The 143,382-nt window shown below is 44.6% G+C and overlaps 4 protein-coding genes across 7 annotated transcripts; 3 read left to right on the top strand and 1 right to left on the bottom strand.

Annotated features, from left to right (window-relative positions):
• The first annotated feature begins 52,335 nt into the window (after positions 1-52,335).
• FAM210B (family with sequence similarity 210 member B) lies at positions 52,336-63,159 on the top strand. The gene is made up of 3 exons (XM_015099798.4): positions 52,336-52,576; positions 60,372-60,547; positions 60,773-63,159. The coding sequence occupies exons 1-3, from the start codon at positions 52,391-52,393 to the stop codon at positions 60,987-60,989; spliced, it is 579 nt and encodes a 192-aa protein (XP_014955284.2). The 5' UTR covers positions 52,336-52,390; the 3' UTR covers positions 60,990-63,159.
• Positions 63,160-64,981: 1,822 nt separating this feature from the next.
• AURKA (aurora kinase A) lies at positions 64,982-82,702 on the bottom strand. 2 transcript variants are annotated; one of them, XM_012188064.5, is made up of 9 exons: positions 82,653-82,702; positions 79,533-79,576; positions 78,276-78,555; positions 76,791-76,845; positions 75,596-75,787; positions 74,688-74,826; positions 68,045-68,193; positions 65,766-65,940; positions 64,982-65,629 (listed from the first exon to the last, which is right to left on the bottom strand). In XM_012188064.5, exons 2-9 carry the CDS (start codon positions 79,569-79,571, stop codon positions 65,450-65,452), a joined length of 1,209 nt encoding a protein of 402 aa, XP_012043454.2. In that variant the 5' UTR covers positions 79,572-79,576; positions 82,653-82,702; the 3' UTR covers positions 64,982-65,449.
• A 431-nt stretch (positions 82,703-83,133) lies between these two features.
• On the top strand, positions 83,134-95,574 carry CSTF1 (cleavage stimulation factor subunit 1). 2 transcript variants are annotated; one of them, XM_042229943.1, is made up of 7 exons: positions 83,134-83,214; positions 83,756-83,873; positions 86,847-87,047; positions 88,449-88,726; positions 88,830-89,027; positions 90,392-90,782; positions 93,374-95,574. In XM_042229943.1, exons 3-7 carry the CDS (start codon positions 86,879-86,881, stop codon positions 93,631-93,633), a joined length of 1,296 nt encoding a protein of 431 aa, XP_042085877.1. In that variant the 5' UTR covers positions 83,134-83,214; positions 83,756-83,873; positions 86,847-86,878; the 3' UTR covers positions 93,634-95,574. The 2 variants fall into 2 exon arrangements, with proteins under 2 accessions (XP_042085877.1, XP_004014498.2); XM_004014449.5 differs by lacking the exon at positions 83,756-83,873.
• Positions 95,575-101,320: 5,746 nt separating this feature from the next.
• On the top strand, positions 101,321-136,620 carry CASS4 (Cas scaffold protein family member 4). 2 transcript variants are annotated; one of them, XM_027977022.2, is made up of 7 exons: positions 101,321-101,932; positions 121,081-121,497; positions 126,436-126,537; positions 128,286-128,366; positions 129,479-130,789; positions 131,676-131,753; positions 135,126-136,620. In XM_027977022.2, exons 1-7 carry the CDS (start codon positions 101,897-101,899, stop codon positions 135,534-135,536), a joined length of 2,436 nt encoding a protein of 811 aa, XP_027832823.1. In that variant the 5' UTR covers positions 101,321-101,896; the 3' UTR covers positions 135,537-136,620. The 2 variants fall into 2 exon arrangements, with proteins under 2 accessions (XP_027832823.1, XP_042085876.1); XM_042229942.2 differs by lacking the exon at positions 101,321-101,932 and adding an exon at positions 111,925-112,148.
• The last annotated feature ends 6,762 nt before the right edge of the window (positions 136,621-143,382 follow it).

Raw genomic sequence — 143,382 nt, 5'->3', positions numbered from 1 at the left:
AGCTAAATTAAATCATATGCCCATCTCTAAGCCCATTACTATGGTGAGTGCACGTGCTCAGGCTTGGATAAAACTCCCACCTGGGAGCTGGGACAAGGCCATTAGCTGTGTGGATGGTGGGAGGTGAGGAAGAGGTCCTGTACCAGATACTTGGGAGCTGTTTCCAAAATCAGGCACTGTTCACTCCCCATCCACCCTCCAGCCCTGTCCCCAGTACTTTTGTAGTCTTCATCTGCAGAATCCACTCATTCTTGCTGGCTTCCTGGATTCTTGTCCTTCTGTTAAGATATACTTGATAGGGACTTTCCTGGTGGTCCAGTGGTTGGGGCTCCAAGCTCCCCAAGCAGGGAGCCTGGGTTCCATCCCTGGCTCTTCTTCAGGATCCCACATGCCAAAAGTTCTCAGGCTGCAACTAAGGATCCTACATGCCACAACTAAGACCTGGGGAGCCAAATAAATAAATATTATATATATATATATATATATTTATATTATATATTATCTGATAATTTCCCAGTAACTCAACACATTTCTGGACTTATCCACCTACAATGCAAGAGACATAGGTTTCATCCCTAGGTCAAGAAGATCCCCTGGAGAAAGAAATGGCAACCCACTCCAGAATTCTTGCCTGGGAAATCCCATGGACAGAGGAGCCTGGTGGGTTACAGTTCATGGGATCACAAAAGAATCAGATATGACTTAGTGACTGAACAACAGTAACACATTTTCAGGTAACTCAGCACATTCATTCTAAGCTTCTGAAACATCCTTAAAAGACCTTATGTGAAAACACAAGTATACATGCTAGAAAAGAGACTTCATTTTAGGCCATGCTACAGTGCGCTTTCCTATTCCTTTGCTTCTAACTTTCGGGGCTTACATAAGCTAGTTTGCTAAACTGCTTGTCTCTCATCCCTAGTCTTGTCCTTGGTTTCACAATACCGTGCGGGGCCAGCTTCTAATTTTCTGGGCTATGGTCCTCAGAACTAACCAAGTAGATGTGTGTTATGAATCACACAGAAATAAACGCAGACAGCACCTTAACTCTTAAAACAGTAGCCTGAAGTAAATATCAGAGAATCATGGTCTACATATCACTTCCATTTTGAAACTTTCCTCCTCCATAATCAGATTATTATTATTAAAATAAATTATTCATGCAAATGTTCCAGCAGCATTATTCAGTATAGCCCCCAAGTGGAAAAATGCAAATGTCCATCAACTGATAAAGGAATAAGCAAAAATGTGACCCATCCATACAATGAAATATTAGCCATAAAAAGGGATGAGCTACATTTCTAACATGGACAACCTCAAAATTGTGGTGAAAAGAAGTGAAAGAAGCCAGACAAAACAGATTTTTCATTATTCCATTAATACAAAATATCTAGAAAAGGTAAATCCATAGAGACAGAAAGACCCATGGCTGCCTGGAATTGGGACTAGGAATGAGGATTAACCATAAAAGACACAAGAGATCTCACTGGGGGTGACAGATATGCCCTAACACTGGACTGTGGGGTTACTGGATGGGATATAAGAAATCAATATTTGGTCTTTGTCCCTGGTTCCTGGCACATGACCCCTAAAACCCTTGGAGTTCCTGGGGTGAAGAGTGGTCTTTGCATGTTAACAAATGGCTCATGGTGGGGGCCCTAGATGGTTTCAGGAAGGGGACTGGTGGCCAAAGAGATCTTGGAGTGATTAGAGAGTTGGTCTGACCTCCAGGGAGGAGAGAGGAGCTGAAGAGTGAGTTAATCACCAATGGCCAATGATTTACTCAATCACAACCATGTAATGGATCCTCCATAAAATCCTAAATGTCAGGGCTCAGGGAGCTTCCAGATTGGTGAACACACCAAGGTGCTGGGACAGTGATGTGCCCAGAGAGAGGGTGGGAGCTCAGCACCCCTCTCCCATACCTTGTCCCCCATGCCCACGGTGCTCCTGAGTTGCTCCCTTTACCATAAACCAGTCACAGTATTTTCCTGATTTCTCTTAATCCTTCTGTTGAATCATCACACCTGGGGTGGGGGTGGTTTGCAGGAAGCCCCAGTGTATAGCTCCTCAGTCAGAAGTACAGGTAACAACCTGAGATTTGAGACTGGAATCCTACTTGAGGACCATCTGTGGGACTGAGCCCTGGCATCTGTGGATCTGTACAAATTCCTACAAACTAAATTGATTTGTTGGACTCCCTACTGGTGTCCAGTGAGTTTGAGAACTGGTTGGTGTGGAGAGAAAATTCACATATCTGGTGTCACAAGTGTTAAGAGTAAAAGCAGCTCATTGCACATCTCAGCAAAATAACTAAAAATCAGTGACCCGCTTAAAATGGGTGAATTTTATGGTATGTGAGTTATATCTAGATAAAGTTGTTGAAGCTGGCTTCCCTGATGGCCCAAAGATAAAGAATCTGCTTGTCAATGCAGGAGACATGGGTTCAATCCCTGGGTGGGGAAGATCCCCTGGAGAAGGAAATGGCAACCCACTCCAGTGTTCCTGCTTGGGAAATCACATGAACAGAGGAGCCTACAGTCCATGGGGTCACAAAGAGTCAGATATGACTTGCTGACTAAACAATAACAACGAAGTTGTTGAAAAAGAGAAACTTGCAAAAGAATAGACGAGTAAATGAGATGTGATGCAGACTGTCTCAGGTGCACTGCTTGCTGACCCAGCTACCTGGATGAGCTGGAGTCCAGACCACCTCCTGAAGATACCTGAGCACCTGCACTTCTATTGGTGTCAGGGAGGGAGGACCAGTCCCACTTACACCCACCTCCAAGGACGCTTTCAGTCGACAAGTTTTGCTTCAGGCAGCTTTTCAGGCACCTGACAAGAGGTAGAAACTGCAGATCCGAAGTGATAAAAGTACCATGTTTTTCAGATTTAGCATCTTTGCTCATAAAGGACTCACCCGCTCTGTTGGTTTGTAGACCCTCCTGGGGTCTGTTCCCTGCACAGCGTGTGCAGGACGTGACAGAGGAAGGTGCTGGGTGCTCAGAACAGCTATTGAATGGATCAAAACACAGAAGGCAGAACTTCCCTGGCTTAATGGCTAATGGCCCGTGTGACAGCTTCACAGGGTAGGACAGCCTGACCTTTTGTTTGGGTGGAAAAAGTATATAATTACCTTTCTTTCCCCAGACAGCAACAATCATGTCTTGTCCCATTTAATTTCATTAATTAATTTTTTTGGTGTACTGAACATTTGATCAGTATCCAGTCATAGAAATGTATAGTCAGACAGACTTTGGTCTTTTTCTTTTCAGAAGTTTCGATTTATCTATTAAAGAGGTATGTCCATCTTATCAAAATCCACTCTTGAACATTTTTTATTTTGAGGAGTGGTAATTTTCTATTTTAAACAAATGCTAGTTTTCCCTTTTAAAATGGCTTAAACTTCCAAATCCTTAAAAGCTGATTTTTTGTTTATTACATGATTGAGATACGACAAGCAAGTGATTGAATAAATTGTGACATAACAATACTATGAAATACCCCATCACCATTAATAAGAAATGGGAGCGAACACAGAAAGAACTGCAATATAAATGAAAATAAATAAGTTGCAGAATAATCCACCTTCTCTGCTTTTTCCCAAGAAAAAGATTTTGAAAGGATCAAGTAGAAGGGAAGAGGATCATTCACAAAAGGGGCTATGAATTTTACTTGGGGCAGCAGGAAGCACACAGGCAACTGACCCCAGGGACACGATGGTGGGGAGTTACAGATCCTACTCTCCAGAGGGTATTATTACGAGAGCAAACCAAGGACTTCCCTGGTGATCCAGTGGTTAGGACTCTGAGCTTTCACTGCAGAGGGCATAGGATCGAGCCCTAATCGGGATCTAAGACCGCACAAGTCGAAGCCAAAACAAACAGACGCAAACCAGCTGAGATCTGTAAGTTGAAACAAGGAGGGAAGCCATGGACCAAGGAAGGGAGAAACGCCAGGTAGGTGCTAACCGGTAGGTTGCCTCCCAGAGCTTGAGACGGAAAAGACCTCTATTAGAGATTTCTGTAATATAAAGAGTAGCCTGCACCTAAGGAGCCGACCTCATGGCAAAACGTTTGTTAAGATGTGTCTATTCCTTCCTAACATGAAAAGACTCACAAAGAACAGCTTATGACATTTTTTTTGAAAGATAATGAACTGACAATAGGAAAACAGGTGAGCTTTCCCTACCAGAGATGACCTGTTATGGGAAAACCTAGACCAAGGTGAGAATGTTGGAAAACAAGTTGTTTTAACCTCCATACTTACTTCTCCAAAAGATAAAACCCCATCGATGTGACGAACTTAGAGTGAATTTGAGCCATAAACTAAATGTGGCAGATCAGAGGGAAATTATACCTGGATGAAGCCATCTGAGTGTGACAAGGATGAGAGATGGTTCTGCCCTGGCTCATCCATGTTGGATTAAAACCCTGAATATAATCACTGGGTGAGAGCTTCCAGCCAAAATTCAAACTTCTTCCTACTCTTTGGACTTCCCAGTGGCGACATCTGCTCTGAAAGTAATGAATCTGGGGGTGGGGGGAATCAATGACAGCTCATCTCTTACCCCAAACAGGGATCCATTCCAGAGTGAGAAGAAGCCCTGTGAACACCACAAAAGTAAGAAGCCTAGAGTAAGAAGCCACATGTCATGAATGTCATAGCATTCATACAGAAGCCTTATGAATGTAATCACCACAGGAAAGCTTTTTCCAACAAAAAATGACATATCTCATGGAGTATCAGAGATTTTATACCAGAAAAAATCCTTTTGGATGTGATCAACATGGCCTTTAGCTATAAGTCGACCTTCAATAGACATCATCATGGATTTCATACAGAACAGAAACCCAACGGATGTTTGACTGTGGGCAATTATTTTTTAGTGCACATCAGAGCCAGTGTGGATGATTATTATTTTTAACTGAGTCAGACCCCAGCAGAAAACAGAGGGACCTTTTCAAATCAAGATGACTCAACTATCAATAAGAGGTACTTGAAAAGGTTTTATTCAAAAGCATGGATGTAAAGAAAGCACAAGGAATAGTGCAGTAACTCAAGGCCCTAAACCCCAAAAGGCAATGAGGCTCAAATGGTTAAAAGTGGAGAAGTTAGAGAAAGACAATTTAGAAAGAGCTGTGGCTTTCTGGGGGTGGGGGGTAGTGAAGGCAGCCCAGAAGAGTCCAAATCCCCAACTTCACACATCTCTCTGCCTCTGAGCTCTCCCCAGTGGGCCAGAGGCTGAGTCCAGCCAGACGCCAGAAAGCAAGGGAACCTGTGATGTGGTCAGCCTTCCAGGACAGGCGGAGAGGGATGAAGATAGATCTGGAGGGGAAACAGAAAATACCCAGCCTAGCGACCTGGAGCCCTAGCTGACACACCTCTGAGAATCAACCTGGGTACCCTGTTCCCCTGTTCCTATAACCCAGAGCCCAGTAAAGAGCCTGGCCCAGAACAGGCATTTGGCAGAAATTGTTTAAATGAATAAAGGAGCAGCAGAACAAGGGCAGACTCTTATCCAGCAGGAGAAAACTCAGAACTCCTCTGCCTGACCATCTTTCAGGGCACTGGGAGAGCATAGGGACAAGATGCTTTTATAACACATATTTCCTGTCACCAGACAATAACAGAGAAAAAGGCTAGGATTGCAGCAAGAGCTGATGACCTTAAAGAGAAGAGGAAAAGTAAAAGGGAGTCTGGGGGCACTGGACTATAAGCTTTAAGTGTAATATCTATAACAGGGAAGAACCTTTGTATTCTATTACAAGTTTATTATTAAGTTACTCATTAAAGGGATGTGGTCTATAAGCTTAAATGATACATAATGGCCCATCTCTGGAAACCTTGCCTCTGAAGAAATGAATTAAGCTAAAACACCTTTGTTTAACTCGCAGGAAACATCTTGACCAGGCCCACCTGTGAATAACTGCAGGAAGGAAGAAATGAACACATGCCCTCTGGAGGCTGACTGGAACCAGGAAATGTTCAACTTTACTCCCTCCTCTTTGAGCATAAAAGAAGCCTGAATTCTAACTCAGGCAAGATGGTTCTTGGGACAGGAGTCCATCCTCTTCTCAGTTGGCCAGCTCTCTTAATAATGCTACCACTCCTTGCCCAGACAACTCATCTCTCAATTTATTGGCCTGTCATGCAACAAGGGGAGGATGAAAGAGGATGAGATGGTTGGACAACGTCACTGACTTAATGGACATGAACTTGAGCAAACTACAGGAGATAGTGGAGGACAGGGAAGCCTAGTGTGCTGCAGTCCATGGGGTTGAAAGGGTTGGACATGACTTAGCGACTGAACAGCATGGAGCAAGCAGTATGAACTTGGACTCAGTAACATATTTGGACTCAGTAACATATTTGAGAAGATATGGAAGCTACTTCCCACCTTCAGTATGCAAGAAAACTGAGGCTCAGAGAGCAAAAGTAAGTTTCCCAGGGCCACACAGTAACTTGGAGACAGGATTTGAATCCAGATCTACCTCTAACCTAAGCCTGTGGTTTTTCCACCCAGCAGGGCACAAAATAAACTCCATCTTGGGTGACATCACAGAACAAATACAACTGAGAATAACTCCATGGTTTTACGGCAAAAATGCCTCCACTCTGCTGATGTACTGCAAACAGCTATTAACATGTTTTCTTTTATAACCACTGATCGAAAGATCTATTAGGTGCCATATTCGTGGCTACAGACCCTGCAAGAAGCAAGTTCAATGACTCATTTAGCAACACCTGGGGTGTTGCTTAACATTTAAAATGAAATGGACAAAATGCTTTTATGTACTGTAAAGCAAAATGACAGCACAGTAGGTACATAAAAAGGCCATATTTTAAAAAGCATTTCTATTTATAATTATTGGCATTTGTGCTTTAATGGAAGATGAAAATTCTACAGCTTAACACATCAAATTCCTCTCAAGAGATGCAGTAAAAAATCAAATCTCCCTTGAAAACCAGTCTGAGTTTTCAAACAGTCTCAGTTTCCCAGTACAACTCAAGTTTCCTCGAGAGCTTGGGGTGATTTGTACTGTGAACAGCTCCCTTCTCCTCCTTAATTAAGAGTAACTTTTTGGTTGAAAGGTCTCCTCCTACAGGAAGCCTGCAGACTCTACCAGGCACCAGTGGTCAAGGTCTCCTGTATGCTATTAGCTTTTATTACATGTGACTCTTCATTCCTTCAACATACAAACAGCTTTTTGAACATCTGCCCATCCCAGTTACTGTGCTAGGTGCAGGGAGAAGATAGAGAAGGGCCTTGTTCCCATGGACCCCTTCCTGGCCTCCCCATACCCCTTTATCATTATTATTCCATGTGTGATAAGAATGCTTAATATAAAAGCTACTGTCTAGCACACAGACATAGAGAACAAACATACGGACACCAAAGAGGGAATGAGGGGGTATGAGTTGGGAGATTGGGGTTGACATATACACACCACTATGACATATACAGAATATTATGTATAAAATAGATAACCAATGAGAACCTACTACAGAGCACAGGCAACTTTACTCAATGTTCTATGGTGACCTAAATGGGAAGGAAATGCAAAAAGAGGGGCTATATGTAAACATATAGCTGATTCACTTTGCTGTGCAGCTGAAAATAATACAATATTGTAAAGCAACTATACACTAATAAAAATAATCTTTAAAAATATCTATGCTTTGGCAAAGTTTACGTGTCCAATACATATTGTTAGCTAGAGGCACCATGCTGTGCATTAGCTCTCCAGAACTCATTCTCTGGAACTGAAACTTTGTACCTTTTGACCATCACCTCTCCACTTCCTCCTCCCCTCAGCCCCCGGCCAGCACCGTTAACCCTCCCCTTGTATGAGCTTGGCTATTTTAGATGTTGTTATTATTTCCTCACTCAGTTGCGTCTGACTCTTCTGATATCCCCATGGACTGTAGCCTGCCAGGCTCTCTGTCCATGGGATTCTCCAGGCAAAAATACTAGAGGGGGTTGCCATTTCCTCCTCTAGGGGATCTTCCCAACTCAGGGATCGAACCTACATCTCCACGTTTCCTGCCTTGCAGGCAAATCCATTACCATTGAGTCACTGAGGAAGCCCACTATTTTAGATTCCATGTACAAATAAGATCATATAATATCTGTCTTTCTGTCTGGCTCATTTCACTCAACATCCTCTAGAACCATCCATGTTGTTGCAAATGATAGGATTTACTTCTTTTTAAAGGCTGAATAATATTCCATTTTCAAATATTCTGTATAACATATATATTATGTGCAATATATATTAGTAGTATCTTATATAATATGTAAATATGTTTTATTTCAATAATATGATTATATATTATTGCATATGTGTGCATATGTGTGTATATATACACATACATACATGCACACACACACACATATATATATGTACTCCCCTGGTGGTTCAATCGGTAATCTGCCTGTAACGTGGGAGATCCCTGGGTTGGGAAGATCCCCTGGAGAAGGGAATGGCTACCCACTCCAGTATTCTTGCTTGGAAAATTCCAGGGACAGAGGAGCCTGGGGGGTTACATTCCATGGCCAAAGAATTGGACACGACAGAGTGACAATCACATACACATTTGCCAACAAAGCTCTGTATAATTGAAGCTGTGGGTTTTTCAGTAGTTATGTACAGATGTGAGAATTGGACCATGAAGAAGTCTGACAGCTGAAGAACTGATGCTTTTGCACTGTGGTTCGGGAGAAGACGTCTGAGAGTCCCCGGGACTGCAAGATCAAACCAGTAAATCCTAAAGGAAATCAACCCTGAATATTCACTGGGTGGACTGATGCTGAAGCTGAAGCTTCAATACTTTGACTGCTCACTGAAAAAGATGCAAAGAGCTGACTCATTGGAAAAGACCCTGATGATGGAAAAGATCGAAGGCCTAAGAAGAAGGGGGTGGCAGAGGATGAGATGGTTAGGTAGCATCACTGACTCAATGGACATGAATCTGAGCAAACTTGAGAAGAGAGAGGAGGACAGACAGGCTATAGTTCATGAGGTCGCAAAGAGTTGAACACAACTTAGTAACTGAACAACAACAACAATAAATAATCATAAATGTAGTATATCACATTCTCTTCATTCCCTTTATCCAGTCATCTGTCAGTGGACATTTAGGTTGTTTCTATATCCTGGTTATTACGAATAAGGCTGCAATGAACACAGGAGTGCAAATCTCATTTTGAGATTTTGATTTCAATTCCTTCAGATAAATATCTATAAGTGGGATTGCTGAATCATATGGTAGATCTATTTATAATTTTTTTAGGAACCTCTAGAGTATTTTCTGTAATGGCTGTACCAATTTATATTCCCACCAATAGCACATGAGGGTTCCCTTTTCTTCACGTCCTTGCCAGCGCTTTTTATTTGTTGTCTTTTTGTCGATAATCATTCTGACAGGTGTGAAGTGGCATCTCACTGTGGTTGTGATTGGCATTTTTTATAGCAGACAATTCTCTGCAGTCTTTAAAGATGGGGTGAATCTGATTGTTGACATGCAGAGGGCAAGTTTGTCAGGGACATGCACTTTAAAAGCAGACAAACTTGGGTTTAGATCCCAGCCAGGTTACTTGTTAGGCTGTGTGCCTTTGGTAAATTAAACCCAAAGGTCTTCATCTGAAAAATGGTAATAAAAGTATTACACATCCACATACAGGGCCATTTTATGATATCACTTTTTAAAGTGTAAATATTTAGGGGAAAATGTTGAGAATCTGTTTTTTAAAAATGCTTCCGTGTATTTTCCATATTGATTATGCGTTACTTTAGGAAACACATAACTGTAAAGGTAAAAAAACTTGTACTTTCTGCTTTATACATTTAGGTAATATTTGAGTATTTTGAGAAAAAAGTACATATTATTGCTTTTCTTTCCCTTTGTATTGGAATATAGTTGACTTACAATGTTGTGTTAGTTTCTGCTGTACAGCAAGATGATCAGTTATATGTGCACTAAGTCACTTCAGTCGTGTCCAACTCTTTGCGACCCTGTGGACTGTATCCCACCAGGCTCCTCTGTGCATGTGATTCTCCAGAAAATAATACTGGAGTGGGCTGCCATGCCCACCTCCAGGGATCAAACTTGCATGTCCTCTGTCTCTTTCACTTGCAAGTGGATTCTTTACCACTATCGCCACCTGGGTCAGTTATACACTCATATACAGTCACTTTTTAAGATTTTTTTTTCCCATATAGCCATTACAGAGCATTGAATAGAATTCCCTGTGCTATACAATATTTCTTGCTTTTTAATTCCAAAAAATGAAAAGGAAATATTAAAAAAAACATAATTAGCATATCTGTCACTGGGGCTTCAGTGACTAAGAGCATTTGCAGCAAATAAATGATGACCTTGGCTGTCTTGCCTCCACTAACTGAATTCTCTGAAAGGCTTCAGCATCACTCAGGCACTTTTCTCCCTGAAATGCTCAGCTTTAACAAAATTCTGAGTAGAAGCCTGACCATGAGTCACAATTACAGGAAGGTTTTTATAAATATTATGTAAAAATTACCTAAGGCAACTTGGCTAAAACTTGCACAAGTGCAAATGATTCATCCAAAACAATTATTGGGCTAGGGGAAAAAGAGAAGAAACCCCCATGGGGTTTAATATCTGCCCACATTGCCTATATGCAGAATGTTTGGATCAATCTTCACTTTCTGATTAATAAGCTTAAATATATCACCACAGTCGTGTTCAGTCACCAGCTTGGTGCAAGGACCCTTCCTGATTCTGACACACTGAGGCCACCATTTTGAAGACTATTTTCCCCTGCATCTAAGTGCATATAACAAAAAACCACATCAAGCACAATTTTGTAGGGATAATAGGAAAGCCCAGTGGATGACCGTTTGGAAGCATTTGCTAAGCGAGTCATATTTCTATCTCTGCCCATCCATCTAAGCCTTCCCCTCTGTATTTCAATAAAATCGCATTACATAAGACTTCGCCTGGAGCTTCTTTTTCTTCCTTAAACCATTAACCAGACTCAGCCACTTTTCTTCCATCATGATTTACACCAACTACCTCTGAAAAAGCTCATCCAGTTTCAGCACCATATCAGAAACAAAATGAAGATCATCCACATTCCCCCTAGAGCCAAGACTTCCTTGGTATTCTGTACATTCTGCTACCATACATGAAACCTGCCTTTCCCAAATTTCAGTCATTTTTGTATCATCTTCATGGTGATTTCCAGACTGGTTTAAAACTTGTCCAAAAATGTACTCAACATTTTTAAGAGGATATCTTTCTAAATTCAAACATTCTTAATAGAAAATAGTATCCATTCCTAAAAAATGCAAGAATAGTTAACACTTGCTGTGCTCATCAGGGTATGCTGTGTTTTGTGGCTCTGCCACAAACAAGCCATCCCAAATTCTCAGTGTTGTCACATATCAGAAATTCATTTCATGATTGATCAAAGTCCATCACAGTCCAGACAATCATCTCCAGGGCAGGAGTCCACAAGTCTGTTTGATGTAGTCCCAGAACTATAGTCTGCTGAACTTTGAGGAAACAGAGAGTACAACCCTCCTGTGTGTCCAGAAACAGAGGAGAACCAGCCATTGGTGAGTATTGGAAATGCCCACCCATGTACATCATGAGGCTCCTTGCATTTGATTGGCTCTGTCTGGGTCACTTGTCACCCTGGACCAATCACTAAGGTCAGGAGATTATAATGTGATTGACCTCCCTCTTGGTGGTGGACCACTGTTGAGTTATGAGCTACCCAAGCACATGACGGGAGAGCGGAGGGAAGACCGCCAAAAGAAAAATGAAAAATGGAGACACAGATGTTGAGAAGGCAGAGGATGTTCACCATCAGACACTTCCAAAGCTCTCACTCAGGTGCTTCAGAGGAGCTTAACAATTCCGAAACTAGTACAGAAAGACAACTCTCAATTACTGATAGTTTTTAGCATGATAATTCAGATAGGGTCAGTTACATAATTTGCAGGGCCCAGTTGCAAAATGAAAATATGAGTTGCCCTTTTCAAAGAGTGCAGGGCGGGGGTTGGGTGGGGAAATGCTGTTGAAGGTACTAAACTGCAAAATTTTTCCCTTTTTTCTATGGTTCTCTCTACGTGTCATGGATTCTTTTATTTGCTACGTAATGTCCTAAGAAAAAGATGACAAGTTTAAATTACGAGCATGAATTTTACTTTTTATATTATGCAGTGCTGGTTTAAATGCAAATCTAAGGGCACTTAACTTCTGTGCAGAATTACCAAAATTACACACTTCGTACTTCGTAGCTCTTATGTGCATATGCAGTTCATTCTTACCAAAACAGCAGAAACACTGCACAAGACTAGCTTGGCTGTTCCTATTTCACTTTTTGATACGTGCACATTCTACCAACACTGTCCACCTTCACTACTGATGGTTAGAAAGACAGAAAAAATAAAGGATCTCTGGGGTTCTTCATCCTTCTCTTCCCTCCTGTAGCATCATTTTCATCATAAACGACTGGCTCATACAGGGAAGTGAAAAAGGATAAGACTGCGTTCCTTGGTCATTTGTGTTTCTTAGAACAATGCCTTCCTTCTGCCTTCAAAGCAGGTTCTGATTTGAATAGAAAAATTGGCCTCTCGTAGCTGTCAGTGTCCCTGCTTATTTAATGTACGATGCTTATCTTGTCCTCTGAGTCGTTCTGAATCCCCATGGTTGGTGAGTCTACTGGGATTCACAGGGCATTGTGGAAGCGTGGAAGCTTGTGCAAATGAGGCAGATGGGAACTGGCAGTCCAGGGGTTAAGACTTCCCCTTCCAAATGCAAGGCATGCAGGTTTGATCCCTGTTCTGGGAGCTAAGATCCCACATGCCTCAGGGGGCCAAAACATAAAACAGAGGGAATATCATAACACAATTCAATAAAGACTTAAAAAGAGAGAAACTGCAGCTGTTACACACATTACATGTGCTTCCTCTACGCACAGATCTGTGGCTGTACCGTCAGACTTCACTCGCAAGACAAGAGCTCAGAGACAGCATTATTACAGAGGTCAAGAGAGTGGCAGTAGGCCATTAACCTGAGCTCAGAGGCCCTCTGCACATGGGACCCGGGCAGCTGCCCCACAAAGCTGGCCCTGACCTCGGGGGCCATGGCATCCCTCACACTGACACAGACACTCTACATATTACTCCTGATATTCCAACCCCATCCTCACCACCCAAAACAACAGACTCCCCAAGAGTAGAAGTTTAAAACAGATTGGCAAACAGACAGGAAAATCAAAGTTCTGTAAAAGCTGATGCTAAATCCAACAGCGCTGTCTATCTGGCTAATTATATGTTGTTCTACTCCCTAACGCACCTTTTTTATCCATCATCATCTTGTTGGTACAGACTGAGCTGTGCTGCCTGTTTGTTTTCTCATGCATAAATGTCCAGAAATAAATCAAGCCACCCTGTGTACCTCTGCTAAAGAAGTTTGCTAAAGGAACCTGGATCCATGAATCAAGGCCCCCGCAGAGTCTATCACTGACCGACTGCCCACAAAGAAATGACTCACGCTGACAGCATTTGGAACAAATTGTCTCTTATTTATAAGGCACCTCTGCAGCCCTTTATCAATGCCAGCAGCTCTTTTAAACATTTTATAAGTTCTCATATTAATTTTCAGGATAACTCTAAAAGGTAAGAAATCATTATCGTGCCCATTGTATAGATGGGAAAATTGAGGCTCAGAGAGATTCATTAACAACTGGCAACTCAGCTATTAATAGTAGTCAGTTGACCAAAAGGCTATTGCAACGGTCAAAAAAGTCCAAGTTCTAAGAGGATCATTTAGTTCTGTCTTTCTCACCAGGCATAACACAATCCAGCCAAAGAAACTAAAACTTTACCTAGCCTGTCTGAAGTTAATGGAGGGTCCCTCTAGCTCAGGGGTCCCCATCCTCTGGGACCTAGTGCCTGATGATCTGAGGTGGAGCTGATGTAATAATAATAGAAATTAAGGGCATAATAAATGTAATGCGCTTGAATCACCCCCAAACCATCCCCACTGCTCCGGTCTGTGGAAAAATCATCTCCCACGAAATCAATCCCTGATGCCAAAAGGCTGAAGACTGTTGCTCCAGCCCAGTTTCCCAGCCCTGACTATATATTGAAATAACCTAGGCAGCTCTTAAATATCTGAATACCCTGGCTTCACCACAGACAACATCTGCGGGTTGGACCCGCCTGGACATCGGTATTCTATAATGCTGTCCTTGTGGTTCCAGGGTGCTGCCAAGGCTGAGACCCAGAGGGGTCTGGCCCACTCTCCCTGGTCAGTGGTGACTGATCGGATACCAGCAATCGAGACAAAGAGCCATCATTTATTTAGGAATGACGGAGAAGGAAATGGCAACCCACTCCAGTATTCTTGCCTGGAGAATCCCATGGACGGAGGAGCCTGGTAGGCTACAGTCCACGGGTCGCAAAGAGTCGGACACGACTGAGCGACTTCACTTTCACTTTCACTATATTTTAATAGGGCTTCCCAGGTGGTGCTAGTGGTAAAGAACCCACCTGCCAAGCAGGAGACATAAGAGGTGCATTCGATCCCCAAGTTGGGAAGACACCCTGAGGAAGAAGCTGCAACCCATTCTGGTATTCTTCCCTGGAGAATCCTGTAACCTGCCTACCTCCTCCTCTTCTTTTCTTTTAAGGAATTATTTACTGCACCAGTGATAGTTCTGACCCTAACAATGGCAGGACCTGAGGCGAGAGTCCCAGTTGAGGTCTGCATGCCATAAGTCTCAGTGTTTAAGTTATAAATTAGTTCCCTGAACAGGGATTGAACCTGGGCCCTCTGCATTGGGAGCTGAGAGTCTTAACCACTGGACCACCAGGGAAGTCCCTAGAGGAGAGTGTTAAAGGAATTCATTTCTAAGTTCTCAGGTCTCAAGTGTGGTCTTTCTAAACCTGATCTGAGCACAGTCCTGGTTGTCATCTGTAAGTGCTCTGGCCAATCCACTCACCCTCGTCTCCTCCCTCCCCTGTCTTAACCACTCCCTCCTACTCCACCTCTCCCCACCCTGAATTTCACCCAGGTACAGTGTCCCTAGGCCTGAACCGTCAAGGGCACCACATAACAGGGTCATTCCAAATACTGGAGTGAACGATGAGAAAACAAATAACCCCAAAAGTCCAGGGATCAAACCTTCCCCAAGTCCAGTTGCTTCCAATCCTCTGCTTTCAACAATATCACAGCAGGACTTAGCTGAGTCGTCAGCTCGTACATCACTAAAAATAAATTTTCTGACAAACCACCATGTGATTTTTGGCACATAATTCAGAAAGAGTTTAAATAATTGAGTGACACTGCTGTAGCGAAACTCTCATTTCCATCCATTCTGTGTGAACAAGGTTTCTGAGAATTTACATCTATAAAAAACAAAAACTAAGAACAGAATTAATAGTAAACTCTGTATCATTACAATAATAAGTAATTTCCTCCCTCAGAACAGTCTTTCTAAAAAGCCCTATTTATCTTATTAAGAGATGCAGTCCAATAAAAAGTTACTTTTTATGTCCAATAATTATTTCTCATATTTTAAAAGGAGTTTGTTATGTGGATCAATTATATTAATACTAATTAAACTGCAAATTCAATCTAGGATTTTATTTAAGCCCTAAAAGCCTTTGCTTCCTTGTATATTTAAGTCTGCTTGCAGAGAACCATGATAAAATAATCAATAAACGTTCTTAAAGCATAAAAAATATTTCACTAGAATAAAACTCTGTAGAAATGAAAAGAGAGATTGTAAATTCAAGGAGAAGAAAAGGACAATGTAAAACGTTAAAAATTGGTTCATTCATTTTTAAATGAATCACGATGGATATCAAATTGTTATGATGATTAGGGAAGGGATAGTTAGGGAGTTTTGGGATGGCCATGTACACATTGCTATATTTAAAATGGATAGCTAACAATGACCTACTTACTGTATAGCACAGGGGACTCTGCTCAGGGTTAATATGGCAGCCTGGATGGGAAGGGAGTTTGTAACATGATATCATCTTAACAGATTTTAACTTAATTATTAATATGTCTATTTTCATCTGAAAATTTTCATAATTAGAAATTTAAAATGTTTATAGTCAACGATTTAAACTAACTATGCTCTTTGAAATATATGAACATAAAGGCCATACTACAAAAAATTTGTTATGGTGTTTAGGTTCCATTAGGTACAATTTTTTAAAACATGTAACATTTCTATGTTAGAACATCAATATTCATAGTACACCAGGAGGAATATTCTTTGCAACCATTTATACTTATAAAGAAAAATTATGAATTATGTGTGAAGGGAATTCACAGTTTTCCAAAACAGTTTTGGGTGGTGTGCAAGCAAAAACTACTGAAACCGCCAGCCTGTTTCATTCACTATGTTGCCAGGCCCTCACCTTGGCACGTGGCTCGGTCTGAATAGCTATTTTATGCTGTGTTGTTTGAATTTCCTCAGGCAGCCTTGTTTCTCCAGCTTAACTTGAAGCAGGGTATCACGCTGTTTCACATCCCCAGTGTTGACAAAGTGATAGAATGTAGGTGAACCCTGATGCCAGTGTCTCTTGATCCATTTGTGAGTTTCTTTTAACTCACAAATGAAGACGTGAGTTGAAATCTCAAGCCTGCGGTCAATATATTGCATGCGCTCTGTTGTCACTTTTCTTTTTTATTTAGATTCTTTTGATGGTGGCCATTTTGTTGTCTGTGTTGAATTTGTTACAATATTGATTCAGTTGTTTGTGTTCTGGTTTTTGGGCCCCTAGGCATCTGGGATCTTAACTTCCCAACCAGGGATCGAACCTGCATCCCCTGCATTGAAAGGTGAGGTCTCAGCCACTGGACTGCTGGGGAAGTTCCCACCATGGTCACTTCATAAGCCCCTCTGGGTCTTAACTTTCTCATCTGTAAAATAAGGTCAAGGCCACACACCTACTGTATCGATGTTACAGGAATTTTTACAGGGTTCAAATGTGACCATCTTTCCTTCTAGTTTGAAATCCAGTTTTTCAAGTATTATCTTGCAGCCTATCTGCTTGTTCTGAGCTCACAACTCCCCCAAATAGTATGGCCAAAAGCCCCCCTCAAAAAAATCAATGTCCCTAAACACAACCACCCCAAATAAGGAAACATTCCATCTTTCTTGCCCACAAGCTCTAAATATGGTCTAAAATTCCTTTATAGAATACCCAGATCTCTAAGCCACCATCGATTGATCTATGAGGCCTATTTCCCTCCCTTGTATTTAACTATTGAGAAGGCAATGGCAACCCACTCCAGTACTCTTGCCTGGAAAATCCCATGGACAGAGGAACCTGGTAGGCTGCTGTCCATGAGGTCGCTAAGAGTCGGACACGACTGAGCGACTTCACTTTCACTTTTCACTTTCATGCATTGGAGAAGGAAATGGCAACCCACTCCAGTGTTCTTGCCTGGAGAATCCCAGGGACGGGGGAGCCTGGTGGGCTGCCGTCTATGGGGTCGCACAGAGTCGGACATGACTGAAGCGACTTAGCAGCATTGAGTGTCAGGTATATTGCTATTGAGTTTTTGATGACACCTCCTTCCCAGGAATTCAGAGGTTTCCTCTTTGGTCCTTGGTTCTAGAGACCAACCTACACTTCCTCCATCTCTGGCCTGGAGAGTAAGGGAGGCCTGAAGCATTTAACTCTCTCTCATATAAGTTGGTCCTATCACCCTGAAACATTATACAAGGTGACACCTCACACACCCATTTTTTTGGATGACATGATTCTTAGAAGGGAAACTGATTAGTACCTGGCCACATTGATCCCACTAAACTCTATTTTCTACAGAGTTGACTTCCTATATGCTTGTTTTCTCTGCCTGTCAACTCTGCCAAAATCCCAATCCCAAGAAATAATTTAAGAGAAAATGTGTAAAGATTATATCAGCAAGAGTTGTTTTATTTGAGGGGAAACAGGAGGGGACAACTGATCTATCCAGAGTAGGAAAAGGTAATAGAATAGATTCTCATATATTCCTGGATAGAATATTATCCTCCCCCTAAAAAAAAATGGTTCTAAAGTGTGTGTGATGTTGGACATGCTTGTGATCTGATGTAAGTGGAAAATGGCACTGAATAGCTACTATGTTATGATTCTGATGGTGTGAAAACCATCTATATATGGAAGAGAATATAACAAAGTGGTGGCTCAGTGGTGAAGAATCTGACTGCCAATCCAAGATGTGCATTCAATCCCTGCGTCAGGAAGATTCCTGGAGAAGGAAATGACCACCCACTCCAGTATTCTTGCCTGCAAAATACCATGGATAGAGGAGCCTGGCAGGCTGCAGCCCATGGGAATCACAAAAGAGTCGGATATGACTTACTGATTGAACAAACAAGCAATTTCAGGACGACTACAACAGATACTGATATGTATATCAGTATCACAGCCAAGGTACGTGTGTGGGGCAGGGGAGGGGTGTCACTGATGATTCGCTTTGTCCTCTGAACTGTCCAATGTCTAATCAAGCAACGTGGAAGCTGTCAGCTCTTGACAGCATGCTGTGAAAATGCAAGTGTGGTGGTACCCCTTTTAACACTGCTCTGAGCAATACTCCATCATCCGTGGCATAGCTGCCAGAGAAGTAGCAAGAGACACTGGTCTCCAGGCTTCTCCGAAGGTCATTTCTTTGTGTGTTCTCCTTCCTGTGTGAAAGGAGCACAGGAAGGCTACCAGCACGGGAGACCCTCTCTCCCAGCAAGGGACCCTACACCCTAGCCCCATTTTCACACCCATCTCCAATCCCCCCTCACTCAAAAAATCTTTCCCCTCCCCTCTCCCTATCTCACAGTGAGATAAAATCTCACTGTGAAAAAGTATTGAGCTGGCCAAAAAGGTTCATCTGTTGTTTTTTTCCATAAGATCTATGGGAAACTAAACGAAGTTTATGGCCAACCCAATATGTGCCCAGGTACCTGGCCCTAATTCTGGCAGATGACAAATAATACTTCCCTTCTCTTCCCCTCTTTTTTAAATCAACAAACACTTGATTCAACATATAGAAAATAATGTCTTTTCAAATGCCAGCCTGCGAACCTTTCTTTGACTGATATTTCTTGGCCAATTCTTCCCTAATTTCCCCCTGAAACATCCGCAGTTCGTGCTCCCTATTCCACTCGCCCCCACATCCCTCAGTTTCTACGATTTGGTCATAATTCAGAGATCAGCACAAGGCTGAATTTATTCAGCACTCATTAAGAAAAATGCAAAAGTTAAACCTGAGCCCTGCTGGGTAACATAGCTGGTTCTACAGCTGAATGGAGAGCAGCTTTTATTACATTATGCAGCCCATGTTCATTTCCTCAGTAAGAAGGTGGTTCATAAATTGTTATGTGGATTTGTTTAATCGGTTAATTTCTACAGTCTATAGCCTTGAGGCCATTTCCCTGCATTAGAGTGGACTGAGCAATTTAGCTTTTGAAAGGATGGAGATTTGGTTTTTGAGCCCTGGACATTCTATGGATGGGGGACCATTTATACCTGCTCAGAGCCTTGGAGGTTTTCTCTCACTCTTGCTGGGTTACTCCCTTGAGATGAGGATTCACAATGCCCCGCTTCGAAAATCTCTGGTTGTGTCTCCTATTCACAAAAATATCATGTGTTCAAGAGAAAAGAATAATAATTCAAATAGCTTCCAGATAGACTCACCAGTGTAGTAGGAAATGGGCTTGAGGAGGGAGTGCTGATGCCAGGGGCTTTTGGCAGCAGACACTTTTCTAGAAAGGTTTTAGTTTGATCATGTACTTTAGTTTGATCAGCTACTTACGTGTAAGTAGCTGGGCCCGGCAATCGGACCCATGAAATAAACTTAAGAATGAAAGGTCAGCATCTGTGAGTCTTAGTTTAGTTTCCTTATTTTTCATTGCAGCATGTGGGATCTTTAGTGGGAGCATGTGAACCCTTAGTTTTGGCATGTGGGATCCAGTTCCCTGACCAGGGATAGAACCCAGGACCTTTGCATTAGGAGCACGGGGTTCTTAGCCAGTGGACCACCAGGGAGGTCCCTCAACTCTTTCAATTAATAAAACATTACAGCTATAGCTAATGCCTCACTCCACACCCATTCCTCAATGGACAAGGATTTGGGTGGACTCCGGGAGTTGGTGATGGACAGGGAGGCCTGGCATGCTGCGGTTCATGGGGTTGCAAAGAGTTAGACATGGCTGCGTGACTGAACTGAACTGAACACCCATTCCATCCCCACCTCCCTCAGAGATGACCACCAACCTATGTGTTTGTGTGTGTCCTTTGAGGAAAGTTTATTCTGCTCACGTTATAAACATAGCAATCTTGATACCTCAGCTTTCTGCATCAGGGAGAGAAAAATGAGAAAACATTACGCTCTTACACTTTTCTTCTACAAAAAGAGAATTTGTGATATTAACTACCCTTCCCCTTTATCCATTTTTTTTCCCTTCTTTCTCTTGGTTTGCAAAACTATTTTAAGGTAAGAAATATGTGATCACTTTATTTTTAAACACTGGCCTCTTAAATCAAGGATATTTTGCTAGTTTCAATTTTTTGAGGAGAAAAAATATAACCTGTTTTTGTTTTAGTTTTAGATTTTAGTGAAACCTCTATTTATCTCTTGAATCAACTGCTTCTGTTCTAATCCTCACATGGCCTTCTAAGAGATGGATAACCTTAACCAATGTTCCTAAACTTTCTGACCTTCAGCTCTCCTGCATATCACTCAAGGTCCAGGATGAATAAAATGGCACACTCAGGAGAGAACATTGAAGAGAATTTAATAAATGATCAACCTACAGGGGCATAGGCATAACTAAAAGAAATCAATAAGAAGAAGCTGGTAACTGCAGAAAGCCGTCATCAGCCCGGACCAGAGGGGCAAGGGGAGTGGGTGGGGGCCAGAATCCGGGGAGACCCCCAGCTGGAGGAGAGGACCACTTGCCAGGAACTGTGGCTTAGGTGAGGAACTCAGCCTCTGCCCTCCTTTGGCATTATGACTTAACCTTCAGTTCCCGATGGCTCCACTGGCCAAACCCAACTGGAATCTGGAGGACAAAGGAGCATGGTGGATATAGCTTCACAGACCATCCTGCCAGGGCACCAAGTGTGGTAAAGACCTGAAGGGCACACAGAAAATCTAGCACAGCCCATCTGTACAACCAGGATAATAATTGCACCTTTGTTGCAGAACTATTTTGATGATTTTATATATATATATATAAAAAACATACATGGACTTCCCTGGTGGTACAGTGGATAGGAATTTGCCTGCTAATACAGGGCACATGGATTCAGTCCTTGGTCCAGGAGGATTCCACAACCTTAGAGCAATGAGCCTGTGAGCCACGACTAATGAGCCTACATGCTGTAACTACTGAAATCCACGTGCCTAGAGCCTGTGCTCCACAACGAGAGAAGCCCGAGCACTGCAGCTAGAGGGTGCTGCTTGCTCTCTGCATCTAGAGAAAGTCCGTGTGCAGCAACAAAGACCCAGTGCAGCCAAAAATAAATAACAAATAAAATTTAAAAAAACATACAAAGGACAGTTTCTGGCACACATAAAGGCTCCATAAATGTTACCTTATAGCAGGATTATGAATTACTCCATATAATCAAACTGCCCCTGAAGTACTGAATATGCCTACTGATGTAAAATAACTATAGGAGTGAATTCTTTCTGAAAACCCATCTTATCAGAGTCTGGCAGGTTTGCATTCATTTATTTATATGTTTACTTGTCTACTTATGTAGTTGCAGCAAGAAATTTGCCAGAGAAGTCATTTCCAAGCTGAATGTTTTCACCACACACTCAAAAAGAAAATCTTTATTTATATTCACAAGGTCTGAGCCCCTCAGAAAAAAAAAAAAAAAGCTCTTACAAAATGGAAATGATTTTTCTTCAAAGAAACAGCCACTCCAGATTAGTTGAAAGTGACTCAATATTCGATTCAATATTTATCCCCACACCTGTGTCAAAATCTGGTCAAAGGAGTTCAGATTTAACTATGGCCTGAGGAATGTGCTGCTGAGAAGCAATTCAGGATAAAGGATTCCTGCAGAAGTTTCACTTGGTCTTCTCCTCTTGAAAGCCAAGGATGAGTTTTCAAAAACCAAAATACTGATCAAAATCCAAACTCTAAAATGCAAAATGGAAGATTGCTATCAATATCAATATACTATGCTATATTATCTATAATATATAAAATCTATAATCCAGTATTTATTATACTTGTTGTTGTCTTAGTCGCTAAGTCGTATCTGACTCTTTGTGACCCCGTGGACTGTGGCCCATCAGGCTTCTCCATCCATGGAATTTTTTCCCATGCAAGAATACTGGAGTGGGTTGCCATTTCCTCCTCCAGGGAATCTTCCTGACCCAAAGATCGAAGCCACATCTCCTGCACCGGGGCAGGCAGATTCTTTACCAACTGAGCCACTGGGGAAGCCCATATATAATACAAAATCCGATATTAAATAGTGGAGGTTTTTCATTTCCTGTGGTCAGCACCTTTGTACTAGGGATAACCAGTGATTTGCGTAGTTCAGTTCAGTTCAGTCACTCAGTCGTGTCCGACTCTTTGCGACCCCATGAATCGCAGTACACCAGGCCTCTCTGTCCATCACCAACTCCTGGAGTTCACTCAGACTTGTATCCATCAAGTCAGTGATGCCATCCAGCCATCTCATCCTCTGTCGTCCCCTTCTCCTTCTGCCCCCAATCCCTCCCAGCTTCAAAGTCTTTTCCAATGAGTTAACTCTTCGCATGAGGTGGCCAAAGTACTGGAGTAGTGATTTGCATGAGACTTTGGCAGTTCTAGTTATACAGCAGGAGCTTGAGAGCAGTTCTTAGCACTCAAACTCTAGTTGTATAACTTTCCTAAGTCTGTAGTTGTCCTTGGGCAGACCGCCTCGACTCTCTCCAGATCAGGGGGCCCACTTCAAACTGTAGCTCTACCACTTATTAACTAAGTGACCTAGAAAATTATTTAGATTTGAAATGTGCATGAAAGAAGAATTGGCAGGATTCTGCGGGCTTTGTCTTGAATAAGTAAAAGGATGGTGCTGCCCTTTCCTGGGTCAATGAGTCAGAGGCCTATCCTTTTTTATTAGCTTACAGTGAAAAATTTCAAGCCTTGATCTGGACTCTCATCTAATGCCAAAGCCAGTGAACTTTGGTTCTTTACAGTCCAGTGGGGGCTTCAGTAGATGTGGTGCACAGGGTTAGCTGCCCTGCAGCTTGTGGAATCTTCCTGGACAAGGGATCAAACCCATGTCTCCTGCCTTGGCAGGTGGATTTTTAATCGCTGGATCAGCAGGGAAGTCCAAAGGAATTTTTAATCTTTTTCCACAATGAAAACACTGCCCTGGCTAACCTTGAGCATCCCTGTTTGTGCTCACGGCAGCGCATACCTGTAGTGAAAGCTATTGGAAGTGGGATTGAGAGCCCAAGGGCATGTGCGTTATTACTTTATTAGATTTTCCAAGTTGCCCTCCAAAGGGATTTCACCAATTCAGTCTTACCCATCAAATCACCAAGTATTTTAATAACACTGCCACATTTTCCCCAGGACCGGAAGTATTAATTTTTCAATTTAAAAAGGAAATCCAGGAAATGAGATGCTTCCTGGCTTCTCTTGAAGAGTGCAACTTATTCCACAAATTATTGTCAAGAACAAAACAAATAATCTAACCCATATGTTCACATTTAGTTTAGGCCAAAAAGCAAAGGCAAGCCACAGATAAGCCTTCAGAGCCCTTACCTATTAATGTGGGACTCTTTTTTGATAACAACCCTTCCATCCCATAACTAGCAGATAGACAGAGCCGATGTCTTATCAGAATCAGTCTGTTTCAGCTCCAAAGGAAGCTCATATGAACAACTCAGAACAGAGAGAAAAGTTGAAAAGAGCAAAATCCCCAGGGAAATTAAACAAAAAAAGTTCAAGGCCAGACTCCATTCTCATTTCAATTAGTTTCAGCAAAGAACGACTGAATCAGAGTTCCCAGCGCTGAGAAGGAATTGCTCATTAAGGCAAACTGAGAGGAGGCTTAACCTTGCCTATTTCCCCTTCATTCCGAGCAGACTGTCCCCTGCTTTCAGAACTGGACACACGGTACCAACTACATTTAAAAATGAACAAGAAATTCTTTTAAAGTACAAGATGGGGGAAAAAATGAACTGGAAACTGAATATATGGGCCAAGATTCTGTCCATGAGGTGGAAGGGACTGAAGCTTATACTGGAGAAAAATTTTAAAAACTCAGAAAGAGAATGCAACCTTCAACCCTTCATTAAGGCCCTCTGACACTGCATTGTTCCCCAGTGGGGTTTATGACCTCCTGTCTTGTCACAAGTTTCCTTTCCTGGGATCCCTTCCCCTGGGTGCCAGCCTGGTAGGACACACGCTCAGCTACCTTCTGCAGCCTCTTCTTGACCCACTGTCAATCTGCATTGAGTTCCTCCATGCTTAGCCAATACAGGCATCTTCCTCAGCTGCCCTTTCTCCCCAACTCCCTGCCACTTGGAGTTGCTCTAGGCAGCCCCTGCCTTCAGGCTCCTCCAGACCAGCGAGGCACACCAGTCCACACATCCAAAAGCCCACATGACAAGCTCTCCCAAACTCTCAGTCATGTTCTGCTCCAGCAGCATTCTGGAAGTTGGGGGGAATGAGGGTGATATACAGGTTTGATTTTCTTAGGCTCCAAAATCGCTATGAACAGTGAGTGCAGTCCTGAAATTAAAAGATGCTTGCTCTCTGGAAGGAAATCTATGACAAAGCTAGGCAGTATATTAAAAAGTAGATAAATCACTTTGCCGACAAAGGTCTGTATAGTCAAAGCTATGGTTTTTTCCAGTAGTCATGTATGGATATGAAAGTTGGACTGTAAAGAAGGCTGAGCACTGAAGGATGGATGCTTTTGAACTGTGGTGTTGGAGAAGACTCTTGAGAGTCCCTTGGACAGCAAGGAGATGAAACCAGTCAATCCTAAAGGAAATCAACCCTGAACATTCACTGGAAGAACTGATACTGAAGCTGAAGCCTCCATACTCTGGCCACCTGAAGTGAAGAGCCAGCTCATTGGAAAAGACCCTGATGGTGGCAAAGATTTAGGGCAGGAAGAGAAGAGCGTGACAGAGGATGAGATGGTTTGATGGCATTACTGACTCAATGGACACGAGTTTGAGCAAACTCTAGGACATAGTGAAGGACAAGGGAGCCTGGCATGCTGCAGTGCGTGGGGTCGCAGAGTCGGACACGACTTAGTAACTCAACGAAACAATAGGTTTGAAAGCTCAGCAAGCATCCAATGAAGATGAGATGCCTCCGGCTTCCCCCAGGATGCACCATTTGGCAGCTGCTGTCAGTGTCTTGCATACTGCCACCCACCCCAGCCTTCCCAGCTCTATGCTTTCTGGCATGACTTCCAATGACACACATGCAACTCTTTTCTGCAGCTATCAGAGCTTGCTCAGCCTGCACGTGGCACGCTGGAAACTTATTGAAGAATTAACATCTCCAGCCTGGATCCAGGAAGGGAATTTGGCTTGGCACTGGGGCGGGGGTTGGGGTGAGGAGGCAGTGGTGGGGCTAGACAGCATGAATGGAGACATGTATATGTATGGCTGAGTCCCTTTGCTGTCCATCTAAAACTATCACAACATTGTTAATTGGCTATACCCCAATATAAAATAAAAAGTTAAAAAAAAGAATTAACATTCCCAGGAAGCAGACTCCAAACAATGACCGATAGGGGTTGGTGGATAAATACCCCAGCCCCCTCAACCCTTGGGTGCTTAATTGTGAGCTGCATAGTCTGGACTATCTTCCCACACTGGCCCGGGGGGTGACCTGATTGATGATACACCCTGTGTTGACTGTCTTTTCTTCCTTGCTCTACCTCCCACCCCCCTACCAGTGTTTTCTGAAATCACTTCTCAAACAAACTACTTGCACTTGAATTTGTGCCTGGGGGTCTTCCTCTAGTAGAGCTGAAGCCAGGAAATTAAAACTTTCCCAGAAGACTTCATAGGTAGAATTCTGCTGATAGTATCTGAGTGCTTCCAGTAGCCAGTCCCTGCCCAGCCTGGGTGGAAGAGAAGAGGGTCAGAGAAATCTGGCTGGAAGAAATCTGAGGAGGTTCCAACAGGCAGAGGAGTTCCCACCAAAGAAAAGTGCTTCCTGGAGACCGTGGGCTCCACACAGACACCAGCTTGGTCTTGTTCATGGCTGAGCCTTCAGACCTAAGAATAGCGCCTGATATGTGGTGAAAGTGTTAGTCACTCAGTCGTGTCTGACTCTTTGCGACGTCATGGACGTTAGCCTGCCAGGCTCCTCAGTTCATGTTATTCTCCAGGCAAGAATAATGGAGCCGGTGGCCATTCCCTTCTCCAGGGCATCTTCCCGACTCAGGGATCAAACCCAGGTCTCCTGCACTGCAGGTGGATTCTTTACCGTCTGAGCCACCAGAGTATGTGGTGGACATTAAATAAACACAGTTGAAAGAATTTTAAATGCTGATTTCAAAATGTCATAGGAGTTCACAGATAGACACATAGCAAGGGTCTCAACTTGAGTCGAGCAGGCTTGACAAACATCTCAGCTGTGTCGGGGTTTCTCAGCCTGGACACTGTGGGCATATGGATCGTCTGAAGTGGAGGCTGCCCTGTGCACTATAGGAAGCTGGCAGCATCCCTGGCCTCTATGTTAGAGGCCAGCATCCCTCCCCCATCTAGCTGTAACAACCACAATGTCTCCAGACGTTCCGAAACATCCCTTCAGTGGGCATAACCACCTTCCTAACTCATGAGAACCACTGAGTCATATGCAGCTGAGCCTAAGCCTTATTGAAATGTGGGCTCAGAATCTCAGAGGTTTTTGCCAGAACAAGAAAATAAGCTACCAGGGTGCTCAGCTTGCCTTTCTTTCTTGTGTAAAACTGACAAACTCTTTTATAGGAGAAATAAGGGGATGGAATTCAGAAGACCCTGCAGGTCACCATGAAGCAGTTCTGACTCCAGACACTGCTGGGACTGGTAGGGGGGCTTGGAGCTGCAATCACGTTGATTCCTGGAGAAGCTGCCAAGTTTAATTTTCCAAGTGTATGGCTAGGTAACATCTGGACTTGATGTGAAATGAGGTTTAACTGGCCTCACTCACCTTGGGATTTTCAGCCCAAATTGGAGCATCTAACACTTCAAATGAGAGATTCTGGAACAGGAATGTCACACCACAACCACAAAAAGATACTGGGGTGGTAGTGGATTTTCCAGGCGGTCCAGTGGTTAAGACTCTGTGCTTCAATTCAGGGGGCACGGGTTTGATCCCTGGTCAGGGAACTAAGGTCCCACATGCTGCACAGTATGGCCAAAAAATTAAAAAATAAAATATGATGTAATTTTTAAAAGATACTGGGAGGGAGATACTTCCTCCATTGGAAATGCGGCTGAATGAAACAAAACTACAGATCATAGCCTCTCTTACTTTGGGTGTGCAATCTTTCTAGGAATAAGCAGTGCAGAAAACACACATAAGTTAGAGAATTTTCCAAGTGTCACAATAAAAGGCCTATACACTAAGCATCTCATTCCCCCAAGAGTTTCTAATCTGAAATTTTAAATACACTAATCAGTCTAGCAGAACCGACACCACCTTCTTAGTGAGCCTTGAGTTACAGCACAGAATTTGAATCCCAGACAGACTTTCCCATCTGCCCTTCCTCTACTCTTTCAACACAAAGAGGAATGAAGATGTTTTCATCTTAAATGTCAGGCCTGCTCCATGGGGGCATCTCCTCGCAGGACATCTGGGGAAAGGCCAATCACAGGAGGGTTTTCTATTCCCTGCTGTGAAAGAAAAGTTCAGTTTGGAGTTCAGGGCTCATTTTGCTTAAATGTGACCTATTACTTACAGATAAGGGAGCAAGTGGAGGTTAGAAGGCTCTAGAGTGATTTTTAAAATAGGCTTCTAATACCTGGAACATTTTCTTCTGGTAAAATCTTAAGGAGGTTCTTGATAAAAAGCAGATACAAGAGGAGACTTTGGGACTTCCTGGTGGTCCAGTGGTTAGGACTCCATGCTTCCAATACAGGGACCATGGGTCTGATCCCTGTTTGGGGAGGAAATGAGCCTTTTTCAGATAAATGAAAGGTTTAGAAATCCACCCAAGCAACACTCTGCCCTTGAAACTGCCCCAGAACCTCACCATGACCTGTCTAGACAACCTGGAGCTCTCTGCTCTAGGGGACTGGGCTTTCCCTTTGCTCCAAAAACTTCCACTGAACTCTCCTTGCAGCTTCTCTGTCCCCATGCTTGGTCGCCTGGGAGGTGATTCCAGGGACTGGCTTCCCAAAGCCCCTTTGCTGTGGCCAATGGGAGCACCTATAGGAAGTCCAAGGGCAGGAGGAGCGAGCAGTCAGAACATTTCTTCACCATGGGCTCCCAGGATCGGTCAGCTAGGGCTGGGATCTAATTTTCTGAGTCTGTTTCCATTTCACACAGCCTGGTTCGGACTCGGGGCTGAGAAATGTGGTGCCTGATATGTGTGTGTGTGCCATGGACTGAAGCCTGCCAGGCTCCTCTGTCCATGGCATTTTCCAGCAAGAATACTGGAATGGGTTGCCATTTCCTCCTCCAGGAGATCTTCGTGACTCAGGGATTGCAATTGCATCTCTTGTGTCTCCTGTATTGGAAGGTGGATTCTTTACTACTGCCCCACTCAGCATGCCCCTGATATAAAGGTCCCTGATACAAATGTGCCTTAAGTTCATTCCTTCCCTAAAGAACAGTCACATTTTTTTTTAAACCAGGAAGTGGAGTCTAGTTTGTTGGTTGCCTGAGAGACAAAATGCACTGCTTTGTACCATTTAAATGTTAAGAGGGCTCAGATATTTTTCCGCAAAAAAGCCTGTTTAGCCTGCACTGAGTTCCCCGGTTCTCACGGTTTCACAGGTTAGGGAGTTCTCTTTCATTAGAAAGTTCTTTAGAAAATGTTAGGGTTGGATTTCATTTTTATCAATTTCTTGCTATATTTTCTACTAAATTCCAAATTAATGCCAGCCCTGGGTTTAATAGATCAGATCCCCGAGGTCACTGTGACTTTATAGCCTACATTAAGCCTGATTGCTATTAACTGAGCACTAGTTTTGTGTTAGGCATGTTCTAGTCATCATCTCTAATCCTCTTAAAGCCCCCAAGGTAAGCAGCATTCTTCTCAAGGGAAAAACCGAGGCTTCGGAATAAGTGAAGTCACTTAGAAGAGCTAGAATTTGAACATTTATGGTCCCAGAGCCCAAACCTTCGTGCATCTGGAGAATGTCTGTAAAAGAGTATGAGGGTTCTTTAGAGGGTGATGAAAATATTCTGAAATCAGATCATGATAATGACTGTACAACTTTCTACACAGATGAAAACCACTGAATTATATACTTTAAAAGACTAAAGTTTATGGCAAATGAATTATATCTGAAAAAATATTTTAAACAGCACTTAGAATAATGCTTGGCTAAGTGCTAAAGAGTGGTCATTAAACAAATTAAAATAAACTGAAAAATAGTAAATTATTATGTCATATTTTTTCATCTTTATCTATCAAATCCTTTGGCCATCCCACCACATGAGCTTTTTCACAACCCTCTTCAATCCTGCAGAGCCTTCATCGTCTTCCCCAATTTTCCATATTTTCTCCTATCCCTCCCCTCCCAGTTGCCTTCTTTCCAATCCAAATTTCCCTCATTCTATTACATAAATAAATTCTCCTTTATGTAAGTTGGTGCAGCCACTGTGGAAAATAGTATGGAGGTTCCTCAGTACTCTGATAGCAACAATACATGTCTTTTTCTTTTTTTCCTAAGAATTCAACTAGCCAATCTGATCACATGGACCACAGCCTTGTCTAACTCAGTGAAACTAAGCCATGCCATGTGGGACCACCCAAGACAGGTGGGTCATGGTGGAGAGGTCTGACAGAATGTGGTTCACTGAAGAAGGGAATGGCAAACCACTTCAGTATTCTTGCCTTGAGAACCTCATGAACAGTATGAAAAATCAAAAAGATAGGACACTGAAAAATGAACTCCCCAGGTCGATAGGTGCCCAGTATGCTACTGGAGATCAGTGGAGAAATAACTCCAAAAAGAAGGGAGGGATGGAGCCAAAGCAAAAACAACTCCCAGTTATGGATGAGACTGGTGATAGAAGCAAGGTTTGATGCTGTAAAGAGCAATATTGCATAAGAACCTGGAATGTTAGGTCCATGAATCAAGGTAAATTGGAAGTGGTCAAACAGGAGATGGCAAGAGTGAACGTGGACATTGTAGGAATCAGCGAACTAAAATGGACTGGAATGGGTGAATTTAACTCAGATGACCATTATATCTACTACTGTGGGCAGGAATCCCTTAGAAGAATTAGAGTATCCATCATAGTCAACAAAAGAGTCTGAAATGTAGTACTTGGATACAATCTCAAAAATGACAGAATAATCTCTATTTGTTTCCAAGGCAAACCATTCATATCACAGTAATCCAAGTCTATGCCCCAACCAGTAACACTGAACAAGCTGAAGTTGAACAGTTCTATGAAGACCTACAAGACCTTCTAGAACTAATGCCCCCAAAAGAAGCCCTTTTCATTATAAGAGATTAGAATGCAAAAGTAGGAAGTCAAGAAACACCTGGAGTAACAGGCAAATTTGGCCTTGGAGTACAGAATGAAGCAGGACAAAGGCTAATAGAGTTCTGCCAAGAGAATGAATTGGTCATAGCAAACACCCTCTTCCAACAGCACAAGAGAAGACTCTACACATGGACATCACCAGATGGTTGACACCAAAATCAGATTGATTATATTCTTTGCACCAAAGATGGAGAAGCTCTATACAGTCGGCAAAAACAAAGACTGGGAACTGACTGTGGCTCAGATCATGAACTCCTTATTGCCAAATTCAGACTGAAATTGAAGAAAGTGGAGAAAACTGCTAGACCATTTAGGTATGATCTAAATCAAATCCTTTGTGACTATACAGTGGAAGTGAGAAATAAATTTAAGGGACTAGATCTGATAGACAGAGTGCCTGATAAACTATGGATGGAGGTTCGTGACACTGTACAGGAGACAGGAATCAAGACCATCCCCAAGAAAAAGAAATGCAAAAAAGCAAAATGGCTGTCTGAGGACGCCTTACAAATAGCTGTGAAAAGAAGAGAAGTGAAAAGCAAAGGAGAAAAGGAAAGATATACTCATTTGAATGCGGAGTTCCAAAGACTAGCAAGGAGAGACAAGAAAGCCTTCCTCAGTGATCAATGCAAAGAAATAGAGGAAAACAATAGAATGGGAAAGACTAGAGATTTCTTCAAGAAAATTAGAGATACCAAGGGAAAATTTCATGCAAAGATGGGCTCGATAAAGGACAGAAATGGTAGGGAACTAACAGAAGCAGAAGATATTAAGAAGAGGTGGCAAGAATACACAGAAGAATTCTACAAAAAAGATCTTCACGACCAAGATAACCATGATGGTGTGATCACTCACCAAAGCCAGACATCCTGGAATGTGAAGTCAAGTGGGCCTTAGAAAGCATCACTAAGAACAAAGCTAGTAGAGGTGATGGAATTTTAGTTGAGCTATTTCAAATCCTGAAAAGATGATGCTGTGAAAGTGCTGCACTCAATATGCCAGCAATTTTGGAAAACTCAGCAGTGGCCACAGGACTGGAAAAGGTCAGTTTTCACTCCAATCCCAAAGAAAGGCAATGCCAAAGAATCCTCACACTCCCGCACAATTGCACTCATCTCACATGCTAGTAAAGTGATGCTTAAAATTCTCCAAGCCAGACTTCAGCAATACGTGAACCATGAACTTCCTGATGTTCAAGCTGGTTTTAGAAAAGGCAGAGGAACCAGAGATCAAATTGCCAACATCCGCTGGATCATGGAAAAAACAACAGAGTTCCAGAAAACATCTATTTCTGATTTATTGACTATGCCAAAGCCTTTGACTGTGTGGATCATAATAAACTGTGGAAAATCCTGAAGGAGATGGGAATACCAGACCACCTGACCTGCCTCTTGAGAAATCTGTATGCAGGTCAGGAAGCAACAGTTAGAACTGGACATGGAACAACAGACTGCTTCCAAATAGGAAAAGGAGTACGTCAAGGCTGTATATTGTCACCCTGCTTATGTAACTTCTATGCAGAGTACATCATGAGAAACGCTGGGCTGGAGGAAGCACAAGCTGGAATCAAGATTGCCGGGAGAAATATCAATAACCTCAGGTATGCAGATGACACCACCCTTATGGCAGAAAGTGAAGAAGAACTAAAGAATTTCTTGATGAAAGTGAAAGAGGAGAGTGAAAAAGTTGGCTTAAAGCTCAACATTCAGAAAACTAAGATCATGGCATCCAGTCCCATCACTTCATGACAAATAGATGGGGAAACAGTGGACAGTGGCTGACTTTATTTTTCTGGGCTCCAAAATCACTGCAGATGGTGATTGCAGCCATGAAATTAAAAGACGCTTACTCCTTGGAAAGAAAGTTATGACCAACCTAGACAGCATATTGAAAAGCAGAGACATTACTTTGCCAACAAAGGTTCATCTAGTCAAGGCTATGGTTTTTCCAGTAGTCATGTATGGATGTGAGAGTTGGACAATAAACAAGGCTGAGCACCGAAGAATTATGCTTTTGAACTGTGGTGTTGGAGAAGACTCTTGAGAGTCCCTTGGACTGCAAGGAGATCCAACCAGTCCATCATAAAGGAGATCAGTCCTGGGTGTTCGTTGGAGGGACTGATGTTGAAGCTGAAACTCCAATACTTAGGCCACCTGATGTGAAGAGTTGACTCATTGGAAAAGACCCTGATGCTGGAAAAGATTGAGGGCAGGAGGAGAAGGGGACGACAAAGGATGAGATGTTTGGATGGCATCACCAACTCAATGGACATGGGTTTGGGTGGACTCTGGGAGCTGGTGATTGTGGACAGGGAGGCCTGGCGTGCTACAGTTCATGGGGTCGCCAAGAGTTGGACATGACTGAGCAACTGAACTGAACTGAACCAAACTGAAGAATTCAGAGGATAGGGTGGTCAAGTTAAAAATTGGTCAGTAAGCCAACCCTATCTTTCCTCTCCATCAATGACAAATTTCAGAGACACTTTGGCCTCAGGCCTTCGAATATACTCTACCCAGATCTGCATTACAGGTGAATTCTTTACCATCTGAGACACCAGGGAAGTCCCTGGTGTATATACTGTTCCCTTTAAATAGAATGGACTTCCCAGGTGGCATAGTGGTAAAGAATTCACCTGCCAGTGCAGGAGACGCAGGAGACCCAGGTTAGATCCTTGGGCCAAGATCCCCTGGAGAAAGAAGTGGCAACCCATTCCAGTATTCTTGCCTGGAAAATCCCATGGACAGAGGAGCCTGGCAGGCTACAGTCCCTGGGACTGCAAAGAGTCAGACACGAGCACAGTCAGACACGGGAGTCAAGGCTCCCGTGCACAGAGCCTGTGCACAGAGCACATCCAATGTTCTACATAGAATGCTTTTCCAGAAGGAAGCCGCCTGCTTCATTACCATGCTTCACTCAGATCTCTGATCAAATCTCCCCACTTTGTGACATTCCCAGGGTTCCCTGACTCCCAAGCGTTACATCACATCTCATCCCTGACTCCCATACTCCCTCTTACCTGCCTTCTTTCCTCTCCGTATCTTGTATTATCATTTGCCCTCCTGCCGGGTCCAGCCCCGGTGGATCCAGGGTGATTCGAAGGTGGGGGGATGGAGTCGGCGTCTTTGGAAAAATACATATTTAATCACAGATAGAGAAAGATTAGAAACGGATAGTGTAGTAGGAAGATTAGTGGAGAAAAGGAGGCTGAATAACTTGGATTACGTGGAATAGCATCCATGCTCCAGATGGGAATTCAGCCAGAAAAACGGGAGCAAGAAAGAAGTGACATGGGGGAATCAGTCTTTCCGGAAACTGATCCGATGTCTTTATTTTTGGGTTTGCTTATATACCTTTTGTTACACATAGGGATGAAAACAGAGTCACGCGGGGGTCAGCAGTCCTGACCTTTATCAAAATCAGGTGCTTTACATAAATGTATAAAAAAGTCTTAGGGACATTACATCATCTTCTGGCCATGAGTGAGACCTGCTGACATTTTATGATCCTTTCTTTCTGATAACCAAAAACTTATTTCTTCCAAGGGTGTTTTTTCTTAAACCAGGCACCACCCTCCAAATAAAGTTACATTCCTATAGGGTGAGGGTGTAGTGAGCTACAATCAAGAAAGGAATTTATTTAACTCAAGGTTAACATGATTAGTCTTAAAGGTTAATACTTATTTCTCCTATATGCTTAAAGGTTAATACTTATTTCTCCTATATGTTAGTTATATTCATTATAAGGGTAGGGAACATGGAGATTTAGCAGCAAACATCAGCCCAACAAATGAAAACCCTTTCACCAATGCTTCTCTTAAGATCTATTTAGTCTTAAGATATGATAAAGTTACATTCTTACATAGCAAGGACACAGTGATTTATAACAAAGTACAGTGATCTATTACAAAAGAGAAAATCCATTAACTCAAAAAGTCTAGTATGGCTAACCTTAAACACTACTATATTTCCTTTGCTATATTCCAAATACATTGATTAATATATTCCCAGGTGCCTAAGGATATAGAGGCCTGGCGGCAATCATTGACTCAACAAGAAGAAAAAGTCCTATGCTAATTAAGACTCTCAAAATACTCCAAAACTCTCTGTGCTGTTTATGGTTGAGAGGTAGTAAACAATCATGTGGCAGGAGTATGGATAATGCTGTCACACAAGCTAGTCTGTCAGCAGAGAGGTTTGACCTGAGACATCCTTGTCCCACCCAGAGCAGGGAATTAGTAGCAATTATTGACACAACAAATGAAGAACCCTTCACCAAATAATTCCTAACCAACCCATTATACTAATAATTTCTAACTCCCCAAAAGAATTCGCCTTTAATAAGTCTAAAACATCTCATGCCTCTCAGATTTGGAGGCTGTAAACAATCACATGTGGCCGGACAAACCTATACAGGTGGGCTAGATACCTTCAGAGAAGTCCGTAAGCTGAAACTCTTGTCACGCCCAAGAATTTTTATTGCCTTGGAGCTGCACGTTTACTCCTTCTCCGAGAGAAACGGTTATGGGGGAGAGCCCCCCGTAAAGTCAGAGGTGTAGGTGAGAGCATAAAACAGACTCTGGTTTTGGGGTTAGATGCTCGGGAACAGGGGGTTTCCTGAGGCTTGATCACGCCTTTGCGTATGCCAAGCCTCCTTCCTCATGACCTTTGCCATGGGCGGAATTCCTCACGCTGGCCCCCGGCACCCTCCCATATATTTCAGTATTTACTTGTCTAGGGTCTTCTCCCCACTAAAAATCAGCTCCGTCAAGGCAGTCTTTTGTCTTTCATATTCACAGCAGCATCCCCAGCACCTAGAACCCTGTCTGGTACACAGCAAGATGCCCAGTAAATATTTGTTGGGTGAATGAATGAAGGAACAAATAACTGAACAACACAAGAAACTAATCTTCGGCAGGTGCTCTAGACAAAGGGTCATATTTTGCATAGATGGCAGGTATTGCTCTATTCTGGGTGGCTTCCCAATTCATCTCTATTATTTCCTTGGGTACCATGGAGACTTCTAAGAAGCCATTGTCCTGAAATAAAATCACAGGAGAAAATTAGTCATTTAATTCAAAAGCATTCATGCTTCTGCATAATAATAGTTCGTTGTGAAAAGAAAGATGTGGAAAGATATTAGTCCCATTGTCAGCAGCCTTTTTTTCTTTTAGGTTTATAGAAATCAAGCCTCCTCTGTACTTGTCTTGTCACTTCATCCATCTGGTTGAGAATTTCCCAAGGAAAAGACCTAGGGGGCAGGGGGCTTCAGGACAATCCTGAATGTCTGGGGAGGGGGTGGATGTCAGGGTTCCCTGAGTTCTAGGAATTGTTCCAGCAAGTTGTCAAACCCTAGGTGGAGGTCACGGGAGCCTTGAATTACAGCTACTTGGTCAGAAGCACAAGTGACAACCTGGGTCTTGTGATTTGGCATCTGAAGTAGGGTCACTCTTTTTTTTAAAAACTTTTTATTTTATATTGGAGTATAGGGGATTAACAATGTGATAGTGTCAGGTGGACAGCAAAGGGACTCAGCCATATGTATACATGTATCCATTCTTCCCCAAGTCCCCTCCTGATCAGGCTGCCACACAACATTGAACAGAGTTCCTGCGCTATACAGTAGGTTCTTGCTGGTTATCCATTTTAAGTGTGGCAGTGTGTACATGTCAGTCCCAAACTCTGAAGTGGAGTCAGTCTTGTGAGGTTGAACCCTGAACGTGTGTGATCTGCTTAACTATCTCAGAACTGAGTTGAATTCCAGGACACCCAGTTGGTATCGGAGAATTGGCTGATGTGGGGGAAAAAATACCTACACTTCTGGACACAGACGGGCTTCCTTGGTGACTCAGTGGTAAAGAATCCACATGCCAAGCAGGAGACTCGGGTTTGATCCCTGGGTCGGGAAGATCCCCTGGAAGAGGAAATGGCAGCCCACTCCAGTATCCTTGCCTGGGAAATTTCATGGACAGAGGAGCCTGGTGGGCTACAGTCCATGGGGTTGCAGAAGAGTTGGACACGACTTAGAAACTAAATAACAACAACTGGACACAGAAGTGAGTCATAGAAGAGAAACGAGATCATTCTTTTTTTTTCTCTCTCTCAGACCATCCAGGCCTACTGAAGCTTCCAGAAACTAGGCACAGGGCCCAGCAGTCTTGTTCTCACAAGCCCAACAGGCGACTCTGATACAAATTCAGATTTGAGACCATTGCCTGCTTCCTCCAGGAAGTCCCTGAAATGTCTAACCCTCCTCTAGTTGGCCTAGCATCCACGACTCCCTCAGGGCAGAATTACTGTGTCTGGGCCTACAGTACCAACCTCAAACAACCCCAGGGCTCACCTCCAGAGCTCTAAGTAATATGTGTGTACCATTATTCCTGACTGAGACAGCACATATTAGCTCCCCACCAACAGATCTTGGGCCCTAACTTCCCCTCTCCATCTCAATTTTCGATATTTATAGCTCTATTTTTTCGTCCCTCTGGGGGACTCTTTGGACTTTCCTGGTGGCTCAGATGGTAAAGAATCTGCCTGCAATATGGGAGACCTGGGTTCCATCCCTGGGTTGGGAAGGTCACCTAGAGGAGGGCATGGCAACCCACTCCAGTATTCTTGCCTGGAGAATCCCCATAGACAGAGGAGCCTGGTGGGCTACCGTCCATGGGGCCACAAATATTTGGACATAACTGAGCAACTAAGTACGCACTGGAACTCTTTAGAATCCTAGACGGTGTGCTCAGCCCTCTGTGTCTTGTTCCATCCACTTCCTGCAGGAACCTGGACCCCCTGCTTTGTAAGGTGCTCCTTAGCGCCCATCCTTTCCTCTCCCCGTCTCCTTTCCTCTCCCCGTCTCCTCCCTCCAATCTACTCCACAGCTTCTGCCCAAGACTCCTTTACATGTTGTGTTTCTAGACAAATCTTATTTACAGTTCCTTCTGAACTCATAAGCTAAGTCTAAATATTGAAAACTGGACTTCCCTGGTGGTCCAGTTGTTGAGAATCCATCTGCCAATGCAGGGGACACCAGTTCAATTCGTGGTCAGGGAAGATCTCACATGCCACGGGGCAACTAAGCCCATGCAGCACGGTTACTGAGCCTGCACGCTCTAGAGCCCATGCTTCACAACAAGAGAAGCCACTGAAATGAAAAGTCTAAGCACAACTTGGGAACGGTCCCCGCTTGCCACAACTAGAGAACACCCAAGCGCAGCAACAAAGACCCAGAGCAGCCAAAAATAAGTAAACAAAAATTTAAATACTGAAAACCAATAAATAGACTTTATATATTACTATGAGATTATATATCTAAAGAGCATGGTACAGTGTTTAGCACAGAGTAAGCCTTCCAGCCATAGTAGTTATTATTTTCATGGCAAATATGATTCATGTCGGTAGCCAGCCTCCAAAGGGGTCCCCAATGAGTCTCACCTGCTTTAATCACCTCCTGCACTCAATAGGGCTGACCTGTTTGACAAATGGGATGTTGCAGAAGTGATAGCGTGGAGGACTTCCCTGGCGGTCCAATGGTTAAGAGTCCGCCTTGCAGTGCAGGTAATGTGGGTTTGGTCCCTGGTTGCGGAACTAAGATCTTACACGCTGTGGAGCAGCTAAATCTGTGTGCTGCAACTGGAGAGGCTGTGTGCCACTACTAGGGCCCAATGAAGTCAAATGAATGAATATTTTTTTAAAAGAGAAGAGACTGGGTGTGATTTCCAAAGCCAGGCTGCAAAGAGTATCGTAACGCCTGCCTTGTTCTCCTGGGATTTCTTGGGCTGGGGAAAGCCAGCCATCATGTTGGGAGGACCCTCAAGCAGCTCTGTGGAGAAGCCCTGTGGAGAGGAACTGCCGGCTACATACAGCTGGCCTGCTGTGTGAGTGAGTTACTTCGGAAGTGGATCACCCAGTCCCAGTCAAATCTTCACATCCCAATAGCCCTGGCCCATATGTTGACAGTGACCTCATGCAAAATTTTAAGCCAGAACCACCCATTTATGAATTCCTAATCCACAGAAACTGTAAATGATATTAAGAGTTTATTATTGTTTTAAGCCACTAGGTGTCGGGGTCATTTGTTTTGCAGTAACAGATAATTACTAAACTCTACAATGGTAGTCAGCCATTGTACTGAAGGACCACATTTCACAGTACATGACTAGTCCCAAAGGGCACTATCCTAACTCAGATAAAAAGACGGGTCTCTCTCAACCAGAGGTCATTCTTGTAGCCTGTGCTAAGACATGGTTTTAATTATCTACAAAATTCTTCCTTGATTCTAGTGGCAAAAATCAAAGCCAGTTTTCTGTTCTAAGCTACAGGTCAGCATCTCACTGAGGGCCTTCAGCTTTGACATTTTAACAAAGAGGAAGGCTGTGTAGAGCTCAGCCTTGCACCATACTCTAATGCTCCCTCCCATCTCCAATGCACTGCAGAAAATCACCTAAGCAGCTTGCTAAACTATAGATCCCTGGATCTCACCCCCAGGGATTCTGAATTAGTGGTTTTATTCTGGAGCCAGGAATCTGCTTTATAAGGAAGCCATTCCCAGGTAATCCCAATGCAGGTAGTCCCACATCTACACTCGGAAAAGAGATGCTTTAAAGTCTGATGCCTCCTCTCCCGACCCCTACTGCCCCAATCCATTAGCTGAGTGATCAGTTTATGCAATGGGAATAACACTGAAAGTATTTGCCAGCATCATCGAGTCAGACCTTTTCCAAGTCTGAAGTTGGGGGACGGCAAGCTGAGCTTCATTGTGTAAAACATATACAATCACAATCCTTTCTCTGTCTCACAAAAAAAAATCTGCCAGTAAACAACTCAGAGAAAAATCCCTGTGAAAGAATCAGTGGCCTTTCCTACCTCCCGCAGGATTTTTATTTTCCTTCCCCGTTTTGCAAATCTGAAAGAACTACATCTGTTTCACTCTATCAGGTGTCCAGGACCAAGACTGCTTTTCAAGCGCTCCTTAGAGTCTCATGGATTTCCACGTAGGCAAAACGACTCAGAAACCTTGAGAGTCTGACCTGTGAAAGAAGAGTGTTTCTTTCCTGCTGCCTCACTTACCTTTCTCAGGGATGTTGATTCAAAATAGTCGTTTCCTAGCCCTGGTCAATAGCCATTGATTATTCAGCGCTGCAGTTATTAGAGAAGCTTGATGTGCAGAAGCTAGAGCTCAGCTGGTGGCCAGGTCCACCACACAGGGTAATGAGATGAGGACTTTGTGCGCACCGAAGCATAAAGATTCTATTTTTAAACAAGGCCAGAGATGATCTTGAACAAAGAAACCCATAGATACAACAGCTGAAAGTTCATACTCCAAGAGGCAAGCCCACAGAGATGCAGGTCCTTTGAGAGTTGTTGAAATAAATCATTATCTACATTCACCTTCAATCAGTATCTATAAATTCACTAAGATTTACATGTGCCAAGACTGCTTCAAACAGCAAAACAAGATTTGTTTCTATTCCATGGTCTTTATCGCATTGTGTGCAAACTAGTGACTCCTAGGGCCCCATCTGGAGCTCAGAAATAATTGCCCACAACTACAGAGGTTCTTTGTTGGTTTATTTGAATATACTGTCAACATTTTCAGCTCAGTCACTCAGTTGTGTCTGACTCTTTGTGCCCCCATGGACTGCAAAACGCCAGGCTTCCCTGTCCATCTGCTGCTGCTGCTGTTAAGTCACTTCAGTCATGTCCGCCTCTGTGCGACCCTATAGACAGCAACCCATCAGGCTTCCCCATCCCTGGGATTCTCCAGGCAAGAACACAGGAGTGGGTTGCCACTTTCTTCTCCATTGCATGAAAGTGAAAAGTGAAAGTGAAGTCGCTCAGTCGTGTCTGACCCTCAGTGACCCCATGGACTGCAGTCTTCCAGGCTCCTCTGTCCGTGGGATTTTCCAGGCAAGAGTACTCGAGTGGGGTGCCATAGCCTTCTCCGTCCCTGTCCATCACCAACTCCCAAAGCTTGCTAAAACTCATGTCCACCAAGTCGGTGATGACATCCTACCATCTCATCTTCTGTCATCCCCTTCTCCTCCTGCCTTCAATTTTCCCCAACATCAGGGTCTTTTCCAGTGAGCCAGTTCTTCGCATCAGGTGGGCAAAGTAACGGAGTTTCAGCTTCAGCATCAGTCCTTCCAAAGAACATTCAGGACTTATTTCCTTTAGGATTGACTGGTTGGATCTCCTTGCAATCCAAGGGACTCTTAAGAACGTTCTCCAATACCGCAATTCAAAAGTATCAGTTCTTCGGTGCTCAGCCTTCTTTATAGTCCAACTCTCACCTCCATACATGACCACTGGAAAAACCATAGCTTTGACTAGATGGACCTTTGTTGGTACAGTAATGTGTCTGCTTTTTAACAAGCTGTCTAGGTTGGTCATAGCTTTTCTTCCAAGGAGTAAGCGTCTTTTCATTTTATGGCTGCACTCACCATCTGCAGTGATTTTGGAGCCCCAAAGAATAAAGTCTGTCACTGTTTCTAATGTCTCCCCATCTATATGCCATGAAGTGATAGGACCAGATGCCATAATCTTAGCTTTCTGAATGTTGTTTTAAACCAACTTTTTCACTCTCCTCTTTCACTTTCAACAAGAGGCTCTTTAGTTCTTCGCTTTCTGCTATAAGGCTGGTGTCATCTGCGTATCTGAAGTTACTGATATTTCTCCCAGCAATCTTGATTCCAGCTTGTGCTTCATCCAGCCCAACATTTCACATGATGTACTCTGCATATAAGTTAAATAAGCAAGGTGACAATATATAGCCTTGACATACTCCTTTCCCAATTTGAAACCAGTCCACTGTTCCATGTCCAGTTCTGTTGCTTCCTGACCTGCATACAGATTTCTCAGGAAGCAGGTAAGGTAGTCTGGTATTCCCATCTCTTAAAGAATTCTCTACAGTTTGTTTTGATCCACACAGTCAAAGGCTTTGGCATAGTCAATAAAGCAGAAATAGATGTTTCTCTGGAACTCTCTTGCATTTTCAATGATCCAGCAGATGCTGGCAATTTGATCTCTGGTTCCTCTGCCTTTTCTAAATCCAGCTTGAACATCTGGAAGTTCACAGTTCATGTACTGTTGAAGCCTGACTTGGAGAATTTTGAGCATTACTTTGCTAGTGTGTGAGATGAGAGCAATTGTGCGGTAGTTTGAACATTCTTTGGCACTGGAATGAAAACTGACCTTTTCCAGTCCTATGGCCACTGCTGAGTTTTCCACATTTTCTGGCATATCAAGAGCAGCACTTTAACAGTATCATCTTTTAGGATTTGAAAAAGTCAACACTTTAAGTCAGGAGATTTCACACTCTTTCAATGCAGATGGCAAGCCTTGGTCAGTTAGGATTTTCTGCTTAATACCATTGATGGTCCTATGATTCTAGGGTTCAGAAACTTGGGCTGAGCTCAGCCAGGTGGCTCTCCTGGTCTGGGATGTCTTGGCTGATCTCTGTCCAGGCTTGTTCATGTGTTTGTGGTCAGCTGTCGGATCAGAGAGGGGCTGGCTGGTGGAGTGTAGCCTCAACTGGGACAATAGACTCTGTTCCATCAGGTCTCCTCCCCTAGGAGGCTAGCCTGGGCTTGTTCACACGGGCTCTAAGAGCAAGAACAGAGTGTGCAAGACTTCTTGAAGCCTGGGCTCTAACTTACACACGCCATTACTTCTGCTTCATTCTAGTGGCCAAAGCAACTTCACAGGCCAGCCTAGATTCAAGGGATAGAAAAAGATTTCATCTCTGGATAGGAGAGAAAGAATTTGTGGCCAATTTTGCAAATTTACAAACAGCTTATCTTAAAAAAAAGTCAGTAGGACTTCCCTGGTAGTCTAGTGGTTAAGAATCCACCTGCCAATGCAGGGGACGTGGGTTTTATCCCCAGACAGGGAATGAAGACCTCACATGCCATGGAGCAACTGAGTCCAAGCACCACAACTACTGAGCCTGTGCTCTAGAGCCCAAGAGCCACAGCTGCTGAGCCCATGTGCCTCAACTACTGAAAGCTTGGGGGCAACTAAGCCCTTGTGCCCTCGAGCCCGAGCTCTGCAACAAGAGAAGCCATTGCTGTGATAAGCCCAAATACCGCAATGGAGAGCAGCCCCCTCTTGCTGCAACTAGAGAAAGTCCGCACACAGCAATGAAGACCCAGCGAGCCATAAACAAATAAGTAAAACTTAATTAATTAATTTTAAAAAGACATCAACATGGAATTTAGGAAGATGGCAATGACGACCCTGTATGCAAGACAGGGAAAGGGACACAGATGTGTATAACGGATTTTTGGACTCAGAGGGAGAGGGAGAGGGTGGGGTGATTTGGGAGAATGACATTCTAACATGTATACTATCATGTAAGAATTGAATCGCCAGTCTATGTCTGACGCAGGATGCAGCATGCTTGGGGCTGGTGCATGGGGATGACCCAGAGAGATGTTATGGGGAGGGAGGTGGGAGGGGGGTTCATGTTTGGGAACGCATGTAAGAATTAAAGATATTAAAATTTAAAAAAATAAAAAAATAAAACAAAAACATCATTTCTTCAAAAAATAAAAAAATAAAAAAAAATAAAAAGACATCAACAGATGTGAACACAGCTTTCTAGAGCCTAGAGGAAGCTTCTCCCTATGAGGGCGATGTCAGCACCCCTCTGCACAAGCTGTGCCCTTGGAATTCATTTACACAATCATCTGGCCCTGAGGACCGGGCAGGGTTTGCCATTCCTGATCCTGGAATAAGTTCTGAGCCGGTGTATCACAAAGCCCCATCCCAGCCATGACTGCTATCTCTGTCAGGAATCACTGGAATTATATACCAAACCCTGGGGTCACATTTCACTTCTCAGGAACATCTCCTTTCAGTCCATCCTATCTCCCTCCCCCCAATAAATATCCCACTTCCTACTATGAGAATCAGTGAGGGAAGGAGCTGTGTAAGGAGGAAGGAGATGACTCTTCAGCAGATGGAAGACCCAGGAAAGAGCAGCTTTGGAGCCAGTGGACTTGGGTTCTCCTCAAAGCTCAAGGATCCCCATTCATATAGTCTCTCTAAGCCTGTTTCTCTTCTGTAAAACCGTACCTGCTATGTTTGCATACTTCTCCTTGAAAAGTAATTATGTTAAATGATCCAAACATTTTGCATAAATATGAACCCGTTTTTAGTGTAACAGAAAGTTAGCCCCCACCAAAAAAAGAAACAGAAGTAATAACAACCCAGAAAAGCACTCAGAGAAATGAGTGGTTAAGGTCATTTTCCTGCTCAGCTGTGAGTTTACATCATGCTCCCTACAACAACAACAATTCAAGACTCCGGTGCAGAAGTGATTTGCTGAAAGATCCGGAGACCCAAGGCCCCAGGGGGCTGTTTTAGGACCTTGAATTTAAAAACTGCAACTTGCCCCAAACCTCAGAAACACCCGCAGTGCTTGCCGCGCCCCAAGGCCCCAGGGGGCTGTTTTAGGACCTTGAATTTAAAAACTGCAACTTGCCCCAAACCTCAGAAACACCCGCAGTGCTTGCCGCGCCTCAGTTGGCCTTGGGAGAGCCTGCAGTGCCACCTGCTGGCCAAGAACGCCAGGGACAGGGTTATCCGCCTTGTGCAGAGCAGGGTTACTGAGCTAAGTCCGGGACAAGATCTGCACCCTAAGGGACCTGCAAGCATCACTCAGAGGTAAGCCAGCAAAGCCGGGGTCCCCTAACACTCACTTCAGAGACCCAGCTCTGCAGCCTCTGCCCCTTCAGAGCCCCCTAACACCTTCTCCTTAACCTCTCTAACCCTCAGTTCCCTCACTTGCAAAATGGAAATGATGTCGATCCCTGGAGGTGGCTGTTAGGGGCCAGCCTAACAGACCCAGAAGAAACCCTCAAAGCCTAGCAGCAGAGTGTGCAACAAGAAGCAGCTATTGATGTTAGGCCTGAATTTCCACTGAATCAAATAATGGAACAGGAATAACCAATAGTGCCCCCCGCCCCCATCCACCAGGAGTGAGATACCCAGGAATTACCATCGGTCAGGCTCCAAGACACTTAGATGTACTGAACATTTTTAAACCTCATTCCCATAAAGGCACTTTAAAGGTGGTGCTAGCAGTAAAGAACCTTCCCGCCAATGCAAGAGACATGAGACGTGGGCTTGATACCTGGGTCAGAAGATACCCTGGAGGAGAGTATGGCAACCCACTCTAGTATTCTTGCCTAGAGAATCCCATGAACAGAGGAGGCTGGCAGGCTATAAGTCCACAGGGTCCATAGGCAAAGAGTCAGACATGATGGAAGCAAATTAGCATGCATGTATGCATTTCCATAAAGTCAGTAACATTTCACAGATAAGGAAAGCTCAGGGAGGTTAAGTAACTTGGTCGAGGACAGCTAGAAGCAAGTAGCAGGACAAAAAATTCAAAAGCCAGCAGCTTGTATCTAGAAGTAAGGCAAATTTTCTTCCTGGATGGATATTGGCAGGTCAGATCTCCCTCATCCCCCATCTTTTTTCCTGGATAATCTATTTAAAAAGGGAAACTAAGAGAATCAAAGAGTTGGATACGACTTAGCCACTGAACAACCACAACAGAGCAAATCAAATAGTTTTGTTTTCCCCCAAAGATCCTTCTCCACACTTTTACTGCCCAACAAGCTCCTCAGCTGCAGGGCCTGCGCTCGGCTCTGGGGCTTAAAAGCGTAGAGTTCCGGGGTGCGGTCCGAAACTGACCCATGTGAACTGGGCCAGGTGAGGCCTCAGAAAGAGGCATACCCTCCAGATGAGTGAGTGGAGCTTCCAAATGCAGGAAAATTATGCATGAGGCTTGTAAGATGTAACAAGCTGTTCTCCGCCCCGCGCCCAAGAATCTTAAAGGTTTATGCAGAGGCTTTAGAGGGGTTCAGTCATCCAGACAGCCTGGGACAACACATTGTTCTCAAGGGTACCTCCTTGAAATTGTTCCCACTGCCATACGGTGGGCAGGAGGTACTTTTCCAGGACAGAGGAGGAGCCTCCAACTCTCAGAGCTTAGTTCCAGATTCCAACGGAGGTCAGAGCCTCTCCTCCTGGCCCCACCTCCAGGCTTCCCACTTCCCACATCTCCCAAGTCCGCCCACTCAGCCACCCCAGGCGCCCCCTCCTTCCCATTTGCCTCCTCCACCTGCACCTTCCTGCTCCACAGTTTAACATGGTTATCAGATTGTGTCGCTCCCTTCACTGAAGATGAAGACCCTTCAATGCTTACCCACCCCAGCTAGAATAAAATCGGCTCATCTGCGCAGCACCCCACCCCACCCCCATCCCCTGCAACTTTTTCCAGGCCCCTTCAAGCCCCTCACTCCTTGCAGTCCCAACCACTCAGGCCTCCTGAGTTTCCCGTCCCCAGTCCACCATTCACATTGCTCTCTTCCTCCTTGGGACCTGCACCCAGCCCTCCCTTGACTTGATGCCTTCTCCCCAGAAGCTCTGTGTCTGCTCCTTGGCACCTTTCAGATGTCCAATACCTCCTTCTTCCAGAAGCCACACCCCTTGCCCACCACAGATTCATGATGCTGGCTTCCACTGGAGACCTGTTCTCTGTCCATCAGCCCCACCCAACTCTAAGCCCCCTAAATGTAGGGACCATTTCCAAGCCATTTACCTGCATAATCTGGCAAAGGAGCGGGCAGAAAAATATTTGAGGAAGGGAGGGAAGGAATGAGATGACAGAAACAGCCTTCGTGGGTGATCAATCAGTGATTATTAATGTAATTTGTAATGGTAACAGCTGACACCAGGATGGGCCTGCTCTGAGCTCTGCACTGTTCAAACTTCACATGTCAATGCATTTAATCCTCACATTGCGTCCTCAGTATATTATTCCCATCTTACACATGCAGGAACTGAGGCTCAGGTTAGGTTGCCCAGTGTCTTCAGGAAGCAAGCAGTGTGCCTTGACCATGAACCTGGGCTTCCCTCCAGAATTAATGCTCTCAGCCCCCACAAAGGGGGCCCCAGATGTCCATCTCATGAGGAAAAGGACACCCCCCTTTGCAGGGAATACAAGGCAGATACTTAAAGATGGATTTTTGTGTTTACTGACATGGACATATCCTTGATGGGACAGTGGGTGAAAAAAGCAAATGAAGAGCGTGAGAAATGGTATATTTCCTGCCAAACTGGTGAATAAGAGATGTTACAATCGTCAGCAATTACAACCACCACCAATGGTGAGCTAGTGAGCCCTGAGGGAGCTCAGAAATGAAAAAATACCTGCCATCTAGCACCATCAGATTGCAGCCACTCCCCACATTGAGCCCTGAGGAAATGCAGGATGTGAAAACACAGGATGCTGGCCCCAGAAAGTGGAGGTGCATATCAAAGGAATGAGTTCAGTGAGCCCGGTCTCTTCCATCTTCCCATACAAAGAAAAGTGCCCAACTCTTTGAGATAATCTGGTTTTCTTTAACAATAATCTTTTCACATTCAGACTATCTGCCCTTTGATGCAAAACTTCAGTATAACCTGGCTCTTCCCCTTGCCTCCTTGAAGCAATTCTCTCAAGATTACTTGAGATGCTGCCTTCCAAGCTTGAAGTCCAAAAAATTCCTGACAAATGAAACATAGCTCTCAACTTTTAGGTTGTGAATATTTTTTAAGTCAACAAACACATGTTATAATCCCATTTTTTTAAAAAAACATCAAACAAAACAACCACCAGATGTGATTGTTCATACATAGTAAGGTGGTTGAAAGGACACTCAAACCTGGCCACTGCAGGGAGGGCATCCCCATTGTCTTGCTCCAGGCTCTGGGCACATGGAATTCTTTGAGACCTAGCAAGGCTGTCTTATCCAATCACAGCGCCCGACTCCCCAGCCCCTTACTTGACTGACACCGTAGGGCTCACTTATTTGTTTAATGCCTGTCTCGGTAAAGACATTAAACAATTAAGAATAAATTGAAAAAAGTTGATTTTCCCTGGTGCAAAAGAAAAAAAGATGAGAGCCTTCTCATCACCACTCTCCTTTTCTTAGAGCAATTAACTCTTCCTCTGCCCCTTGGAGTTGTATGCAAATGTCTTAAAGGCAAACTAAGCCACTTGCCAGTTTTTATGACCCAGGAAAATAAATGTTAGTTAAGAGTCTGAGAGCTGTCTCCTCGAAATGTGAACATCAAGGAAGACAGCAGCCTATCTCCTAGTCTAGGTGGGGGTTTAATTTCAGTGGCCAGCTCTCTGTTATCATTACAGGTCTGTCATAGAGATGGGAGAAGTGTCCATTCCTTTGGATAGACAATTAGCAAGGACAAACGACCTCCCAGTTACCAGTGGATTTGGGGTGAGCTATGTGTGACAAATGGTGCCGTCAAGTCCTCTTACCTGAGAACTAGTTATTTTTTGTCTTCAGATGAAGCATAGATTCAGCTGCATAAAAGGAGGAACTTCCCATCTTGCAGTCTCTAGTGAATTGCCTGCGATCTGCAGCACATTTTATTATACTCTATCTATTCTAGAATAACTTGATGTTTATTCAATAATAAAACTCTTTTGTTTTTCTTATCCTTTTGTGGAAAGATTTTCTGGGTCGGCAGATTTTGTCTTGAATTCCTCCCACCACTCTTCCCTGCCTGGCATCTCTTCTCTGGTGGAACATAAGCTCCATGGGGCCTTGTCTTCCTACTTCACTGCTGTGTGCCCAGCACTTAGGAGGTGCTCAAAATGTGTTTATTGAATGAATAAATGATGTTGCTGGCTGTGTCCTTTGAGCTTTATCTTTTACAAAGAGCGAATGTTACCCATTACAATAACTAATGTATTCTTAATTATTAATTAATAATAAAGTATTCTTGCCTGGAAAATCCCATGGACAGAGGAGCCTGGTAGGCTACAGTCCATGGGGTCGCAAAGAGTCAGACATGACTGAGCGACTTCATTTTCACTTTCTTTTCTTTACAATAATTAAAGCAAAAACAAACAATGGAGCCTTTAAAGACTCCATAGTTGCCCGTAGAACAGACAGCAGCTGGTTTGCTTTACGGATACTGATTTTATTTCCTGTTAATCCCCATGCTTCTCAGACATGAGTCAGTAATTTTTAAATCGTTCTTTCTAAGTACTTCAGATGTTCTTATTAGCAACCCTCCAGACATGGAACAAACAAAAAGGGATCTTCATGCATCATGGTTCCAACTAATTCAGACCGTTCCCGAGTACTGAGAAGTGATCATTTCTATCTTAAAGGCAGTAGAGGGGAGATTCCTAGAAAACCAGCAAGTTCATCCTCTACAAGCTATCGCTTTTCTCAGTGGTGGTTTTATAAGTCACATCTGTCTCCCTAGGTGGCCTCATTGGACTGGACAGCTCAGGTCCCACACCCTGTGCCCCCCACACACACTCAAAGCCTTTAGTCGTGTCCAGCCTGCACCATTCATCCTCTTCTCAGAATGAATGAATGAAGAGAAACAATAATAATAATGATGATGGCCACTGTGCTTACCACGATCAGCTTTCAGGAAGGCACTGTGCCAAGCACGCAACTACATGAAATTTCTCTTCTTCACAGCAGCTGTGTGATGTGGTTGCTATTATTATCCCCATCTTACAGATAAGAAAACTGAGGTTCTGAGATGCTGAGTGATTTAACCAGTTACATGGTCAGTGCACCGTAAAGCGGGGGACACCCCTGTCAGGCAGTCTGACCCCAAGGCCCCAGCTCTTGGCCCCAAACCATAAAATGCTATTTGTTTCAAAACAGATTTCTGGAGGCTAGAGGTCTGAGATCAGGATGGCAGTATGGTCAAGTTCTGCTGAGAATTCTCTTCCTGGCTTGTGGACTGCTTTCTTGTTCTGCCCTCTTGCTGCAGAAAGACTGGGCCAGTGGTGGCCCTTCCACTTCCTATAAGGGCACGAATACCATTACATGGACCGAACCCTTACGACCTAACCTAACTGTATTTACCTTCCAAAGGCCCCATCTTCAAACAACATTGTATTGAGGGTTAGTGATTTAACATATGAATTTGGGGAAAGACCCCTTCAGTCTATAACATTTCTCACCAAGACACTGGATTAAATAAGTCATGGAGTATCTATAGACAGAATGTTCTACAGCTTTTAAATAATATTCCACAATTATGGTTCCAACAGGAAAGACATTAGTGAGAGACTAAGTGAAAAAGTCATATTATGATGTATATATTCAGCATGACCCAATTTTGACTAGTACAAGGGGCAAGGATCTCAAATCCATCCCCTGACCATTAAGATTCATGCAAACTACAGTAGAGAGAGACAGGCATCTTTATTAGAAGGAGAGAGCTGGGTAGATAAAAAAAGAAAGACATGCCAGCCACATTTCCTTGTCCTGAGTCTTTACTGTGCCAGACTCAGTTCTGCAAGTACTGAAATATATTATCTCCTTTAACCTTCGCAGTAACCCTTTGAGATAGGTGTTATTACTCCCACTTCTTACAAGTGAGAAAACCACCAGCTTAGACAGTTGGAATCACCTAACAGAGATTCTAAACCAGGCCTGCACCGCATCCAAGTTATGATGCTAACCACCAGCTCATGAAACAACAAAGTCTTATTTTCACTCTATTGCCGCTGCTGGCACATGGCAGGTGTTCAGAATAATGAATGCTGATTGGAAATGAACAGAGAGGAGGCATGAAGCCATACGTGGGAATGGGGAGTTTGGTTTGCTTTGGAAAATGGGACTGAAGCAGGAGGTGGAGAATGGTGGAGGGAAACAAGTAGGTGGGCTGCAGCCATCAGTTAAGACCCAGGCTTCCCCTGAGAGGTAGGAGGCAAGGGTGTGTGCCAAGAGGGAAGACATCAGGGCAGGAGGGAGGACCCCAGGTGGGCACAAAATGTTTAGAATAGGCACTGCAGAATCTGACAGAGAAAGAGAACCGGAATAAATACACAGGTACAATCAGAATATGTAATTGGAGAAAACGAGGCAATTTGTCCCAAATACTGTCCACTTTTTATTTTAACACAGTCTGTCTGCCAGATCTACCTTCCCGCATTCCTACAGAAATGAGCCACAGTGAGTAACTCTGAGGCCCTGTACCCCCAGGCAGATTCCCCTGGAAACTGGGGCAGAGTAATTCCTCCATCAGAAGGGAAAAATCCTTTCTTCTTCCTCCAGCATCCCAGCTCCCTTTCTGTTTCAACCCCCTCACATACACACTGACTTGTTCCCCTTACCCCTGGTACACGTGCACTTCCCATGTGACACTCACCACCACACACGGGCACACAGCCCCATACACTTTCTGGAATTACCATTCACCCATACTATCCCCCTAGCCATCCTCTTCTACCTCCCTGCCAATAGAACCCCAACTGTGTTCAGGAGGACAGTGTGCCTGCTCTGATCTAAGCCAAGTCTCTTTCTTTGCAGGATCCTCATATTCCAGCCTCCCCTGCAGCTAACAGTATCATGTGACTCAGTTCTACCCAATGAGACAAGGTGGGGGCAGGTTAGGGGGCAGTCTGGAGGTACTGAATTTGGGCGCATGAATTCCCATACCTTTGTTGTGCACCTTCTGGTCAGCATGGCTATAATTTCTCTTTGCAGCTAGGTTTCTAGGTACTTATTTCTTTCTGCCAACTGGATGCACTCATAAAATATTTTGAAGGCAGAGGCATCCTCCTGTGGCTTGGGTTGTTTGCTGCTGGTTAACAAGTTGGCAGAGATGTGGGGTTTTCTGCAGCAGAATCCAGGTGTCCAGTTGCCAGCCCACAAGTGTGGACAGTTAATGAGGACAGAAGCTGCAGCCTGACCCTGCCTTCTGGTATCCAGTGGCCTGTTTTGTGGAAGGCAGCTGCAGTGGCAGCTTTCTGATCCTGGGGTCACTGTCTCTGGCAGTGTGCTCCAAAATTCATTCTTTTCTCTAGCTTGCCCTGACACTCACCTTCCTGCTTTTGACTGAAGGGCCACTCCCCTTGCCCACCGGTGTTGCTCTAACCAGTCTTTCCTGGGAGCCCGGCCTAAGGTCTTTTCCTCCAGCTTTTCCAGTGGTTTTCCAAGCAACAATTCTCCACGCTATTTCCCGCCGCCCCCCACACCCCCGAACCCTACTTAAAAATAGCAAAGATCTAGAAACACTTTGGATCCTTAGTTTCAACCAAAAGTGCTACCAGGGGTCAGGCATGAGAAGAGGATGAGGATAAGAGGCCTCGGGGAAGGCTTCGTTTCTGTAAGCCTCAGTTTCTTCTGCAGAATGGAAACCAAAGATTAGTATCTTTATTGCAGTTAATAGTCTAATACTATTGTAGATTGCAGTTCCTAAAGATGGTCACGACAATATTTCCCACTCCACAAGCCCTGCCACCCGTGACCTTGCCACTTCCCATCAAGTCGGAGGAATCTAACCCCTTCACTCTTGAATCTGGGCTGGGCTGGGCTGGCCTCCGACTCGCTCGAAACCAACATGATGAGTCAGGGTCCTTGGGGTGGAATTAACCCGGTGTCACACAAAGCTCGCGTCTCCAGCCCTCGCATTGGGCGCTGGGTTCCAGCTCCGGCCCCGCCCACTCCGCGCGCGGCTCCAGCTCCGCCCTCGCCGCTCTGGCTGCGGCGGGGGGCGGGGCCTAGGACGGGGCAAGACTCTGGCCCCGCCCCGCCCCGCCGCTCCGGGCTCGGGCTCCCGCGGGCCCCGCCCACCGCGCTGCTCCCCCTGCGGTCTGCTGCTAGGGCGGCAGCGCCCGGCTCTGCCTACCATGGCCGGGCTGCTGGCGTTGCTGAGCCCCGTGGGTCGGGTGGGCGCCCGGGTTCGGTGCCGCGCCACCTGGCTCCTGGGCGCCGCCGCCCCCTGTGTCCCGCCGCCGGTGTTCCTGCCGCTGCTCGGGCCCGGGCCGGACGCCCAGCTGCTGCGCGCCGCCCGCGGGAACTACCAGGGCCGCCAGGTAAGCCTCCCCACCCCCACACGGATCCCCGGGCGCCCGGATCGCTGGTCCACCTGCGCAGGAGAGCTTTACACGCGCAGCTGCTGAGACCGAGCACCTTCAGGTCCCAGATCCTAAGTCTCTTAAAGCCAAGGAAGCGATCTCCCAGTTGACAACCAGGGAAACTGAGGCTCGGGGGGGGGGGGGGCGTGGCGAATGGCCAAGGTCACAGCCTCCAGGGGATCCTAGGTGCCCAAAGCTGGGCCTGCACTGTGGTGGCGGCAGAGAGTATTGGAGGTGGGGCTGGACTTGGTATCGACGTTGTCATTCGGCGCTTAGAGTTGTTCCCTTTGAAGTCACGCTGGGGCCCCTCGCTGGGCTGAGGAGGAAGTCTCCGTGGGTGCTGCTGTCTCTTAACACCACCACCACCATCTGCCCCCGCACCTCCCCCCCCCCCACCCCCACCCCCAGTACTTGCTGCCACTCCCTTTTAATCTAACTGCGAGAGCAGGCCTCCCAGTCAGACTGCGGGCGAGACTGGCGCCTGAAACGCAGGGTTACTTCTTTGTGTATATCTTCACTTGCCTTCTGTGCATGGTAAGTGAAAACTGGTTTTCATTCAGAATGCAAATACAGACTGCTCCTTTCTGTAAATATGTTTCAGTTTGATTTTGAAGTGGGTCTCCTTAAAGAAAACAGGTGGTGAGCAATGCCTTCTGGAGATGCAGAACTCAGTTGGAAGGAGCAGTGCCTGGAGCTTTGCCGCTCTGGTCCAAACTGCCTATGTCCACTTACCAGGGTTGCTGTCTCACCCTGTCCTCAAGGTCTCTGAGGCCTGGTTGCTGACCTTTCAGGGGGCTAAAAATAACACCTTCCCAACAATAGTTTGGGGGCCATTCCATGAACTGATGCAGGCCTGAGCATGGTGTCACTGGGAGCCAGTGCTTCTTGAATGTTCCATAGGCCTTTGACCCATGACCTTACCATGCCTCCACCACAGATGGAGAAACTTCTTCTCTGCCTTGTGCTGTGCCATCTGACAGGCAGTAGATCTTGTCTTTGCCTCCTGAGCCCAGCTTGGGAATCCTCACATGTCTAGCACCCTCCGCATACACCCAGCTGTCTCCTGGTGATTCTCCATACATCAGCCTAGCTGTCCCTTCCTCCTGGAAGCCTTCCCTGACCACCAGTGATGCCTTGGATGCCTCCACTGGCCTCTCCTCAGCCTCATGGGAGTACATCTTCTATGCTCTCCTCATATGGAATGTCCTTCTGATTTGCTTGTCTGTCTTGTTAGCCTGGCACTGGCAGGTGTGTGTGGGTGTGGGTGTGGGTGTGTGTGTCTGCGTCTGTGTGTGTGTCTGTGTCTGTGTTTGTGTGTGTTTGCTGCCCTCCCTCCACCAACCCCAGCCACCACTGCTGTATTTATTAAAGTAAGGAGGCTGTATGAGAAGAGTCAAGAAGTTTTGAGGAATGAGCCAAAAATCTTGCTTAAAAGGTCAGATTGTTAAGGGTGACACCTATTTTCATTCATGCAGTAAATAATATTAATGATAAACACTATATTGTATTTCCTTTGTAACAGTCACTGTTCTGAGTACTTTGAAAATATCAATTCATGTAATTCTCACAACAACCCTGAGACATAAGCAATACTATTATCTTCACGTAAGCCCAAAGAGGTTGAGTAACTCTCTGAGAAACACAGAGATTACCTGTCAGAACTGGGATCCAAACCAGTCTGGTTCCAAAGCTTTTGCTCTTAACAACTGTTCTTATTTGTGAGTGTCTGCTCTGGCTTGGCACTGCTTTGACTCACTGAAAGGCAGCATGTGAGGGAGAATTGGGAGATGAGGAGAACGCTGGGGCTCAGAGAGCCAAGCTATCCGCAAGTATATGAAAGCACTTTTATCTAAAAACAGACACCAGGGGAGGTACGAAGTTATCTCAACCAGGGCATCTGCAACCAGGGCAGCAACTAAGAATATATCACAGGTTTTTAAGGTGATATCTCACCAAGAAATGAATGTTTGAAAGATTCCTATTCCTTGCAGGTCAACTCTTCATAAATTCCTTTTATTTTAACCTGTTTCAGGCTTAGGAAGAAAAATAGATGACTCACAATGATTAAAGAGATTTTCAAAATAAAAGGAAGAAAATTGTCCATGTTAAAAAAAAAACAACAAACAACTAACTCTAGAAAGTTAAAAACTAACCTTGGCACCGGCTAACAGGAAATTGTCCATGTGTCTGAATATTTCGTCCCTCCCGTTGTCTGGCAATAGATACTTGTTATTCTGTAGCTGGATGTCTGGCTGCCTTTTTATTTTTCTTTTTTAGCCAAAAGGCCATTTGCCAAAATTGAGGTTGCACAGAAGAGGGAGGAGGGGAGAGAGAGTGGCAGCTCCGCCCCGTCCTGTTAGTGGACAGATGGGGCGGAATGAGGTTCTGTCAGGCCAAGTGTCGGGGTGGGAGTGAAAAGGGCTTCCACCCATCGTCATCTGCCGCAGGACATGGTTTGGCTCTGGGAGCCATCCTATCAGCGCCCAGCAGCCCTCCCATCTGGGGCACTTCCTCCGCAGCCAAAAGGCGGGTGGGGACCTGTTTATCAGAAAGAGCCTGAGCTCCCAGCGGCCATTCCGGCTGGTGGGCGTCAGAGAACTGGGAGCGTGGATGCTTGCCCAACAAGGGAGGCTGAGGACAGTTTTCCTTCTCCCCTCCAGAGTCCTGAAGTTCTGAAACAGGCTCTTCCTCTAGGAATGTTCAACTCTTGGGGGACAAGACGGGGAGTCTGTAGTGCAGAACCCAGTCTGGGCACTGCCAGCCAGCTCACAGCTTCACCCCAAAGCCCTGGTCTCCTATCTGTCAAAGTGGAAATGACAGAGGTACCCGTATCATGAGGTCATGAGTGTTTTTATAAAACCTTTAAAGTGCTAAGCTTGGTGGCTGGCTCAACAGAAGTGCCCTCTCCTCAGGATACTCATGGTTTTCCTGCTGCTTGCTAAGTCACTTCAAAACCTTTCAAAACATGATAGACTTTCCTGTCTATCAGAATCAGTCTCTGGGACCCCATAAACGGATACTGGCTCAGCGATAAAGAATCTGCCTGCAATGGAGGAGACATAGGAAACATGGATTTGATACCTAGGTCAAGATCTCCTGGAGAAGGAAATGACAACCCGCTCCAGTATTCTTGCCTGGAGAAACCCATGGACAGAGAAGCCTGGCGGGCTACAGTCCAGGGAGTCGCAAAAGTCAGACATAACTGAGCAACTAAACCACCCACCACCACCGCTTTTTTTAAGTGTTTGTTTTCATAAGTCTGAAAATACCCCGGAGAAGTCAAAGCTAAAGGCTGTGAGAAAATACACTTCATCCTCACCTTTAAAGCCTTAACACTTAATTCCCAGGGACAGAACAGCCTTTAATGGTACTGAAATTTAATTCCAGGATGAAAGCTTCCAGGTGTTTGGAGGGGGCACGGGTGTGTGTGTTTTTTCAGTCCTAACTGCAGTTTGGGAACAAAAGAGATGCTCTTTCAATTGGGAGGTAATGAAAAGACTCTTAACTCATGAATCTGAGTTTTGTACCAGCTTTTGGGAGAAGAGGGGCAAATGAGTAGCTGTTGCGTATAATTATAAATCAAGGATGACTCTGGGCAAATTTTGTTTTCTTTTGGCTGCATAACGTGAAGGATCTTAGTTCCCTGACCAGGGATTAAGCCCTCCCCCTCAGCAGTGAAAGCAAGGTGTCCTAACCCCTGGGCCACTACAGAAGTCCCAATTCTGAGCAGGTTTCAATCCAAGACTGAATTCCATCCCCTCATTGCCATGCCCTGGTCTCCCATGTTCTCCCAGTGAAGAACATGGCTGTTCACTGAGCCTTCCTCTGGGGACAATACGATGGTCTGCTTTTGTACCTTACCTTCCACAAACGTGCAGCACGTATACTTTATCATTCCAGCAGCTGACCCAGAGCCAGGCCCTCCTGTCCTTCATGAAGCCATGAAGAGCCTGCCCCAGAGGTTACCAGGCACAACAGTGCTCCCAGACACAGCAGACATTCTTTCTAGGGCAAAACTGTGCTATGGCTCCTAGCTTAGCCCGCAGGGTAAATTTTAGAATCCATACTTTGTATTTCAGTTGAATCAAATTCTACTTCATAAAAAGGAATGAAGTTGGATACCTGCTACAATGTGGATGACCTTTGAAAACATGATGATAAGTGGAAAAAGCTGCGGTAGTCTGTTAAGGCTGCTATAACAAAAATACCATAGACTGGGCGGCTTAAGGGCTTCCCAGGTGGTGCTAGTGGTAAAGAACCCACCTGCCAGTGGAGGAGACATAAGAAATACAGGTTTGATCCCTGGGTTGGGAAGATCCCCTGAAGGAGGACATGGCAACCCACTCCAATATTCTTGCCTGGCGAATCCCATTGACAATGGAACCTGGCAGGTTACAGACCACAGGGTCGCAAAGAATCAGACACGACTGAAATGACTGATCATGCAAGCACAGGTGGCTTAAACAGCAAACATTCATTTCTTACAGCCCAGGAGGCTGTAAGTCCAAGGTCAAGACACTGACAGATTCAGTGTCTGAGGGTCCGCTTCCTGGTTCATTGTCAGATGTCTTCTGTCCTCTTGGCGTGTCCTCACATGTTAGAAAGGACAAGGTAGCCCTCTGGTGTCTCTTTTATAAGAGCCCTGATTGCATTCATGAGGGCTTCACTCTCATGACCTAGTCACCTTCCGCCTCCAAATACCATCAGGGTGAGTGTAGTGAGTGAAAGTCGCTCAGTCGTGTCCAATTCTCTGCGACCCTGTAGACTATACAGTCCGTGGAATTCTCCAGGCCAGAATACTGGAGTGGGTAGCCTTTCCCTTCTCCAGGGGATCTTCCCAGCCCAGGGATCGAACCCAGGTCTCCCCACATTGCAGGCGGATTCAGGGTGGGGATTCGGTTTCATTGTATGAATTTCGGGGAGGGGAGATGAGTTCCACAAACATTCAGTCTGTAGCGGAAGCCAGTCACAAAAGGCCCCCTGTTGCATGACCCTATTTGTAATAAAAACATTCAGAATGGGCAAATCCATAGACAGAAAGGAGCTTGGTGTCTCCGTGCCCTCCTGGCAAGATGGGGGAGAGGGGAATGGGAAGTAACTGCAGATCGAGTGGCGAAAGTCTTCCCGAATTAGACCCTGGTGATGACTGCACAATGGCAGACACACGTGAACCATGCAACCGTATACTTTAAACGTTAAGGTAGACTTAACGGTTTGTAATTTCTATGTGGGCAAAACCATTTCCAAAGTGGATGGGCCCCTCCCTGGGGAGGAAGAGGAAATGCACATGGGATGTTAGATGATGAAGTCAGGATGGAAGGAAACGCACAGGAACCACAGGGTGAGGGGCTTTTGGTTTTAAAGAGAGCAGTCCAGGAGGGCCTCCCTGTGGTGGTGCTGGATAAAGATCTGGAGGCAGCACTATGAGGCCCTCTGGGGAAAAACTTCCTGGCAGATGGACCAGCAGATGCCAGGGCCTGTTGGGCCTGGCCTATCCTTAAAGCAGCAAGGAAGCTGGGCGGCTGGAATGGGAAGCAGGAAGGAAAAGGGTGGGGAGGGGGGTTGGAGGTGGTGTCTGGAGGGCCAGGGGGGCTAGTGCACAGACTACTTTAGCTTCCAGGAGGCCTCTGAGTAGGGGCGGTGCTGTAATCCCACCTTGGATTTCACAGGCTTGTCTCTGGCCACTCTGTTGAGGAGTCAAAGGTGGGATTGGGGGACAGCTAGGAGGAAGCCATCACAGTCACCCAGGAAAGAGGTGAGGAGCTTGGGCCAGGGTGATAGGAGTGTTGGGTGGGGAGGGGAGGGGCGTTGAGTTTGGACCTGGTGGGGTTGGCTGATGGCTGGTTGTGGGAGTCAGTGACTCGGGTTTCAGACAGAGCATCTGGGAGGATGAGGTTTGCCGAAACAGGGACAGCTGTGACCTGGAGAGGAGCGTGTGGGTGGGAGTGGGTCAGGAGCTCATCCAGACGTGCTGTGGATGTGTGACTATGGACGTCACAGCCAAGGCAGATGCGCCAGCTCAGAGTTCAGGGAGACGCGCATCTGGGTCACCACCCGCGGTGGGGTGTCAGCAGGGCCCAGCTAATGTCATGCGGGGGTTTGGACCAGTGCCCTCCCTTGGTGGACACACGGGGTGACTAGAGAGGAAATCCAGTGGCCACCTATGCCTCCAGAGCAGGGCGGGGCTGGGAGGACCGCTGCCTCTTTCGGTTTGGAGACTGCTGCTCTGGCTATCTGGGTATCATTTAATTTCATTCCTGGGGTCTCCATGATGTATGTCATTGTCCCTACCCCCCAACCCCTGCCTTGCCAGCTTTTGAGGTATGCCTGTGCCCCCGCATGTTCTAAAAATATAAGGAAATAGCCTCCGCTTCAAAGTCTATAACCGGAGCTGGCTGACCCAGATCCTGTCCTTGAGATCTCTGTGAGGTCTGTCATGAGAGCTGAAGCAATCCTTTGATGAAAAATCACTCTCCACATGGAGGAGTTTTGTCTTTTTAATCCAATATTGTTGTTTTTGTTTCTCTCAAACATTCCAGGCCTTGTAGATGCTCAATAAATGTTAATGGAGCACCCTACACAGTAGATAATTTCTCTGCAAACCCCCAATGCTGCATTTATGGCCTGGGAACTAGCTCTCCCCCTGTATCTGTTCAGATCTCAGGGATAAATCTTGATTCCAAAAGTAAATATATTACAGCTTCTGCTCCCATTTATTTCACACCCACTCTTGTAGAGTCTAGCCTGGTTGTCATGTGCATAAGACAACACCCATTTGTTTTCTTACAGTCAAGGAGGTCAGAAGCCCATGAGGTCTCATGGGGCTAACCTCAGTGCATTAGCAGGGCTGGGTCCTTCCAACTGCTCTGGTGGTGGTGGTTTAGTTGTGTCTGACTCTTGTGACTCCCATGGACTCTATGTAGCCCACCAGGCTCCTTTCTGTCTATGAGATTTTCCGGGCAAGAATATTGGAGTGGGTTGCCATTTCCTTCTCCAGAGTATCTTCCTAGTAGCTCAGACGGTAAAGCGTCTGCCTACAATGAGGGAGACCCAGGTTTGATCCCTGGGTCGGAAAGATCCCCTGGAGAAGGAAATGGCAACCCAATCCAGTATTCTTGCCTGGAAAAATCCCATGGACCGAGGAGCCTGGTAAGCTAGAGTCGATGGGGTCGCAAAAAGTCGGACACGACTAAGCGACTTTACTTTCTGCATTGCAGGCAGATTCTTTACTATGAGTCACCAGGAAAGCCATTTCCTGTCTTTTCCAGCTTCTAGAGGTGCCTGAATCCCTTGGCTTGCCCCTTTCCTCCATCTTCAGAGGGAGTAGCACCAGCCTCTGCAAATCTGACTCTGCTTCTGTCCTCATGTCAGCTTCTCTGACCCTGCTGTCTCCCTCCCTTCACTTGCAAGGACCCTTGTGATCACACTGGTCTCACTCAGAAGATCCAGGATGATTTGCCCATCTTAGGATCCTTAACTGAATCCTACCTGCAAAACCCTTTTGTCACATAGGGTAACATATTCACAGGTTCCAGGGCCTAGGAACTAGACATCTTTGGGGCCATCGTTTTGCCCATCACATGTGGTAGCCAGCCCTTCAGTGCACTCAGTGGCATAGCAGGCATTAGCCTCATCTCTCATTGGATGAGAGAGAGCAGAACATCACGTGATTGTGGAGGTGGTAATGTGGTGATGACCACTCACATCCTTGCTCCTGCCCTCAAGTGTCTCCCTTTCTTTGGTTTGTGTGCAGGACCCCAGCAAAATCACTGTGACCACAGGCAGCAATATCAGGGGCACAGAGGAGAAAAAGCTAAGCAAGTCGCAGCAGCTGAAAAAGATTTTTCAAGAATATGGTGCCGTGGCAGTGTCACTGCACATTGGAATCTCATTAATCTCCTTGGGAATGTTTTACATGGTTATTTCAAGGTAAGATGGGGACAGTAATAGGTATTTGTTTTTTGCTATCATGTAAGAGTCTTTGGGAATAAGAACTTTCTGCCTAAGACTTAGTATTCATCTAGCTACTTTTATTTACATTTTTAAAAAAATACTGTAAATCTCATAGCCAAATTGAGTGCTTAACTTAGTCCCTTGCTGTAGTAATTATCTTTTGTGTTTCTATGTTTGTCTGTCTGTCTCTCTCCCCTCCAGTGGTGTGGACATGTCAGCTGTCCTGCTTAAACTCGGCTTTAAAGAGTCACTGGTCCAGTCGAAAATGGCGGCCGGCACAAGCACCTTTGTGGTGGCCTACGCCATCCACAAGCTGTTCGCACCTGTGAGGATCAGTATTACCTTAGTTTCTGTGCCCTTGATTGTCAGATACTTTCGGAAAGTGGGAATTTTTAAACCTCCAGCAGCAAAGCCTTGATGAACTCTTCAACTGTGGGCCTGAAAACCTATTTCTTTTAAATGACACATGCTAGATTGGTTTTAGGATGTAGGTTTTGTGGTGGGTGGGTAGCAGGGGCTAATTGTTGCATTCTCATGAATAGGATTTACTTTTGCCAGCAAAAATTCAGGGTTTCACATCATTGTAGTTTTTCCGCTTTAAAGTTTGGGTAATGCTATTCATCACAGGGCTTGTCTGCCTCCTCTAAAAATGTCAGCAGAACACCGCCAATGAGTTGTCATCTCAGACAAAACTGTCAGCCAGGAAATGTTCCTTCAGAAGACCATTGGTGAGGGTCTGCCTGCAACAGCCTCAGGGGTTCATCTTTGCTCAAATTCTTAAAGGGTAGTGATTCATTAAGCTGATTTTTAAAATTCCCCTTCCTCCCATACTTGTCAGGCTGCCTGCAGGTTAATATGCAATATTGTGCAAAACAGAGTCCAGTGCTACAATTAATGAAGCAGAATTGAGGACTTCCCAATGTGTAATCAGGATCTATATTAGCATCAATACTCTGACATTCATTACACTTGTTTGGGCAAAAAGAACAAACAAGTATTTCTGGTATGTCTCATTGATTCCCAAACATCTTCAAATCTGGACGTGCAGAACCTGCCTCAGCTGGTTTTTCACAAATTTCATTAAAGTAGGTCAGAATCATTTGTCTCCTTAGGTAAAAAATGGAAACTTTGTCCAATAGTAATGGCATCAGTTGGCTCCACTGCATGTATATGGAAAGCTGAGACAATCTTGGCCTAACTCACTCTGTCTCAGACTTCAGACATTCCAGAATCGCTGTCGCAATGTTTACACTGAGTTGCTACTTCTATTTTTTAATTGAGTTAAAATTATGTGTGTAAAAAAAGATTTTCTATCACTCTCTAAAAAAGGAAAGTTACTAGCAGTTGCTGTAAATAAGAGGCAACTACAAAATATATAATACAGTAATAATACAAGCCAGGGAGGGATGGAGCCAGTTTATCAGATAAAGAGGGTATGACCTGAGACCCCACATTCCCTGTTAGGCACATTTAAGAATAGAAATCGAAGCACACACACTCAAATTGAGACTTCCTCTGCGGAATAGTCAGAAGCAGGCAACAGAGAAGGAATGTCTCCTGGTAGGCTTCAGCGTCATTGACAGCCGCCCTGCCCCGGGCCAGGTTCCTGCAGGGCACCCGCTCCACACCCGGGAACCCCACTGTGACCCGTCTGCCTTTCTGCCATGGACGAAGGGTTGTGTTTCTCTTTCTGGCTCCCAGGTTTACTTTTTATTTTAGTTTTTTGGTTTGATTAACTCCACTTGTGACAATCAGAAAACTAAAGCAACTGTAAACTGATCGTCCTGGTTTTACTGAGCTCTGTTGACATTTTCCTAGTCAGACCTTAGTAATCCATGTCAATCAGTTATTTCAGTTAGCTTTTAAAAGTATCTTCGTGGGACAGATTCTCCACTTGCAAGATCTTTAAAGTGCATTGGCTATTTTCTCCCCTTTTAAAGCAGTTAGCCCGTTGCCAAAAAGTTTTAGCCGTTTAAAGTTGGAACTGTCTTTCTGGGGTCTAATTCCAAGGACCATGGACACAGCAGAACAAGATGAAGACACCAGGGCTAGGTAATTCCTTGTGAGGGCAGGACCAGCACTTCTGTGTTGCTGTCCCTATGGGAACAGTTAGCTTTGGGCTCCTAACCACCTTCCACACCGGCCTCCCAACCCATTCACATCCTGAGTAATGCCTATGCAAAAAAGCCCACAGGGATTCCTCCAAGTTTAAGGGCTTAAATCTCAAACTTTGATTCTGTGTTTGGAGAAATGAGAGTGGACTGAAAGGGCAAGCAATAAATTATCATACCAAATAGCCATAGCGTTCGCTTCTAAGCCCCAACGCCACTCCACTCCTGTGCCAGCGGTCAAAACAGAACAGAGTGACTAGAGAGGAGAGAAAGTCAAAGGATCAGGGAACTAGAGCATTATGTGAACTCACCAGCAAGACGTACAGATCGCTTGTATTTATCTTGTTTTTATGGAACTAGGGGAATAGAACTGATGATCTATTTTAGAAATGTAAGCCATTGTTCACATCTAATTTTTTAATCTGACAAAATGAGCAGCTTAAGTTCCATGAAACAAATAAACATCTTTGTAAAGCTTGTGAAGAACCTGTTATTCCTCTTGTGGTAAGCCATCACTGCTGCCAGTGACAAACCAGCCCTGCGTGTGACTAGTTTGCTAATGTGGCCCCGTTGCAGTGAGCTCTTTTCTGGGCCTGTGTTGGAGTGTCTGGGGGAAATGTGGCTTAGCTAATGGCCCTGGTGGGGTTAGTCATGTCCTGGTGACCACAGCTGGCGTAGATGGATGAACTACTACTTTGGGATATAAAGCTCAAGACTGTGGGAACTGGAAGTTCCTTTGTCCTAAGGCGATTGGACACTGCGGTTTTACCCACTTGTTTTGGTGTTTCCGTGACGACTTCGCCAACTCTGCCGTGGAAGTGTATAGCACTTCTTTCTGTGTGGACATTTCTGATCTCTGGTACCTCTTGCGTTGAAAGTTGGCCGTGAAAACTTATTTCCTCTCCTCATTCTCAGTAAGTTCAACACTTCCACCTTTGTCTTCATCATGGTCAAGTTCACCATCTTGGTTGATACACACGTGTTGGCAGCTAGAAATATGTAATTTTACATGATAGGAGCACATGGAACCTGAGACCAAAAAGGGAGAGACCAGCTCCTCATGGCACCTCATTTCTAAGCCAAGACTCAACAGCTGGTGAAAAGAATTAGCTGTGGACTGCAAGCAGACTCATCTGTGGATTTGGCTTTCAAGTTGACACAGATGCCACAGCTCTAGGGTGTCCCATGGGGACCAGGTGACCAGGGTAAGGGAAGCCCCGGCCAGCTGTACCGAGGGGGCAGCAGTGTCCACTTGTATGAACCGCTTTGAACACTGGCAGCACGCAGACTCTGGTTCAGCTGGGGAGGGAGTCTGGCTGGGTGAACACTTTGACCACATAATCAAGACCGAGGGCCAAACTGGGAAAGTCAGGTTCCCAGGAGCTGGCTCACCCGACACGTGGAGCTCCTCACCATGCTGTCAAGAACGTGGTCAGAGCCCAGAAGTGGGTGGGTGTGGACATGGATGGTTGACCCCTCCCCTCTGTCCAGCCAGACCACCTGCAGCTCTAGTGAACACCCAGCAGCCCCCAGCTTTTGCTGACTGGGCAGGTGACTCCTCAGGATGAGGACTCCAGCAGGCTGTGGTCATGCACAACGGTGAACGTCCACTGCCTAGGACAGGGACCAAGCCTCGGGGGCACGGGGGACAGTGGAGGGTGCTGGCTGCCCTCACACCCACTCCTGGTGTTCCCCGGCAGAGCACCCCACTTCCAGTTCCCCCCACCAGTGGGCCACATTTCCTGCAGGCCCCTCCTCAGGCTGCAAGGACCTCTTGCCACACCTGCCTCTAAACTTTAAATCCTGTCTTTCAAGTCTGACCAAGAGGCTCCTTCCCCAGGGCCCTGCTCCAGCTTTCTGTTCCCTAACCCATCACAAGGTGCCTGCTGGTTGACCCTCCCTCCCCCACCCCCAGGAGTGTAGGACGAGGGATAAGGGAAGGAAGGGAATGAAGGAAGGCCCATATGTCCATGGGCCTGCCGACCTCCCCCTCCCCACCACCTAGTGACAGATATAACCCAGCGTTTCTCAAAGTGTCTGTCAAATGTGAACTCCTGGGAGATGCACTTTAATGTCAAGGTTACACGTGTGAGAACTTTATAAAAACATCAACACCATGGGAGAAAATAAGGCTTTACCATTTAGAAAGGGCTGAGACACCGCTGTGCCCCAAGACTGAGGCAAGCCCATGCTCCTGCCTCAGTCTCACCAGGTGAGTGACTGAGGACCCACAAGCAGGCCAAGCGAGAGTGCTGGACAGACACCGAAGAGTCCTGAAGGGATGCTGTGGAGGTAAGGATACAAGTCTATACAAAAGTCTTTATTTTAACATTTAAAAGGAAGAATCACATGTTCATTCTGACAGCGTTACCAGACTGGGCCACCCGATAAGTTACACACACACAGGACTGGGAAGGTTATTGCACAGTGTTTCAAGGGTCAAGGCAGGACTAGGCATGACTCCCTTCCCCACAGCCAGGCTCTGAGTCCGTCTTCCACGAGGACGCCTTACTCCAAACAGGCTGCGGGGTGGCTGCCCTCAAACCTTGCCTCCAGATTGATACTATAACCAGTGAAGTAATACGATTCTCACAGCTGCTCCCACTGCTGCAGAGTATCGTGTCTGCAGAAGTGGGACTCCGAGCACTGCCTGCTCGTCAGCAGCATGTCCCGTAGAGTCTCGATGGCGGGCAGGCCACGGGGAAACATGCCAGCACCCTGCTCCAGGACAAGGCAGCCCTGGCCTAAGGATCTCTGCCCCCAAAGATTAAGACTGTTTGCTAGTTGATTCTTTTTTCTGACAACTTGATGGTTTTGAGTTGGCTGCGATCCAGGGGTGTTCAAGTACTTCTTTGAGGGTGGGCCTCTGGCTGGGGTTGTGCTTCAATAGTCTTGAAATGAGGTCCCTGGCTCCCTCGGGCACGCAGTCAGGGAATGTGAATTCCACCTGGATGAGTACACAATAAGTGACAAGAGTCACAACGTGGCTCAGAGAGAACACGAGAAACACTCAGATCATAGCCTCCTGTCAAGGCTGATAAGGAATTCTAACAACGACGGGTCCCTCTGTAGTGAGGCCTTACCCGTGATATTCTTCTGTAGGTCTCCTGGTATGTGTCTGCCTCAAAAGGAGGCTTCCCGACGAGGAACTCATAGCAAAGCACCCCAAGGCTCCAGAGGTCCACTTTCTCGTCGTGCATCCGGCCCTCAATCATCTCAGGGGGCAGGTAGTCCAGCGTGCCGCAGAGGGTGGTCCTCCTGAAAATACAGGCAGGCTCGGGTTGACGTGCTACTGTTTCTATTATCATGACAGCTGCTCAAAGGCACCAACCATTCCACTAACCCTGAGCGCTTTTCCTAGGCTAGCTCCTGTGCTACAAAGCAGGTGCTATTATAAACCCATTTTTAGATGGGGTGCTGTACCAGACCTCACAGTTAGCAATCATGTGGCACCCCAAATATGTCTAATTCCAGAACTTCCTTAAATGATATATAAGATTTAAAGTATCACCACTATAAAACTGTGTGAACAACTAGGGAAATTTGAACATGGACTAAATAGTAGATATTAACAAGACTAGGTTTCTTAGGTGTGATAATGGCTGTGATTATACAGGACAATGTCCTTAGCCTACTTACTGAAGCACTCAAAGGATGAAGCATGCTGTCTGTCACTTATTTTTTGAAGGTTAACCAAAACGTAGACACACTCAATGTGGTAAAATGTTAACAACTATTGGGAGTATAGGCACTGGATAGGCAGGTGATCAATTCAGCGTGTCTGTTTTTATAACAGAGGTTGGAAACAGACATCAAAACAGGAGCAAAGGCTAGGCAGATTTTGCTGCCTTGTACCAGTTACTCTTTGGTGCCACTGGTGCCTGGCAAGTGCACAAATGTTCGCTCACCTAAAGGAGCTGCCACCGCAGACTCCTAGCCTCTCACCACTGGATTCGGGAGAAGGCCCAGATCAAGAGCCTTGGAAGACAGCACAGTAACCTGAGAGCTCTTACAGCGAACCAGCTATGGGAAGCCGGGCCAAGTGACCAACATTTTATATGATATCCTCTTTAGAAAAGGATCAGCTAGCTTTCCTGTCGTGAGGACACCACTGGGCGGGCCAAGGTCCAGCTTAGCCCTGTGATCATACAGCCATTGCTGTTTGCCTCACCAGAGGCCAACAGCTCCCACTTGTGACAACCAGATTTTTTTCTCCCCTAAACAAAAAGAGACTGCAACAGCAGATTCAGTGCCTTGCTGGAAACAATTAGGAGTGATCTATATCAAAAACAAATCTCACACTCAACAGCATCCATTTGGGACTATACAGTTTTTTAAACTGGCTTTAAAGTAATCTGGTTACAATTTTTTAAAGACCTACCCCAAAGCTGACAAACTCTTAGCAGTAGATGTATGCTTTTAATTGCCCTACTTCACACATGGTTTCAAAAGCTCATTGAAACCCAACCTAAAAACAGGAGAAAATGTTTTAGCTCTGTTTGCAAAGTTCACTTAAATTGTTTCATAGGTTGGTCTCTCTGCTTTAAGAGGAGATAGGAAAGGACTGCTCTGTTGACAGAAGCAGACCAAAGAATCTTTACCCACCAGTCTGAAAGCTCCATCCAAACTAGTTTGGTTCCTTTAAGCTCCCAGTTCTAGAGCTCTGCAGGTGCTGCCCTCAGAACTCATAGAACTCGTGTCTCCTGGCCCTGGAGGCAGTGGAGTTTGCCTCCCCGTCAGTCAGGTGTTGTTCCCCCTCTACACACCGCATTTCATTCTGTGATACACTTGTCATATCTTTTACCTATTTGTCCCCTTCACTGGCCTCTAAGGATAGTATGCATCTTTAACCCCAGGTTGCTGCTGCTGTTAAGTTGCTTCAGTCGTGTCCGACTCTGTGCAACCCTATAGATGGCAGCCCACCAGCATTCTCCATCCCTGGGATTCTCCAGGCAAGAATACTGGAGTGGCTTGCCATTTCCTTCTCCAATGCATGAAAGTGAAAAGTCAAAGCGAAGTCGCTCAGTCAGGTCTGACTCTTAGCGACCTCATGGACTGCAGCCTACCAGGCTCCTCTGTCCATGGGATTTTCCAGGCAAGAGTACTGGAGTGGGGTGCCATTGCCTTCTCCGTAACCCCAGGATAAACATCCACAAATGGCTGCATAGTAAAAATGTTCTTGAAGACACTAGTTTCCTGCCAGGCCTAAATTACTCCAAAGCATGTATGTCAGTTACCTGACCCAACCGCCCACAACATCTATGCTTACATTTACTTACAGTAAATATTTTACTATTTAGCTCATTAGCCCCTAGGCTTTTACTAAACCAAACAAACAAGTTCCATCTCTGAAGTTATATACCTGGAGGATGGGGCATGTACCGACCACCCAAAATCGGCGATCTTAAGCTCTCCAGCTGATCCAAGGAGCAGGTTCTCTGGCTTAATGTCTCTGTGAATAACTCTCTTTGAATGACAGTAAGACAAGGCATTTGCCAATTCTGTGATATACTATTAAAACAAAAAGTATTGGAAATCCGTTTTAGATTTATATAACACAATTTTAGACATCTCTTCAGAAAGGAAACTCAACATAGATTTTAACATGTTCTGTAGATTTGAAAGCAAAAACTAGAGACAGTGGATGACTCTAGAAGAAAACAAACCAATTTAGTGTTCAGTGTGAAGTACAAGTGACTCTGTGCTAGGTTATCTGCTCACACAGCAGGTGCGACGCCGAAAGACAGCAGAACACCAAGGTACCACTACATCCCCACCTGGCAATTTATGGCCCAGAAGCCATGAATTATGACAATATTGAAAAACTGGTACAAATGAGGGAGTCGGGCCTGTAAACAATTTTTAAAATTCTTAAAAAAGAAAAACTTTATAGTCCATCCCCATTTTTAAAACTAAGGCAAAATTACAACAAAAGGGTTTGTTTGAAGCTATAAACTTAAGCAAGCCCAGGATTGGCTTTAACATGTAAATGAGAATTGTTTTCTAATATATTGAATATATTTAGTTCTGACTGACGTTTGAGAAGCGTTGGTTTCTCAAAAAGTAATTCTAAATAGGACTGAACATTATGTTATGCCAAAAAGGTTTACCAAATGAAGGGGTACAAACCAGATGTTATTGTCAGAAAGGACATTTTTCATTGCTTTCAGCCAAAAGGCAGAGACCAAAATTTAGACCATAAACTTAAATAAACCATAAATAAACTGAAAGCAAAGGTAAAGAAAGCTCGTCTCTTGCACCAAAGTGGGTGATGCTCGAAGAGGATACGGTAGGATTCCAGATGACAATGGGCTGCCCCTGCTCAAACCCGGCAGGAACCAGCGCTCTCTGCATCCACCCCCTCCACATACCCACATTAAGATTATGGATTATGTGTAAAGGTCCCTAACACTTCTCCAGAACTAGTTTTAATTAATCAGGAAAGAAAAACAGGTGTGTGTGTGTGTGTGTGTGTGTGCGCACGCACACGCGCACGTATAAACTACTAGGGAATCTAGAAAGAACCAATCTTTTACTTCCTTTCAAACAGCTATCCGTTTACACCAAAGTAAACTCCACTAGATTGAAGAAAACTGAGTACAAACATTACTTGCCAATTAAAGAAGAAACTACCTTGCCTAGTTAATATTTAAAAAGCAAATAAAATAGATTTCTACTTAACCAAAGGGCAAATATTTAAGTTGAAATAGTATGTCTTCACTGCACAGACAGAACCAGAGGGGTCATTCACCAACAGTGCTGTGATTTCAGTAGAAGATAAAAGTAAAACCACTTGAATTTAATGCCATTTAGATCAATGCCAAAAAGATAAGTGTACATACTACCCAGAGACCTCCACCAAGAAACAGAACAAAGTAACCACCATTCTATAGGCCCTTCATCTGCTAATTCAACAAAAAACAGTCCAAATTAAGACAACGTCTTCAAACAGTTTTCACATTAATAAAGAAGAGTACAATCCATGAAAAAAAGAAAAAGGCAAAACAAAAACCTGATATGTTGGATTTTAAGATTAAAAATGTCTGCCCATGAAAGACACAGTTAAGCGAAGGAAAGCACAAGGCACAGAAGGGGAGAAAATGTTTGTAAAACACACGATAAAGGACTCATCACAAATACATGCGGATTCTTAAAACTCAGTAAGACAACAAAAAAATTTTTAATGGGCCAAAGGTCTGAACCTGGGTTCGGTCCCCAAGTTGGGAAGATCCCTTGGAGAAGGGAAGGCTACCCACTCCAGTATCCTGGCCTGGTGAATTCCATGGACTGTACAGTACTGTATAGTCCATGGAGTCACTAAGAGCTGGACATGACTGAGCAACTTTCACTTTCAAAGGTCTGAACAGACCTCAAAGATGCTACAGAGATGGAAAATAAACACCTGAAAAGATGCTCAACCTTGTATGTTATTAAAGAACTGCGAATTAAAGCAATGAGACACTGCTGTACACTTACTGGGAAGACTGAAACTCAAAAAGCACGCCAGCACCACTTGCTGGTGGGGAGCCACAGGCACGCATGCGTGGGCAGGAATGCACAGATGGTAGGCATATCCACTGCAGAAACTGCTGACAGTTTCCACAAAGCTAAACGCAGACTTAGGTACAAGCTAGCAAGCACCCCCCTAGGTATCTACCCAGCAGATATGAAAACTTGTGTCCCACAAAAAGCCACATGCAACTGTTTATAAAGACTAGAAGCAACCAAGATACCCTTCAATAAATGAAGCAATAAACCAAGGTAGAGCCCTATGAGGGAGTATTATTCACCAATGAAGAGAAATGAACCATCAAACCCTGAGAGGATACAGACGAACCTCAAATGCATACGGTTGTTTCCCACAAGGGAAACTGGTTAACAATTCTGACACCACTACACATGAACACTGGAATTGGATAAAAGGATGGCCGATGCTGGAATCCAAGTTTCTCAGTGTTGGAGTGGAGGCTATGATAAGCAAGGGAGGAGAGTAAAATGATCCATGTGATAAGGGACTCATGTTTACTATAGATACTATAGATACAGGTGGATAATTATGAATACTTTCATATACATGCAGATACTGAGATTACAATACACACATCTCAATGCTCTCTTTCAGCTGAAAGCCCAGAAGTGGTAACAGTAGCAATGAGCATATCTAGCACCCAGATCAAGGCTTCTAATAACATTTTCCAGTAAAAGGAAGCAAAGCTCCTTAGAGAAATAATGAATTCTAAGACTTAGAAAATGTGTAAGACGAACCCGGAGCACCTTATGGCACCGACAAACAGAAAGTGCTTTTAAAAAAAACACAGGCCCAGACTCCCCACAATGATGGGGACAGGTCAGAAGGACACAGGCACTGTGTGAAAGAGCAGCCGGAGGCCAAATCTGGAACAAACAATGAGAGCCAAGTGCTATTAGATTATCCTCAAAGTATCAAGTGTCCATATTCATAAATATTTGAGGAAATCAATAAGGGAGAAAAGACAGCTCTGTAGTACAGAGTTCCAAGTAATATATGTCGATACCCTGCCCTGTAGGAGAAGAGCTGTTCCTCTGAAAAGGGAGAGAGAGTAACTCTACAGAGGAGAAGCCTGACAAACACTACCCCAGCCGGGTGGTCGAGACCAACACCTGGGGATGAGTCAGGTCAGTAGCTTGTATCCTTAGAGAATGCCTTTCACCTCTGACCTTCCTCCCAAAACCCATGACCCTAACCTAAGGTTATGACCAACCTAGACAGCATATTAAAAAGCAGAGACATTACTTTGCCAACAAAGGTCCGTCTAGACAAGGCTATGGTTTGTCCATTAGTCATGTGTGGATATGACAGTTGGACTATAAAGAAAGCTGAGCGCTGAAGAATTGATGCTTTTGAACTGTGGTGTTGGAGAAGACTCTTGAGAGTCCCTTGGACAGCAAGGAGATCCAACCAGTCCATCCTAAAGGAGATCAGTCCTAGGTGTTCGTTGGAAGGACTGATGTTGAAGCTGAAACTCCAATACTTTGGCCACCTGATGCAAGAGCTGACTCATTGGAAAAGACCCTGATGCTGGGAAAGATTGAGGGCAGGAGGAGAAGGGGACGACAGAGGATGAGATGGTTGGATGGCATCATCAACTTGATGGACATGGGTTTGGGTGGACTCCAGGAGTTGGTGATGGACAGGGAGACCTGGCGTGCTACAGTTCATGGGGTCACAAAGAGTCGAACACGACTGAGCGACTGAACTGAATCTAATCATGAGAAACAAAGGAAATCTGAATCTAAGTCTGAATTTCAGACAATAGTTATGTACTAGTGCGATGGCATCCCACTCCAGTACTCTCACCTGGAAAATCCCATGGACGGAGGAGACTGGTAGGCTCCAGTCCATGGAGTCGCAAAGAGTCGGACACGACTGAGCGACCTCACTTTCACTTTCATGCACTGGAGAAGGAAATGGCAACCCACTCCAGTGTTCTTGCCTGGAGAATCCCAGGGACGGAGGAGCCTGGTGGGCTGCTGTCTATGGGGACGCACAGAGTCGGACATGACTGAAGCGACTTAGCAGCAGCAGCGGTCCATTAGTTATAACAGTTGTACCACAGATATAAAACAGTAATAGAAGTCAGATGTGCAAGGAAAAAGTAAGTCTGCACTATCTTCAATTGTTCTGTAAATCTAAAACTAATCAAGAATACATTCTTCTCTTTTAAACAGGGTAACTATTTATATATATTTCCACAGAAACAGCTGTGGAAATGAACCACAAGATTTCATTTGGTATTTGATTTTACCTGTATATGAGGTACCTAAGCAAAATGGCTGTCTGGGGAGGCCTTACAAATAGCTGTGAAGAGAAGTGAAAAGCAAAGGAGAAAAGGAAAGATATAAGCATCTGAATGCAGAGTTCCGAAGAATAGCAAGAAGAGATAAGAAAGGCTTCCTCAGTGATCAATGCAAAGAAATAGAGGAAAACAACAGAATGGGAAAGACTAGGGATCTCTTCTTCAAGAAAATTAGAGATAACAAGAGAACATTTCATGCAAAGATGGGCTCGATAAAGGACAGAAATGGTATGGACCTAACAGAAGCAGAAGATATTAAGAAGAGGTGGCAAGGATACACAGAAGAACTGTACAGAAAAGATCTTCACGACCAAGATAATCACGATGGTGTGATCACTCACCTAGAGCCAGACATCCTGGAATGTGAAGTCAAGTGAGCCTTAAGAAAGCATCACTACGAACAAAGCTAGTGGAGGTGATGGAATTCCAGTTGAGCTATTTCAAATCCTGAAAAGATGATGCTGTGAAAGTGCTGCACTCAACATGCCAGCAAATTTGGAAAACTCAGCAGTGGCCACAGGACTGGAAAAGGTCAGTTTTCATTTCAATCCCAAAGAAAGGCAATGCCAAAGAATGCTCAACTACCGCACAATTGCACTCATCTCACATGCTAGTAAAGTAATGCTCAAAATTCTCCAAGCAAGGCTTTAGCAATACATGAACCATGAACTTCCTGATGTTCAAGCTGGTTTTAGAGAAGGCAGAGGAACCAGAGATCAAATTGCCAACATCTGCTGGATCATGGAAAAAGAAAGAGAGTTCCAGAAAAACATCTATTTCTGCTTTATTGACTATGCCAAAGCCTTTGACTGTGCAGATCACAATAAACTGTGGAGAATTCTGAAAGAGATGGGAATACCAGACCACCTGACCTGCTTCTTGAGAAACCTATATGCAGGTCAGAAAGCAACAGTTAGAACTGGACATGGAACAACAGACTGGTTCCAAATAGGAAAAGGAGTACGTCAAAGCTGCGTATTGTCACCCTGCTTATTTAACTTCTATGCAGAGTACATCATGAGAAACACTGGGCTGGAAGAAACACAAGCTGGAATCAAGATTGCCGGGAGAAATATCAATAACCTCAGATATGCAGATGACACCACGTTTATGGCAGAAAGTGAAGAGGAACTAAAAGCCTCTTTATGAAAGTGAAAGAGGAGAGTGAAAAAGTTGGCTTAAAGCTCAACATTCAGAAAACGAAGATCATGGTATCTGGTCCCATCACTTCATGACAAATAGATGGGGAAACAGTAGAAACAGTGTCAGACTTTATTTTTTTGGCTCCAAAATCACTGCAGATGGTGACTGCAGCCATGAAATTAAAAGACGCTTACTCCTTGGAAGGAAAGTTATGACCAACCTAGATAGCATACTCTAAAGCAGAGACATTACTTTGCCAACAAAGGTCCAACTAGTCAAGGTTATAGTTTTCCAGTAGTCATGTATGGATGTGAGAGTTGGACTGTGAAGAAAGCTGAGTGCTGAAGAATTGATGCTTTTGAACTGTGGTGTTGGAGAAGACTCTTGAGAGTCCCTTGGACTGAAAGGAGATCCAACCAGTCCATTCTGAAAGAGATCAGTCCTGGGTGTTCATTGGAAGGAATGATGCTAAAGCTGAAACTCCAGTAATCTGGCCACCTCATGCGAAGAGTTGACTCATTGGAAAAGACTCTGATGCTAGGAGGGATTGGGGGCAGGAGGAGAAGGGGACGACCGAGGATGAGATGGCTGGATGGCATCACCGACTCGGACGTGGGTTTGGGTGAACTCTGGGAGTTGGTGATGGACAGGGAGGCCTGTCATGCCGCGATTCATGGGGTCGCAAAGAATCGGACATGACTGAGCGACTGAACTGAACCGAGCTGAAGCCAGTGTTGGTACCAAGGACCAATTTTGTGGGAGATAATTTTTCCACAGACCTGGGGTAGGGCAGATGGTTTCGGGATGACTCAAGTGCATTACATTTATTGTGTGCTTCATTTCTATTATTATTACATCAGCCTGACCCCAGATAATCAGGCATTAGATCCCAGAGGTGAGGGACCCCTGTACTAAGCTAGCTTTCCATGAAACGAAACCCCCTCTATTATATAATGAAAGGTACAGCACTGTGTAGGACAGGTATAGAGTAAACAGAATTAGTCTGAACAGTAAATGAAAACTCACCGTGGCAGTTCTCTGCTCATCAAACTTTGACAGTTTCTGAAGTTCTCTATAGACAGCTCCGAGGGGTGCATATTCCAAAATTAAGTAGACTCTGGTAGCATCATGGAAATAACCATATAGTCTGAGGATGTTTGGATGCCTGCAATGAAAGATGGACACCTGGTATGGTGGGGCATCTGTACTGAGTATCAGATCCCTCATGTGAAACCAGTGGTGAGAACTGCTGCTGGTCACAGATTCCACCTTCCACTGCCCTTGAAAATATGAAGCTATGAACCCACTGTAAGAAAAATATGTACACTGCTATCAATTTACATGCATTCCAAGGTATTAAACCTGGACCTCAGGTTTAGTTAAGACTATTTCCTTCCTTTGAACCATCTATATTCTTAGGGGGAAAGAATTCAGCTAAATATTAAGTCTCCGCAAATTGAAAGAAAAAAAAAAAAAGACGTGCCATTCCCACAGTAGTTTGAAACTCAAATTCCATGAGACAGACAACACAGGCCATGTTCAATAACGGCAGCAAATGTGCTGTGGAGGACTTTGGACAGCTGAGCACAGGCTAGCTGAGATTTTTTTAAATTCACTGAAAACAAAAAGATCCACTGGCTAAAGTCAACCTATAGGCTACCAGTGTGCAACCTGAACTCAAAATAAGAGGTATCATTCCTTTAATTATCCACCAAAACAAAACAAAACTCATCCAGTAAATTACTCCATTAACAAGACAAACCTTCAAGCAATTTTTCCAATCCACAGCAGTTAAGTCTAGATAAATCTTTGAAAAAATGATGAATTTAGTCATTCTTTGCAGTACTATGAAGCCAGCCTTCTACAAAGAAGTTCATAAACATTGAAGTCTAAGCTCTGTACGCCACTCTCCCGGACACCATTTGAAGACTTACCTGAGATGCGACTGTATTTCTACTTCTCTTCTCAGCTGATGCTCAACGCCGGCCTTCTCCAGCTGAGCTTTGAATAATACTTTAAGAGCCAGAATAAACTTGCTTTGTTTTTCTCTTGCCAAATAAACATTACCAAACTTTCCTTTACCCAGCGGGCGACCAATTTCAAAATCTTCCAAAGCCCATTGCCTTCTGGGGAAGAATTGAACATTTTAAAGTCTGAAGAAAACACATCCTTTCTAATGAGGTATATTAATGAGTAGCAGACACCCCAGTCCTATCAATAATTCTATACTCAAAGTGGTATCAGCACGTATCCTCGGCAAGAACCAAACCATAGCCTCCTCTGAATGAGTCTGTGACAGGGAAAAATCTGGACTTCTGGAGCTGAGGCACTTGCTGGGAAGTGTTCTGAGACAGTACTATGCTCTGAGCACAGACCTATTAGCAACAATGCTAAGACCACAGGAGGATTGGATGAGGAACTGGAGAAGCAAGAAGGTTCCAGAAACAACTGGGAACTTCTTTCAAATGGCCTCCTCTCGACGTGGAGACGCCACCCCTCTCTGCGGTGGAGAACCACTCTGGGAAAGCAAATAGGATGGAGCCTACAGGACAGTGGGCTGGGAACCACTGGATGAGACTCTCAGAAAGTTTCTGGTAGGCAGATAGAGCATAAAAGGCTGTGGCTAGAGTCTAGACAGTTCAGAGACTGAGAGCAAGGGAAAATACAGCCAAGCTTTTTATGGAGAACAGATATAGTAAGTGCATCAATACTTTCAAAGTACTCTACAGTCAAGTATTTGTCCATAGGGCTGCAAGAGGACCACCTTTTGTTGTTTAACTGCCACCTCTTTATTAAAAGTAGCAGAGAAGCATACAGAAACTGTATGTGGTAGTTACTTCTGAGGGTCGAGAGGAAGTTTCACTTGATTTCTGTAACAGATTCTAGGTCAAATATAAGTCCTTTCTAAATGTGAAAAGTAGTAAGAAAAACTCGAGTCTCTCATAAACATCATTAAAATCCCTTCTCTCTTTGAAGATTTAGAAACTATAGATGTTCCAAATTTCCAAGTGAAAGTACAAAGGTCTATTTTTAACAGGTCTGTTCCTATAACTAAATTTGCAATTAAATGACATTAGTATGTTCTAGCAGAATGATGGTACAGAACTTTGGACATAAGATAAAACTTACTTTTTTGATTCTTCATTTTTTTGTTTTGACGCCACTTCCTTCTCAGGATTATTTCCTAAATAGAATAAGTTAACAGTCTTTGATTAGAGATGAATCAAAGAGTAGTCACCAAAATATCAGTGGTATGCCCAGAATGACAGATCTGGGCTATTTTTGGTTTTATTTTAATAAGGAAAAAAGAGATGACTACACTGTAACCTGACTCCTGCCATCTGAAGTCTGTATAAAGCTTTTGAGAGTAAAAGATAAGCAGATACATCATAGGCCCTCAGATAATCTAAAAACCCAGGGCTGTGTAGATTCTCCCTGGAGCCTCAGTTTCTAAATGAAGAGCTTCTAAACAGAGTTGCCAGTCTTCCCATTCATAACAATTCATCACCTCTTACCCAGGAGGTGGGTCAGCATCAGACAATGTGCAACAAAACACGAGCCAACCACCACCCTCCTCCCACTGTGTCAGCAGCCAAGGGGAAATTACACTGGACATTTCTACTTGCGTATTTCCAGCACTTCAACCTCCAAGAGTAGCACAGTTTGCCCTGGTGAGATTTTTGAATTCAGGTCTAAACTGTAGTCTTTCCCTCCACAGTTCACGATCTCAGTTTAATGGTTTAATGCCACCGGTATAACCACCGTCCCCACGTCTGGCTTACTGCCCCATTCTGTCAAGCTGGCATCCTAAGTGAGCTCTCAAATCTGTCTGAATCACTCTGCCCTGGCTGTGTTTGCATAAGTTAATGCTTCGAAGTCTTAGCTTCTTCCTCCACAAAATCGAGGTAGAAACTACGGTTGCCTCTGTAGAGTGCTTACGAGGACATAATGACACAACATGGATGAAGAAAGCCTGCTATGGAGCACTCAACAATTGGGAAATAACTATTAACACCGACCCAGCTCAGGCCCCTGCAATACTGGAGACAAAACCCAATGGCCTCCCTCCTACCTGGTACCCCTGGGTCCAGCATGGCTACTCTTCAATTCATCCCACACATCCAGATAAGCTTTCTTTAAGAGGCAAGTCAGCCCCTCCTCTGCTCAAAAACCTTTCAGCAGCTTCCCAGTACATAGGGGACAGAGCCCTGCTGAGGCCGACAGTGCCCACCCTGACCTCGCCCTGCCTGCCTCAGTCCACTCACTCCCCGAACCCCCAGCACTTCCCTCCACGCTCCAGAACCTTGGAATTTTTCAGTTCCAAGTATACTTGCTAAAAGAATGCCCTCTGCCCCAATAAGCAATCCAAAGAATACGGGGCTGCTGTTGTGTCTTCCCTGACTGCCCACCTCTTTCAGGAGGGTGGGGGTCAGGCCTGGACCACAGTAGACTTGTTACTTCACCCCGACATCAGATGCTCTCCCCATCCTCAGTAGAAATGATGTAAAAGATAGGGTTCCAAATAGTAAACACACATCTGTATATGTGGGAGTGGGGTTTTTTTTTTGGCAAATAAAAGAGTGGCTCTCCAATGAGCCTAAGAAGACTGCTTACCGGGCGCTGGTGGCTGGGGTTGTTTGCTCTTCTGGGTGTTACTTGGTGGCCTGGCGACAGGACGAGGGGCGCTGGCTGCCTGCGGTGGCTTCTGCTTCAGGGTCTGTACTGGTTTCTGGATGGAGACTAGCTTCTGTGCTTGTGAAGGAACACGCTGCGAGGAATTTGTGGGACACAGGACGCGCTGAGCCTGGCCGCTGTTCACAGACACCGGATTCTGAGAGGGAAACTGCTGAGCCACTGGAACACGTTTTGGGCCATCACTAAGTGGAACTGCAGTCTAGATTGGGGAGGAAAAAGGAATGTGATGGTCCTCATGAAGGAAAGCTGAGTATCTTGAGAGTATTCCAAAGGTCTGTCTTCTAATATTGCAATATAATGACTGTCACTGGAGAAGGAAATGGCAACCCATTCCAGTATTCTTGCCTGGAGAATCCCAGGGATGGAGTAGCCTGGTGGGCTGCCATCTATAGGGTCACACAGAGTCAGACATGACTGAAGCGACTTAGCAGCAGCAGCAATGATAACAGATGGACAGGGAAACCGACTGGAATCAGCACTTGCAGACGATACAGTTAGTATAGGGTTGAAATACCTGAACGACACCTCCTACCCACTCCCCAACACTCTACCCCTAAAAGTCATGTCCCCATTAAAAAAAACGTTCATTAACTAAACTTTTATCTAAAAAGGGAGGCATTAAACACTTTCTAAGAATTCTCAGTGACTTGGGAATTATTCTTTAGCAAGAAGCTACAATTCAGAAACTTTATACTAAAATCCCAATTCCACTGAAACTTCTTCCAACAATATCTGTATTTTTTCAGTCTTTTCTCTAAACACATAAAATATTCAATAGTGATTATTTTTTCATGAAGTTTTATATTTGCCACATGTTCCACAAAAAGCTCATTATATAATTTTTTAAATAATGATGAACACAGTTTTAATAGTCCCCAAAGCTAATTACTATTGATTTACTAGTGCTTCAGTTTCCAAGTACTCACAAAACGGATCTGAGGCAAAAGAGGAAACAAACACAGGCTCTTCAAAAAGTTAGAGCGAAATAAAAGTTACACTGAGAGAAGCAACAGAGCCTTGTTGAATGCTGAGAAAAGCAACGAGTTCCCACCCAGGGACGTGGTGGAGGAACCACAGTCACATCTCAAAGGAAAGGTGACAACAACTCTAGGCTTAAACCCAACTTCCCTTTGGGTCTTATAAAAGGGATCTGAGATTCCTGATTATTCAATTTACCTTAGGCCCTGAGATGCAGTTTTCTTTACATCTGTCCATGATTCCTGAAAAGGAAAAAAGAACCACCTTTAATTTGTAAAAATCCATCTGCTTCAAAGCGTCACACTGGATCAGGGTTAAAAATCCTGATGAAAAAGCCTCAGCATCACACAGAATTTGACATGATTTGTTGTCCATGAAGGCTGATAAGGGAGCAGCATTTTCTCCTGTGATAGAGCACAAGTATGGGGTTTAGATCAGGTTCAGGTGTGGGGCCTTTCTTTCCCCTCACACACTGCATCCCATCCTCTCCCCTCCCTGGTACTCCAGCCCCACTCCTGAACTGCGTTACCCCACTCTCTCATCATCTCTCTAATGAATCCCTTCCATCAGTCTACAGGCCAGCTTCCTTAAGTGCTGCCTTTAAATAAAAAGTCCTCTTTACCCTTAAATTGACTCAAACTATGACCACATCTCTGGCCTCCCCTTTCAGCAGCAGAACTGGGCAACAGTTGTCTCAATCACCTCCCTCACCGGGCTGCAGGCTCCCTCTCACAGGGTTTTCATCCCCACCAGGCTCTGGGCAGAGGGTGGGCAGAGGGCAGACCCGACTGTTGCCAGATCCAAAGGTCAAAGGTCAATTCTCAGCCTTCCCCTCAAGAGCATTCCTGGCATTCCAGGGGGTCCTGCACAGACTTGTCTACTAGCTGTCCCAAAGCAAACACCTTGGCTGATGAGCCTCACCTGTGCCACCAATCAGTGTCTAGGGTAACCGTGGAAGGGATTCCCCACTGTCTGTCTACACCTTCGTAGGGCCCCAGGGCTCTAAACATCTCTATTAGGAGAATGCAAATTGGTGCCTTCTGCCCTCTCCTCTCCTGCCAGGCTCTCTATCACCTGCTGAGCATGCCCCAGGAAAGCCTGCCAGGCATCTCAACCCAACACACCAAATGAAACCTCTTCTTCCCCAGCTTTTAATACCATCCACAGGCTGAGGACCCCCAAATTTCCATCTCGAGCCCAAAGCTCCCCTCTGAACTCCTACCACCTGGTAATCTGAGCGGCATCACAGCCCTAACCTGTCCCCACTGACGTCCTGCTTCCTCCCAATACTCGCTCCCCTTCACCTGCTCTCTCCACCCTGCCAGTTGCTCAAGTCTAAAGTCTTATAATCTTTTACATGGTTCTCCCTCAAACCCTGTATCTAAGCCATCGGCGTACCCTACAGGCTCTATTTTGAAAATCACTGCTCACAACCTTTCCTACTCCCACCTGGTCAAACCACAATTTTCTCTCCCTTCAATTATTTGCAAAAAGCTCCCAGTGGCCACTCTGCTTTCACCTTTGCCCCATTATGGTCCATCTGCAACACTGTGCCCAGTGATCCCTCTAACAAGTCAGATATATGGATCCTTGGGCCAGAGAAACCGTTATCCATTTCTCTTGCTCCCTAAATTCTAGAATCCTATCAGAAAGCACTCTTCAGACCCCCACTTGCACATCCACTTTATAAGCAAACAAATAACTCCACCTGCAAGAGGAGACCAGACTAAAGAATCTGGAGTCCTTATATCAAACAGCCATTCGGAAACAGACAAGAAAAGGAAATACATTCTCATATCATGTGAACGGTATTCTCACCCATGCTGTGGTGCCTTCTTCACTCTCCCTGACAGTTACAAGCAGCTGACTCATGAGATCACATAGCTCTACAGACACTGGTTTTATAGAAGCTACCAATATTCATTCGCTCCAGGTAATACACTTTTCCTTCTCAGGAAGAATAATGGAACAGAATGGACTAAGTCTCTGCTTCAGAATTCCGCAGAGAGCCACAGAAGACAGTTTCTCAGGTGATTCTGGACTCCAGCCAAGTTCGAGAGTCTCATGTCCAGGCGACCTGCATAAGATCCCTCCACTTCAAACTGGAGATCCTACTAGTCTACAAAGAAAAGCAGATTTAATAGCACTGTGGGTGGAGACTTCTCCTTCCTTCATCAAACCTGCAAATTACCCGCACATATGAAGGGCAGTGGAGAGGAAATGAGTATGCTGCTGAAACACGTTTAATTCAAACAACAAGGAAGGTTAAGGATGAGAAGAAAACATGAGTGAAAGTCAAGGATGGTAGCCACATGTACATCAGGAGGACAACTGTTAGAAATGGAGACTTTGGAGCCCAACTCTAGACCTAACAAATTAAGACCCTGCGTTTCAAAGACATCCCCAGATGACCAGTATACACCGGGCATACACTAGTTCTCAATAAAACATCAGAATCACCTGTAGAGCTTGATAAAAATGCAAACACCTGAGCCCTACACCCAAGCACTTCTGATCCCTTGCTTGCATGGGTGGAGTCTAACTCTGTGCAACTCTATGGACTGTAACCCACCAGACTTCTCTGTCTATGGGATTCTCCAGGCAAGAATACTGGAGTGGGTTGCCATGCCCTCCTCCAGGGAGGACCAGGGATCGAACCTGAGTCGCTTCATAGCGCCACCTGGGAAGCCCCTCTGATCCCTTAGGTGGGTTCATATTTTTAACTAGAACGCTCAAGTAATCCCGATAAAGGGAGTCCAGGGTATACGGTTTGAGAAGCACTGGCTTCCAGGTTTATCTATTCACCCACTCATCCATCCTGCCCGGACAAGGGCCTTTCCTGGCTAGTCTATTCAAACTAGCCCACTTCTAGTACTCATCCCTATCGGAAGTTATCTTGTTAAGTTTATCGTCTGTCTCCTCACCCACCACCCCTAGAACGTAAATTCCAAAACGGCAAAAAAACATTTTGCATTCTTTCTTACCCAGGTGCTCACTTAACATGAGAACCCCATCAGAAAGCAACCCTCCACCCCCACAACCCCATTCACTCCGGGTGTTCAATAAACACCAGGCGGCATGCTGTAGGGCATATCAATATCCAAGCACAGAAGGGAGGGTGCAGGAAAAGCACGGGGGGCGGGGGAGGGGGCGCAGGGAGGAACGGGAAGGGGGGGGACGGAAAAGGAAGCTCTGTCGCCCCGACCACCCCTCGTTGACCCAGCGATCCCCAAGACCGCTTCCCTCCCACCAACCCGCAAAGGCCACCCTCGGTCCGCCCGCCCGCCCGCCCCAGAGAGATGCCCCAGGTCTACGCACCTGTGGACTCCCACCTCCGATCCAAAGAAACCAAGTCCTCCCGAGAGCTCAGCCGTTAAGATTCAAAGTCTTCATTTTAAATAGGAGCTAAACTCTCTATTCCGAATGCTGATTGGTCGGGGATAGAGAGGCGCTGCCTTTTCATTGGTTCAAAGCCAACTCTACAGCTTGAGTCACAGGCCGGCGGAGAAGACGCGCAGGCGCATTTGCTCCGTAAAGCCCCGGAAGTGGTGGAGCCAACGGCCCGACACACCCGTGGCCGTTCTAGCGCCCGCGGTATTCTCTGGATCTGACATTTGTCCGTAAAGCAACAGTTCCTTGGCGTCAGGGTTGTCGCGGAGTAGATAAAGTTGAAGGAGGTGAGAGTCTTTCGGTCGTGCCCCTAAGTAAGATGGCGAGAAGGGCAGGAGCAAGTTGAGGGGTGCGGATCGATAGCGCAGCGTTCGGCGCGACGCCCTTTGCGCGTGCGCAATGAACGTGCGCACGGAGCGATTGATCGGGCAGGATTCGCGCCTCCATTTTTCCAGGAGAGAGCGGGAGACGGAGACAGCGGGACCAGCGGGTATGGGGAGTCAGGGTTGCGTGGAGAGTGCTGGTGCGGTCGGCTGGGACCCTTGGGGAGCCATCGGGAGGACCAGGGCGGGGCGGGAAGGGTCATTAGTGAGCGGGGTGGCGTGCGCCCTGAGTTGCTGGGCTCGGCCTGCACTGTCCCTCCTTTTCCTTAATGGCCTTGCTCACACTCTCCCTTCCATGCTTCGTTGGCCTCTAGGTCGGGGTCTTAGCGGAGCGTTCGGTGAGAGGGCGTCTGTGTTCTCGCCCTGGTCCTTCCAGCTCCTGGTACAACTTGTCCTGCACTGGGCTCTTTCTGCCCTCGGGCTGTAGCCCCTTCATCTGCCAATTTGGGGATGGTAATTACCTGCTTACTAGCCCAGCGAGCGAACGTTCTATGGGAGTTAAGCGGAGTTCGTCCTCTCTTTTCTTTTTTAATCTCTTGGTACGCCGGTTGATGTGTCTAACATAAGAGACAGGATGACAAAGCCACATTATCCTTGCAGTGTTCACTGATTTCTTTGAGCGGCTTCATCTTCTCTGTTGTGTCCTAGTGTTTACACAAGAATGGATTTACATGTATTTGCTCAACCTCCATCAGCGCAGCACAGTAAGAGCACAGGCTTTGGGTTAGGATCCAGGCTCCGCCGTTTACAACCTCTTGAATCCTGGGTGAGTTAACCTTTCTGGGCCTCCAGTTGCCCACCTCTAAAATGAGATTCCATTCATTCCAATCCCAAAGAAAGGCAATGCCAAAGAATGCTCAAACTGCCGCACAATTGCAGTCATCTCACATGCTAGTAAAGTAATGCTCAAAATTCTCCAAGCCAGGCTTCAGCAATACATGAACCGTGAACTTCCTGATATTCAAGCTGGTTTTAGAGAAGACAGAGGAACCAGAGATCAAATTGCCAACATCCGCTGGATCATGGAAAAGAAAGAGAGTTCCAGAAAAACATCTATTTCTGCTTTATTGACTATGCCAAAGCCTTTGACTGTGCAGATCATAATAAACTGGAAAATTCTGAGAGAGATGGGAATACCAGAGCACCTAACCTGCCTCTTGAGAAATCTGTATGCAGGTAAGGAAGCAACAGTTAGAACTGGACATGGAACAACAGACTGGTTCCAAATAGGAAAAGGAGTATGTCAAGGCTGTGTATTGTCACCCTGCTTATTTAATGTATATGCAGAGTACATCATGAGAAACGCTGGACTGGAAGAAATAAGCTGGAGTCAAGATTGCCGGGAGAAATATCAATAACCTCAGGTATGCAGATGACACCACCCTTATGGCAGAAAGTGAAGAGGAACTAAAAACCCTCTTGATGAAAGTAAAAGTGAAGAGTGAAAAAGTTGGCTTAAAGCTCAACATTCAGAAAACGAAGATCATGGTATCTGGTCCCATCACTTCATGGGAAATAGATGGGGAAACAGTGGAAACAGCGTCAAACTTTATTTTTTGGGGCTCCAAAATCACTGCAGATGGTGAGTGCAGCCATGAAATTAAAAGATGCTTACTCCTTGGAAGAAAAGTTATGACCAACCTAGATAGCATATTCAAAAGCAGAGATATTACTTTGCCGACTAAGGTCCGTCTAGTCAAGGGTATGGTTTTTCCAGTAGTCATGTATGGATGTGAGAGTTGGACTGTGAAGAAAGCTGAGTGCCGAAGAATTGATGCGTTTGAACTGTGGTGTTGGAGAAGACTCTTGAGAGTCCCTTGGACTGCAAGGAGATCAGCCATGGGATTTCTTTGGAAGGAATGATGCCAAAGCTGAAACTCCAATACTTGAGCCAGCTCATGCGAAGAATTGACTCATTGGAAAAGACCTTGATGCTGGGAGGGATTGGGGGCAGGAGGAGAAGAGGACGACAGAGGATGAGATGGCTGGATGGCATCACTGACTTGATGAATGTGAATCTGAATGAACTCCGGGAGTTGGTGATGGACAGGAAGGCCTGGCGTGCTGCAATTCATGGGGTTGCAAAAAGTCGGACACGACTGAGTGTCTGAACTGAACTGAAAATGAGATTAAATGAGGGTTGAATGAGGTATGCATATTTGTTGCTTACACCATGTGTATTATGTACTGTGGCTTGGCGTGCATGCTCAAGTCACATCTGTCTCTTGTGACCCCATGGACTGTAGCCTGCCAGGCTCCTCTGTCAGTGGGATTTCCCAGGCAGGAGTACTGGAGTGGGTTGCCATTTCCTCTTCTAGGGGATCTTCCCGACTCCGGGATCCAACCTGGCAGGTGGGTTCCTTACCACTGTGCCACCTTGTTATATGCTATACTGAATGTCTAATGAATTTTAGCTAGCTTTATTAATATCATTAAGGTTTTAAGGAATTGTACCAGCAGTGGTTAGTAACAACACAGTCTCTAGAGTCAAACCACCTACATTCCAATCCTGATTCTTTCCAGTTCTGAGACCTTGGGCAGGTTATATCCACTCCTCACCTGTAAACAAGATTACTGGACCTCTTTCACAGGATGTGGTCGAGGTTTGAGATGAAACCTGGTCAGCACCCAGTAAATGTTAACTGTTCTTATGATCAGTAGCCTCAGTAATTCTCCAGAGGGCATTGTGTAGTTAAAGACATTGTTCCCCACCCCTTTACTACAATCTCCCACTTTCAGAATTAACCCCTGTGTAGTGCAGCAGTACCAGGAGGTACTGGTATTAATAGACCGCTGACCACCCTTCTTATATTCTCTCTCCTGTGGTCTGTCTGTCAGTTTTCTTCTCTGCCACAGCCACCTGTCTGCCGATGACTTATTTATTGTTGTTTCCCATCTCTGGTGTCTGTACGGACCTACACATGTACAGACGTTGATTTTTGTAATCAGATTATCTAATCATGTTCACCAGTTGGAGTTCTGTTTTTTTTTCCCCCATAAACTCAAAAACCAACAATTATTTACAATTTTCTCTTTTGCTTTCTGAGATTGAGAACTTGTAAATCAAAGTGCACAGTCCTTCCAATTTTTCCATTTTTTAAAGTAGTTGTTTTCATCATATCCTGTTAGCAAATATTTTATTAAGCAATGCTTTCCAAAGCATTCAACTTGACTTAGTTTTTATTACATGATAGCTTTTTTGCCCTTATGTTTTGATTTACTGTGTAATTATATAACATAACAAGCTCCATTGTCTTAAAAGATGTTTTAAGAATAACCATAACTGACCTTAGTAAATGTAACAGCTTAGGCTGGTGGAAACAGTAATGTCTGGGCATCCTACAATAGCAGCTCTCTTAGCTATTACAACATTACCAGTGTTTTATTAGCAGAAGAAATGGAAGATTCTGGGGATTGCAGTGAAAAATTAAAGTCGCAGGTGGCTAATTTGGCAAAGAAACAATGATGAAGAGAGATTTCGTTGTAAATGTTGTCTGACATATTTTGAGCTGTTTGTATGCCACTATGCACAAAAGAATCTACATGCCCTATCGTGTTTAACCTTCGCTGCCTTTTGAGAGCTGAGGCCCCTGATCTCAGAGAAACATAGTTGCCAACCAAAGAGAATGCTGGTAGAGCTGGGATTTAAACCCTGAAAAGTCTGACCAGATTCCTGTGTTGCTTCTGTGGTTTACTCCTGCCTTTGCCCTTCATTGTCACCTGTTTTCTCTTCTTACAGCTGGCAGAAAAATTATCTTCCCCTTCTCCAAGATGTACAGAACCAAAGTGGGCTTGAAGGACCGTCAGCAGCTCTACAAGCTGATCATTAGCCAGCTGCTCTATGATGGCTATATCAGCATTGCCAATGGCCTCATCAATGAAATCAAGCCTCAGTCTGTGTGTGCACCCTCGGAGCAGCTCCTACATCTCATCAAACTTGGTAACTTGGGAATGGAAGTTCTTCATTGAGCCCATGACAGTTTCAGATGTTTTTCAAGATGATTGCCCTTTCATTTTAGTGCTAGTATGTATCAAGTACAGTGCTAGATACTGGAGGAGTAAACAAAGTCCAGATTGTGAAGTTTTTGAGCTGATTCTTTCTAGGCTCTGGATTTTATACGAATTATCTGGTGCTTTCTGCTGTTCTGTTTATTATTGCTTCAAATCTCAACTCAAATGTCATCTCAGAGTCTTCCTCATCTCTTCTAAAATAACTTGAACATCTTCCCCATATTTCCCCATTTGCTCTGAAACAACAGTCCTATTTCCCTCGTTACAGGATCACTGTCTGAACTTTGCTTTATTGTTTAGAACTGTCGTTTCCCTCACAATCCTACCACCCACCAGAAAACTGAAAGTTTAATAAAAACCTTGAACCTTGTCTTATTCAACAGTGTATCCTGGTGCTTGCCTGTGTCATAGGAAGCAATAAGAATTACCATACATGTTTGTACCCTTTGACTTGGCAATGTAAATTGTGAGATTAGCCTTGGGAAATAGAATGATTTCCACTGAAATGCCCAGCAGTATGGAATTGGTTATAAAGGTTCTTGGATCCATAAAATTGGGTCCAACAGTGTGATGTGGATGAACATTTATTACACTGACCAGGTGTTTGTTCTGTATGGTTAAATGACCAAGTAAGTTCCAGCGTGTTATATGGTGTGGTTTTATTTTTGTTTTAAGAAATGAAACAACCATGTGCTTGGAGAAAGGCTCAGAAGGATTCATATCACCATGTTAGCAGTAATTATCTCTGGGTGATATGTCATACAAGATTATGTTTATTTTTTTGTTCATCTGCATTTCTGATTTTTTCTATGCTAATCAACATTGTTTGTACAATGTCAAGTTATTTTTCAATTCAAAATGAATATTCTTGATTGACTTTATTCATAGCTTAACACTTTTTCAAAGGTGTTTCACTAGTGCTACTACTAACGCTATGTCTGACTTAATGAGCTTCAAAGCTGCTAATGATAGATCTCGACATTCAAAATATTAAAATTCAGAACAGGAAAAAGTGAGCGATTTAACTACAGAAGTGCTTTTTTTCAGCTTGTATAGTTGTGGTTAAAGTAGAACATTTCAGAGGCAAGTATCTGGGGAGAGGACTTCACCTAGTGGAGCCTAACTTCCCACAGCCCATATTGCCTCACAGTCTTGTCACTGTGTGTGCCCCCAGCTCAACATACGTAATTCTGTACAGTATTAAGTGTCATGTGGCTCGAAGAACTAATACATTGACATTGGCAAACAGCATTCCCAGTTTGGATCGAGAACTTTGCCTTGTCCTTTTAAAATAATGTTTTTCCATGCCCTTCATTTTTACTGCTTTCAGGAATGGAAAATGACGACACTGCAGTTCAGTATGCAATTGGTCGGTCAGACACAGTTGCCCCTGGCACAGGAATTGACCTGGAGTTTGATGCAGATGTCCAGACTATGTCCCCAGAAGCATCAGAGTATGAAACCTGCTACGTCACGTCCCACAAAGGACCCTGTCGCGTAGCTACCTATAGTAGAGATGGGCAGCTAATAGCTACTGGATCTGCTGACGCGTCCATAAAAATCCTAGACACAGAAAGAATGCTGGCCAAAAGTGCCATGCCGATCGAGGTGAAGATCCCAGTCACATCTTACTGTTTATCTTCTGTTGTCCCTTCTTGGAAGAACGAGAGTGAGTACACTTAGAGTTTCTCTTCTCTCCTTGTCGGCCTAGGTCATGATGAACGAGACTGCACAGCAGAACATGGAAAACCACCCAGTGATTCGAACTCTTTACGACCACGTGGATGAAGTCACGTGTCTCGCGTTCCACCCAACAGAACAGATCCTCGCCTCTGGTTCAAGGGATTATACTCTTAAATTATTTGATTATTCCAAACCGTCTGCAAAAAGAGCCTTCAAATACATCCAGGTGAGGAATGTTTGGAAAGGAGCTTTTTTTTTTTTTTTTTTTTTTTCTTAAATACAGTGAGTGGATGTGTGACTCTTCTCTTTCTAAAAGTTGTCTCAGTGGTCGTCCTGTAAACAACAAGGAGGATGCATTGCCTGCCCCAGGTGGCACGGCGCTCGTGCTGTCAGGCGCCAGCTTCCTCTGGCCACTCAGGACAGCTTGTGGTCAGAGAGATGGTTCAGAACTCACATCACTCTTTAAAGGTTGCAGATTCTTGCTTAAAGGCAAAACATAACCAACTTCTCTACAGTGTAGCTTACGGGAATTACAAAATTATTTAGTTGAGACACTCAGGTATTTGCTGAAAAAGCAACATTTGGTTGCCTTATTCTGAATACGCAGTTCAGACCTTCTGGTGTTTTAGTAGTGGCTTCCACCTCAATATTTGGAGCCCTGGGACAAAGAAGCTATTCTTTGGGGGCGGATCTTAGTTCCCTGCTGCTGCTGCTAAGTCACTTCAGTCGTGTCCAACTCTGTGCGACCCCATAGATGGCAGCCCACTAGGCTCCCCCGTCCCTGGGATTCTCCAGGCAAGAACACTGGAGTGGGTTGCCATTTCCCTCTCCAATGCGTGAAAGTGAAGTTGCTCAGTTGTGTCCAACTCTTAGCGACCCCATGGACTGCAGCCTACCAGGCTCCTCCGTCTATGGGATTTTCCAGGCAAGAGTACTGGAGTGGGGTGCCATTGCCTTAGTTCCCTGACCAGGGATCAGATCTGTGCCCCCTGGAGTGGAAGCACAGAGTCTTAACCACTGGTCTGCTGGGAAGTCCTAAGGAGCTATTCTTAAAGTACAGTTGTTTATTCACTAATTGTATATTGTGTGTGTGTTAGTCTCTCAGTCATGTCCATTTCTTTGCAACCCCATGGATTGTAAATATAACCCGTCAGGGTCCTCTATCCATGGAATTCTCAAGGCAAGAGTGCTGGAGTAGGTTGCCATTCCCTTCTTTGGGAGATCTTCCGACCCAGGGATTGAACATGGGTCTCCCGCGTTGCAGGCAGATTCTTTATGGTCTCAGTCACCAGGGAAGCTCCACAGATGTATCATAGAATGATAATATTCCATTTTGAGTTCACCCATTGTTTATTTGAAAATAATGAAGCTCACTTCTGTGTTCTTTGAAATAACCTCACCAGTAAATAGTTTCAGAAATCTTTGTTTAAATGATTCTCTCGTTAAGTTCGTTGTTCTTCTCGTGCCTGTGTAATATCTGGTCATTGTTTTATGGATTCTCTGCATTGGCCAGATATTCTGTGCATCTCCTCTAGGTTTAATAGTGGTTTTTCTCCCCCCCACCCCACCTCCCACCCCCACTCCTGACAGGAGGCTGAAATGTTACGCTCCATCTCCTTTCATCCTTCTGGAGACTTTATACTTGTGGGGACTCAGCATCCGACACTTCGACTTTACGACATCAACACATTTCAGTGCTTTGTCTCTTGCAACCCTCAAGATCAGCACACTGATGCCATATGTTCAGTGAATTACAATCCTAGTGCCAATATGTACGTGACTGGTAGCAAGGATGGCTGCATCAAATTATGGGATGGCGTCTCAAATCGGTGCATCACAACGTTCGAGAAAGCACATGATGGCGCGGAAGTTTGTTCTGCCATCTTTTCGAAAAATTCTAAATACATTCTGTCAAGTGGAAAAGACTCTGTAGCTAAACTTTGGGAAATATCAACAGGACGAACGCTGGTCAGATACACAGGTATGTAAGAGGTTGATATCAATTCATGTTTCTGAGCTGTTTTAGTTTCCAGAACTCGAAACAGATCCACACAATAAATCCATGTGAATCAAACAAGAGGCAGAGTTGGAAGTAGAAGCCATGGTTTCTTAACTTGGCTCATCTCAGTATGTTAACAGCTAAAATTAGATCTGATTCCATGCAAGTAACACTTGAGAGTTTGGAGGTTCATTTGTATACCCACGGCCTGCCTATTGCCCACAAAAACACGAACATAGTTCAGAGAAAACCCTCAGTGAGTGAGAGAGAAGATCTTGCCTTGTGCCTGAAGAGAGGGAGCCCCCGGAAGAAACCCCAAGTGTTCTGCTAAGTCACTTCAGTCGTGTCCGACTCTGTGCGACCCCATAGACGGCAGCCCACCAGGCTCCCCCGTCCCTGGAATTCTCCAGGCAAGAACACTGGAGTGGGTTGCCATTTCCTTCTCCAATGCATAAAAGTGAAAGTGAAGTTGCTCAGTCGTGTCTGACTCTTAGCGACCCCATGGACTGCAGCCTACCAGGCTCCTCCATCCATGGGATTTTCCATGCAAGAGTACTGGAATGGGGTGCCATTGCCTTCTCCCCCAAGTGTTCTGGACCTATATAAATACGCGATGATGTTAGTCTGATTCTCTGATTAATTCACATTGGTCTCTGGTTGTAACAGTTGTGCCAGAGCTCTTTTTACGAGATCCATTTAAATGGATCCTATCCCTAACAGTGTTCAGATTTAATTACTTGATAGTAAGTGTTAAAATATTGTGTTTCATCCTTTTGATCCTTGTAGCATCAAAAGGCTGTTTGGTAGAAAACCAGCTAGTTTCCTCTGTTGTGAGCTGTTTGTGTCACACACTGAAACTACTGTGACCAGAACTTAAAACTCAAAAGAAAAGGGATTTCCTGCGGTGCTAGTAAGTGGAGAAGATGAGAGTTAGTGACCTGGGAGCCGCTAGGGTGCAGCATAACCTACCTTAGGATTATCTCATGGTGACCAGAGTCAGCTTCCTCCTCGGCTTCCACTGTAGCTGGTGTAGCATGGAGGAGTCATTTTTGTTTTAGGAATGTTTGGAACATTTTTGTGGTTATATGTGGTTGATTGGTTGGTTTTGCTGGAGAATTTGGATTTGGTTTTTAAATGAGATTATACTGAATTTATATGCAAATTCCCCTTTTTCCTCATTCACAGTTTAAGACCCCTTCATGTCAGCACTTTTGGATCTGTTTTTCCAGTTTTAATGTTTAGTTAGAATTCAAAGGGCCCTTGAAATAATGAAGGAGAAGGGAAAACTATCAAGTAAATACTAGACATTTTGATATTAGAAGTTAATTTAAAACGCTGTAAACAAAATTAAAATGCTGGACTTCGGAGAAAATATCCATAGCGTAGGTAGTAAACATGTCAAATATTGGTCAGTGAACCCAAGAAAAGATGGCCAACTTCACCAAAAACCTAAGAAACAAAAATGGAAGTATCCTTTTCTTGCTCATTAGATTTTAGAAATTTAAAAGATTGGTATTATCTAGTATCAATTAACATTTTGGGAAATCACATACTGTTAGGAATATCGATTGGTAAAATATTTCTGAAGGGCAACTTGGTGTCATAGATCAAAAATTTAAATACACATATATTTTTGAGCTGCTATAACCACTGTTAGAAATTTAAGAAGAGTCTTGGGAAGCATGCACACACACTCATAGTAATGTTTGTTGAACACTGAGCCTGCCAAGTGGACTGGACATCACACCTCCTGTTAATCCCCACAGCATCCTGAGGACAGGTACTCTGATTATCCCCACAGAACAGATGAGGCCTAGGGAATGTTAAGTCATTTGTTCAGGGTCATGTCCAGAATAAGTACTGAGTCCAGATCCAACACCACAGTGTATTTTTACCCATTGAGCTGTATTCCCCTCTTTGTAGGTCTCCACCACATGTAGTAGCTCTGACTTAAACATAAATTAGAAATGAGTGTACAGTGCACAGAGATATTTAGAAAAGTTGCTCATCAAAATGTTAACCCTGGGTGTAAGGTTATCAGATTTCTGGGGGCGGGGGGTAATAGTTCATGTAATACTTTAAGCATAAAATACGGTTTTTTATTCATGGTCATTAAAAAGCATAAAACTTCCTTCTGGAGAGAGGCTGCTCATACATCCCAGGGCTTCTAGTGCTGGGCATTTAATCCCAAAGAAATAACGTTTTCTCCACCAAGGATGTTTATCACAGTATCCCTATTGGATACAAACTAAACGCGTGGCAAGAAAAGGATCATTAAGTAATGGTGCTTCCAAACAGTGGGATACTTTGCAGCTAGGAAGAAAGCATGGAGAAGTAAGTGTACCCAACATGAAGTTAAGATAATGTGGCACCACTTGTATATTCTTTTTCTTTTTAAGATGTTTTTAAGAGTTTCCAAAATTGAACAGTAAATGTGTATCACTTCAGCGATTAATACTGTGTTTATATCAGTCCAGCTGATAACAAAAGTAGAACTGTTGTCTGAGTTCTAGGTGTGGACTTGGAAAGCTGGCCTTGGCACCCAGGCCCCTAACCTCTCGGTCTCTACACAGGCGCTGGCTTGAGCGGGCGGCAGGTGCACCGGACGCAGGCTGTCTTCAACCACACGGAGGACTACGTGCTGCTGCCCGACGAGAGGACCATCAGCCTGTGCTGCTGGGACTCGCGCACGGCCGAGCGCCGGAACCTGCTCTCGCTGGGCCACAACAACATCGTGCGCTGCATCGTGCACTCGCCCACCAACCCCGGCTTCATGACCTGCAGCGATGACTTCCGGGCACGGTTTTGGTACCGGAGGTCAACCACGGACTAGAGCTGCCTGCGCTCCACAGGGTTCTTTTCTGGAGGACTCTGCCCTCCTCTCCACCAACCCCCCTCCTTGTCCGTCACCAGCCTCAGTAGTAAGTCATCGCTCCATCTCCGGCAGTTGTGCTGCCACCTCTACATCCTTCTGGGATTTGTATGAAAGAATCTTTTTTTACCTTGATGGAGAATCATGGTGGAAAAAGTTGGGAACACAGATCTGTGCGGTTGTTCTGCACTCACTGATTATTACAGTGTGATTTTCATCAGTTTTGTAAATACAGGACTGGCTTTCTCTAGACTCTTGATCACTTGAAGGATAGGGTATTAAAGTGCTTTCTGGATCCCACGTGGATCTGTCATGAGGAATGTGCATCTGGATATTTTTGTCAGCTTCTGTGCCTGTTCTGCATCCTCCTTGTATATTTCCAAAATACATTTCGGCAGGTATATAGGCATACAGCTCTGAGAATCAAGAGTTTTATGCCATATTAAGTTCATTTTAGAAAATCTATCAATTCTATCCTAAAATGACGTCATTCTGATAATAAAGCTCAGATCTGCAACGTTACTGTCAACACACGTTTCACTTCAGTGAAATGAGTGGCCAGCTTTTTCTGAAGGTTCGTAGGAGGTGTGTGTCGCAGCACACTTCCCTCATAGTCCTATCACAACCTAAACGCTTATCTTCAGTAAGATGACCTTGTTACCCTTTGATGGGAAACATTGACAGTGTAGTCGAGCTAATCAAAAGTAGGCGAACCGGCTACTGCTGTCAGCTGTTGCTCATCATCAGGAATGATCTCTATCAGTTGACTTTCTCCTCACGTGATTTTCAATCTCAGCTTTCAGTTCCCTGCAGCATGCACCATGACTGCTCATCTTGGATGCACCCATCAGCAGTGTTCTCAGAATTTTTTCCCTTTTTTTTTTTTTTTTTTTTGCAATTAACCAAATATTACAGGTTTTCTTATTCTTAGAATTTTTTATATAGCGACAATACTTCTCTGGATTCAATTCTAGCCTCATCAGAGAGCGCTGAGCTCCTCTTACCAGATAGATGTTCTGGTTTATCATTATCCCCCAATACAGATACCTCATGATCTGAGTAGGAGTACCTAGAAATACAGTCTGGGATCATTTGATAAAAATACTAAATAGACTAATTGTTTTATGTTATAGAAATTAATTTATAGTCTTCTGAAGTTTACTGTTTAAAACTTCTGCTTTAGACGTCATCCTTAAGGATCATTTTAACTCTTTGATTTATAAAACCGTTTTCATGTTAAGTCACAGGTTATAGTTCAGGTTTCCAAAGAGCTATATTTTTGGGTCCATAGTGAGTTTAAATTTATTTTGTGTCTTGATTCTCCAACATTTGAGCTTGGCCATCTGTGGGTGCCGTTTTTATAAGACTGAAAGAAACCTGCTGACTAGGATAAAGGATAACCAGTTCTACCCAAGAAATTAGCAACCAAAACTACCCACATTTTGCGACTTTCAGCCTTCAAAACGGTTAAGTTGAGGTCTAACTTTTCTGCTGCTTCTCTCTGAGATGCATTGGGATAAGCACACTACACTCTTGATACTGGTTCCATTGGACCTTTTTAACGTTCATGAATTGAAATGATAATGCCTACTTTTTTTCAGCTTTTGAAATAGTCTCAGCAGTGTGTCTGTAGTTTCAGGATTTCTGTTTACAAGATCAAGATGCTTCCATGTGTGTTTCCAAAATAACTTCTTTTTAAAATTTTTCTTCTTTTAAAACTCACATTCATGTTTCGAACTAGTGTAAAGGGACTTGGTTTCCTCACATCGTCAATTATACCACAGAGCACCCTGACATGCAGAGGGTGAGTAACATTCAGTCAAGGTCAGAACTTAAAACTTCAATGTTATTTTTTTTAAAGATATGTGATTTCTAAAATAAACTTTTTATATATAATGATCATTTAAAGCTAGTTCATTTTGGGGGGGGCATTCTCTTGCATGTTTCTGTGTTACAACATAAGGTCTTCAACAGCCATTGTGAGTTTGGATTGATATTTCTCTCGGTTTCTTTAGTGTTTTGTTCTGGAAACCAGACTTAACGACCTGTAGATGTGTATCTTTGCTCTTCTGTGATTTTAAAATTTTGAGTATAATCTGTTCCTTTAGATCATTCAGAGAAATCTATCTATCGTCTTTAAGTTTTGGTTTCCCTTGCATGCATGCCTGCATTCTCAGTTGCTTAGTCATGCCCAACTCTTTGGGACCCCATGGACTGTAGTCCGCCAGGCTCCTCTGTCCATGGAGTGGGTTGCCATTTCCTTCTCCAGGGGATCTTCCCGACCCAGGGATCAAACCCAAGTTTCCTGCATTGGCAGGCACTGAGCCACCCAAAAGAAGAGATTGTTGGGGGGAATCCCAAGTCTCAGCTCGATTAAGGGAAATCATTTCTCTTCCAGGCAATAGTTTCCTTTTCTGTGATTGGAGAGCTTATCAAAATCATCCCCAACGTGCACTTCCATCAGTGAAGCTCCTTTTTAAAAAACACATCATGATATAAACAGAGTTGGGGGAGGGAGAAGACACTGAATTCTGGGGGGAAACTTCTGCTTTTGAAAGAAATAGCGGGCCAGGATCCTCCAAGAACCCCTCTCACTACAAACCTGAACAGATTTCGTTTTTAATCACTATGTAGATAGCTGAGCTCGCAAGAGAGTATGGGAGTTCCTGAGGCAGACCCCACCACACAGCCCACATCCAGAGCACTGATAGTGATAGCTGCTGGTAACACCATGGACTTTGGTAGTCCCTTTTAGCCTAGACTCCTTGAGCTGTTGAGTCTTCACAAGGTAGGAACTTTGATCAAGACCCAGAAAGAAAACCCAGAACCCAAAAGGTGCTTCCCCCCACCAGCTAAAAGGTGATGTTGACAAAATTCCCACCTCAGAAAGGAATCCCACCTACAGCACTGGCTCAGGTTTGTGGAAGAAGGTCTGTGGTGTTGACACCGGGGAAGGCTGTTGAGAATCCCCCATCCACAAGCTGTTGGCTTCTTGAGCAAGGCTAGAGCAAGTCACACCGCTTAGTGGTTTAGAAAAACCTCTGTGGTTTCAAGCTGAGAATTTAAAGCAGCTCTAGCTGGTAGTGGAGTGTCAGGCTAGCACCTCTGTACAGCTGGGGTCCCCAAACTCAAGGATCTAATGCCTAATCTGAGGTGGAGCTGATGTAATAATAATAAAGTGTACAATAAATGTAATGCACTTGAATCATCCTGAAACCGTCCCCCTCCCCCACCCCAGTTCATAGAAAAATTGTCTTCCATGAAACCCATCCCTGATGCCAAAAAGGTTGGGGACTGCTGCTCTTCATAAGAGCACATCTTAGCCCCAGGCCTCAATAACTTGTCCCAGAGAAACTCTAAGAATCGTCTTCAGGGGCTTCCCTGGTGTCTCAGTGGTAAGGAATCCGCCTGCCAATGGAGGAGACTTGGGTTCGATCCCTGGTCCAGGGAGATCCCACATGCCGTGGGGCAACTAAGCCCATGTGCCTAGAGCACATCGCAGCTACTGAAGCCCAAGTGCCTAGAGCCCGTGTTCCACAAGAGAAACCACTGCGATGAGAAGACCACACACCGCAGCTGGAGAGCGGCTCCCACTTGCAACCAGAGCAAGCCCATGCGCAGCAATGAAAGCCCAGTGCAACCAAAAATACAAGTAAATGAATCTTTTAAAAAAGATCATCACGTGTTCTCGAGTGTAAGAAACAGCCATGGTGGTGAGAATCGGCAGAAACGAGTCAGACAGTGGAATTAGCAGGTGCGTGATAGGTAAGTATTGTGTAGAATACGTCTGAAAAACTAAAACAATAAAATGGGGTCAAGGATCAAGAGACTTTAAAAGTAACCAAGTAGATTTGAACAACAACAACAAAATAACTTGAGTAAAACTTTCAGCATTTTCGTAGCTTTCATACCTCTTGTCTGGAGAGGGCGATGGCAACCCACTCCAGTACTCTTGCCTGGAAAATCCCATGGACGGAGGAGCCTGGTAGGCTGCAGTCCATGGGGTCGCTAAGAGTCAGACATGACTGAGCGACTTCACTTTCACTTTTCGTTTCATGCATTGGAGAAGGAAATGGCAACCCACTCCAGTGTTCTTGCCTGGAGAATCCCAGGGATGGGGGAGCCTGGTGGGCTGCCGTCTATGGGGTCGCACAGAGTCGGACACGACTGAAGTGACTTAGCAGCAGCAGCAGCAGCACCTCTTGTCTTTGCCCTGTGCCTTTGTCTTCCTTTTCCCTTTAGTAGGTGTTGTCATCTATGAAGACTTTTTCCCAGTCACTTTCTGGCCAATTGTTTCTTCCCTTCCTGGTTGCACCCCCGTAATGACTACCGGCTCGTGGTATTTTCTGCATTCAGCCTTGCCCTCCAGCTTTACACACCTTTTTCCACCTGTAGCGTTTCCTCTGTAGCGTTTTTCAAGTCTTGCTCTGATTCCTTTTTCCTCTCAACCTTGGGATCAAAATTCAGGCTAGTAAGCTGAGCTATCGCTAATTATAATAACTTCAGTATTTCAGTCTTCCCCGTATTATCCCTATACTCGGGTTTTTAGATGAATTTGTTGGCAATTTATGAAATCCTACTTTGACCAAAGGAGCTCTTTTGAGTTACCTTCTTGAGGTTACAATCTGCCCGATAATCAGGTGATTTTAAAGCAGCACAGGGGATTCCCTGGCAGTCCAGTGGTTAAGACTTTGACTCCCAATGCAGGGGGTTCGGGTTCGATCCCTGGTCAACGAGCTAGGATCCCACATGCCTCCTGACCAAAGAACCAAAACATAGAACAATATTGTAACAAAACCAATAAAGACTTGTAAAAAAATAAAGCAGCACAGTCTGAAATGTCCTGCCAGGACTTTAATGCTCTGGACATTCTGAGTCTGGTATTCGGCTGGACTTAAATGTCAGATAAAAGTCCACACGAAAACAATATAAAAGCATATGAAAAAGAGCTCAGTACACAAAACAATATGCCTTCCTGCACATTTGTTAGGAGTTATGAAAATGATCAGACTCCCTAAGTTCTGAAAAGAAACTCAACTCAAAATTCTGTTCTCGGGGACTTCACTGGTGGTGCAGTGGCTAAGACTTCACACTGTCGATGCAGGAGGCCTGGGTTTGATCCCTGGTTGGGAAACTAGATCCCACATACCACAACTAAAGATCTGGCATGCCACAATGAAGATCAAAGGCCCTGTGTGCCTCAACTAAGACCCAGCACATCCAAATAAATAAACAACAACAACAACAAAAATACTGTTATTAGCAGCACATTACTTGAGAGGAGGGGAGATTACCTTATTAGAAGCTCTCTCTCTTGGTTCTCTTAATTCTAGCTGTTTCAACCTTTGGTCTGTGGGATATTGCGAAAACAACCCAATTTCCTAGAATAATCAACTCTCGCAATGTTAAGTTAAAATGTAAATATGAATGGACCGCAGCAAAATGTCTACAGCTTTCCATTCAGAAAAATCATAGCTGATTAAACAGGAGTCTGAGAAGTCAAGCCCCTCATTCACAAAATACCACACTGAATATCCATGCAGGGGTGAGTATTTAATTTTAGGGTCAAATCCTAATAGTTTTGTTTTTTGGTTCAGACTGTTTTTCCTTGAAAAAGACATGCAAATGACAGCATTTTAATCTGTATAGGGACCTTCAGGGTCATCCCTTCAGTACTGGGAAGAATTGCTGTCTGGAATTTGCCAGGGTGATGGGAACCATCCAAACTTGAATTGGCGTGAAATCTATCTGTTGTCTTTTCCAGGAGACTTGGGTTCAGAGTCTATATCTGTTCATCATTTGAGCAAGTTTGTCCAGCCTTTCTACTTTTTTTCAATACAATAGAAAACAGTGGTTGCCAGTGTGGAGAGGAGAAAAAGGAGTGACTGCTGATAGATATCGTCTTTCTCATTGGGGTGATGAAGTTCTGAAATTAAATAGTGGTGATGGTTGCACAACTCTGAATATACTAAAAAAAAAACACTGAATTGTACTTCTGTGGCACATTAGAGTCAAGCAGTGAAAGTGTCAGTTGCTTCAGTCAAGTCCGACCCCTTGCAATTCCATAGACTGTAGCCCATTAGGCTCCTCCGTCCATGGAATTCTTCAGGCAAGAATACTAGAGTGGGTTGTCATTCCCTTCTCCGAGGGATCTATGTGAATTATATGCTAATTAAGCTGTTACTTTTTAAAATTCAATATCAGCAGTACTGTAATGAATCCACATGATCCATGACTCAAGACTCCCCAATTTTCAGCGCATGGCCAGTATTGTGCTAATCACCTCTATCCACTTTCCCCTTGAATTATTTTGGATTTTCAAATTTTGTCTGTAAATATTTCAGTGTATATCTCTGAGAGATAAGGGCTTTTAAAATGCAATCATAATATCATTCCATTTCTATACATAAGAGGCATCAGAGTTTGGTTTCATAAATTCCCTCTCTGAAAACACGAACCTCAGCCTTAGCTGGACAGTGCTTGCCTCCTCCTTATAAGGTGCTCCATGACCCGAGGTCACCGACACAGAGGAATGCTGGTAAAGGCAGAAGAAAGCAGGAGCAAACGGGTACACCTGAGAGAAATGTCCAGATTCATATTTAAAATCATCTGCTATTTTGTAGCGCCCTTTGCTTCACAAATATCACCTGCAGTAGTACCATTTTAACGATCTGTCTCATCTGTAAAGATAAACAGGATAAACAGGATATGTACCTGTAAAAGATAAACAGGTACCGCTGTTAGTCCAGGCTCTACACTGACCTGCCCCTGCTTCTCATACCTTGCCTTCCATGTGAAGCCTTTCCTAGATTATTCCCTCTTCTGTCTCTGTCCTATCTATGGATCCCCACCTTGAGCTTGTTGCTCAGTCATTTTGTGACAGTTCTGTATGATCTTTGTTCCTTCCCTCTTATTTGCTCTCATCTATAGCATGTCAACCACTTGGCCAGGGAAGTTCCAACAAAGGTAACAGTTTAGAATATAGATTGTCTCCCACTGGAAATCAGTCAGCTCTTTCCACCCATAAATCCTTCCTGATGCTCAGACAGGACAACCAGCAGACAAGACAATAAGTGCTGTAATCACGGGATGGGAAGAGAGAGAGCTCATTGGAGACGGAACCTGAGCCCGGCTGGAAGGATGGACACCGGTTTGTTTACGTGAAATAAAAACGCCAACACGCCTAGCAAGCCATTTGCGCCCCTGTAGGTCCTTTCTGGATATTTAGTCTGAATTTAAGGAAAGTGGAAAGAATCTGCCTGCAATGCAGGAGCCACAGGAAACTCAGGTTCAGTTCTTGGGTGGGAAAGATCCCCTGGAGAAGGAAATGGCAACCCTCTCCAGTATTCTTACCTGGGACATCCCATGAACTGAGGAGCCTGGTGGGCTACAACTCAGAGTTGCAAACGATTGGACATGACTGAGCAACTAAACACGCACGCACGCAAGGAAAGTGGAACAATTTAGCAAGTTGTACTGAATTGCATGATGAACTAGCATTGTGGCTTCAAGTTCAGATGGTGGGCGGGTGAGATTTGAGAGATAATATACTTGTATTGACAAGTGCTCAGCATAGCCTTGCTGCAGAGACAGCACCCAAAGACCATGGGGTGGGCAATGGGGTTTGGAGCAGGGGGAAGTGTGTGTCTGACCCAGAAAGATGTGGGAGGAGGTCTCCTGGATACTGCTCCCCTGTCCCCAGACTCATTTTCTCTGGCTGTTGCAGGGCAAGTTTTAAGGGGTAAGAAAGGAGAAACACTGACCACTATCAGAAATTTGTCCTGGCGGCCTCTAATCAGAGAAATAAGTTTGGTCTGTCCAGTAGGAGTTGTTCCGCGACGTTCAGGGAATGAGACTGCTGTGCGTTCATACACTCAACTTTTCAAAGTAGGAACTTCACCCTATAAAGGAGAAGACTATTTTTTTCCCCTTTTGCGGTTTCTCAGAGCAAATGTGTGACAGTCTCTACTCATAGACGTTAGGCATTGAGGAGTGAGGGTGACCTTGATTTCTTGTCTTCCCTCCTTCACCTGTTTTCTTCTCCTCCTTTCCAGAAAGTCTGCCTTCTGGAAGAACCATTCTGACAATTTCCTGTGCTGTCAGATAGCTCCACAGAATTCAGTTTCTGAGAACCAGCCAGAGGCATGCAGTGACATTGCGTAACCGCTTCTGAAGTGAGAGATATCAGCTGCCGGGCTCAGAGGAGCTGGTTCACAGGAGCAACATGAAAGGAGCAGGCATCCTGGACGGAGCGCCCAAGGTGAGTGGCCGGGCGGTCTACAGGGGCAGAAGATGAAGCAGTCTGTTTGGGTTAAGGACAGCGGCTGATTTCAGTGCTGAGTTTCTGATGAAGTAAAAAATGTAACAGTGATATGCAAGCTCTAGAGGAGAAAGTTTCATGGGAGTTTAAGTGCAGAAAATATATGTGCTGTAAAGCTCCTTACCAGTCTGACTCAGAGATGGATGCAGATTATTTTCTAGCAAAACTCAGTGTACATGATTGATAACACAACCCATCTCTTTGTGCCCATTCACCTTCTAACACATTTCTGAGCGAGACACAGGTCTCTGCTCTGGCCCTGAGCCCTCAGCAGGCCTTCCTATGCTGTTTTCATGATACCTTCTGTACTGATTATGCCTGAGCAGAGCTCAAGTCTGTGGCAGGGATCAAAAAGGTTTTGCTACTTAGAAAGTTGAAATGACTGCTTAAAAAAAAACCAAAAACTGCTCAGACACAAGGAAAGTGAAGGTCAGTGTTATTTTGCTACATCTTTTTAAAAATTCTAAGTAGAACAGGAAAAAGAAATGAAGCAATTATGAAATGGGAAGCTTGCTTATATGATTAAATGTGTGATATTTATTATTACCATAATACTCATAGGTGTCATTAGTGAAAGTTACAGCTGAATAACCCATGACAGCCTCTCTTATGCATATTAGCTATCCTAGAATTTTGTACTCAACTATTTTCTTTGAAAAAAAATTTAAAGCGCTGGGAAAACAGAAGGAAAAAAAAGCAGTAAACTTGTGCATTATCCTTTACCTAGATTCACTGATTCCAGGCACTTTATCACATTTGTGATCTATTTATATATATTTTATATATATATATATATATATAAATCTATATATATTTAAACACAGGCTAAATTCACATTTTCCAGAAATCCAAAAATATCCTTTCTAGCTTTTTTGGCTATTACTATGTCTTTGTGTGTGTATGTGTTTGTTTTTCTAACCCCAAACTCATTCTGGGATCACACATTTTGTTTGCTAGGTCTCTGTCAACCTTAATCTAGAACAATCCACTACTTTTTATTTCTTTCATAACATTGACATTTTCTATGAATATCCAGGGTTTTTTTTTTTATGATTTAGACTTATTTTTATTTATGGGCCGCTAAATCTGCCCAGTTTCTACAGCACTTTGCAGCATGTGATTAACATGTATATATATATATATATATATATATATATATATATGCATGTAACATATATTTGATAGTCTCAGCATCCCCATAAAATTCTATTATTGATATTATACAGATAGTAACAGCTGACCCTTACTGACTGTCCACCTGCCAGGCCTGGTGCTGAGTTCTCTGCTTACTTTTTCTTATTATATCCTCTCACCATCTCCATGAGGTAGGTGTGTTACTCTAATCCTCATTTTACGGATGAGGAAAGTAGACCAGATGAAGACAGATGACCTTGAAATGACTTGACAAGGTCATTTGCTAGTAAGTAGAATGCCAGGAACCAACCAGGCAGACTGACCCAAGCCCCAGCTCTTAACCACCTCTCTATATCCTGATCCTTAGGCAAGAGGTCCACACTCTTTTCATAAAGAGCCAGATAGTGTTTTATGCTCTATATATTATGCTCTGTGTATATGCTCTGTATGCTCTGTGGGCCACCTCTGATCTCCAGTACATATTCTTGTTTTTACAACCCTTTAAAAATATGAAATCATTCTTAACTCTTGGACTGGTCATGCGGATTTGGTCTAAAGGCCCTAGTTTGCCGACCCAAGTCTTAGATGAATGACGTGTGAACTTGTTCAAATACCCCTACCCAGTAAGGGCAACCCCAGGGCAAGAACCCAAGTCTTCCACTCCCAGTCCTAAAGCAACCTCACCTCATAGTTTCCCCAGCATTCCTACAAAACCACCAATACACAAATAATAGACTTTTTAAAATGGCTTTACAAGAGTGGGAGCAGTAACTGAATATCTTTGGGGCTTCTTGTCTTTCACAGTGAAAATCATGTCTTAGAATGCGGTCTGTTTTAGCACTGTTGATCTACCTCAGTATTTTTAATGCCTGCATTGTTGTTTAGGTGCTTCTGATTAGATGGTAACACAGTACTTGAAGGGGTCATGCCAGGGGAGTGGTCCCCCGCGTCGGGGCATCTGACTTTGAAGCAACCCTGCTTTTCACTTGGGTCACCCCAACACCTCTCACGTCCCGATGTCTGCCTATGCACTTCGGGAGGTGAGCAGAGCCCTCTCAGGCTGTCCCCCAGTGTTGCTGCTTAACAGCCAACCTGGACTTCCTCATCACTAGAATTTCACCTGTGTGCACAGCAGACTCTTGTCTGACTTTTTATTAAGTTTCCCCAAACTGTCTTATTAAATGAAGAGAAAAACTGAAAAATAAATGTGATAAAATTAGAGCTAGGAAACACTGACCTCAAACAGTGTGACTGCAACAAAAATAGAGACCATGATGCATTGCCAAGTTGGTAAATCCAGCCTCTCAGTGGACTGTAGCTGACTGGCTCCATGTTCAACTTATTCAAGAAAAGCTAGAAAATTAGGTCTGAAAGACAAGATAAATAAGTGGTTTTATTAAATGTAATGCAAATTGTGCTTACTTCTGAGTGCACATGTCCACACACTTAGAAGTGATACTGAAAATAGCATCTTTATCTCCCTGGAGTGAATGTCCAGAAATTGAAAGAGGAATCCTGGGTCAAATAAGCATAGTGGTTATTTTCCATCACTTTCTGAGAATCTTGACTATTTAAAAACCTACTTTCTGTAGTATTTTCTCTACAGTCTAGACGTTCTCTCTTATGAGTAGAGCTATAGGCTGTTTGCTCACTTGGTTTTCTGAAGGGAATTTTCAGACAAGTGTCTTCATTGCGTTACTGAAAGGTGGGTGGTCCAGAGAACTGATTGAAATCATATTTATGTTTTAAGAACTTTTAAATGTCCTGAAATGTTCTCAGCATTTCAGATTTCAGCTTTAGTTGAAAAGCAAATGGTCCTGCTTCATTGCACCTCCGAGTGAAATGGTTCCAGATTCCGTCAAGGAGTGTCTATAGTGAAGATTCTGAATTGTTTTTTTTTTAAAAAACCACCAACATTCCCAGGGTTGGTCTAGACCCTGATAGGCTAGGGTAGCGTCACAGTGTCCACCGGTCACTGAGACTCTCCTGCTCTGGTGCTTCTGCGCAAGAATGCTCACTGAGGCTTTGTGAGTGGGGAACAATTTCAGGCTTTCCTTGTACCTTTAGAAGCTCTGAAGTCATAGTGATCCACTCCCACCAGCTCCGCCACTGCAGCTGAATTCCTCCCTGACCTGACCGAATTCCTTCCCCTTCTCCCCTGCCATTCCTGGCCTGGCATGCTTCTCTCTTCCTGTGGCTGGACCACTGGGTACTCCTCTCAAGCATCTCGCCAGCCAAAGCCTCTCTGCACCACCCTATCTAAACCACCTCCCTTTACACACCCACTGCATCATCTCACCGTCCATCTCAGCCTCTCTTATCAAGATGGGAGATTGATTGTTTCCTGCTCTGGAAAGTCAACTCCATCAAGGATAGATCTGAGCTTTCTCATTCAGCGCTGCAACTTTATGTATTTATTTATAGCTGTGCTGGATCTTCTTTGCTGCACAAGGACTTTCTCTAGTTGCAGAGAGTGGAGGGGGTACTCTAGTTGTGGAGGGCATGTTTCTCCTTATGGTGCCTTCTCTTCTTGCAGAGCATGAGCTCTAGGTGCACGGGCTGCAGAGCTGTGGCTCCCAGGCTCTAGGCTCAACAGTTGTGGCTCACAGGCTACGTTGTCCAGGGCATGTTGGATCTTCCCGATCAGGGGCGGAACCTGTGTTTCTTGCATTGGCAGGTGGATTCTTTACCACTGAGCCACCAGGGAAACCCTCAGTGCTGCATCTTTAGTGCCTACACACAGTAGGTATTCAAGAAACACCTAGGTGTATGTGTGTGTGTGAATGAATGGGAGGTTAACAGGCGTGCAGAGCCCTTGCAACACAGTCTTGAGGACAGGAACGGTACTTCCTGCTTATCAGATGTCTGGGAACAGAGGTTATCCCTGACTCTCAGCTCTCCTAACCCCTCCCTGGCCCCAACCTGACCCACCTCTCAACCTAGACACTTGAGAATCACCCGATCCTTCTCCCGTGATCAGATGTTGCCTTAGCTCTGAGCCTTTGCAACCGAAGTCATAGCCATAAGCACTGCTGGCCTCCCTCTGACTTTATCCAGCAGCTTGACCCCTTCACCTGCCTCCCAAGGCAGGACAGGCCGACACAGCACCCAGTGGAAAACACAGCTCATGGTTCACTGCATCCTTTCACCCAACACATAGTTATCGAGCTCTGGGGATCAGGGTCATCAACAAAGAGCCAACATTCCTGTGGGGTCAGAATGTCACTAAGTCAGTAAAGGGACGCAATGATTTCAGATGCTGCTAACTGCCTTAAAGAAAAAACAAGGTGACCTGACAGAGGTGATAGACAGAAAGGGCCTCTATGGAAACCGGAATGATGGGGAAAGTATTCCAGGCAGAGGGAACAGCAAACGTAAGGGCAGGAATGAACTGAGCAGAGCAGAGTGTCGGTGAAAAGACCAGCGACGTCAGAGAAGAGTCACAAGGGGAGAAAGTGTCAGGAGCAGCATTTGAGGGGTCAGCAGTGTCCTGTGCACGCTGGGTCTCGTCGACACTGTAAGAACTTGGACTGCAGTGGAAACCAGTGACCTGTTTAAAGCAGGAGGTGACACGGGCTGTCTTACGTTTTAAAAGATCACTCAGGCCTCTGGGTGCCCACGGACACTCAGTGGGAGACAGCAGAAGCAGGAGGTGAGTCAGGAGACCGAGCAGGGCTTCCTTTTCCGTCTCAGATGGTACCCTGCTGTTCTCAGTGCACACAGAGAAGCATCATTCGCTCTGCCTTTTGAAAAAAATAAGACATTTGGTGTTCGAAAGTGTCAGGAGATGTGAACAGAATAAAGAGTAAATAAAGGTATAAATAGCTTTTAGTGAATTGCATGTGCTAAATAGTTTCCTTTTTTAAGGAACTGATTTTATTTTAATTTTTTAATTGGAAGATAATTGCTTTACAGTGCTGTGTTGGTTTCTGCCATAGAACAATGTGAATCAGCCTTAAATAGACATATATCCCATATATCCCCTTCCTCTTGAACCTCCCTCCCACCCCCTCTGATTTTTTTTTTTTTTTGGCCACACTGAGTGGCCTGAGAGATAAGTACCCAGAATAGGGATTGAACCCTTGTCCCCCTGTAGTGAAAGCTCAGAATCTTAACCACTGGACCACCAGGAAAAGTCCCAAGAAACTGATGTTTATTTTTCACCAACTTTATTTCCATTTTCTGTTGAAAATCCTTTCCTTCATTCCACAAATATTAAGCCAGATGCTGCTCTAAATGCCACAGAGAAAAAAGGTTTAGTCCCCTTTCTCAATACTTAATAAATCATCATTAGCATTAAAAATCTATTACAGAATATTATTCTTTCCCCTGTTTGATAACCTTTAATTCCCTTAACAGGGTATTTACTAAAGAGCTCACTTTGCTGAGGGGGCCGGGGGCGGGGGGGGGGGGGGGCGCGGGTGGCGATTGAGCGGGGGAGGAAGCAAAACAGAACACCATCGAGCTTACCCCTAAAGTTAAAAAACGTCTGCTAGGAGACTTTTCAAAGGAAAGTGGCCTGCATGATAATGGAATGGGGAAGCGGCTGTAGAAACATGTGTGGTCATCTTGGAACCGTGATGACTCAGAGAGGAAATGACAAGAGGGGAAATAACTTCAAAGGAGGAAGGTGGGAGGCTAGTAACAACAACATCAAAAATGCCCTTACAAGTGATACTCGAAGACTTCAACATGAGTTGCAAAAAGGGGAAGTCATCTGTTAGGAATCATTTCCAAATGCAGTGCTCATGAGCCTTGTGTTTAGCAGAACGGGAGAGGGCTCTTGTGTGCTCACGGCCAGGACAGAGTTAGGACCTAGAGTGCAGCATGTGCGCCTGCGCCAGAGAGGGCAGCTCCTGCCAGGGAGGCTTTGCCAGTTCTTAAGGCACCTCAAAGAAGTGTTAATCCTGGGCAAGTCCAGGTGACCCATCTGCCCATTCGGAGTGGTTTGCCATGAGTTTATTAATTAGTGAACCAGTTGTTCTTTCTCTTTAAACCATTGCTTCTCAAGACTTCTCTGATGGTCCAGTGGTTAAGACTCTGGGCTGCCAGGGCAGGGGTCATGGGTTTGATTCCTGATCAGGGAACAAACCTTTGCTTCACAAAAGCAAGAGCAGTTTTGTTTGTCACACATTTGTTACAGCAGCCTATCATTTGGGGGCTGGAGTTGGGGAGAACTGGGGTAAGAAAGCAGTAGGATGCTTCTCTCTTGGAGATATTTGACATCTGGTTAACAAAAGCTGAAAGGTGCTTGATGGTCCAGTGGCTAAGACTCCAAGCTCCCAAGGCAGCAGACCCTGGTTCAATCTTTGGTCAGGGAACTAGATTCTGCACACCACGACTAAGACCTGTTGTAGCTAGATAAATAAATAAATATTTTTAAAAAGAATGTTCACTTGGGTGCAGAATTTAAACTCAGAGGTTGAAAGAGCATGAGAGTCAATTACTAACAGCGAAAACATCAAGTGGCTTCTATACTTTGGGAAACACCAAAATGATGGGCTCAAGAAATCAACAGGGACAGTTGCAAAGCCTGTTGTCTATAATCTTCCTTGTGGTGTCTCCTGTAAGGCTAACAATTGGTTTGTCTGTGGCTCATTACTAACAACAAAGTGAATAAACCTGGTAACCTGGAAAAAAATTCCTGCTAGCAGAATGAGAGAAGAACTTAAAGAACAGGTAGCTTGTTGTTTTCCTAACAACCCTAAATATGACCCCAGGCAATGGAGAATTCCGTGAGCAAGTATGAACCTTCACTTATTTCTCTGCAATCTATTAAATAGCTTGGACCAGTTTTGAATTCTTCCTGATCAATCAAACGGAAAAACCACACCCTGCAGGGACTTTGACCTCGGTCACACAAGATTATTTTAGGTGTGGTCCATAGATGGGACATTTGTTAATGTTAGCTATGTATTCTAATGTGCACTGGGAAAAAACCAAAGCTGGCTTATCAAATTTTTAATTTCATAGGTCATATTGCTTTGGGAGAGTGTTTTTTTTTTTAATTGGCTTAATTTAATATGGTTCTTTAAGTTAGAAAGTATACAAACAGCCCACAGGTATGATAGGAAGCATGCAGTTAATAGTCACCCTTCCTGGTGGCTCAGATGGTAAAGTGTCTGCCTGTAATGTGGGAGACCTGGGTTTGATTCCTAGATCGGGAAGATTCCCCTGGAGAAGAACATTTCCACTCCAGTACCCCTGCCTGGAAAATCCCATGGATAGAAGAGCCCGGTAGGCTACAGTCCATGGAGTTGCAAAGAGTCGGACACAACTGAGTGATTTCACTTTCCTTTTTTCCTTTCCTATGCAGTTAATAGAACATGAAGTTTAAGAAGCACAGTCTTAGACAAAGCTTTCCCCTAATAGGGGTGGTGTAATTGCTTCAGACTGCTCAAAGGCCACAAAACACCTTTTTTGGTCTCCATGCTATTCCTTCCCTTTACCTTTCAAAGCAAGAGAAAAGGAAGGAAGGAAAAGATGAAATAGGAAAAGATCCCACCTGTCACTTTCTTTAATTCCTCTGATGACTTGCACAAAATAGGAGATAAGAATAAGAGAAGAACCTGTGCAAAATGCAGTGGGGGGTGGGTTGGAGCTGGATGGGAACCCTACACTTTCAGATGAGGGTCCTGTCCTGAGATCCAGGAAATTCTCAGCTACTTGCCCTCCTCCCTCCACAAGTTTCTCACAGGAGAAAGCTGAATCCCAACCACTTACCTTGGCCCACCTTTGTTCTCAACAACTCTTTTCCCCAAACCAAGTATCTTAAACAAAAATTCAGGGACTTGTCTAGCAAGGAATGAACTTGGAGGTGGGGAAGGGCTTTGGGGAATGGATGAACAAATATGCTGTGTCTCTAGGGCACTACAGGCTACAAAAACAGTTTGGTATAACACCAACCTGTCTTGGGCCACATCCAAAAAGATCAGTTACTTAGAAGACCTGGGAGATCTTCATTGTTGCATCATTTCAACCCTGAGCTCAGACTAAGGAAACTTGTTCACCTTGCTCCCCCTAATACACATCAGACATACAGTTGGTGCTTAATAAGTGTCAAATCAGTGAAGCAGGGAAAGCATATTTTAGCAAAGTTCCCATGAATAGGGGAAGTATATTCAAACATCTGGGTCTGGTGAAGACCCCAATCCATTGGATAACCACAGTATTCAGGCATCAGGGAAGAAAATGCCTCATTTCCACTTAGTGGCTTTGGAATTTTTTTCTGGCCACCGTCTCTTCCTCAAACTCTTATTAGTCGACAATGCCTTCTGTGGCTATGGAAGTCCCCGTGTGAGAGACTTTTACATCTGAACCATCAGGAAGAATTCAAAGCTGAAAAGATCAGAGTTCAACTTTATGATGGAGAAATCAGTTAAGGTTTGTGGCTGTTCATATAGTCAGGATCATTTTTAGAGATGTTGAGAAAACAAGGAAACTTTCTTTTGTTTCTCTCTCTCTCTTTTTTTTTTCTTTTAATATTTTTGATGCATTCTTATCATGCTCTTTCTTTCTTTCTCTTTTTATTTGGTTGCACTCGGTCTTCATTGCTGCTCTCAGGCTTTCTCTAGTTGAGGTGAGTGGGGGTTATTCTCTGTTGCGGTTCATGGGTTTCTCATTGCAGTGTCTTCTCTTGTTGCAGAGCATGGGCTCTAGGGCAAGTGGGCTTCTGTAGTTGGGGCTCTCGGGCCCCAGAGCATGGGGTCAGTAGTTGTGGTTCACAGGCTTAGTTGCTCTCTGACAAATAGGCTCTTCCTAGACCAAGGATCAAACCCATGTCCAATGCATTGGCAGGTAAAGTCTTTACCACTGAGTCACCAGGGAAGTCCTGTTTCTCTTGATCTGGAAACGAGTATTTCAATATCTCAGTTAAATAACTTCAGATGACTTCCTTTGCATTCTGGAGCCTTTCCATTGAGAACTTTTCAACTTTTTCCTCAAAGTGGAGTGGAAGCCAGTTATTTTCCTAGCCCATCCAAGCAAATTAATATCAAGCACAGAAAGACAGCAGTTTTCCCTCAGCATCTCTCATTTAACTACTTTGCAAAGTTAAAAAAAAAAAAAAAAACTCCAAGAGAAACTACTCTTCTTTATCCTGTGGGGATGATGCAAGAAATTACTTAGCTCTCACTTCATTTAAAAAAAATCTAAAAATTGCTGAAAATGAAACAGATCATTGCAGCCACGGTGTCTCAAGTTCTGCAGCACCCATGTTTAGGCATGACACATTCAAAGGAAATAATTTAATAGAGTTGCCAATCTCCAGGCAAGTTCTGGTTGTGAAATGTACCATCTTGCTATGTGTTAAGTGACTCTCAGTTCCCTGTAACTTGTGGAATTTTACTTTTCAATGTAGTTGTGGCTACAGAGAGCTGCTGAAATTCATGAAAGGAAAGAATAGTAAAGATAACTTAAAGAAGAGAAAGAAGAGGAAGCCCAGTGGCCTCATAATACAACTCCACCCACAGGGAAAGTAACAAATGGTTAAACTAACCCCTGCGGGCTTTCTCTAGTTGGGGCTAGCACAGCTACTTTCTAGCTGCGGTGTGCGGGTTTCTCATTGCAGTGGCTTCTCTTACTGCAGAGCATGGGCTCTAGGGCACGGAGGCTTCAGTAGTTGTGGCCCACAGGCTTAGTTGCCCCGTAGCATGTGGAATCTCCCTGGACCAAAGTTGGAACCTGTGTTCCCTGCATTGGCAGGTGGATTCTTCACCAGCGGACCACCAGGAAGTCCCAACTTCTGTGATTCTTAACATACCTGCAGTTAAACCCTGTTGCATTTATTTTTAATATTATTTATTGATTTTGGGGGGCTGCATCAGGTCTCAGTTGCAGCATGCAAGAGTTTTCATTGTGGCACACAGAGTCCTCTCTAGCTCTGGTACACTGGCTTAGTTGCCCAGTGACATGTGGGATTTTATTCCCCAACCAGGGATCGAACCCATATCTCCTGCATTGGAAGACAGATTCTTAACCAGTGGACCAGCAGGGAAGTCCTTGACCCTGTTGCATCTAAATGGTAGGTCTTTGCTGCCTTCTCTGGGGATCTTCACACTGTAGCCCTCCTCTCAAGGAGCTGGGGAGAAAAAAACACTGACAAAATCACCCAGTTCTCAACAATGGTCCAAACACTTCTCAGCATCTTTCATGCTGTAAATGGTCCTCTGAATGGATGGACAATGAAGAGTGCCATCGATGGTGTGAGTTATTCTGGAAGTTCATGAAGGGTCTCCCCAGGTGTGAGATGCTTTTATGTGACAAAATGCTTTTGGCCGAGATGAAGACTGTCTTGGTCAAGGTTCCCATCTAGCAAATCTGGAAGTAGAACAGGGATCATGACAAGCAGAAGCACAAGGTCATCAACACAGAAGCCATTTTCTTCCAACAGAACAGAACCCTCTTTACACTAGATTCTTGAATTGAAAAATCAAAACATGCACATGTGATTTTAAAAACTGAAACTGTACCAGTAAACATGGACTGAAAGCATGTTTTCTTTTAATCCCAGATCTCTAGGGTTTTCTGGTCTCCAGTTCCCCAAGCCAGAGGGGGAGACCCAATGACTTATGTCTTCTTCCAGAAAGATGCTGTCCTCATAGAAGCATACCATCTGCAGTTTCTCATCTTGCATTTAAAAATATTAGCATTCAGGGACTCCCTGGTGGTTAAATGGTTAGGACTCTGAACTTTTGCTGCCCAGGTCCAAGTTCAACCCTTGGTAAGGGAGCTAAGATCCCACAAGCTGCATGACAGTCAAATAATAATACTCTTGTTTTTGAGACTATTCCACTTCAGCTTATATAAACTCTACCTCATTCTTTTTAATGACAGTGTAGTATTCCATTATACAAATGTGTCATTATTTGTCAGTAATTACATTGAAGCCATTGTCTGAATTCTTAATGCAGTATCTAATTTTGATGCTCTAACCATGCAACTTACCCAACTGTGGTTAAAATGTTTTTTGTCAGCTTGCCATCCCTCTCTCCTGAGGCACCCTTGGTCATTTCTTCATCCAGAGAAATGCACATGATATTGTGCGATGGACAGTAACCACTATGACTTGTAGGCTAAAAGGAAAGACTCCAGGGTCAGATTTGCCTGTGTGCCAATCTTGGTTCTATTCCTTGCCTCTCTGAGCAGCTTTAGGCTACTTACTTACCCTCTCTGTGCCTTAACTTTCGCATCTCTTAAATGGGACATTAGTAACAGTCCCTGCTTTGTGGAATTGTGACTACCAACTGAGATAATCAATACTAACTACTTATCCCAGTGCCTGGAACCGAGCTGAAAAGCTATGAGCAATCCTTATTAATGAGGTATTGGCTAAATTAGTAAACAACAGCATGAACATAACTCAATATACCTCCGAAAGATTAGAGAGAATTTTTTTTCTCTTTGATTAATTACAGGAACTCAATATTAGCTGACACACAGTTTGTACAAAGTCTGTATTGTTATATGGACTTTGCAAAGTGGGGAGCCTCCAGAGAGTCTTTGCAGTGACTCCTTGAAAGCCTGCCTGCCGCTCCCTCATCTCTCCTAAGGTTACCTCGCAGAATGTTGTCACTCATCAGCATCTCCCATGAAAAGATGTCATGTGGATACTGTGCTTCTTCCTCAGGGTTGTCCTTCTTCCTCTCTCTTTCTTCCCTTTTTGGAGAATGTGGGTGGGAAAGGAAAAATGGAGGTGGTAAGGGGATTTTTATTATGCTTTTGGAAACTTTTCTTTCTCTCTCCTTTTTTTTTTAAAAAAAACATTATGCTTTACAATATGATGGAAAATAAACAGTCACAAGCCAACAGATAGCACCATTCTCTCTGCTTTGATCATTCTAAGCCTATCTATGTATTTACATGATTTGAAATACTTCCAAGTACATTGAAGGAGGAGACCTTTGTCTTTAAAGATGATCAAAGAGCTTTCTTCATTCTGCATTTACTCCTGATGTTCTGAGTCTGGACTCAGCAGCCTCATAAAGATGGATGAGAGAATGCTGCATGGATCTCAAAGAAGTTCCTACATCCAGGAAAACCTTCGTGAACCTCAGGGGTTCATATTTCCCATACACCACAGGATTTGAAATATTTACAGTATATGTGGTTTTAAAAATTGTGACTTCTGTATAACTGTTCTCTCTCATGGCCCTCAGAGGGGAAGTACGAACCATTCCATCACCTTCCCCTAAAACTAACTAAGAATTCTTGGAAGTAAGTCATGGAATCTGTGAGAAGGAAGCCAACATGCTAAACAAAGACACTTTTCAAAGAAGGATTTTAGTAGAAGAAAAACATTCATCTTGTTAATGGGGTTCCATAACACTGTGCAGAGCAGGAACCCAGCAACCACTTGCTACTCAGAGTTCCTTGCACATTTATGATCTCTAGCTCTCCTTGTTTGTGGCATTTATTTATTTACTACTTCCTGCTGTGTGCTGATACCCTCATGGTATAATTACCTTCCCAAGGAAAAGATCCTTTTCTAGATACTTTAATGGAAATATCCAAGGATCCTTACCCTCCTATTCCCTGCCACTAACTCTGTAATTTCAGGTGTACAAGAGTCTGGGAGTAGGGGGAGACTTGTGAAGGATAAAGCGAGGAGGGAGCAGGATTGGGCTGTGATGCTGCTGATCAGATCCTTGTGGAGGGAGAGAGGGGAGCCAGCAGGGGAGGATAGAGAGAGCCTCAGACCGAGAGCAATTTGCACATAGTCATTGATAACATAATGGGATGGGTGGGAGGCTTCAGAACAGAATGTCCATTAGAGGAGTCCTGCATTGGGCATAAATGCTCCAGCGACCCCTAGTTTTAATGCCCAGTTTGCAGAGGAAACCAGGGTAAGGCCACTAAGACCCTAGCAGTGGGCTGGGGTCTCAGTGGGCTCAGCAGTAGAGTACTTCATTTGACCCCAGTTTTAATAGTTATCTTTTGAAATCTGTCTGACCATGCCAAAGTCCCCACCACTCTCAAATGTCTGACACCTGGCCTTCCTGCCTGATGTACACATACTTCTTGCCTGGTTCTTATGATCATTTGAGTTTGCCTCTCCTGCCTATGGCTTCCCAGGTGGCTCAGTGGTAAAGAATCTGCCTGCCAATGCAGGAGATGCAAGAGACCCAGGTTTGATCCCTGGGTTGGGAAGATCCCCTGGAGTAGGAAATGGAAACCCACTCCAATATTTTTACCTGGAAACTTCCATGGGCAGAGAAGCCTGGTGGGCTGCAAAGTCCATGAGGCTGCCAAGAGTTGGACATAACTGAGAGACTAAGCACACACACGCACAGAGACTTTAGCAGATGAGAATAGGAATTGACTTGGACTTTGGGAGGCTGTGCAGTGACTTGGCCTTAGCAGGCTTCAGAGTCAGAGAGACTCGCATTTGGATCCCTACTTTTCTGCCTGCCGCCTTGTGACCTTAACCTTTCCTAGGCACAGGCACCATAAAGCTCTGAAATGTGGCAAAAAGAATAGATGAGACCCAGCTCGAACACTCTGAGTTTCTGCCACTTTGCTATTTCGAGTGAACTGAAGAAGAGTGGAAAGGCAAGCAGGACGGCAAGCTGGGTTCTCGGAGAGCCAGTGTGAGGCAGTCGCTGAGGAGCTGTGCCCACCCTCCTGGTTTAGAGAGGAGATGACCACCCTGGCAGTGGGAATGATGCAGAAACAAAAGTCGGTAGCTTCAGCAGGTGGCATTTCTATAGGCTCCTCTAACCGGCCTCTGCTTGGAACTATAGCTGCTTCTGCCAGCTTTTACATCACTGCAGAAGACAAAGTATGGGACCAAATCTCTCTGTCTCTACATCTTACTTCCCCTGATCCACAATGCAACTCTCTTTCCTTCTCAGCAGTTATAACCCTGCCCTTCTTTCAAGACTCACCTCAGAATTGGACACAGTCCCTCAGCAGCTCCTCCCAGCTGTGCTCCTACAGCCAACCACCACCCTCCTTTGAGCCTCAGGCCTCTCCCACCTGGACTGGACCACCACTGGCTTTGATGAGCTTCTTTGGCTTCACACCAGCTCCATCTAATCCCCTTCCCATCCAGAAATTAGAGAGAAACATCAGCTAATATGGAAGGAAGCCCTAGGCTTTTGTTTACTTCTCTCCAGACAACCTGGTCAGGGCTTCCATGATAGCTTAGCAGTAAAGAATCCACCTGCCATCGCAGGAGACACAGGTTTGATCCCTGGGTTGGCAAGATCCCCTTGGAGAAGGAAATGGCAACCCGCTCCAGTATTCTTGCCTGGGAAATCCTATGGACAGAGGAGCCTGTTGGGCTACAGTCCATGGGGTCGCAAAAGCATCGAACACAACTTAGCAACTCAATAGCAACAACAAGACAACATGGACATCTTTCAGTTTCCCTGACTCACCATACCATTCACACAAACTCACAAACTCACTCCCTCCCCCACCCATTTCTCTTCCTCTGCCTGGATGATTTCTCCCCCTTTCTCAATCCGACTAATTTCTACTCACTCCCAGATCGCAACTTCCATGGCCGGTTCCCAGGAAAATATTCCCTAAGCCCTTATCCACCCCCCCTTCCCAACTGCACTCAGAATTCCTCATAACTTTCTGTATTTTTCTTGGCTGCACTTAAGAGAAGTAGAAACCCTATGTTTATTTCTGTTATGATTGGAGTGTGTCTCCTCTGCTAGGATATACACCACTATGAGATCGGGAACTGTTTTCTTCACCACTTTATCTCCCCAGAGCGCCAGGCATATAGTTGATGCTCAAACTTGATGTATGAGTAAATGAAGCTAGCTAATTATTCCCGTGGCTCATTGCCAGTTCAGTACGGATTAGCACTTTGCATCTGGCCATCATGTGACCGTCTCCTCAGAGAGAGAAACTCTTATTCTTTGCCTCTGTTTCCCTAGTCTCCTTCCTTTCTCCCAACTGGTGTATGAAGATGAGTATTTGGGGGAAAGGTCCTTTTTGGAAATTGGCGAGGAAGGTTTCCTCTGTTGTATCTAGGATCTAACTGTCTTTGTGCCCAAAGAGAATAAAAATATAAATACATGCCTTCCTTCATCTCTTGTCTACACAAATGTTCCCAAATTAATACTACCCTGAAAGCCCCTGATCTCACCTGATCTTGGAATCTAAGCAGAGTTGGGCCTGGTCAGTACTTGCATGAGAGACCACGGGCATACCAGGTGTTGGAGGTCTTTTGGGCTTCCCCAGTGGCCCTGGGGGTAAAGAATCCTCATGCAATGCAGGAGATGCAGGAGACACAGGTACAGTCCCTGAGTTGGGAAGATCCCCTGGAGGAGGAAATGACAACCCACTTCAGTATTTTTGCCTGGGAAATCCCAGGGACAAAGGAGTCCATGGGGTCTCGGAGAGCAGGACACCACTGAGCATTCACACACAAAGAATAACTTGGGGTGGCCTCAGCGATGGTCATGGTTGTAATCAGAACGCTGTTGCAGTAGCTCATCAGTCCCTTCGCTCTGTTGTCTGCAAAGCGTTCAGTGCAGTATCAGGGACATAAGAGCTCGATACCTGTTCACTGAGGCTGCTATTTCTTTTTTTGTTTAATTAGATTAATTCATTTTTATTTTTGGCTGTGCTGGGTCTTCGTTGCTTCTCTCTAGTTGAGGCAAGCAGGGGCTACCTCTCTAGTCACAGTCCGCGGGCTTCTCGTTGCGGTGGCTTCTCTTGTTGCTGAGCACAGGCTCCAGGGCATGTGGGCTTCAGTAGCTGCGGCTCCCAGGCTCGAGAGCACGGGCTCAGCAGTTGCAGTGCCTGGGCTCAGTTGCATGTGGGATCTTCCTGGACCAGGGGTGGAAGCCACGTCTCCTGCACTGGCAGGCGGATTCCTCACTCCTCAGCCACCAGGGAAACCCAAGGCTGCTATTTCTCATTCTCCCCACACTGCCGGCCGGTCCGTGAAAGTCTGGCTTGGTCCCAACGGGGTTCTTTCTTAACATGCCCAGAGGGCCCTCGTCTCCAAGTCCCGTGGATGCACGTGGCGGAGGAGCCCAGCCTTCCTGTGTTGTGGTCAGGGACAGCCTCTACAGGAAGTGACTTAAGCTGAGATCTGAAGGATGAGGAGTCAGTTGTGCAAATATATGGCTGAAGAGTGTTCAGGGCAGGAGGACTCACAAGGGCAAAGGTCCTGAGGTGGAAGTAATCAGTGCATTGGAGAAAGAAAACGAGGCAGCTGGAGGAAAATTAACAGAAGAGAAGCACTAAAATTAACAAGAGGAAGTCACTCAAGCCTGGCAATCAGGCAGAGAGTTTAGGTTTTGTTCTAAAGGTGGTTCTAAGCAATTGGACATTTTTAAACAACAGACCAACAGTCTGATTTACGTGTAAAAAATGTCATTCTATACAAATCAAAACTACAATGAGGTAGTCAGATTGGCCATCATTAAAAACTCTACAAAACAATAAATGCTGGCAAGGGTGTGGAGAAAAAGGGAAGCCTCCCACACTGTTGGTGGGAATGTATTAATAAATTAGTACAGCCAAAGGAGAATACTGTGGAGGTTCCTTAAAAAACTAAAAATAGAGCTACCAAATGACCTTGCAATCCCACGGCTGGCATATATCTGGAGAAAACTGTAATTCAAAAGGACACATGCACCTCAGCGTTCATTGCACCATTATTCACAATAGCCAAGACACGGACGCAACCTAAAGGTCCATTGGCAGAGGAATGGGTAAAGAAGATGTGGTACCATGGAATATTACTCAGCCATTAAAAGAGTGAAATACCATCATTTGCAGCAACATGGATTATCATACTAATTGAAGTAAACCAGAGAAGGAGAAATATGTAAAATGTCATTCTGATTGGTGTCTAGAGAATGAATTGGAAGGAGAAGGGTGCAATAATGGATATGAAGAGAAAACGTCGAGTCCATGGGACCTCAGACAAGTCATCTGATCTCTCTGACCCTGTTTCCTCATCTGTAAATTGGGAAGAAGAAAACCTACCTCTGAGGCACCTGAGAATTAACTGATATAATGGCTTCAGTGTCCCCAACACAAAATAATTCCCCATTCAGTATAGTCTACTGTTAGCTCCCTTTTCTGGGAGAGGAATTCTCCAAGATTTCTTACATGTATTTAATTCTTTTTTAACATAAATATTGATAGTCTTTGTTATTAAAGCTTTGAGACATTAATTGACTGCAGGAGGTGTCTCTGGACCAGTTATAACAAAATACTATTCTGACGGGAATCCTTTTCTAGCAACATAGTTAGGGTTTTCCTTTGCTGCGACTGTACGCCCTTTAGGGTGTGAGCTGCCGCTCTGAAGATTGCAGACTGTCCATGGAAAGTAAACCATGTCTCCAGACCAAGACTGTCAATGTCCATTTTGGACAGTAGTGGGTGCCTGATCAGGCGGGTGATCACACAAGGCAGTTGTTCTTTAGACAAGTATCCCCTTTTGCAACAGACAAGTCCACCAGCTAAGCTGCTGCCAATCTGGGTGCTTCCAAGCAACTGCCATATTGAAGCAACTGCTCTGCCTAAACACAAACACTATCTTATTTCTAGACAAATGCAAGCACCTTTAAGATGATGGGTTTTTTCTTCTCAGAGTGTGTTAGATGTATTTCATTGGAATTGTGATGATAGATTGGAGACTGTGTTTTGCTTTCTGTTTTCTCCCCAGTGTGAACAAGGTCTCATTTTCAAAAAGGTAAAATCATAACTCTCATGCAAATATGAAATGAACTCATGTCAAGGATTTTATTAAACTGATTAATTAATGAGGGAACCGGAAAAAGGTTAAAATCAGGTCAAGGGGCATTTGAGGAGCTAGGTATTTGTAGGCAGTACAGTACCATTGCTGTCATTATAACAGGTGGGGTTTTTTGTTGTTGTTTGGGATTTTTTGAGAACCATGTAGCTTACAGAAACAGCATGGGTCTGAGAATTAGGAGATTGTTTATATTTTGATCCCGGCTGTGTAGACTAATCACTTACCCTCTGTGTCTTTGTTTCACTGTACGTGAATAAATGAGCATTAATGGAGCCTCTGCTCTGAGCCTGGGTCCATGCTCAATGCTGTGAGAGAACACCAAATCGAGCAAGATGTGATCCCCAAAGTTATGGAGCTTCTAAGGCCAGCCAGGAGAAAAGCAACAACCAGGCAAAGAGTAATAGAATCGTTTTGATAGTTTGCAGCCAGGCTTTACTGAGCACTTACAAAGTGCCAGGAGCTGTTCAGTGAGCTTTCTATACATATCAACCCATTTAATCAATAACTTTGTGAGGCAGAGGTGGCGCTAGTGGTAAAGAATCTGCCTGCAGTGCAGGAGATTCAGGAGATGTGGGTTCAATCCCAGGGTCGGGAAGATCCCCTGGAGGAAGAAATGGCAACCTACTCCAATATTCTTGCCTGGAGAATCCCATGGTCAGAGAAGCCTGGAAGGCTACAGTCCAAAGGGTTGGAAAGAGTTGGACATGAGTGACTGAGCACACCCACATGAGGTAGATAGTGCTATTATTCCCATTTTACAGACAAGGAGACTGAGGTCCAAAGATAGTGGCTAATTTACTTAAGGGCACAGAGCTAGGAAGTCAGAGCCAGGATTTCAACCTTGTTCTGTGCTAGGCTGCCATCTACCATATAACTCGGGTGGGTCATTTGTTCAGTCACTCAGTGGTGTCCAAGTCTTTGTGACCCACAGACTGCAGTATCATCTCCACGATCTTGCTTAAGCTCATGTCCATTGAGTCAGTGTTAGGTAAGACTACCTGGAAGTTCTGACATTTCACCTGAGACTCTCCTCACCTCCCCAAGTATGGCTAGAAATAAATTGGGCAAACAGCTGGGACAAGAGTCTCTGGGGGGGTGGGGGTGTGAGGGGAGGAAATGAGATAAAGGAGCAGCTGTGACTGTGTTCTAAGCTAGTGGTGTGGCAGTCTTGGTCCTTGGCAATAACAATGACTGTGAATTCTTTCTCTCCCATCTCCAGACCCTCTTGGCCAAGGCACTTTATGACAACCACCCCGACTGCGCCGATGAGCTGGCTTTCTGCAGAGGAGACATCCTGACAATTCTGGAACAAAATGTACCGGAAAGTGAAGGCTGGTGGAAGTGTCTGCTCCACGGGAGGCAAGGCCTGGCCCCTGCCAACCGCCTCCAAATCCTAGCGGAGGCCCCCACAGACAGGCCTCGTCCCCCTTTCCTGAAAGGCCTAGACAATGCTCCCGCCATCTCCCAGGAGACCTATGAGGTGCCTGCCCTGCTCAACCCCTCATCTCCTGTGTACGAGCAGATGAAGAGTTGGGTGGAGGGGCCCCCGCCTCCCACAGTCCAAGTTTACGAAGTCCCTGACCCACCTACCTGTGCCAGAATCGTCTGTGAAAAGACCCTAAGCTTTCCAAAACAGGTACGTACATTTCCAGACAGAAGAAATAGATCAAAAGGTAGGAAGCACCCAGGGCCTAAATATCCTTGAATTGTGTGTGTCCATCAGGGGAGCAAACGTACAGGATGGGAACCAGTCAGTTGGGGTGACTGGGTTGTCATTAACACTCTGGGTACCCTGGTGGTCCCTGGCTTGCCAAGACACCCACACTTTGCAGGAAACTGAATGCTTAGTTGAGCTGAGTCTGAAAGAATGATAACATTCACAGTGGTCTCTTTTTACACTAGGAAGAAACATTAGTTAAATGGAGGGGTTGAATTTCCATGGGTCAAAGGCAAGAAATCATTCATCAGATTTAAAATATGTGTTCCTTTCAACCTAGAAAGGATTTCCAGAATTGTTGCAAAAATATACGAGAAGGCAGAAATATATCTGAATGAAGAAGTCATAGCCATTACAGTATTATTTGTTACAGGGAAAAATTCGAGTTGCCTAAAGGAATATTCATGGAGAATTGATTACATAAGTTTTGGCAGTACCCTGCGACGAGCCACTGTGTGTGTGTGTGTGTGTGTGTGTGTGTGTGTGTGTGTGTGTGTGTGTGTGTGTGTGTGTGTGTGTGTACTGCAGTTATTGGGGGGGGAAAAGGGAGGGAAAAAGAACCATTTAAATAAAAACAAACAAACCAAAAAAAACTTTAAAAAGTATGTGTGTATATGTATGCACTGAAAAGAACACATACTAGCAGTGGTCACCCTTAGGAAGTGGAACTGGTTAAGCAGAAAGTGAAAGAAGTCATTAAACAGGGATCTATACTTTATTCACTTCTGTGTCCCCTGCATCTTGGACGTGCCTAGCCTGGGGTGGGTACTTGATAAATATTTGATGAACAAAGAGACTAAGAGGTTGATTTGTGTGTTATATAGAACATGTATTACATCTGTAATTTTTAAAAAGTAACATTTTTTTAAAGCCGAGGAAAAGAAGCACTTCATAAATGCAGAATGAAACATTTTTTTTTTAAGTAGGAGAGGAAGGGACTTCCCTGGTGGTCAAGTTGTTAAGATTTCTCCTCCCAATGCAGAGAGTGCAGGTTCAATCCCTGGTTGGGAAGCTAAGATCCTACATGCCTTGGGGCTAAAAACCCAAAACGTAAAATAGAAGCAGTATTGTATCAAATTCAGTAAAGACTTTAAAAATGGTCCACATCAAAAAAAAAGAACAAAGAACCAGAAATTTGAAAGAAAAAAAAAATTAATGCACTGTTTCCCTCCAAGCCCTGGCCTTCATGAGGTGTTAAGAATGCAGCACAGTCTTGCACGATCTTCAGTCACTGCAAGCATTTCCTGCCATCACACACTTTGTTTTCAGCTCAGATGACACATTCCACCTGGCCTCAGCTCTGCACAGAGGTCCTGATGAGGCCCTAGGCCAGGAGAGGCTACTCCTCCCATGTATATACTGTCCCTCCTCCCAGGAATGTCCCACTTACCCTGCAGGCCTCTTCCACACCAGTTTCTTCTTAGATTCCATAAGAGACTTTTAAAAAGTCTTTATTGAATTTGTTACAATATTGCTCCTGTTTTATGTTTTGGGGGGTTTTGGGGAATGAGGGGGGCATGTGGGATCTTAGCTCCCTGACCAGGGATGGAACCTGCTCACCCTGCACTGGAAGGTGAAGTCTTAACCTCTGGACCATCAGGGAAGTCCCTAAGAGATTCTGAATACTTCAGATTGCCTGCCTCCCCGGGCTGCCAGGCAGACAACCCCGTGTTACACAGAACAGCTGCCCCTCTAGGCACCAACTACAAACACCAGAAAGAGGTGGCTGATTGTCCTGCAGCCATCCTTGAGGTGGACCTGAAGTCCCTTTTCTGGAACAACTGGCCCAAATCTAGGCCTGGCACACTCAGATGTCATCTGAGCAGCTGACCCAGAGTGGCGCCTGGGTGCTGGCTCCTCTGAGAGCGAGTGGCCTGGGCTGAAGTTAATTGAGTTGCTCCCTGATGGCTCAGTTGGTAAAAAATCTGCCTGCATTGCAGGAGACCCTGGTTCGATTCCTGGGTCGGGAAGATCTGCTGGAGAAGGGCAAGGTTACCCACTCCAGTATTCTTGGGCTTCCCTTGTGGCTCAGCTGATAAAGAATCTGCCTGCAAAATGGGAGACCTGGGTTTAATCCCTCGGTTGGGAAGATCCCCTGGAGAAGGGAAAGGCTACCCACTCCAATATTCTGGCCATGGACCGTATAGTCCATGGGGTCACAAAGAGTTGGACACAACTGAGCGACTTTCACTTTCAAAGGAAAGAAAAAAACACAATCAAAGGCCAAATGGGACGAACTAAGAGAGTGGCGTTTACGTGTATACACTACCATGTGTAAAACAAATAGCTAGTGGGAAGCTGCCGCATAGTACAGGGAGCCCAGCTCAGTGATCTGTGATGACCTAGAGGGCTGGGGTGGGGATGGGGGTGAGAGAGAAGCTCAAGAGGTAGGGGATATATGTATATATATATAGCTGATTCATGTTGTTGTACAGCAGAAACTAACAACATTGTAAAGCAATTATACTCCAATAAAAAAATTTTGTTTAAATCTAAGGTCATTTTCCCTGCCCCCTAAAAGCACAGCAGGTGCAAAGTCTGCAGTTTGCTGGGGATTCTGAACCCCCAGGACCATGCCAGGCTCCTGTGAGATGCTCCATAGACATTTGTGGAATGAATGAAATGACCAGATCCAACATAACCATGGGCTCACTGTCAACTTCTAGACTGATGTTGGTATAAAAAGAGAGATGAGTTGACCATTCCAACTCAGAAAAGGGTCAGGGCATTAGCTGTAAGATTTATCCTTGACATGAAGCGTGGAGACCTCACTGGTGCAGGCTGTGGCGATGGCAGAAACCACAGCCACTGAAGGGGATTTCAGAAGCCAGGGGCTCCTCACCACTCAAGCAGGTCTTGAGGTGGCCCCAGTAAAACACCTGGGGAACTTTCCTGCCTTTTATTCCTGCCTAAGTTCCCTCCATCACTGCCCTATCTATATTTTGGCCCTCTCCCCATTCCCTTTTTCATTGCCTTCTCTGTGCTTGAGGGTCTTTTAAACCAAGCAATATCATCTGCAGCTTAGAAATCAGGAATCCAGGTTCACTTGGTTTCTGCAGCAGCCACGGCCATGCTGGGTGACTGGAGACACCACAGCACCCCTCTAGACTTCTCTTTCTTGCTTTGTATCAAGGGAGGGTTCGGTTCAGTTCAGTCACGCAGTCGGGTCTGACTCTTTGCAACCCCATGGACTGCAGCATGTCAGGCTTCCCTGTCCATCACCAACTCCTGGAGCTTGCTCAAACTCATGTCCATTGAGTCAGTGATGCCATCCAACCATCTTATCATTTCTGAGTTCACCTCAAACTGTAGCCTTTGGTGATTCTGAGTAATCTGCTTCTTCCTCTACTACAGGAAGGAAGGAGCTAGAAGGATGCAAGATTATAATAACTTAAGAATCTTCCAATCCACAGAAGGCAGGCATCTCCTCCCCACTTGGGTAATCCAGTGGTGAGCTTTGAGTCTGAGACCGCTGAAAAAATAGCATTCTGAGCAGAAGCAGACGTTGGTAAAACTAAGCAAGCCCAGCCACTAGCTTTGAGCTGTTTTCCAATGGGCAGTTCACAGGCTCGGCGCACGGCCCGGGGGACCCGTTTCAGAGATTCCCTTTATACTCAGGTTGAGCATCTCTAGATTTATGTTAACCAAAAATTAAAAACCAAGAAGGTGAAAATATGTCCCTTGTCTCAAGTTGTCCTCATCAGGGACTCTGCATCTTTCTAGCTGGAAGAGACCTCTGTAGATCTGAGAGAAAAAGAGACCTCTTTAGATGAGAACAACTCTTCATTTTACAAATGAGGAAATTGATTCCCTGGGAGGTGAAAGGCCCATCCAAGGTCATATCCTGATGAACACCAGAGACTAAAGTTTCCTTGTTGTGTCTGTGTCTGTCCACACCCCTGGCCTGTCAACACCCAAAACAGGGCCCTTGGCGTGTTCTTGATCTAGTTCACCTGGCTCTGTGGCTCTTACTATCTATTAATGTTTTACTGAAGTTTAACCTCTAGATCCTCAGAGTGCACAGTTCAGTCACTAGTATCCGAATCCAGAAACAATGAAACCAACAACCCAGAAGCCCCCTCCCACCTCTCCCAGCCACTTCCCCCCAGGGTAACCACGATCTTGAGCTTTGTTTTACTTTTTATTCCAACTTCCTTATTATAATACATTGCCTCTCTTTAAAAAAAAAAAAGACCATATAAAGTAAGTATTTGATTTTGGTTTAAATTCAGAAAGGGTAATCTTTTGTATTTCAAGTAAAAAGATCAGATTTCCTGATGAAATCTGCTTTTAGGTTTAAATTGCTTATAGACTGTCTAGTTCTTGAACTAGAGTTTCCTTCTGTCCCCTAAACCTTTCAAAACCATGTTTCTCAAAAAATGTTCCTTAGTTCCCATCTACATTTTCCAAGAAACAATGGGCATTTCTGAACTGGCTTCTTTCCACCTACAATTCCAAACCAAGGAAAGTCCCATCAAAGGCTGTAGGTTGTCTCTTGGGCAAGTGTGACCCACAAAGTCAGCTCCATAAATAGAATTCTGAGAACATCAGAATCACCTGGGGGCCCTGACGATACTGCAGATTCCCAGGCTCTCCATCAAGACTCAGAGATTCTGTGCAATGCACATGGGGCCCAGAAATCTGCATTTCCAACCCACTTCCCAGATGAGGCTGATCCACATGGTGAGGAAGACTGCCCTCCACCAGAGTCCTGCTGTCTCCAGTCTCAGAGCAAAGGGTCTCCAATGAGAGGTGCCCAGAGAATGTCCTGGCATGTTAGTGGTGCCTTTGCTGTTTCATGGTCCATGGATGCGGTGGTAACATTTCTTTCCCTCTGTTCTTTTTTTTCTCCCCAAGGCTGTCTTCATGATTCCCAGACCTGCTCGGACCTCATTACCAGCCCTCGCTTGCCAGGTGTACGACGTGCCTGCTCAGAACCGGTGCCCACCAACCCTGAAGGTGAGCCTCATCCATGGCCCTGCTCCGCCCCCGTTTCTCCATCTAAACTGTTGGCTCTCAGCGTCTTGCTGACCTTCCATTTCAGTTTTACCATTGAGAGATCTTTGGAGCTTCAGTTCTGACTCCAAGGGACCCATCACCGCTTAGAAACCAGCTTTGTGCCCAGGGAACCCAGACATGCTCAGAAGAATATTACTACTATTTGAATTTTGAATATTTAAAATTTTTTTACTTCACATTTGTAATACTTTATATCCATGCATATATACACACTGGAGAAAGGGTTGGCAACCCACTCCAGTTTTCTAGCCTGGGGAATCCCATGGACAGAGAAGCCTGGTCGGCTACAGTCCATAGGGTCACGAAGAGTCGGACACGATTGAGTGACTAACACAACAATATATACACACACCTATATACACATATCTGCACTTTTTAAAAAGTAATAGTAACACAAAGGATATTCATCATAGTCTTAACATTATTGTTGGTTATCTTAACACTGATTATCTCTGGGGGAGGAAATTTTAGAGTTGTTTTTTTTTTTTTTTTACCTTATTTGAATGTAACTGGTACATCAGTTTTGTAAGACATACTTCCTATAATCAGAAAACAACTTCACTTACTTCTTAGCCCATGAGAACTGCCCCATGACCATGCTCTCCCCTGCCCACCAAGCACAGGGGAATGGCCTGGGTGCTTCAGCCACACCTGCTTCCTGGAACCATGCCCAGAGACTCAGGTTTGAGATCTAGGGTGGGCCCTGAGCAGTAGGAATGTTAAAGCTCCCAGTTGGTTCTCAGGCTCAGCCAGGGCTGAGAGCCACAGCTTCAGTCAAAATAAAAATTCAGGCTGGTTCGGTGACTTCCTGGTTGCTCCCAGGTAGTAAGAAGTCTCGGTGGAGGGATTTAATGCTCTGAGCAGGCAGTACCAAACTTCCCCCTGCCTATAAAGTGAAAGGAGGAGACTCGGAGGAGACTCATGGCCTGAGTCTCTCCAGTGATTAGGACTCTCACTGCTGAGGGCCCGGGTTCAATCCCTGGTCGGGGAAATAAGATCCCACAAGTCATGATGTGTGGCCAAAAAAAAAAAAAAAAGCCCAAAACAAAAATCCTCTCCAAATTTCAGCTTCGTTTCTCTTTCTTTGCAAAACCTGTTCTGGTGCTCTTTCACTTTACCTTGGAATATGGAACCTATTTTTCACATCCTAATATATGTATTTCCTAATTGTTGTACCTCCCCCACAAATGTCTATTATCTCTTGAGGTGCCATGTCTTTTGCTCATTACTGGGTGTCCATATGTCACTTAGTTCAGTGGCTAGTCATTAGTAGGCACTTAGTAAATATTTGCAGGATTAATACATGAGTTATAAACACAGGAAATTTTCTTCTGGGAAAAACAAGAAAGAAAAAAGACAGTAAATTCCAATCTTACATTTAATCTTCTTTAATTCAATCTTAAGGTGAACTCACAGAAGGAAATGAACTGCTGTTTTTAACTCAGACAACTGCAGCTAATTTTCTCTATAGTTTGTCCCCATTTTGATTGAGAAGGTGCTTTTTTTAAAAAACACAGAGCCCATTGTTGAAAATGTATTCAGAACAGCACACACTTGAGCCATAAAACCATCATGACTGAAAGCTCCAAAGGCTTCAGTGATTTGTGTTTTCACGTTGAGATGGTTTGTGATGTGCAGTCACCAGGAAGGAAAATTCCAAGTTGACCTGCTTCGTGGTCTTTTCCTAGGAGCCAGGCACGCAGCAGCTATATGATATCCCCCCCAGCCCCCAAAAGGCAGCACTGGGTCCCCTGGCCAGCCAAACAAATGTAAGTATGATCAGCACTGAGATCTGAGACTGTGCAAACCTGAACCGCCTCGGGGAAATGTTGTTTGCTTGGTCAAAATTAGGAACTCAAATCCCTCATAGCAGAATTTACTTTACTGGAGGCAAAACTTGTAACTGCAACGGTGTTCAGGAACCAGACAAGTCATGTGGTCTAGATAAATCCTTTGACTTCCGTACGCCTCCGTTTCTTTTTACAAACTTACTGTGAGAATTGACATAATCCCTGCGAAGGACCTAGTACAGGGCTTGGCACAGAGCAAGAGCGCAGGAAACTTGAGATAAATGCTTCTTGCAATCTACCTTGGAGACATGTTGCATTGAGGTAGGTTTTTATTTGTATGGAGGGGAGGTGACTTAACTTGAGATCTGTAATCTATGCTTATCAATGGATTCTGTCACTTGCATACAATAAATACACCTATGCCCAAGGTGGGCTCTCCAGGTGGCGCTAGTGATAAAGAACTCACCTGCCGATGAGGGAGACATTCTCTCCCTGGGTCAGGAAGGTCCCCTGGAGGAGGGCATGGCAACCCACTCCAGTATTCTTGCCTGGAGAGTCCCATGGACAGAGGAGCCTGGTGGTCTACAGTCCATGGGGTCGCCGAGAGTGGGACATGACTGAAGTGACTCAGCAAGTACGCACTCATGCCCGAGGTGGCTTCTCAGCAGTGTCATGTGGGATGCACAGGAGTTTGTTAGATGGAAAGCAAGGGGTTGAGTGGACACTGAGAACAGAGGAACCAGCTTGGACAGAATTAAACATAGCTGTGCAGGAGAGCATTTTGGGTTCAGAGAAAGGTAAGCAGCCTGAGTCGCTGGACCTTGAAGGAGGGGAGTGCCAGGTGTGGTGGCAGAGGCAGAGAGTGAGGAGACTCAAAAGGAGGCTGGAGCCAGACTGTGAAGGGCTTGAGTGGTGGCGGAAGTGGGAAGCCACTGCAGAAACTTGAGCAGAGGAGTGACCATCAGGCTTTCAAGATGCACAGTGCCCAGCGCTTGGTGGCTCCTCAGTGTAATACACATGAATCCCCCGAGTCGCTCATACTGTCTTTTCCTTAAACTAAATAATGGGTGACTTTGTGTGGTTCTTCACAGAGGCAGAATATTCCCCCGACATCAAGCATCGCCTTAAGGAGGGGTGGCTGCAACACATTGCCAAGCCCTCAGAAATCAGAATGGGTTTATGACACGCCAGTGTCTCTGGAAAAGGCTGATGTAAGAAATGCATCTCCAAGTAGCTCTGTGGAAAAATCGGGGCACCATGCCCTCCCCAGGTGTATGTCCAGCTTCCACAGCCCTCCGAGCAGCAGAGCAGGGACTCCCAGTCCACACCCACAGAAAAACATGCCCATGCAGAAAAAATTCAGCCTTCCAGAAATTCCTTCTTATAGCTTTCCACTAGCCAAGGGTGCATTCCCTTTGGATGAAGGTGTCAGCTACAAGGTTCCTTCAAGTTTTCTGATCCCCCGAGTGGAGCAGCAGAACACCAAGCCGAATATTTACGACATCCCTAAAGCAAGGCCGAGGGACCCTCAGTCTGGGAAAGAGCTGGGAAAAGCCAACATGCCTTCAGAGAATTCCTTGGACCATAACTCCTCATGGTTTTCCAGCCAGGCAGCATCGCTGTCCCCTGAACCAGACAGCTCTTCTGTGTCCAGCTCTGACAGTAGAGCCAGCATTCTTTCCTCCTGCTCCTCCACATCCACTGACTCTTCGTCCAGCTCCTTCTCAGAGGAGTCAGCCAGAGAGCTCCCCTTGGACCTGGACCTGGCCAGAGAGACGGTCACAGTTCTGCAGCACAAGGTGGCCAACTCCGTCGGGGGCCTGATGCTCTTTGTCAGTAGGAAGTGGAGGTTCAGGGACTCTCTGGAGGCCAACATCGATGCAATCCGCAGGGCCGCTGACCGCACAGAGGAATCCTTGAGAGAATTCCTGGATTTTGCCCAAGGAGTCTGTGGAACCACCTGCAACCTCACCAACAGTAACCTTCAGGCCAGAATTAGGGATCAGCTACAGACGATCTCCAACTCCTACCAAATCCTGCTTGAAACAAAGGAAAGGCTGGAGAGCTGCGATTGGTCCCTGGAAGTCCTTGTGACCGACAAAATCCAGAACAGCCCGGATGACCTGGAGAGATTTGTTCAGGTGGCACGGATGGTTCCAGAAGACGTCAAGAGGTTCGCCTCCATCATCATTGCCAATGGGAGGCTCCTTTTCAAGCCGAACTGTGAAAAGGAAGATCCCGTGCAATTGACCCCAAGTGCAGAGTTTAAGCTTGCCAAATCCATCCAGCTTCCCAAAAGGGAGATTGAATCCTATCAAAGGAACACTCCTTTTCATAAGCAAAAAGAAAGCAAACACTCTCCTGAACTACTAGAGAAGAACAGGACAAATGTTTGTGAACAGGTGAGTTCAGAGTTCCACGTGGTATTAATACAATATAAGGGGGCTTTCCATTTTTATCTGGAGTGGTCACCCATAAGTTAGATGCTGAGAATCTACTATTTCATCTTTGGGGAGGCATGAGTTCCATTTTCCAGAAAATAAAAATCATGAAGGTAGAATTCTGCATGAGATCTTAGTAAGAAGAAAGATGATGTTTTAATATCAAGACAAACAGGATGTCTATTTGGACATTTTAGGCTTTAGGGCTTCCCTCTGATGCCAGGATAAGAATGGATTCTGAACACCTTCTGAAACCTGTTCTTTGAGCAAAATTTTTAGTCTCACCATCAAGTTTCCTTGCACTTTGGAAAGTTATAAACTGAGTCATTGTCAGTGTGCTTCTTAGGAACATAAGAGGAAGTATAAACACTCTTCCAAATTGTCCATGGTCCTAGCAGCCTCCAGACCTCTAGTTACTCTTAGAAATACTTTTCCTCCATGAGATGAGACACTATAGTTAGACACCTTTAGTTCAAGAATTGCAAGTTGCAGGAGATGCAGCAGGTAACAGGGGCTGTGTCACAGGATAACTTGGTGCTTTTGGCCCCAGTCTTGGGGTTTTCTGCTGACATGCCTGGTGGTGCAAGAGCTTTAAGACATTCCGGAGAAACTGGACATTTAGATATTTTTCATTTCCGGTTAAACTCTGTGTCCTTCTGTTAGGCTGTGTTGACAGGCAAAATTCAACTCTTAACCTGCTAAAATCTCCTTTGTTGGCAAAAGGTATCATAGGCAGAACCTCAACAAAAGCATAAAGAGGAATGCTCAAGTTTTAAAGTGGATTAAACAGCTATGCAGTAGGTAAAGACCATTTTGGTTGGTAATTTGAAGGGATTTTATATTTCAGAAGTTGCCTTGCCTGGAAGAGAGAGAAAAGCCCATCTTGGAACAAAGGTCGGATGAAAACAGCGACTTAGAAACACAGGTAAGTGATGATGCTGACTAACTCTCCAACCCTTCTAATTGACTGAAACGCTTTATCCCCGGAGACATCTGCTTGAATAATTCAACATCACAGCCCTGACCCATATGGGACGAGACTTGGTTTTGTGATAGTTCTTCCTTATTTACAGTAGAAGGAACCCTGGAGATGAACTAGCCCAGTGAGCCCCCAAGTGTGGAACATGGTCCTTTGACCATTAGTGAAATAATTCTAGGTCCTCTGCAAGTTTATCAATGACCTGGCATTAAGTCATATGGCCTAACATTCTTTTCATTCCCCCCCGCCTCCCCCCGCCCCTGCCCTTTGGCTTAAACAATAGAAATTTATTTTCTCACAATTCTGGAGGCTAGAAATCCAAAATCAAGGTTCGTTTCTTCTGAGGCACCTCTTTCCCTGGCTTGTACATGATCGTCTTCTCATTGTGTCTTCACTTAATCTACCTTCTATCCGTTTATCGGTCTGACATTCTCTTTTAATGTTTCTGATTACAACAGAAAAACCATTTTGGTTTGAGGCTTGTGTACCTTCAGTACCTCTTTGACGTATGATGTTCTTTTTAATTTATTTAATTTATTTATTTTTTTTATGTTCTTTGTTAAATCAAAGATATTATCATTGTGCTTAATTTTAATTGGCCACCTCCTATTGCTGGCAAATGATACTAGTTTTCCATTTACCAATTTAAACAGTTTTAAGTAAAAACGATCGTTTAAAGATAAAGATGAAGCCAACTGAAGTCAAGAGGAAGGTAGAAACTTCACAGCGTGTGAAGGTTTTCTTTGCATAACTGAAGCCTGGGAACCAGTGAACCCACTCAACTTTCCAGCTGGGGGATCAGGGTAGGCAAGGAGGGTCAGAGTTATTCAGTGATATGGATAAGATCGTTGCCTTTTCAGAGGCCAGCTAGGATAATAACCCAGGCCTCCTGATGGTTCGTTCTGCGAATCCAAACCCCAAACTTAGTGGCCTGTCACATTGCTAAAAGTCATGCTATTTTATTCAACATGAAGTCTGTCTTGGACTAGCAATTCTCAAATTTGAGAGTGTGTCACAGTTTCCTATAGGGCTTGTTAAAACCCAGAGAACTGGGTCCCACCCCAGTGTTCAGGATGCAGTAAGTCTAGGGTAGGGCCTGAGAATTTTCTTTTCTAATAAGTTCTCAGGTGCTACTGGTGCAGTGGTCCAAGGACACTTGGAAATATCCTGCTTTAGACTGACTACTTCTTAGTGTGGGTAGAGGGACCACTGACCATTGGGCAGACAATTCTCCGTCATGTGGGATGAACCATTCAGCATCCCTAGTCCCCTGACTGCTGGCATCCTGTGGTGCTCCCTCATCAGTGTGACAACCAAAAATACCTCCAGAGATTTCCAACACCCCAGGATAAAAGGCAGCACATTGTTTGTTTACCTACAGGTAATACCCTCAAGCTAAGATGCCAACATTCCAATTCCCCAGATGGTTGCTTCTCATTTCTAGCCTCTGATGCATTCTTCTCATGCTTCCTGCCCCTCCAAGAGTCTACCACAGCTAACACTCCGATCTTTTCTTCATCCCTTGTCCTTGTGTGTGCTGCTACAACAAAGTACAGTAGTCTGGGTGGCTTGCAAATAAGAGAAATTTATGTCTCACTGTCCTGTAGACTAGGAGTCTAAGGTCAGGATGCCAGCATGGTCAGGTTCTGGTGAGAGATCCCTCCCAGGCTTCGGACCTGGCAAAGGACACAGGTGGGAAGCAAGCTCTCACATGACCCTTATAAGAGCACTAATCCCCCACTCTGGGGGCCATGAACCACCGGGGAAGCCCTAATTCTAGTCACCACCTCCCAAAGGCTCCATCTCCTAATACCTTTCCCTTGAGGGGTTAGAATTTCATGATACAAATTTTAGGGAGACACAGTCAGACCATAACACAGTCTGAGTGCTTCTGAGCTGTGAGTTTTGAGATCTTAGATTGATAAAAGGGTGTAGTTTAACAAAGAATGAGAATTTTAGGCTTGCTGACTTGGCTTAGAGCTCCAGAGCTTTTTTTCAGTATTTATTTATATATTTGGCTGCACCACGTCTTAGTTGTGGCATGTGGGATCTAGCTCCCTGACCAGGGATTTAAGCCTGGGTCCCTCCATTGGGAATGTGAGTCTTAACCACTGGACTGCCGGGGAAGTCCAGCCCTCCAATCTTTATTTTGCTAATTGAGTGACCCTAGGTGACCTCTTCTCTTCCGGGATACTCAGTCTCCTCACCTATCACCTAACAAAGGGGATTTTGATTGTTACCTGGGGTGGCTGACACTAAATTTGATGCTGAGAATCTTTCACTAGTGAATAGGCTTTGGCGCCACATTGCAGAAAATAAAATTAACGAAAGTAAAATTCTAAATGAAACTTTAACTAGCAAGTAAGATAAATATTTTAATCTTGAAGCAAATAGGTCAGTATATTTTGATTTCTTTTGGAAATTTGGGGGAATTCAAGTTTACCTCTTATACTGGAATTAGGAAGGATTTTTTTGTAATGCTTTAAAACCTATTCTTTGAGTAAATTTTAAAATTACTCAATTTAAAATTTTAAAATTGCTCACCATCAACTCTCCTGCATTTTTTAAAATTTATAAATTTAGGGGACTTGGCTGTGGTCCAGTGGTTAAGACGTTGCCTTCCAGTGCAAGGGGTGTGGTTTGGGAGCTAAGTTCCCACATGCCTGGAAGTAAAAAAAAAAACAAAATGTAAAGCAGAAGCAATATTGTAACAAATTCAATAAAAACATTAAAAAAGGATCAACATAAAAAGAAAAAACTTTTAAAAAAAGGTATAAATTTAGTCATTGTCAGTAAGTTTCTTAGAATGGGTTTGTAATTGTTTGTTGAGAGGATTGAATATAATTTTATGTATATCTAATATGAATGATTATATATAACACAATATATAAGATTATATTTATAAGGAAGCTTTAAAAAGGATTTCCCTGGTGGCTCAGCAGTAAAGAACCTCCTTGTCAATGAGATGGCAAGGACCCAGGATTTGATCCCTGGGTCGGGAAGATTTCCTGGAGGAGGAAATGGCAACCTACTCCAGTATTCTTGCCTGGAGAATCCCATGGACAGAGGAGCCTGGCGGGCTACAGTCCTTTGGGTCACAAAAGAGTTGGACAGGATTTAGCAACTAAACAACACAACATGCTTTGAATTAACATTAATTTGTTAGGCAGAATGTTACACCTGCACATGGAGCTTCCCAAACAAAACTATACTTTTTCTTATAAAAAGTCTGCAAATTAAGCAAAAACAGGAGAAGAGAGACAGTCACAGCCTGTTGCTCGCATCTCTCTAATCTGTCATCTTCTTCCCCTTCTCTAGAATTCCAGCTCCCTGGTCCCCCGGCCTTTGAGTCAGCAGAATCCTGAGAAGAAAATTCGCCTTTCTGAACATTGCCGCCTCTATTTTGGGGCGCTCTTCAAAGCCATCGGCGTGCTGAACAGCAGCCTCCAGAACAGCCAACCCCCCGAGACCTTCATCACGCAGAGCAAGCTGGTCATCACGGTCGGGCAGAAGCTGGTGGACAGGCTGTGCCGGGAGACCCAGGAGCGGGACGTGCGCAATGAGATCCTGAGAGGCAGCAGCTGCCTCTGCAGCCTGCTCAAGGACTTAGCGCTGGCCACCAAGCAAGCCGTGCTCCAGCACCCCAGCCCCGCCGCCCTGCAGCACCTCCAGGCTGAAGCCAAGAAGCTGGAACAGCATGCACAGCAATTCAGGGGGATGTTGGAATAAGCCTCCTTCTCCCTGTTAAACTCTTCACTTCAGTTGCACACCCACAACCTGTGCAAGTCTGTCCTCTGGGAAAAACCAACCTGGGGGTATACAGTGGATGGCAATCGTCATGGTGCCCAAACCCAGTGTTACCGAGGGTCTGGGCAACTCCAGGGTATTGGCTTATCCCACAGAGTCAGGGAGGAGTTAGGTGTGAAGAAAGGACCTATCGTGTAGGGCCAATGTGTGAAATGAGGTTGTGGAATCCAGTTTTTTATATTAGCTCAATGTGTGCCTGTTTTAAGTTCATTCATTCATTCAGTACTTATTTATTGGGTATCTATTGTATGTTAAATTCTAGGTGCTGGGCATGTAGCACTGAATCAGACCAAGGCTTTGCCCTCAGGGCATTTACAGTCTAGTGGGGAGACAGACAAATGATGAAGAAGTGCATACACAATATATTAGGTGCTAGGGAGAAGCCTACTTTGGGGCTTCTTTGGGGGCTCAGTGGTAAAGAACCCACCTGCCAATGCAGGAGACGTGGTTCGATCCCTGGTTTGGGAAGATCCCCTGGAGAAGGAGATGGCAACCCACTCCAGTATTCTTTCCTGGGAAATCCCATGGACAGAGGAGTTGGGCAGACTACAGTCCATGGGTTGGCAAGAGAGTCAGACATGACTGAGCGACTGACTAAACAACAGGGAGAAAATAGAATATGAGAATGGGGGCAGAGATTATTTTCAAGTGATTAATTTCTGTTGCATCTGCTAGAAAATGTAGTAAAATTTTCAGTTTGGATAGAATTAATTCTGTGAGACTGGTACAAATTCTGTATCTGTGACTTATACCAAATATGTATATATATATTTGCTGTTTTATCTGAACAGAGTTAAACAGCATGTTATAAGTAGCAGTAAATTTGTAACATAATATGTTCTATTGGGTTCCCTATTTATTTTGTACATTATAGATTCTGTGTTAATAAATTCAACACATGGATTGAACGTTTAGTATGTTCAATCAGAAAAGGTTTATACCTCAATAGTCTCAAATGTGTTACCATTTATAATATTATGTCAATACAGTCATGAATTGAAACGTCCTTTGCACCAGTCTTTTCTTTGGAAAGATGTTTGATCTTTGTCACTTGGGTTCTGGTACCAAAGCAAAATGTTTATTTGTGTCACGCGAATGCTTCTCCCCAAAGTGTGCAAGGAGAGGAAGTAGAGGCCAAGTTTGCACATGCACCGCTAGCTCGGGAAAAGTAGAGCCAGGAAGTGTGGTATAAACAGCATCCCTATCACTGGGCACAGATCTGAGAGTGACCCAGAATTCCCCCTACTCCCCCGCGCCAAGTCAAACACCTCCTCTTCCTGTCCTTGCAGCTGGGGCTTTAGTTCACGTTTCTATGGTTACCTCATCACTTCAAGTGGAGGTTCAGGTCTTCTATGTGCCCCTCTGCCATGAGCCATCTCTAGGCTGGAAATTACCTGAAATGGTACCAGCTGCAGTTCCTATCTGCTACTCTGCACTTTTAAATTGTTGACTACCAAAAGACTGATTGTATACATGGAGTTACTCTCAGGGTCCCTAAAGAAGGATGCTGTCCTGGTGAGGCTTGGTTCTCTGCGCTAGACTAGAGACATTTTCTGGGAGCAGCCATGATCTGTGTCAGTTAGGACTCCTGATACCATCTCTCTTAAGCAATAAAAGGAATGTATTGACTCAAGTATCTTAACATAATCCAGGGGCAAGCTGGCTTCCAAAACAGCTGCTTTGGATACCCCCAGCAGAATCATCAAGGCCCAATTTATGAACCCCACTTTCTCTGTGTTAGCTCTCATGGTTTCAAGGTGTCTGCCATGAGTTATGGTCTTTCTTGGTCTATGGCCAGAGGGGAAGAAAGAGTCTTCTTTTCTGCTTGGACTAGTTTAGATCAGATGTCTGCCCCTAATAACTCCATGGTAAGACAGGGGTATAATACCTGAGGTGTCCTAGACCTGAGATTCACCCCTACACACAGACACACAGACACACAGACACACACACACACACACACACACACAGAGCCATGTGTTCCTAGACAGATAAGGAGATGGCTCTAGCAAGAACTGTGAAATGTCTTCCCTTACTTCAAAGTAACAAGTCAGCCTGCCATAATCTCATGGATGCTGAGAGAAGACATGAGATTCTGGGGTAAGAGACCATGTCAGGGGTACCCAAGACCACCCTGAGGCCCCCTGATTCGGTAGGAAGCTTCACAGGTTCCCACATATAGTATCTCACCACTCTGATCTATCACAATGAAAGGAGACAGAGCAAAATCTGCAAAGGGAAAGGTCATGTGGGAATGAAGCGCCAGGGCAGGCTCAGGCTGGCAAGAGTTACCTAGGACCTCCTTAATTCCCCTAGCTGGGAGCCATGACAATATACAGGGAGTGTGGCCCGCCAGAGAAACTCATGACAGCCTGGCCTCCAGGGTTTCACTAGGGTTGATCATGTGTGAGCCTCTGTGTGGCGTGGACCAAAGTTCCAGACTCTTTGAAGGGAAGTAGATGTCCTGTGTGAATCACATTGTTTGTACAAACGGTTTAGGCCCTGCTCCATTCTTATCAACTCAGGGATGGTGGAAACTCTCCCTGAAACCAAGTTCCTATACAACTGCCAAAGCCAATCTTGCCAGCAGGCCTTTCTAAGGATATTAGTCAGACCTGTTATTATGTCAACTCTCCTGCACAGAGTCAAAGGGCCCCTCTTATAGCCTCACAAGTGGTTACTGATTGATTTTTAAAATGAAAAAAATTATCTATTCTTATTTTCGGTTGTACTGAGTCTTCATCGCTGCTCGTGGGCTTCCTCTAGTTGCAGAGGGCATGGGCTGCTTTTGCTGCGGTGCATGGGCTTCTCATTGCAGTGGCTTCTCTCGTTGCAGAGCACAGGCTCGAGTGCTCATGGGTTTCAGTAGTTGCTGCACAGGGGCTCATCTGTTGCGGCTCTCAGGCCCTAGAGCGTGCAGGCTCAGTAGTTGTGACTTCAGGGCTCTTGGTTGTGGTGCACAGGCTCAGTTGCTCCGTGGCACATGGGATCTTTCCAGACCGGAGACAGAACCCGTCTCCCCTGCATTGGCAAGACGATCCTTAGCCACTCTACCATCAGGGAAGTGCGCTAATGCTTCATTTTTACATCATTTCTCCATACCCCTCAAGTCCCAGGGGCAACGCAAAGGTGTGTGTATGTGATGCTGTGCAGACAAAGGGTTTGCATCAAAGCCATAAAAAAAACCCTGAACCTGGGAAGCTCCCAATCTTTTATAGCAGTCTCTGTGTAAACCTGACCAAGCTTTGCCTCAGAGGGAGACTTTATGACACTAGACAGCAAACAATCCTGCCCTTCTGCTCTGGAGGGAGACGTTGTCTCTGTCTTCCAAGGGGGGTTGCTACATACATCCTTGACGAGATAGTCTGGAACAAAATATCAAGCCAATGCCTCTGTTCAGAAGACATGCAGAAACACGAGAGACCCCTGGAGCGCTGTGTCCCAGCCAGAACCCCTAGCAAAGTGAGAAATGGCACCGTAAAGAGTAAGGGTTGCTCCAGGGAGACACCAGTCAGTGTTTGCTCCAGGAGGCAAAGTGATGTGTTACACACTACTGATAGCAACGGGATGTATCTATTAAGTGATTACTAATTTCAGATACTGTTCTAATGCTTTAGATGTTTTAACTCATTTAGTCCTTTATAAGTGACCTAGTCTCCAGTAGGTAATAAACAGGTCCCACATGGTTTCAGAACACTATGTATGTACCTATGTATGTAGAGAGATAGAATGACCCAGAGATAGAGCCAAAAAGAGAGACAGAGACACCACAAAGAGACAGACGTCTGGAGCTATATCTATCTATATTTCTTTTTTTGAGATCAGTTTAAACCAGGGACCTTTGGCAACAAAGTATAAAACCAAAACCACTGGGTTCAAAATATTGAAAACTGCTGCTGCTAGCTAAATGAGTTTCCTTCCTTTTTTTTGAATGAGAGCAGTTAAGGGATGAGTTTCCACTGATAGATTTAATAGGATAATTACTTCTGAAAAAGTTGTAAAGTAGGATAAAATCACATATTTTAGGTTTCAGCAGCTTTTTGCTAAGTCTGTTTCTTCAGTGTCCAGAATTCTGTGCTGTTTCCTCTCAAGGTAGGAAGAGGAAAGGGTGGGTGTATGGTGGTGGTGGTGGTAGCAACCTGACCTCAATTAAGTTAAATTTCCTCAGGAAGATGGAAGTGGTGAGAAGCCTCGTTTAGAGATCTTTCAATGTGATAGGCACTGGGGGAGCCAAGAACTGAGGTGGGTGGCAACTATTTTTCTTAACAAAGCATCTTTTTAAAATGTTCTGTTCTCCCCAAGTACGCACCCCAGGTCTCCTGAAGCTCTCCCTTTGCAAGTTGCCCATATTTGTAGGTTATTTGCTAATGTCCTTTTCCTTTCCTTCATTCATTTAACAGTCATTTATTGAGCATCTCCTATCTGCCCAGGCCTCTTCTGATCGCTAGATGTGCTGCAGTAGACAAAACAAAGGGTCTCATCATGCAGCTTTCTTCTCAGCTGAGGGAGATGGAATACCAGGGCCAGAGTGAGGGTGAAGGCCAGTGAGGCAATCTCTTTGGATGCAAAATGCAGACGGGCACACCCAGCACTTGGTAATAAATATAAATTATATTTTGATACAACATTAAAAAATCTAAATTAATGCAAAAACTCCATGGTGAACAGGACATCAAATGTTACATTTATAACAGGTTATCAGTGATGGTAAATGCGAGGAAGAAATTAAATCAGGGTAGTGGGTAGGGTGATGGGGGAGATGTGCATTTTTAAAAAAGATTTATTTTATTTTTTAGCTGGGGTGGGTATTCACTGCTGCACTCAGGCTTCCTCTAGTTGCTGCAAGCAGGGGCTGGCTTCTTTTGCAGCGGAGCACCGGCTCTAGGGCAGGTGGGCTCAGTAGTTGTGGTACGTGGGCTTAACTGCTCTGTGCTATGTGGGATCTTCCTGAACCAGGGCTCGAGCTGGTGTCCCTTGCATTGCAAGGCAGATTCTTAACTACTGGACCATCAGGGAAGCCTGAGTTCTTTGTTTTTGTTTTCAATCACACCCTGCAGCATGGGAGATCTTACTTCCCCGACCAACAAGCAAACTCATACCCCCTGCATTGGGAACACAGAACCTCAACTACTGGCCCGCCAGAGAAGTACCAAAACGTGCCTTTTCAAATGGAGAGGTCTGGAAAGATTGCTCTGAAGAGGGGACCAGGAGCCAAGTGATGATGCCTCACTGAAGAGGGTCAGCTTGGCAAATGCAGGGGAAGAGTGTTCTGCAAAGGGAACAGCAAGGGGAGTGTGCAGAGTAGTTGTACACCTGGAGAGCAAACATACACCTTGAGAATAAATGTCGGCCTGGAGAGTAAACGTATACCTGGAGAGTTCTACCAAGTGGAAGAGATGCCAGTGTGGGATAGAAAAATGAATGACATGAGCTGGGAGGTGTAGTTAGGAGCCCAGTTCATGTAAGGCCCTGTAGAGTCCTGGAATAGTTTTAATATTTCACTAAAACTGCAACGAAAAGTAACTTTTGTCGTTAATTACCGCTGCAATCACTTTCATTTTCTACTTTATTCTAACTGTCTTTGGGACACACTCCCAAGTGTAACCTTAAATGAGGCTGTGAAATTCTTTTTATTTTTTGGCCATGCCAAGAGGCATGTGGGATCTTAATTCCCCACCAGGGACTGAACCCATGCCACCTGCATTGGAAGCATAGAGTCTTAATCATTGGACCACTAGGGAAGTCCCCAGGCTGTGACATTCTTAGAGAATCCTAACACGTAGTTTTGCCTTTTTGTTTTCTCATGCTTGACTATTGGAACGAGTTATTTTGCATATCAGCTTTTTCCAGACAGAATTTAAAACTGCAGCTTTGGAAGAGCATATGGGCAGAGCTAACAGGAAATAAAACCCTCGATGGTTTAGAAGTCAGAAGTATTTAGGAACTATTTTAACAGGCAGTAGAAGCACTTAAAAGTAGTAGTTCTTAGCCTGGGCTTCAGGAAACCATGAGTAAAATGCATATATGTATAAAGTACAGCTGGGCTTCTCAGGTGGCCCAGTGGTAAAGAATCCACCTGCCAATGAAGGAGACAAGGGTTCAAACCCTAGGTCAGGAAGATCCCCTGGAGAAGGAAATGGCTACCCACTTCAGCATTTTTGGCTGGGAAATCCCATTGACAGAGGAGCCTGGCGGGCTACAGTTCATGAGTCACAAAGAGTCAGAGACGACTTAGCAACTAAAATAACAAACTGTAGCATCCTGAGTGCTTATGGATAATTTTTCTGGGGAATAAGTCCAAAGTTTTTACCAAATTCTCCAACAGGCCCAATGACCCCAGAAAGGTTAAGGAATACTGATTTATTTATTTATTTTTTGAATGTTGAGTTTTTTAAAAATATAAACTCATTTATTTTAATTGGAGGTTAATTACTTTAAAATATCGTATTGGTTTTGCCATACATCAACATGAATCCGCCACAGGTATACACATGTTCCCCATCCTGAACCCCCCTTCCTCCTCCCTCTCCGTACCATCCCTCTGGGTCATCCCAGTGCACTAGCCCCAAGCATCTGGTATCATACATTGAAACTGGAATACTGATTTTTTTAATTGGCTGAACAGCATGTGAGATGTTAGTTTTCTGCTCAGGAATGGAACCGTGCTCTCTGCATGGAAGAGCAGAGTCTTAACCACTGGACTACCAGAGACGTCTCTAAGGAATACTGATTTTGGTAGAAGGTAATGGTTTTCTCTATCATGATTTCATTCCTCTCCTGCCCTTCAAGTTCACAGCTTGATCCAGGGATCAAACTTGTCACCAGGGATCCTCGTAAGGGAATATCCTTTACTGGCTCACTCCACAAAGACAGTGGGAAGAAGCAGCAAATTACAGACCTACTTCCCAGTGTGGCTGGAAATGAAATACTCTAATGAAACAACGGCAGAATACAATGCCTGACAGCTCTCAACACAAACTAGTTGCTACTGATGATAAAAATAAACCTGTACATTTTGGCTGTGTATAGTCTGCAACACAGAGTAGCTTAGAAACCAATATTCTAAAAGAGGAAACCAAGGGGGAAGAGAAAAAGCATCCAGCTGCCTGAACTTTAATGCCCGCATAGTCATTATCACTGGGTGTCACCAGTAGCTTTGGGGGGAGGAGGTGAAGGATCCTGGCATCTGTGGTTAGATGGGCCTCATTTGAAAAAGCCCCTCCCTCACCTCCTTTCCCTTCTACTTCCTAATGCATGCCATGGACCCAAGACATCTGGCACATCTGGGCCTCAGGGTTGTCACCTGGTAACAGAAGGCGCTATACCCCATACTAAGGTTGAGAGGACAGAAGGCAAGACGCTTCCAACTCTCCCAGCATAGAATTACAGTTTGATAAAGAGCAGCTATTTTTGTTTATTCCGCCCCAAATGAATTTGGTGAGGGGTAGTTGTACTTGTCCGAAAAAATTACTGGTTTGAGAGTGTGTCTAAAGATCCTTTATTTTTGCTATTCTCTGTTTTTCTGTCCATTGCTTTAAGAGAAAACTAATCTTAGAACCCATCCCCAGCTCTCACTAGCTGTTTAACCTTGGACCAGTGCTTTTGATCTTTCCAGCCTTCTGTTTCCCTACCCTAGAAATGAGATTCTAGTTGAATGAAACATTTTTTAGGGTCTGCTGGTCAACCCTTTCAGAATAAATCTGTACTTTTTGGTTTGTGGAGGACTGAAGACTCTTGCAGGCACTGAGAATGCAAGAGGGAGTAAACA

Source organism: Ovis aries, chromosome 13 (assembly GCF_016772045.2).
Source record: "Ovis aries strain OAR_USU_Benz2616 breed Rambouillet chromosome 13, ARS-UI_Ramb_v3.0, whole genome shotgun sequence".
In the NCBI taxonomy this organism is placed as follows: Eukaryota; Metazoa; Chordata; class Mammalia; order Artiodactyla; family Bovidae; genus Ovis; species Ovis aries.
Note: the sequence above shows the minus strand (reverse complement) of the source record. Positions and strands in the feature narration are given on the sequence as shown.

What these genes read in the sequence shown, in the direction of transcription:
- FAM210B (XM_015099798.4), top strand. Translation starts at nt 52,391, where the DNA reads ATGGCCGGGCTGCTGGCGTTGCTGAGCCCCGTGGGTCGGGTGGGCGCC. An exon ending in GGAACTACCAGGGCCGCCAG is followed by an intron (nt 52,577 to 60,371) that starts GTAAGCCTCCCC and finishes GTTTGTGTGCAG; the next exon opens with GACCCCAGCAAAATCACTGT. An exon ending in TTTTACATGGTTATTTCAAG is followed by an intron (nt 60,548 to 60,772) that starts GTAAGATGGGGA and finishes TCTCCCCTCCAG; the next exon opens with TGGTGTGGACATGTCAGCTG.
- AURKA (XM_012188064.5), bottom strand. Translation starts at nt 79,571, where the DNA reads ATGGACAGATGTAAAGAAAACTGCATCTCAGGGCCTAAG. An exon ending in GTACATGCCCCATCCTCCAG is followed by an intron (nt 65,941 to 68,044) that starts GTATATAACTTC and finishes CTGTATTTTCAG; the next exon opens with GAGGACCACCCTCTGCGGCA. An exon ending in CCTACAGAAGAATATCACGG is followed by an intron (nt 65,630 to 65,765) that starts GTAAGGCCTCAC and finishes GTACTCATCCAG; the next exon opens with GTGGAATTCACATTCCCTGA.
- CSTF1 (XM_004014449.5), top strand. Translation starts at nt 86,879, where the DNA reads ATGTACAGAACCAAAGTGGGCTTGAAGGACCGTCAGCAGCTCTACAAG. An exon ending in AAAGTGCCATGCCGATCGAG is followed by an intron (nt 88,727 to 88,829) that starts GTGAAGATCCCA and finishes TTGTCGGCCTAG; the next exon opens with GTCATGATGAACGAGACTGC. An exon ending in GAGCCTTCAAATACATCCAG is followed by an intron (nt 89,028 to 90,391) that starts GTGAGGAATGTT and finishes CACTCCTGACAG; the next exon opens with GAGGCTGAAATGTTACGCTC.
- CASS4 (XM_027977022.2), top strand. Translation starts at nt 101,897, where the DNA reads ATGAAAGGAGCAGGCATCCTGGACGGAGCGCCCAAG. An exon ending in TCCTGGACGGAGCGCCCAAG is followed by an intron (nt 101,933 to 121,080) that starts GTGAGTGGCCGG and finishes TCCCATCTCCAG; the next exon opens with ACCCTCTTGGCCAAGGCACT. An exon ending in CCCTAAGCTTTCCAAAACAG is followed by an intron (nt 121,498 to 126,435) that starts GTACGTACATTT and finishes TTTCTCCCCAAG; the next exon opens with GCTGTCTTCATGATTCCCAG.